The sequence below is a fragment of the Mytilus californianus genome, unplaced genomic scaffold, assembly GCF_021869535.1.
Source record: "Mytilus californianus isolate M0D057914Y unplaced genomic scaffold, xbMytCali1.0.p SCAF_7, whole genome shotgun sequence".
NCBI lineage: Eukaryota > Metazoa > Mollusca > Bivalvia > Mytilida > Mytilidae > Mytilus > Mytilus californianus.
Genome location: NW_026262723.1, coordinates 47,585,064 through 47,729,242, shown reverse-complemented (window position 1 = coordinate 47,729,242; position 144,179 = coordinate 47,585,064). Strand labels below are relative to the sequence as shown.

General features: G+C 32.0%; 1 protein-coding gene across 1 annotated transcript; it reads left to right on the top strand.

Moving 5' to 3' along the window:
- Window positions 1–48,928: 48,928 nt before the first annotated feature.
- Window positions 48,929–140,270, top strand: LOC127708155 (guanylate cyclase 32E-like). Its single transcript, XM_052212997.1, has 21 exons — window positions 48,929–49,442; window positions 66,749–66,931; window positions 70,123–70,243; window positions 94,426–94,572; window positions 96,068–96,249; window positions 98,819–98,954; window positions 100,216–100,364; window positions 110,920–111,025; window positions 113,951–114,029; window positions 114,583–114,703; window positions 115,534–115,707; window positions 116,293–116,397; window positions 117,469–117,540; window positions 118,949–119,111; window positions 126,281–126,430; window positions 127,828–128,008; window positions 129,819–129,959; window positions 130,429–130,552; window positions 134,091–134,433; window positions 138,447–138,538; window positions 138,998–140,270. Exons 1-21 carry the CDS (start codon window positions 49,077–49,079, stop codon window positions 139,439–139,441), a joined length of 3,579 nt encoding a protein of 1,192 aa, XP_052068957.1. The 5' UTR covers window positions 48,929–49,076; the 3' UTR covers window positions 139,442–140,270.
- The last annotated feature ends 3,909 nt before the right edge of the window (window positions 140,271–144,179 follow it).

The following is a 144,179-nucleotide window of genomic DNA, read 5'->3' as shown; positions in this document are numbered from 1 at the left end:
CTTTAAAACAACCTACTTTGAAAACCATGGGGTCACTAAGGCTTTGCAACGCCTGTAAACGAAGTTAATTCGAAATATGCTCTAGAACCATTCCCTGTTTTGTGATGCAATTAGTATCAGTTACAAGACAGCTATAATGGCGTAAATCACCAGTTTATTCATACAAGTTAGGTTTCCAATATTTTTTTTAGGCTTTCAGGTTATTTTAAAACCCGATAAAATCAACATTTAGGGCATCTACAAGGTATAGTCCTAACATTTGCTGATGATTATTCGTAAGCTTTCTTATATTTTCAGTGTAAATAATTCAACTTTACTTGTATTCTAAATACGTCAAGTCAGATTATTGATTTAAATATCTCGAAAAAAACATGTAAAGCCACATTTATTAAAAAATGCGTACTATTGACATGTTTATATTAGCCTTTGTTTTTCTATTATATACATTGTACAACGCATGTTTCTTTTGGCCAGTTAAGTTTGGTTCGATTGTAAAAATGTATGTGCATATAATTAATTTTACAGATACAAATGTATAGTATTGGAAGACATACACTGAAAAATAAGGTAAGTGCAAATTTACAATTACATGTGTAATGAGACAATTTGATATTCTGTGAAGGGAGATAGCATGGGAAAAAATCATTTTTAAAAATAAATTACCAGACAAAAATAGATTAAACTATCTTCCCACAATATTTTCAAGATTCAAGTTTAAGATTTATTGATTTTTGATTATTATTGATAAAAGCTTGTGCGGGAAAACCCTCATGTCCCCTCTTCACAGAACAGCAAACGGTTGTCCCTTTTTCTAAGAATACAGTTTTTAATGTAAATAGACCACCTGTACTAGTTGAGTGCATTTGTCTCCTTCTTTTATCGTGTCACTTTTGTTTGTTTTACTTTTTCATGCATTAAATGATAACATTTCAAACGTAATCTTTAATTCACTCAATGAGATATATGAAGTTTTCTTTTTTTTACGGGAGAAATAAAATTGATCAAAGTTGACTACTGACTTAAGAAAGACTCGTTGTTTGTATGTTGCGTTTGATATCAGACCTTATAAAATGTCCAATATCTCCTTTTTTATATCTTTAGCAATAAAATCTACTAATTAACCGTTTACATTAGAAAAATAGGTCCCATCTAGTGAATCACCGAGATGACATCCGGAGACTGCCTACCGATAATCGTATGACCCGATAAAAATATAAAAATAAATACAAGGTCTTTCCAACTCCCAGTTTGATAATTGAGGTTTTAAATTACATGATCTTTTATTCAGATATGTGAAAGAAAATTAATTACAAAAAGTAGTCTTCGTTTTAAAAAGAAATGCTGTGGGAAAATAACTTATCTTGCACAGATTCCAAAAAGTATATACTTTTTTGTTCTTTCTTTGCATTAAGCAAGATGATCTCTTCCTTCCGGTTCCAAAAGTCACTTTGAGTGTCAACTTATAGCCAACTTTTCTGTGATTTCAAAACTATTAGGTTTCTCTGTATTTCCCTTTGAAACAAGGTATATAGTTTGCGACTTCCGGTCTACCAAATGTCAGTTTTGGTGTCATATGATAGCTTGTTTGTATTTACTTTTGCTTGAAATAAGGGAGATCATTTGTTACTTCCTGTTTACAAAATGTCACTTCCGGTTTGTACGATAGCTCACTTTTCACTGATTCCAAAACAATATTGTTTCTATGTGTTTCCATTTGTAATAATGGAAAGAGTTACTTCCGGCCTTCAAAATTTTACTTTCGATGTAATATGATAGCTTACATAAGAGTGCGATCAACAGTTTTTTCTATGACGTCATATTTTGAGGGACCATGCACAAGTGACTCTTAGTGGTGGTATTAGAAATTGCTCTAGTTTATAATGAAATAATAGTTAAGTGTAATTTTAACATAATAAAAAAGGCACATTTCAGTTAATCAAAATTGTATGAACTTCATAAAACTATACCTGGTCTTTTAAAAAAAACCTTCCTTCACTATTAGTTTTAGTCGCCTTCTCCGGAAAGAACAACAATAGCCACAAATAAGTTGTCAATTTTCACTTCCAAAAACAGGAAATTTACAGTGCTGTCTCCCCTTAAAACAAGTATATCTGTTTATTTGAAAATTCATTTGGTCATTCAACCTGTTTTAATTGAAAGCTAACTAACTAATTTTTACTATCAAATACCAAAAAAAAACATGATACTTTTTTTTTCACCAATTATGTAAATAAAAAGGGGTTTCCCTTAGTAGCTTCTTTCAGTTTAGTATTTTATACGTAACAATATATAGCATCCTTACACAGATTCGAACAATTTATCGTTTATATATGCTGTTGCTTGAAATATTAAGGGACACCATTTTCTACTTCTTGTTTAAAAAAATACCACTTCCTGCTCATATGATAGAATACTTCACATTCGTTCTAAAAATATAAAGTTTCTAGGTACTTCAACATAAATTTAGATAAAAAGGCTTCTTCCTGTTTACACCATTTCACTTGCTGTTGACTATAAGGGCATATTCCATCCCATCTCATACAAAAGACCTTATGGGTTTATCGTGTACAAGTATGAAGTCATAGTAAAGGTCAAAATATAGAACGTTAAATTTACCTTTGACCTCAATTTTTACGTTCAAAGATCAATGATTTCAAATCAAAAGACTTCAAGTCTCTAATATGTATAATAAGAAGTTATCCTACCAAAGAACTTATTTTGAAAATTTGAGGGGAGAAAAAGAGGAGTTGCGATAACAATCAAAGGTAAAAAATTCCTACTTAAGGACCACATATCAAAAGACTTTAATATAAGAATAAGAAGATGTGGTATGAATGCCAATGAGACAACTCTCCACAACAGACCAAATGGCACAGAAATAAACAACTATAATAGGTCACCGTACGGCCTTCAACAATGAGTAAAACCCATACCGCATAGTCAGCTTTAAAAGGCCCCGAAATGACAAATGTAAAACGATTCATACGCAACAAACGACAACTACCGAATTACAGGCTCCTGACTTGGGACAGACACATACAGAATGTGGCGGGTTAAACTTGTTTGAAGGCGCGCCAACCCTCTCCCTAACCTGGGACCATGGTGTAACAGTACAACATAAGAACAAACTATAAAAATCAGTTGAAAAGGGCTTAACTCATTAGATCGATACAAAGTAGAAATACATCTAACAAAAACACAGAGTGGACGTGGCAGGGTACTTATACATTCCCACAACAAAAAGACCCTAGATATAAATAAGAAGATGTGGTATCAGTGCCAATGAGACAGCTCTCCATCCAAGTAACAATGTGTAAAAAGTAAACAATTATAGGTCAAAGTACGACTAAGATCTGAGAGTACTCGCAGTTACTGACAACTAGTTCAAAGCCAATAACTAATAGTCTATATGACTTATGATTTATGAGTTACTTCAGCATATCACTTATGTGAACACAAAAAGGGAAATACTTGTGATCGTACCAATTCGGTCCAAATTTATCAGATCATCCTATTGAAGTAAAGAACATTTTGGAGAAAAAAAAATTACGCATTCTGAGGAGAAGCGATAACAACAAAAAAACCCAGATTACCCAAATACGGAATAGAGTTTGATTTAAAAAGGATGAGTTTCAAAAGCGCAATTACTGTTCGATATCATATACCAAATATCTTATCGACATGTTGCAAAACAAGAGCGACATCCTAGAAGCAAAAGTAGTTGAAGAAAAAATATATAGTCAGAAAAAATCAAAAGGTATCCATGGAAAGGTGGAAAGATTAAATAGACAGAAAAACACGTTCTATAGTAAAATAACGAATTTCCTAAATCTGTTTGACTTCATGGTATAGATTTAAAAAAAACATATGTAAATCATCGACTTATTAGTATAAGAACGATTTTTAAGATCCTTAATCAGTCAACGGAACGAGTCCTGCTGGCTCCCTTGTTCACTTTTCAGTTTTCACATTCTTTTCTTATTTAACTCAAAATTCTGGGCATATGCGATACCCATTAGTAAGCAGTGTTGTTATTCAAAAATAAGATAAACGCTGAAAATTAGATTTAAAAAAAAAAGACAACATATATTGACCATTAACAAAAAACATCAACCAAAAGTCTCAATAAAGGATGAACAGGAAAATAACGTCGAAATAACGAAACAGCATAAATCAATTTAAAAAAGCCCATAAGACTATAAAAATGAATTGCATAGATCAAACAATCTATAAGATATCTAATACCTTAATGTCTATAATATTTCAATTTCTAATTTCAACTGAAGGTTTACATTGTACGGAATTATCAAACAAATACTGTCATCGTGTTTGTGAAAGTGCCCTGATTTTACATTGTGTATCTATTTCGTTTGAGTTTATTAATTATAATCCATGATAGTATTTTGTATTGTTCTTGTTCAACACGAAACTTCCATCAGTACAACTTCCTGAAAAAGTCTTCGTTAATCTGTTATACATTCATTCAATCAGACAATACATTGCTTCGTAAGAGCTTATTTAGTCCTACGTTTTCTGTCTTGTAGATTTCATAACAAAGCAGTCATTTAGTGCATCATTCTGCCTAATCACTACATGGTACATATATGATTATTGTAATTTATGGTTAAAACCTAATTAAAATACATGTTTCACATCAGAATTGGTTCATCAACATCGGTATCTAGGTTATTTTTTATCGTATACGTAAAATGTTTAACTCTGTCATAAATTTTGCATGTTCACTATTGCTAATAAAATTGAGAACGGAAATGGGGAATATGACAAAGAGACAACAACCCGACCAAAGAGCAGACAACAGCCGAAGGCCACCAATGGTTCTTCAACGCAGCGAGAAAAGCCCGCATCCGGAGGTGGTCCTTAGCTGGCCCCTAAATAAAATTGTGTACTAGTTCAGTGAAAATGGACGTCACACTAAACTCCAAAACATTTAAATAAACTAAAATTAAAAAACATATAAGACTAACAAATGCCAGGGGCTCCTGACTTGGGACAGGCGCAAAAATGCGGCGGGGTTAAACATGTTTTGTGAGATCTCAACCCTCCACCTATACCTCTAGACAATGTAGAATAAAGAAACACATAGCAATACGCACAGTTAAAATTCAGTTTAAAAGAAGTCCGAGTCCGATGCCACAATAGGTAACAAAAGAAACTAAGCAAAATGACAATGATACATAAATGAACAAAGGACTACTAGCAGTTACTGACATGCCAGCTCCAGACCTCAATTAAACTGATTGAAAGATTATGTCTTCATCATATGAAAATCAAGTACATCTCCTCCCGTTAGGGGTTTAGTATCATACCATCATAAAATATATGAGAAGAACATAACCCGTATCATGCCAACAACTGGTTATATAATAAATGTGTTTATTTCCGATGCAAAGACCCTATGAGTGAATCAATATTAATACCAAAATATGCAATCCTTAATGACTTGACAACAGTATCGTAACTATATCCTTTCCAAATAAGTCTGTTTAAAGGTTTAGTTAGCTTTTGAGGTGAATGCCGACATTTTTGTGTTTTGTAAAGAATATTACCATAAAATATTGGATGTGAAATACCTGAACGTATAAGATGTCTGCATGTTGATTTATATTTACGAATGATGTTCTTGTACCGATGATAAAATTTAGTAAATGTTTTGACTAGTTTGTGATATCGAAAACCCTGGTGTAATAATTTTTCCGTAATACAGAGATTTCTTTCGTTGAAATCAAATACGTTGTTACATACACGAGCGATGAACCATTACCGTTTTTTGGCATGTTACTGGCTTTTAATACGTTTGGTTCATATCATATCTTAATAGAACGATTTCCGCACCCTTTACACCATCATACCACATGATAAATTCAAACCCGTCTTAAAACAATAATCCACAATATTTTCCTCAATAAAAAATGGTACCATACGCTACAAATGTATTGTTTTGTGATATAATTCTACATATTTTATTAGGGTGTGTCCGAAAATAAAACATGCTACACCGAAGAACAAGTGATCAGTATGCTGGAGTTTATCATTGACAACATATTTGTTGAATTTGGAGGTAGTAATTTACAGAAGTTGTTGGCATTCCTATGGGAACCAACTGTGCACCTCTCCTGGCCGAGCTTTTCTTATTTCCATATGAGTCGGAGTTTCTTTAGACACTTGTAAAAAACAAAACAAAAAGTTCATCGAAAAGTACCAAGACCTTATAGATAAACATTCAGTGTCTACTTCACAAATAATACAACATGGTCTTGAGTGATAAATTCTAAGTGCTAAAGTTGTGTATCTTTCTATTTTACTTTAGTTTTTCCGTTATGTGTCTTCGTGCTATTCTTTTTCTCTTGGTCGTATGACTTTTGACGTGACTCAGTATTTATGCATCCTGTCATCGGATTTTTTACTTTGGGCGTTCCTGGTGCAGGTGGGACCTGAAGTACGATTCGGACACAAGTAGTTTTTTACAGTGTGTTTTCCTATTTTGTGTACCCTTGGATTTATATTTTATCTAATTTCTACTTTATCGAGAAAGTTTATACTATTATACGGTATGTACTATCAACGACAAAAACTTACGTTATTGGCGTCTTGTTCAATTTACTGTAAACGTGAAAAACATTTTTGTCGGCGTCTTTGTCAAGTTTATTATCTACTAAAACACCTTTTTTTGTTGTCTTCTTTGTTATTTGTATGTTTGTTTGAATTTTTTTATTCCGTTGTGTCGTATGTCTGTGGTGTATGTTTACACAGTCTAGGCTGCTGGATCCCAATTATAGTCACATTAATTTATTATGTCTGTTTGGGTTGCTCACCCAATTTTGTCAATATAACGGAACTATAGACAATTGTCATACAAGTGGAAGGTTTAGCTAGCTATTAAACCAGGTTTAACCCACCATTTTCTTCGGAAAATGCCTGTGCCAAGTCAGGAAGATGGCAGTTGTTTTGCACTTGTTCCATTGATTGATAGCGTTTGATTTTGTCAGTTTTCCCAGATTCCCCCTTTTTGAATTTGCCTTGTAGTTCAGTATTTTTGTTATTTATAATCATACACTGAGTTTTTACGTCCTTTACATCCCTACCCTTTTAATCATTTATCTCATTTAACTTATTAGCGATATGACAATTTTTCAGTTTTGGCATTTCTCCGTGTTGCTCAAACTATAGTTTTCTGTGTAGTGTTTTAGGACTTGTTCGTCTTTTTGTAGTTTTCGTTTTGCCCTTGATGTCTTCCATCTCCTTTGTTTTAAGAAGAAACAGTAATTTTTACTGTCAGGCGTCAAACGGTAATGTTCTGGTATTGTTAGCGTCAAATTTTAATCGTGATTCATCAAAATATCCTTATTGTAAATCATTAGAGGTCTCATACAAATTAGCGTTACCGTTATCTGAAAACAGTTACCCTGATTCGTCAAAATAAGTCGTTTTTATCGTCAATTCATGAAAATGAACCATGCTTCGTCCGGTCTGTGTTTATGTTTGATGTTTTTCTCTTTGTATCGATCTGATGAGTTAAGCCTTTTTTCATAGTTTGTTCTTATTTTGTGCTGTTACACCACTGTCCAAGGTAAGGGGGAGGGTTGAGCGCTCACAAACATGTTTAACCCAGCCATATTCTTTATGTGCCCGTCCCAAGTCAGGATCCTGTAGTTCAGTGGTTGTCGTTGGTTCATGTCTGTCATATTTTTTTCGTTAATTGTTTTGTTATAAATTAGGTCGTTAGTTTTCTCAATTGAATTGTTTCATATTTTTCATGTCGGGGCCTTTTTTTATAACCGACTATACGGTATGGGTTTTTCTCACTGTTGAAGGCCGTACGGTTGCCTTTAATTGCTTACATGTACATCTACTCTATTTGAACTTTGGTGGGAAGTTGTCTCATTGGCAATCATACCTCATCTCCTTATTTTTAAATGAATATTTTTTTATCTTCCGATATATATCAAAACCTACCGGATACCATCTAGGGGGTATTTTCTAAAAAATCTTACGAAAAAAATTGATCATAAGTTATACTGAAATGTTCATGACTTACGAGTTTTTTTTCTCTCGTAAGATTTTATGTGAAATGAGTCGCAGATCTTTGACACATTCCCCATTTCCATTCTCAATTGTTAGCACAGATCTTTGAAACTTCACTGAAATATTGCACTGTGACACGTATATTAATAACAGTATGCATCTACTATAACGAATGCTTTCAGGATTTTTCCTTATTTTTTCCAGATTTGGGAACTCATAAGTCATTTTGTTTTGGTAGAATTTCAACAGACTATGTCCCATTAAGATCCTTGAAATTCAAGCATCGACCAACCATCTGTGTTTTGGATGTGTGGTTGGAGGCATGTTTTTTTTTTACAAGTTGTTTTATTCTAAATTTCAGAAGGGAAGTGAAAAAATCAATAGTTTCGAATTAAATTTAAAAAAAATAAAATGACATTGAGTTTAAAAAAAAAATATTGTTCCTGTTTGTTATTGAAAAAAGTTTCTTTTTGAATAAAGACGAAAAAAATGTTTGTTCCGCGAAATAAAAACAGTGAACGAAAGTGAAAATAAGTTTTCGCGCGTGAACCAGTGGAAAAGATGAGCATGCATAGCAAACGATGAAATGAATACCGGTATGAAATCAAAATAAAATACTCCCCAACTTCCTACCGATTTTCATATGGTCGTCCCCTAAGTGATTAATTGTGCAATAGTTAGATAAATTAATCTTAGAAAGAGAGTATTTGGATTATAAACATATATATATAGTAGTAAATGTCAGAGTCAGTAGAACTCCTACGTAACTCTATCAATTAACATTACGGCCATCATTAATGGTTTCAAATGTGCTATCAAATCTATAAAACAGAAAATTTACTAAAGTTAATGGACCAAATAACTACTAACTACCGGTATGTCTTCATCCGTTGCTTGATGATAGCGTTCAAATGATTGATATGATTATAAATTGTTCTCATTTTCTCATACTTGACATATATAAAGACCCGTGGTTTAAATCAATTTTTCATTCAAATTTGTTTTCGTCTTATATTTAGATAAACTAAAAAACACAGTTTTTTGTCATTTCAGTATATAAAATTTCTATAATGATGCCACTATGACGCCATAAATGTGACAATTTGATCATTTTGTGTATGTTATTTGATCAAATTTAATACGCGGTAAAGTCTTAACGAAAAAGTAATTTGAATACACCAGAATCTCTTCAAACGACATGTGGAGGAAAAAAAATTGTTGGAAAGTTTCTTCTTTTCTATTATATCCTAGACAAAATTTTACAGCAAGAGCAAAACTGCACATGGAGAGAAAAAAGAAGGATACTTCAGATTCGCAAACAACATATGCAAAATATTGTTTATTATAAGTGGTATATTCAAGAAAGAAAGGGCGCTTTAAAAAGACAGCACATTTATCTAGGAAACAGTAAAATCAAAGGAAGCTTTTACTATTTGAGTGTTGGTATTTTTTCTATGGGTATGACTGAAAAGTATAAAGATACCAAAGGGTTAATCTAATACCATAATTTATAGAATGGCAGTCAGTACCATTGCAAGAACGTGAAACACAAAACCGACTAAAAATCGGGGATAAAATTAGAAAGAGTATCCGCTTTTTGTGCTACCAGTGGCTACCACGATGTGTCGAAAACCGAATAAGTAATTATACCTTAATCAATAATGTGCTAATCTTTTTTATATATTAAAATTAGTAACCAATTAAATGTGTAGCACAGCAATGTCGTTAGAAGTATTGAAAATACTATTAAGATAGTAATTTTTGAATCAGAACATATATGTCAATATCAGAGCTGATTAAGCTAGTATTTTGTTCTATCAAATATAATACTAGTAATAGGTTTAAATTTGCTATGAAATCTATAGAAACAGGAAGAAATTTGGAGTTGATCGACTAAATGACTACAGTAACTAACTATCCCTTGTTCTTCATCAGTTGGTTATTGCTGCCATTTAAGTGATGATATGTATTAAACGCCATCTTAATAAAAAAAAGATGTCGGTCGTTGTTCATTAGTTAGAATGTTATGCATGATAAAACAGAAAAAACAAAATCTTCATATGAATGAAAGAAGGGCATGATTAATTAGACAATGGCAAAACGACACGGAAAACAACATGTTCATTTCTAGAGGAGGTCCAATAAGACTTAAAGCTATGTCACAGACTTTGATAGCATTCTGCTTACAACTTTGGCTCATTGAACTATAACTAAATACCGAAAAAATGATGCATGTATCTCTTTTATTTTCGGAAATATTACTAATGAGTTCTCTCAAAAGGAGTATCACCACCATTGATTTTCAACTATTAGTCTTTGTTAAATTGGCACTTTTCAAATAATTGTGCAAAATTTATCTTTGCTTCAAATAAAGAAATACTTGGCATGAGTAAAGTATTATCCTGTCCAATATTACAGTGAAAATTTCACATAACATTTCATTGCATATAAGATAATAGCCATCACCGGAAGTAAACCAATCAAATTTTTACCCCTTTTTTCCCTGTTAACAAGCTTTAGTAACCATGTCACCTGAAATTTCCAAAATATTTTACAGAAACAGCAAATGAAAAAGAATGGTGCTTTTAAACACCCAAGATATATATATTTATGACTCAGAATTTTTTTCTGCAATGAAATGCAGGGTTAATTTCCTACAACTGTCAAAATCAAGAGAATATTTTGTTCGACCCTTTTTCGTATGAAACCGGATGTGACGTACTATGATTTGGTGGTACTACACCTAAAAGGTAAAAAGCATCACACCTCCAATTTCAAATCTTTAGATTTTTCTTAAAAGTTGAAATGTTGTTGATACATAAATTCCGTTTTATTGATATACACGAACTTTGATGTATTTATCAATCTGTTACCTAGTTTGTTGTGAAAAATGTCAAAAATCGATGTTTTACGGCTTATACAACACAACATTTGACGTTACGCTTATTCGACGTTTTGTAGTACTTTTCACCTAGAACACCATTTTGAATGATATCTACCGTAAAAATGAAGATGGTAACCCTATTATCATTTAACATCATTCAAACGAAATTAAATACCAACAACATATCAATTTTCAAGAAAAATCTATATATTTGAAATTTCAGATTTGATGGTTTTAAAACAAATTTAAGATCGATTTCCTCCAATTTTATGTGCTTTCTAAACAAGTTTTACACTTCTTCTGTTTTCATAAGTGTCCAACTTAAATTTATTGAAATCCTTTGGAATTTCGGTACACTTGTCTTATAATGAAAATGGCCACACTTCAAAAATAATATGGAAATTAATAAAAGGTTATGTTTTTTTTTTTTAAACTGATTTTTTTTCCGTACAACGCAAACAGTAAATTAAATGGCAAAAAAATCTCAATCTTATTTTTTGCACTTCTTCTTATCATTTCTTCAAGGTTGGGAATCATACTATTTATTTAGGAAAAAAAATAACCGCATTCAGACTTATATGGTCGTTCCTTTTGTAATACGACCATTTCTCGGACTAAAACAAATTTCGAGTACTCGAGAGGCGTTTTGTGTTTGAACCGGCCGATAAAGCAGGCAATAGTGTATTAGTGGTATGACGTATATAATTCAAGGAAGTTCTTAAGAATGACATCATAAATTCCTGACAGTAATGACACTTTGACAATGTTGACTGCTGTACCCTAATTTTTGACATTTTTACCTATTATGTCTGTTTGTTTTGCTCACACATTGTTGTCAAAATGATGGAATTCTATGTAACTGTCATACAAATGAGAGGTTTAGCTAGCTATAAAAGCATGTTTAATCCACCATTTTCTACATAAGGAAATGTTTGTACCAAGTCAGGAATATGACAGTTGTTTTCTATTAGTTTGATGTGTTTGAGCATTTGTTTTTGCCATTCGATAAGGGTCTTTCCGTTTTGAGTTTTCCTTTGAGTTCGGTATTTTTGTTATTTTACTTTTGACTCTCTTCTCTATACTTCCACACAATCTTATCAAAGAGATTTCTACTACAACTCATACATTTATAAAACCTTCCTCTGTAACGAAAAAAATTAATATGCTAGATATACTTGCTAGAACTTTGCTGAGATGATTAAAACTACAAACTTTCTCCTTGACATCTAAGAACGTTTCTGTAATAAAGTTTATCGATTTTGCATATAGATTTAGATACGATCCATACAAATTCATAATAAACTTATTCTTAAAGGTCATCAATATAACACCGTACTCACTGGTAGTAAGATCTTTGAATATTTTGTTTTATCAGTACTCACATTGACTTTGTTTCTGATAAATTTAAGCATATAATCAAATATATGTATTGCTATACAGATATAAAACATAAGGTCAATATCCTTTCGATACTATGTACTTATATTTTGGCATTGCAAAAGGTTATGCTTTTCTCGGACTGTTTTTGATCTATTTACACTAAATCCGTTGGATGGGTAATGATCCATACTTTGGTCTGGGAAAACATGACTTATCTATTGATTTTAATTGGCGTAGAGCTAGTTTAAAGTAAATGCGAGTAATCTTACATCGGTAGTTTTGTCTTTATGTTAGATATATTTTTTTGTGCTTCTTGCCAATCTGATTCTGATACGTCAAGCCATTCCCCACTGATTTTTACAGTTTGTTCTAATGATGTTACACCATTGTAGAAAGTTAAAAGGAAGGATGTTTGGTGCTTTCAAAGGACCCACCGTATTCCAAATGTGTCCGACCCAAGCTAGGAGCCAGTGATTTAGTAATGATAGTTTGTTGATGTGGGTCATATTTGATTTTCGTTCATTGTGTTGTCATGAAACAGGCCGTTGATTTTCCGTTTGATTTTTTTTCACATTTTGTCATGTTCGGAACCTTTTACTGCTAACTAAAGGATTTTTTACAGTGTTAAAGGCCTTTACTTGCTTACATCAATGTCATTTGCCTCTGGTGGATAGTTTATATCACTCTTATTGGTGCTGATCTTCTTGCGTATTAAATGATTTTAAATAATCTTTAGATGTTGGTTAATGGTTTTGATTTTTGTTATGAAGGTTCTATATGTTGTACGGGACGACATAATGTATTTCATTATGACATGAATTTTCTAAACTACTATACATTGTATATATCTATGAGGGTCTTAATTATTTTTTTTTTTACTAAAGGTGTCGTATCAGATCAAACGTAAAAACGTGCAAAGACACTTTTATAGCTTTGAAATCTACGTTGAAAAACATTTGTAGATCAAAAAGGTTTATTTGGAAAAATTGTAAAACTCACACCAATAATGGAAAAGGTAAAATGCTATATAAAGATGTTAGGAAGGCTAATTGCAATACAAACATTTCGTATTCCGACTACAACGAACACTTTTTCAATATCCGAAAGAAATAACATGGACATGTGTAAGGTGCAAATGGGAATTCATCAATCAAACAAGCCCGACAATTTGTTGCCATTAAGCTATATTAGTTATTTATGTTAATCTCTAAAACTTTTTGATTAATGTGCTGATTTTGTTTCAGAATGAACTTGAAATGAACCTTCATTTATGATGCGCAAAATGAGAACTTAATATCATTCTATCAGAAGAAGTAATTATTATATGCGTTAACATAAAATATATAATATACTGCCTTCAACAAAAGCAATGAATGACTTGAGAAAACTAATTCTGATCTGGAAATATTGTATTAGTATTGTGATCGTGGCACATTATTTCCGGACAAATCCCAAATGCATTTCTAGTTTTCGTATTGCAATAAACACGCTATACACTACTAGCATCGAATTTGTATCAATTACTTAGAATATTTCAGGAAATATTTGTTTGTTTTGATACAAGAACTTCAACAACAACATTACGCATGCACACTATAAATCGTAACTGACAATGTCCTGTATCAGTAATTACGTGATAATTGTATTTACTATCTCCAGAGACATATAGGAAGGACAGTGTCGTAAAGATGATGAGAATGCATATTGTATTGGTAATGTTGTTTATTTGTGTGTACGGTTCAAATTTGATACTGTACTATGTACAAAGTGTATTCTAAAATCTTTTTTTTCTGTCCTGTCGGGTGTGCTTATGCACAATTCGTATGTTATCTACGAATATAGCGTTAAAGCGCCAAATTGGAATTCGAAAAAAATCCAAAAAAAAAATCAAAGTGATTTGGTGGAAAGATTGGAAAAGATGTGCGCATAATTTCAAACCCTCTTTTAATCTTCCAATAAAATATGGTGTTTGAAAAAATAAAATATTTTAAACATCACTTCTGTATTATTGCATTTTTATTTTATAAAGATATGCATTTGTCATTACATAAAATTTACCTCATATATGTCAACGTCAGAAGGTGGAAAATCATCTTTTGAATTGCAATTTGGTTTTTTAACAAATCATGTTCACAGTTTCAATTTTGATGTTTAATTTTGTTTGATACAAAAGAAGTAACTATATAAAGATAATGTTAAACAATTTTATCCTTGTTGTTCCTTTTATAAAGTCCCGGGACCTATATATAAAGATACATGACAAAGTGTTATTTTCGTTTTGAAAGTTAGATATTTGTCTCCCAAAAACGGTTGTTCTTTTGGGTATTTCTTATAGGATGGTCAAACATAAGTAAACTATTTTTTTTAATTCCCTTTATGATTGCTTATTGATTGGGATGAAAATTATGTGACGCTGAAGATGAATGGTCGAAGGTTGGAGTAGGGAACTTTTCATTTCCATAATCGAATATAAAGTGTTTATTAAACCGAACAAAGAAGATTTTTTTTTTTTTACTTTTGAAGCAAAATCTTTTAATAACTAAATTTTAGGAGATGCACTGATTTATCCGGCATCTTTTTTCTCAACATATGTTAGTAATTATTTTGATATGGACAAAAAGAGGAACTTTCAGATAATGGTGTAGTGTACCATTTTCTTCAGATTCAATTCTGATTTCATATTTTCCAGAAAAAGGCTTTGAAAATGCACCTTTTCAACAACGAAAAATTAGGTAACTAATTGTTATTAAAATGGCGGTTCACTTTCAATTGCAAATTGTTTTGCTGTATTTATATATTGAAAATACTTTTCACTGTAAAAAGCAATACAACGGACAATAAAAAATATTCCATTTATTGCAGTTTGCTCAGGTTACAGTAATACAATTTTGTTTATTGATAAAAGTGAACCCTTGATATTTCCCCCACTTTTTTCTATCAATTAAGGATGATTATAGTACTAATATTGCAAGTAAGGTAGACTCCACTTGTATATTTGTAGTTTCCTTTTTTTGTGTTTTCAAACATCATATCAATCCGTGAATAATTATCTTTGAGACATAATTAACAGTAAATAAAATTGCTAGTAGTCAGCACTTCTGTGTTGACATGAATTATCAACGATATGGTCATAATTATAAATCAAGTGTTTATAAAACTTAGATTTTTTCGATTTCTTAGGATTTTCTACCCAATGGAATAGATAACCGTAGCTGTATTTCACAAAACCTTTCGGAATTTACTTCAACTTCGTACTATATTTGACCTTTTTAGCTTTATTGATTCGAGCGTCGCTGATGAGTCTTTTGCAGACGAAACGCGCGTCTGGCGTACAAAATTTTAATCTTGGTATCTATGATGAGTTTATTTACACAATTTACATTTCGTGTAGATCAAGAATAATAGGTAAATCATTAATTATATCATTTCTATCTATTGAACATCTAATGTTCTATTGACTTCAAAGGTTATGTATTGGAAATGAAAATAACGCTTTGAACTTTGAGCGCTTTATTGAGTTGTTTAAATTATGTAAGTCAAAAGTAAGATTCAGTATGGTGGTCAAATCTGTTTTGCCACCGATATGATTCTCCAGTTTTTGTTTTTATCTTCAAGTTGATATGTATCTTCTTATTAGATTTATTAAATTGTAACATTGGTAAAAAAGTAAAATAAAAAGAATACCGAACTTCAAGGAAAATTAAAAACGAAAAGTTTCTTATCAAATGGCAAAATCAAAAGCTCAAACACATTAAACGAAATGAAAACAACTCTTATTCCTTACTTGGTACAGGCATTTCCTTATGTAGAAATTGGTGAATTAAACCTGATTTTTTACCTAGCCAAACCTCTCACTTGTATGACAGACGCATATAATTCTATTATATGAAGTACTGTAGTCTCAAATCAAAAAAGCTAAAAATTTACATTTTATGACAATGCTGTTACTGCTAAGAAAATTGTAAACTATTAAATCCTTGTTTTACTGATCGTAGGTCCTGGTTTTTTGTATTTCATGATGTAAGGATGTAAATATACTGCTTAACAATACAGCGTATAATGTTACGCGGAGGTTAACTTATTTGTATAAAACACGAGGTATAACGAATATACCATTCTCGACATGGAATATACTTTTGATCACCAGAAAGATAGATTATTTGGGGCAGGCAAACTCTTTCCGGAATGCTGTTTTTATGCAGTCAACGGCTAATAACTGATGTCAATAGGTAGGTTTTGCAATCAACAAAGATACCATTATTATAATATGGTTCACCAGACGACCTTTTCGTCTACATGGCACTAAAATTAGATAAGTTGGATTGCCTAATCACATACGTAGAACATTGAAAACCAAAACATCGGAAAAATTCATACCGCAATTGGCTAAGGGGATCGAAGATCCTTTAGAATTAAGAATAATTCAACATTTTTTTAACAGACGGTTTAGAGAAATTGACAATTTGAACGATTTTTCATGTCAAATCAATAATACTGGCTAATAATACTGGCTAATGGTCTGGTTATACTCTCGGGTACGAAACGTCCACCAGTAGTGCCATCGAGCCAGTGCTAATAAAGGCTAATCAAAGATGGCTTATAATTAGGTTTGCCAGAAGCGCGTTTTGTCTACACGAGACTCATTTTTGGCGCTAGAATAAAAAAAAATGGAAGACCAAATCAAAAACGAAGTTGAAGAGCATTGAAAATCAGATATTCCTTCAGGTTATGCAAAATCTTGCAAATGCCAACTGTAAACCGGGAAATCAGAGGAAAATTTAGATAGACCTACAAATGCTAAAACGCAATCACGGAGAATACAAGAAAAATATGTTAACCCCTAAATATAACATAAACTTAATGTCTGAAAGATACGTATTTGTAGCCAAATGTTTATGCTTATCTCACATTAAGATAACGTTTATGTAGATAACAGGATTAAAATATTGCAATCAACATGATTGTGCTGAATTTAGAAAATACGTCGTACACGTCAAATCTTTATAAACGCAAAAACATTGTCATTACATTTCAATTAGAATAATTGATCATTTGGAAGACTGCAGGATGTAATTTTCGATTTTAAATGAACTTCAAATTTATCCATAAATGAAGCAACTACATAACAAGCCATTTAGGTTAATCATGAAAAAGTTCTACACGCTGTAATAGAAATTGGTAATTTGAAAACGCGGTCTATCTAATGAATTTCAGTCAATATTTTATAAGTAAGCAATTATTTGATTAAATTTTACAGACATTCTTTAATTGATTTGTTGACAGGATGAAATATCTGACAGAAGTCCTATAAACATCCTGAGTAAATTGTACCTACTTTCCCAAAATCCGTTTGGGCGTATGACTCTAGACGTGACCTGGTATTTATGCATGAAGCTATCGGGATTTTGGCTTAAGGTGTCCTAATGCAGGTGGATCCAGAGGTGCGATTCGGAAGTTTTATAGTAAAGTTGAGAATGAAAACGGGAAATGTGTCAAAGAGACAACAGCCCGACCAATCAGCAGAAAACAGCCGAAAGACACCAAAGGGTCTTCAACACAGCGAGAAAATCCCACACCCCGGGGGCGGGCTTCAGCTGGCTCCTAAACAAAATGTATATTAGTTCAGCGAAAATTGACATCACACTAAACTCCGAACGAAGATCAAAAACACATACAAGACTTACAAAGGCCAGAGTGTGTTGTTATCATTTTAAATACCCCTGTATTGATATTGTACTTGATCGAGAAAGTGTTTACTCTATACGGTACGTACTATAAACTACAGAAACCGTTTTGTTGGCATCATGTTAAATGAACCATCAACTGCAAACACTTTTTGTTGGCGTCTTTGTTATGTTTATTTATATTTTGGTATGATACATGTTTTAGTCAGTTGTGTTGTGTGTCAGTGATGTATGTTTACACAGTTTAGGCTGCTGTATCCCATTTTTTGTCACATTAACATTTTATGTATGTTTGGGGTCCTCACCCAATTTCAATTTAACGGCACTTTTAACAACTGTCATCCAAATGGGAGGTTTATCTAGCTATAAAACTAGGCTTAACCCACAATTTTCATCGGACAATGCCTTTACCAAGTCAGGAATATGATAGTTGTTTTCCATTCGTTTCGTTGGTTGGTTCCGCTTGATTTTGATAGTTGTTATGGATTAACCATGGAGTTCCTTTTATCCTTTTTTTCACCGCATATTTTTCTAGAAAACGCATACAAAGATAAGAAAAGTGTTATTTGTTTAAAAGTTATCTAATGGTAAAGTGGCATTAGCTGCCAAATTCATATGCATCGAAATGACTCAAACTCTCAATTTTGTTAAAACATACTGATACTCATATAATAATTACAAAAAAAGCCGTATGAAACAGTAAACCAATGCATGAATTGTTATACGCTTTGAACATTTTTGTGCGTATTTGAGACTAAATGCCATATCATTAACCATCGATATGACAACAAAAGATTGCTGATGGCATGTGACCCATATTTGAATATTATTATTCAAAATAGCACGTGCAATACCGGTAGTATAATGTAAACTTTCCAAGTTCTGCTTGATTTCATATCATAGATAAAACATAATGTGAATCATCGTTTACCTGTGCAAGAATGATTTTTGTGGCAGCCATACCCGACATCCTGTTAAAATTGATTCGTTTAGCTGATGTTCTTTTCAATAACTGAACATACTGAGCATATGCGCCATCAATATTCAACTGGAATTTGATTAGTGACTTTCAAGACAATAAAAGAGGGACGAAAGATACCAGAGGGGCAGTCAAACTCATAGATCGAAAACAAACTGACAACGCCATGGCCAAAAATAAAAAGACAAACAGACAAATAATAGTACAGATGACACAACATAGAAAACCAAAGACTAAGCAACACGAACCCCACCAAAAACTGGGGGTGATCTCAGGTGCTCCGAAAGGGTAAGCAGATCCTGCTCCACATGTAGCACCCGTCATGTTGCTTATGTTATTACAAATCCGGTAAATAGTCTAATTCGATAAATCACATTCGTGAAAAGGGAGGGTATTGTAGTACGACATAAGGAACATATCCGATATCATCTGTGAAACGGTTATTCCATAACGGTCAACCAACTCGTGATGGCGTCCGTAAAATTTACGAAGGGATGACTTCAACTTCACCATTTGGAACTCTTGGTTTAATGTATCACTGCTGATTTGAGCTTATTTTGACAAAATTGAACCAAAACATATAGCGAACAGTGAAGGGTCCCTGTTTATTAATACCAGATGCCCTGTGTTGTCGTCTTTGATGTATCTGTTTAGCTCACCTGACCTGAAGTGCCAGTGTGAGCTTTTGCCATCACTTTGCGTCCATTGTATGCGTCGTCGTCGTCAGTTGTCCGTCGTCGTCCGTTTTCCGTTAACTTTTATATAGCTTATCAGCTCTGAAACTACTAGGCCAAATTTAAACAAACTTAGCCACCATCACAAATAGGGTATCTTGTTTAAAATATATGTCAGATGACACCGCCTGCCAACAAACATGGCCGACATGGCTAAGAATGCATTTTTTGTCTTTTAACTTGAAATCGCTATAGATAGAGAAAATGTGACTAGGCAGAAATGGACAAAATGGACTAAATAACCTAATGAATAATGACATCAAATCTGACAGACGAGTTCGTATAGGAGCAATCGCCCTTACACGACGAATTTTACCATTTTTTAAAATTTTGCTTATTATCTCGAAAGTTATAAAAGATAAACAGAATATTTACATAGCAAAATATGATCAGCAAGAAAAGATCTACAAATAAGCTAACATGATGGTATCGTCAGTTGACACTTTATTGAAATTATTGCCACTTAATGACGATTTTGCCATTTTTTTGCATTTTGGCCTTTTCTATTGAAAACTGTTATAGATAGATAGAAACTTTAAATAACAAAAATGACCAGCAAGACAAGATCTACAAATAAGTCAAACATGACCGAAATCGTTATTCCACTCTTCATATAAATTATTGCCCTTTAATGACGATTTTTCCAAATTTTTGCAATATTGCCTTTCATCTTGAAACTATAACTAAAACTGTCGTAAATTCATGGGAAGTGTCCGTTGTTATTCTTTTTTTTACATGTTGTAATGAACTATTATATTATTTATTTATGTATTTCTCTGTCCTGAGTGTTCTTGCGTTTATTTGTACTGTATTCCTGTCACGTAATGTTGTCATTTTAGCGGTATTTTTAACGTTGCCTTATAAGCGGGAGGTTTGGCTAGCCATAAAACCAGGTTCAACCCACCATTTTTCCTTAAAATTTCCTGTACCAAGTTAGGAATATGGCAGTTGGTATCAAATAGTCCGTTTCTTTGTATATTGGCGTTTTTGTTACAGTTCAGTGTTTCTGTTGTTCCGTTATTTTCCCCTTTTAGTTGATGTGTTTCCCTTGGTTTTAGTTTGTAACCCGGATTTGTTTTCGCTTCATCGATTTTTTACTATTGAACAGCGTTATACTACTGTTACCTTTACAGATAGAAACCTAAGATAGCAAAAATTATCAGCAGGATAAGATCTACAAAAACGTCAACATGACTGAAATTGTCAGTTAACTGTTAATAGAGTTATACCCCTTTAATGATGATTTTTGCTAAAACGTGGCCATTGTTGAAGATGCAGGTGATCGACACAGACTCTTAAGGGCCTCTAGTTGTTATACATGTATTTTAGTTATAATCAAAGTTCAACCATGTTAGGGGCCTCGGTGGACAAGTATCATAAGAAGTTCATCTACAGGTATCACTAACCTGTCAACACCGGTTATGAATACGAACCACGTTCTTGGCAGGTGCGTTCGACTACTATCTTAATCTTACCGCTACAATATAGCTAATAGTGCTGCAATTGGCATTTAACACTAAAAATCAATCAATAAATCAACCATATTTTGTATCTTCTATGAAATTATTATATATGTGTATAAAGAAGACTTATTTATTTACTAATTCAATATTTCATCCAGCATTATATATGTGTTTAAAGAAGACTCATTTATTCACTAATTCTATATTTCATCCAGCATTATATTTTTGTTTAAAGAAGACTCATTTACTCACTAATTCTAGATTTCATCCAGCATGTATTTTTAATATTATTAAGAGAGGCCTCGGTGGGCGAGTGGTCTAAATATTTAAACTACTGTATCACTAGCCTGTCAAAACTGCGGTTATGTTAGAACCCCGCATGTGGAAGTGCGCTCGAATCCAATGTTAATTTACAAGGATTATCAGTTAACCTGCCACAGATCGCTGGTTCTCTCCGGGCCCTCCGGCTTCCTTCAACAATAACAACGGATCGTCTCAGAACAGCCAATAGTGCTGAAAGTGACGGTTTACGCCAATCAAATAATATTATGTTGATGATATCTGGAGTAAAGTAAAAGAAGCTGCATGAAACATCGAATATTAAAGATCATATTCACACTGAAAAAATCAGTAAAGGGATACAAAAAAAAATGATGAACATTTAAACATAAATATTTGATTACAGGTATAGAGTTGTGTATATACAAAGCAAAGTACATTTCTGAACTAAATATAATCGTTATACGTATACTTAGTTTTTAAAAAAGATCTCATCCTAAAAATAAATGTTCGACCTCAAACTTTTGGTGAATCATAGTCATAATTATAGTAATTTTCGATTCGCGATTAACACTGTTTTTACCTAAATATAACATTTACAATGTGTAAGGAGATGTACGGAAATGGGCTCACATCACTTATCTAATAGCATATGAAAACATGTTATTCATTTTTGGATGTAACTCATGCATTTACAAAACATGTTTAACCCCGCCGCATTTTTGCGCCTGTCCAAAGTCAGGAGCCACTGGCCTTTGTTTGTCTTGTATGTTTTTTAATTTTAGTTCATTTAAAAGGTTTGGAGTTTAGTGTGACGTCCATTTTTACTGAACTAGTACACATTTTTATTTAGGAGCCAGCTGTAGGCCACCTCCGAGTGCAGGATTTTCTCGATGTGTTGAAGACCCATTGGTGGCCTTCGGCTGTTTTCTGCTCTTTGGTCGGGTTGTTGTCTCTTTGACACATTCCCAATTTCCATTCTCAATTTTATTGTATATATTTCCTACTAAAGGTTAAATATTGTTATAATATATATAATATCGATTTTTTTTAAAAAAAAGTTAAGGGGAGGGAGCTAGAGTGTCTAGTATCCATAGGACACATGTGCAAAAAGCACCTTTCGTTTTAAAATTAAAATTGACAAGTAGTCAGCTTTAAGCTCGCAACAATGAAATTCACAGTTAAAGAAAGATTTTTACCTTTTCTGACATTCGTTTACTTGTGTCCTTTTCTTTAAACCAGTATTTTACTTAATTTCGACCAAATACAATGTATCCACGAAATATAGTTATCTGTGGCTGATAGTTTAGAAAACAGCAATCAAGCGATATATCAGCTAATTTTCAATTGAAATGTCTTCACGTTAGATATAAGCCATAGTTCGATTTTGATTCCTTCACAAACATTAAAGACAACTGTCACCATTATTTGCCGCTGTAATCAAGAATCATGCAAATAAACTGTAATATTGGAAATATTACTTACATAATTACTTTATGCTTTTAAGCAAACCTTATAATATTTTATTTAAAGAGAAATGTTTCTACTTATAATACTTTTTGATTGCATTGCGTAACTATCTTCAAAAGATTCGTTTACATAGCAATTGGCCGCATGTCGACAAATTACTGTCATAACAATAATAGTTTCTACATATTGCCACAAGAAACAAAAATAGAATTCAAGCAGCATTTCAGAAGTCTAAAATTTATTTTTCTAATTCAAAGTGTTTAGAAAAAACTGTCATAATCTTATGAATGTACAACAATACTTAATTTTCAACCTACAGAAGAAAAGATAGCGGAAATTATTCTCATAATAAAAGAAGAATGTTTCTGAGGACACGAATGCCCCCGCTCAAGTTTAGTAATTTTACAAGTTGAAAAGGGGCATAACTCTACAGTAAATGACTCACTACCCAAATTCCATCTCTGTTTGGGTGTTGTCGTTCTTAGCATTGTGTATGAGTTTCATAAAATTTGCATGAGGCAAACTTAAGATGGAATGTGGAAGCAAAAAATTTGCAATTTTCTAATTCATAAAGAGGCATGAGTGTAGAAAGGTAAGGTACTCACTGCCTAAATTCAAACTCCGTCTAGCAGTTTGTATTCTTAGTATTGTGTATGAGTTTCATAAAATTTGCATGAGGCAAACGTAAGTTAGAGTGCGGAGACGAAAAAAATTGTAATTTTCCAAGTTAAAAATTGGCATAACTTTAGAACGGTCAGCGACTCACTGCCCAAATTCGAACTCTGTATGTGTGTTATTGTTCATAGCATTATGTATGAGTTTCATAAAATATGCATGAGGCAAAATTTAGTTAGAATGCAGAAACGAAAATGGGACCAACGAAAGGACGGCAAGACGAAAGGACGGACGGTGAAGGGTAACACTTTATGCCCCCGTCAACTACGGTTGGGGCTTTAAAATGTTGACAACCTTTTGAAGATTCTTTCGAAAAGTACCAGCTTACATTCTTTGAAAGTAAGGGGTCTTCCCAAGACTGATGTTTTCCTATAAAACACATGTCATAGAATATGAAACGTTTGTTTAATCGTAAGGATTTAAATGTGCAAAAATCTTCTATATAAAAATAAAGAGATTGGTGTGAAATATAATGAGACAACTCTCCACCAGAGACAAATTAACGTAATGTCAGTCCACAATTAGTTACACAATGCATAATAAGCATCTGAGATGAGATAAACATAAAATGTCACTATTAGGTTTTGTAATAAACTTTTGTTTTGAATAATCCATGTGCTTTAAAAGAAATTAGTTGTCATATTTATCTTCACCGTTTTTACTCAAGTTCTTATATTTGACTTATAACACACTAACACTTATATCGTAATTACAAAAAGTCCAAAATAAACAATCTAGCAATGCATGAACTCGTTATAATGTATCAACATTTTGTGTGTATTTTTGACTATGCGCCATCTAAATGACCATCGAGATGACTTTTGAATGCCGATGGTATATGTCCCGATTTATCGATATAAACATAAATTTAAATGTAAATACACAGACAAGCACGTGCAATCACATAATGACGAATTTATTCTAGATCTGTTTGATTTCCTCTCATAGAAAAAAAAAGAAATGTAAATCATAGCTTTTACCTGTATAAGAATGATATTTTGTGGGTCGAATCAATGGTTCTTCCTGTTGTCTCCCTTGTTTCACTTTGCAATGTTGACAGTCTTTTCTTTTTAATAACTGAACATGCTTAGCTCATGCTTTACCATTATCTAGCTAAGGGTCGCATAAACACGGATTCAAATGAAGTTGAATTATTGACTGGCAGCCAATTATACATCAGCGATGCAAGTTTTATATAATTTTGAGAAAATTGAACCAAACTGATTGCGAAATATTATTTCTTAGTACCTTTTGTTTTATAAATATTTGAAAAAAAACCCAACTATATTTTGATGAGTTGTCTAAATCATATCTAATGCCACCTTTAATAGATGACCTGTGTCTGTTTGTTTTAAAATTTAGCTCGTTTATTCTGGATTAAATTGCATACTTAAACCAAATTGAACAAAGACTAATGCTACAAGGATGGATTTTCATCTGTTAGATAATGTTTTTACAATTCGTTGACTTTTTTTGTATTTCAAGTTAATCATTTTTTTTTTCAAACACACCTCGTGAATGTTACTTGATACAGCAATCCAAGGAAATGGTAGTAGGAGAGGGTAAAACGTATAAAACGTATAAACACTTTGTAACGTCTAGAAAAATAGATTATCAGATTTTTAGTGATAGGTTATGCGATGATAAGACAGCGAATGATAGTGAAAATTTGAAAATCAGATTCTTTTCTGAAGTTTTAAACTTATACACATAAGACGTTTAATGCAATAGCATAAGAATGAGCGAGGGTAGAGTAATGAGATTAGTTTTGGGAGAAAGGAGACAGAAAAAAAAGGACAAGAAAAGTAGGAGATTAAAAAATGAACCAGTAGGATGAATCTGACAAATCAAAACAATAAACAAAAAAGTGAGAAGCGGAGAAATTGTAGATAGAGATAGAAAAAGGAAGAAAGGATATTTTGTTTTAAATGACATCAGTTAATAGTACTTATCAACGTATTCCATAGGAGTTACATGACAGGTGTCACTAGTGAAGCAGGATCTGTTACCCTTCCGAAAGACCTGAGATCATCCCACGTTTTTGTTTGGTTCCTGTAGCTCAGTCTCTAGTTTTTTTTTTAGTTGTCCTTTCGTCATCTTTTATTTTTCGCTATGGTATTGTCAGTTTCTCTCGACTTACTGTGGATTCATTTTTTTCGTGGGTATCAATTTTCGTGGATTGAGGAAATCTTGCATTTTCGTGGATATTTAATTTCGTGGTTTTGTTTAAGTCTGCATACAAACCAATGGAAAGTTTGTAAATAGTTGAACATTTGAATTCGTTGTTTACCAGTACCAAGCGAAATCCACGAAAATTGGTATTCCACGAATAATAATGAATCCACAGTATGAGTTTTGAATGTCCCCTTGGTATTTTTCTTTCCTTTTTTGATACCGATACTCGCTTGAAAGAAAACCCGCTTAATTTGCAAAGTTTAAATGAATGCTTTTACTTAGCTGTAGGCATCCTTATCTATGTCAAGCTTCTCTTTTAAATAATGAACAGGATATCTTCGGAAAGGCATTATTGTATTTTGATTGACATTTGTACAACAATTCATCGATGATGAAGGTAAAACTAGAGACAACTGTTCGATGGTTGAAGAACGCGACTTGTTTATGGGTATTTTTGTGTAATTATATTATTAACTAGCTATTTTCATTTGAATTTCATGAATCACCCAAACCTATGACGCATTTCCAAATGGTAAGAGAATAGTTGAAATCGTAACAGTCTGTCTTTTTTATATGTTGTTTTTCCTCAAAATTGTAGAATTTTAGGGAACCAGACTTGCTTACAGTTATGCCATGGACTAGTGGATTGTTGTCTCATTGTCAAGTATATCACATCTCCGTATTTTTATATAGTTAATAATAGTAAGTTAACCGGCTACGATTGACGATAGTTCTATTGTTATAACAGTATCGAAAATGACATCTATGACTTCCCTGTGGTCAGTTTATTCCCAGGGTAGGATCGGTTTACAAGTTCAATAGACACTTTAAACTAATCTATTATAATAAATGGGAAAACGCCGATAATAATGGTATACATGGAGACGTCATTAGGATATGATATATATTTATTTATTTTGAAGCAAATTTTTCATGACATTAATTGCAACGTTTAAACAAGTGTATAGATATCGAGTATGTTTCATCAAATTGGATTCAAAATATTTCAGTAACACAGCTAGCTAGTTGAATGCAAACTAATTTGATACAGTAAATGCTTTATAAAAATGTGGTGAACAGTGGCTATCTTGTCTTCTCTGTGACAGTGTTAAGCCATGGAATCATGGATTTTGGTTAAATTACTTTTAGAAGGTAATGTAACATTATTTTATTTATTGCATTTTATTATTCAACATTCGAGGATCTAACGAATTAGTTTATATTTGATCATATGAATACAATTATCCTATGTCGTTCTTAAGTTCACGAAGTACCTGAAAATTAGATAAATGACTTCGTGTAATACAGGAAGATATAAACCACAAATTTACCATGTATGTAGCAAGAAATTCAACAGAAACGGTTTCAGATGGAAATGTCTGATGTATATCATTCTAGCGCAGCTTGGTATTGTTTTTGTTATTATTTAAAGAAGCCAACTATCACGTTTACGTCACGATATATTCGAATAATTTTAATAATTGTTTTTGTCTAATATGTTAATTGTATAAAATGGTTGGTTTCATGTCAGGCTACTTTTGTTGCCAAAATTAGGGACTTTTTTTCATTTCAAACCGATCTGTTCCTGTCATGTATTTTCAAAAATTATCCTACTGATGTAACCTTCATTGCGTTTAAAGGTCATTTATGTGAAGTATTGTTTCTTCTCCCATCTGATTCTGCTTGGTTTTTATATAATTATTTATCTTCTACCTTGTGATTCGTGTTTTGAAATTTCATAGTTCTACCGGAAGATCTACTGGGCTTGTACTTTTCTAGATTCCATGGCCACAAAAAGAGCAGACTTGTGCATCATGACGAATCGTTTAACTTAGGAAACAGTACTGTTTTAAAGAATAGGTATACAGCATTTAAGAAAAAGATAGCCCTAAGTCTCATAAAAACCACTATATGGCTACTTTATTACTGTTAATGTAGGTGGTTATAACAAAAGGTTATGGTTAGACACATAGGGTTATTGTTATATATACATTTTGTTCAGTTGAGTTTTTAAACTTTCGAATTTCTTTTTGAAATATTGAGGCATATATTTTCTGAAGATGTCAACCCATCTTTACTTGCTTCTTCCTTTTTGTATATGGTTTTTTCAATTTCCAATCACACTTTTAAATGGCACAATCGAATAAAGAGGCATTAACTACGATTTTTTGACAAAATAAAAATACGATTTTCTCTGATTCAAACATTTATGATAGCGGAATTTTAAAATGATGTTACTCTATAAGCAGTCATTTTGATTCAATTTCGTCAAAATAAGCTTAAAACATCGGTAATGTATTATTGGCTTGCAAGTCAATAATTCAACTTATTTCAATACGTATTCATCCGACCTTCGATTTAACCCTGAACTAGGAATGGGTTACGCAGGAGTAAAGCATGTTCATTTATTAAAAAGAACAAAAGTCAAATTGGAAGTGAAACTAGGAAGCAACGGGGAGGATCCATTTCGTTCACTGATGACTGATTGTGCACACAAAAAAACAATTTTAATATTTAAATATTTTTTTATTCACTGCCATGAAATCAAACAGATCTAGAAAAATTGCCTTTATACAATTGCACAATGTTGTAAGTGTATTTATATTTATGTTTATGTTAACATCGTGGCGTATGACAATCGGCATTCTTCGGAGGTCATCTCGATGGTTAGTAAGATGACGTCTGTGCAAAAACACACATCACATGCTGATCCATCATAACGAGTCCATGCATTGTTTATTGTTTCTTTATGAGTTTTTATAATTTTGATAAACTGTTAGTATGCTATGAAACAAATATGAGATTTTGAGTCACATCGGCGAACACTAATTTGACAGCGAAACCCCCTGTAATATTTAATATTTGTCAAATTATTTGACTAATAACGAATATGCGAATTGAAATAATCATTTCAATTGATCATTTTTAGTGTGTCTTTGTATGTTGTAATGTTACACTACTGTCTCAGGTTAGGGTGAAGGTTGGCGGCTGGTAAAACGTTTTAACCCGCTGCATTTTTATGCACCTGTCCAAAGTCCTGTTGTTCAGTGGTTGTCGTTTGTTGGTGTGGTTCATAAATGTTTCTCGTTTCTCGTTTTTTTATATAGATTAGACCGTTGGTTTTCCTGTTTGATTTTTTTTACATTAGTAATTTTGTGGTTCTTTATAGCTTGCTGTTCGGTGTGAGCCAAGGCTCCGTGTTGAAGGCCGTACTTCGACCTATAATTGTTTACTTTTTATACATTGTGACTTTGATGTAGAGTTGTCTCATTGGCCCTCATACCACATCTTCTTATTTATATCACTGTGTCGTACCACTGATTGTTAGAAACTGTATAACCTATATATCTAAACTGTATTGCTTTTGTTTAAAACATAAACTATTAAATAGTTACTACTATTCATAAAACCGAATCATTGAATATAATCAATAATGTAAAATTTAATAGAGCTTATAATGTTGTATAGAGCATTTTCTTTGGTCCTCAAATTCAAGATTATACATTAGTTCGATCATAGAAATTGAAAATTAAAGCAACGAATTGCTGTCAAAAGACATTGACTATAAATGTACTTGGAGGTTCTAAATTGCATTGTATTGTTACATTATTATGAACGTTTATGATGCTAAGTGATTTGAAAACAAGACATATCTGTAGTTAAGTCTCAAACTATTCTTTTTCGTTCTTAAGGGTCATTGAGCCACAGTAAAAATAGCAAGAATAACTAATTATGTAATGTTTAAGACGACACCGTGTCTAACAAAGGGATTTGAACAAACTGTTATGAGATAATACTACATTCATTGAATTTCTAACGAAAGATATATAACAAAACAATGCATAACTCACTTTTAAAATATGAGTTCTAAAATCTATTAAATTGTATTTGAACGTTTTATTTTCCTGCCTGTTTAGTGAATAATACATTCAAATTGTGTCTGGGGTAATGCACTTGTCTGACTTTCGTTTTTACAGTTTTACTTTGGTATTTGTTTACATAAAAGAATGAAGTTGATATTAAAAATCTATATAGAGTAGATGTTATTAAAAAAAACAGGATACTTATGACACTTTCTTAGAGTACCAATCTAAGTGTTAATGGTCAAAAGTGCCCAAGAGTAAAGTTAAAAGTCTGACAAAGTATTTACTTGAACAAGAAACATGAACGTTGTTGTTGCTACAAAAGTATGTTTTGTATCCTCTCAGTAGCCAGTTGTCGGTACTAACATGATTAAGATCACCCATTTTATGGTAAATTTCCAGTTTATAAGTATATTATTGAACTTGGAATAAGTTTTCAGCTCACTCAGGAAGAGTTGATTTCAAGCGGCATTTAAAACTGCCAAATTCACAACATCAAATTGACTCAAACTCTTAATTCGATTGATACCGTAGAAGTGGGTATTTTGAGACTGGATCGATGTTCCTTATAAACTATTACCATAATCTCCGAAGATTACCAGTGGTTATTTGACCCCGATATCAATATAAACATAAATATTAGAATAAATATAAATAGACAGACATTGACTGCAAGTGCTCTAATATGATAACGGTTTTATTCCGTTTGATCTAAAATCAAAGGTTAAAAAAATCTAGAAAAACTAAAATCGTTTACAAGTATAAGAATATTTTTTTGTGACCGAATCAGTCAACAAAACCAGTCTTCCTGCTTTCTAACATAGTTTCACTTTTCTCATCTGATATTCTTTTTTCAATTACTGAGCACATTGGCAATCGATATCCAAACTGAGGTACCATCATAGGTTGCATGAATACTGGACCAAATGAGGTCGAAGTAATGCCTTGCATGACAATAATATTTCAGCGTAGTTTAAGCATATTGAACAAAATTGAACCTAACTGTTGACTAAGACCGTTTTGTTATGCAATAATCTTTTCTGGTTAATATATTAAAGAAATTAAACAGGCTTAATTTCTTTTCAACTTAAATGTCAAAATCGAAGCTGATGCAGCTTTAAGATGTATTTTAGAAATATGTTAAAGGGTTTTGTTTTCATGCAATCAAAAGTGTTCATTTTCGGCTTTCTTAACATTTTCAAGTTTAACAAAAATTATGCTTTCAAATCACATAGAAATAATTTTCGTATGTCTACTTTTCTGGAAAAGGCAGTAAAAAGGATGAAAAGGCAGTGCATTTTTTTTTAATTGATTTCAGCTTTATATTTCAATGAATGAAAAAAGACTTTTACGAACTGTACCATTCAATATGATTAATAATAAAGAAAATATTATATATTACGTAAAAGGTCAAGTTTATTTAGGTTAAAACATCAACAATATACATAGGTAGTTAAAAATAAACTACTCAATTAAAAGTAAAACAAAAGCACGTCATTATAGCTACAATACCGTAAGACAATGCTAATATTTTTATATTATGAAAGCCATACAATTTGGTTCCAATGAGGTCCTTTATAAGTATCGGCTTAATGTGGTTAATCAAATATAAGGGGAACATGATGGTACGCATCAATCATTAAAACAATATTTTTATCTATAGGCGACGTTTCTTTTGCGTTCTTCACTTTCACATTCCAAGAGACATTTGATAAAGTTTTATGTTTGTAGCTGGGAGATAGATTTAATCGAATCAGGAAATATATTCTAATCCTGGATTGCATAATGATAATATGTTGATTCGATACCTCTTATTTCACATGTAACATAGTTATGGACCTTTCCAGAATCATTATTTTACACTTAAATTGTAACTTGAAACAGGTTTTTTTTCTTGTCGGGCAGTAGTACTGCTTTGCAACAATGTTACTCAATGAAGAGTCAACAACTAGCGGATTTTTAATTCTTGTTGATTTTAAGATAATATTTGATTTATATAAATAAAACAAACTGTGTATTAGTATTTTGCCTTCCAACATACTTATAAAGCTGGAAATGTTTGTAAGTCAAAGTAACAATTTCATTTTGTTTACTTCTCACCTTTGCTCTGCACTGCTACGAATCAGTATCAAAACCAGTATACTTCCCAACAAGAAATATAATTTGTATTCAAATATAATTTATTAACTAGCTTCGGGCTTTCGGAAGTGAGTTTCGAGAAAGTTTTAAAACGACTAGTTCTTGTATTGTGAATTTGTGTTCGTTAATTTACAAATATGACAATATTAATGATAAATGATAAACAGAAGTGCTGAAAAATTACCTGGTGATACACTCCAGGTGGAAACTTCCACCAGCAGAGGCATCGACTCAGTGATTGTAAAAGAAACTCATCAAAGATACAAGTCTAGACGCGCGTTTCGTCTACAAGAGACTCATAAGTAACGCTCGAATCAAAAAAATTAAAAGGCCAATTAAAGTACGAAGTTAAAGAGCATTTAGGACCAAAAATTCCGAAAGGTTTTGTTAAATACAGCTAAGATAATCTATTCCTAAGGTAGAAAATCATGCGTTTTCCGTACAATTCAAATTTTGTGAACAGTTAATTTATAAATATGACAATACCAATGATAATTCATATCAAAACAAAAGTGCTGACTACTGGGCTGGTGATACCTTCGGAGAGGAAACCTCTACAAGCAGTGGCATCGACGCAGTGGTTGTAAAAAAAAACTCATCATTCCTATGGGAACGAAGTGTGCGCCTCTCCTTGCCGACCTATTCTTATTTTCATATGAGGACCTCTTCTTATTTTCATATGAGTCGGGGTTCCTTCAGATACTTGTCAAAAACAAGACGATAAAAAAAGCCAGATATACTGATGATGTTCTTTCCGTTAACAATCCAAATTTTTCTGAATGGGTTCCATTAATATATCCTCCAGAACTAGTAATTTAAGAAACAACATACACGGTTTCCTCTGCCTCAATTTTAAACTTAAACCTCGAATTTGAGCCCAGTAGTCAGCACTTCTGTGTTGACTTGAGTTATCATTGATATGTTCATAATATAAATTAACTGTTAAAAAAACTTTGAAATACTAAGGCTTTTCTACCTCAGGAATAAATTACCTTAGCTGTATTTGGCAAAACTTTTAGGAATTTTTGGTCCTCAATGCTCTTCAACTTCGTACTTTATTTGGCCTTTTTAATATTTTTTGATTCGAGCGTCACTGATGAGTTTTTTGTAGACGAAACGCGCGTCTGGCGTAAATATAAAATTTCAATCCTGGTATCTATGATGAGTTTATTGACATAAGCGGGAATCTCAGTACCAGAATCTACGACAAACGAGACGATTTTGATTTTGAAATTATAAATTTCCCCAACTAGCAGCAACATACCAACTTCACCTGCATATGGGCTATACATTCCCCAATTTATTCGGTATTCAAGAGCTTGCAGCTGCTATTCAGACCTTATAAAACGTCACCAGTGTCAGAGCAGAAAGTTGTAAGCCAAGGTTATGTCAAAGAACGTGTCGTCCTTTTTTCTAAAAAAAAGTTCATTGGAAGATACCAAGACATTGTTGATAAATATTCCGTATCAACTTCACAAATAATACATGATGGTCTTGAAGTATAGATTCGAGATACAGACGTTGTTTATCATTTTAATTACGTGTTATAGTGTTTCTTTTATTTGTCCTTGTACAATTTTAACCTTTACTGTTTAGTCCATTTTTGTAATATTCTTTTGGCGTGGCTCGGTAGTTATACATCCCGCCATTGTGTGATTGTGCTATGGTCAATTTTATATTCTTGTCTTTCATTTTTGCTTATGTACTTTGTCTATATGCCATTTTGTTTTTCTTTGTTGAAATAGTTATTTGTTTTATAGTGATTAAGATTATATTACAATGTTGACTGCTGAACCCCAATTTTTGACATTTTTACCTATTATGTCTGTTTGTTTTGCTCACACATTGTTGTCAATATAATAGAATTCTATGCGACTGTCATACAAGTGAGTATTTAGCTAACTTTAAAAACTAGGTTTGATCCACCATTTTCTACATAAGTAAATGCCTGTGCCAAGTCAGGAATATGACAGTTGTTTTCCATTTGTTTGATGTGTTTGAGCTTTTGATTTTACCATTTTATAAAGGACTTTCCGTTTTGAATTTTCCTTGGAGTTCGGTATTTTTGTTATTTTAAATTTCATCAAAGACACGAGGCTAATTGTGAAGCTAACGCTTGTACTTAATCAAGAAGAAAGGGATTGTCATCTTCTTACATATTTCAAATAGATATAGGTGTAATATATAGATTTGAAGTAAAATGTCGCTTATAAAAAAAACCTGAAGCATAAATAATAGCTATTAGCTTAATTGTCCTTACGTTGTTTGGTTTTTTTTACATATTTGGGTTACTGCCTTTGGTTAGTTATGAAATATAACTGAACCTCATATAAAATCAAGCACTGATTCTCTCGGAGGATTGAATTCATTCTTTTTTAAATAGTTTTAAATAGTTGCAATATTTACAATAGTTTTCCATGAAATACTTTAAAACAATGAATGTGGAAATTCAATGATCACCGTGGACATAAAACTATAACATTTTTAATATTCTTATGGTTATAAAACACACCAGAACTGAATATAAAACATCACATTTGCAACAAACATTCAAAGCAAGAAACCACTTTATAACTAAATTGCCAATAAAGTTACTCTAAGATTCATGTTATCATAATTCGTTTCATAACTTTGATCATTTATACAATTGAGTGATTTGGAGAAGATATCAAACATTCATTTAACGGTTAAAACCACAAACTGATTCTTTTCCATTTTACTTGGAATTAATGCATTGTAAAAACCGTTATTACCACTTCTACAAAGAAGGCTTTAAAGTTGGAAAATATTTTAAGTTGTTTTTCTAATACAAACAAATAATAACATAACAGTAAGTAAATTTTCAAATCTTTTATATATGTACGGTTACCTTTATGTACTTCTTTTTCGAAGTAGTACCCGGGCCTCGGTGGTAGTTACTATTGTAATTACTAGCCAGTCAACACTGAGGTTGTGGGTTCAAACCCAGCTCGTGCGGGTGCACTCGACTCCAATCTTAATTGACTAGGATTGTGAGTTTTCATATCGAAGGTCGGTGTTTTTCTCCGGGCACTCCGGCTTCATCCACCAATAAAACTGGCCGCCACGAAATAGCCCAAAAGCGGTGCTTAAAAGTTAAAACACCAAAATTCAATCAATCAATCAATCGAACTAGTACCTTTATTGTTGCTTTTATATTTTTCGTTATTATTTTTGTTTTATTATTCAACCAATATCACCGCAAAAAATGTTTTAGAAATACTTTTCTTTATCGTGATCTGGGGAAAAAGTTTTTCATACACAATTTATCTTCAGCACACATTTTATCTACAGGCAAAGTGGATCATAGATGAATTTTGCTTTTCGTCTTAAGTCCCTTGTGATTATAGTACTCGTCAATAGATATAAGAAGATGTGGTATGAGTGCCAATGAGACAACTCTCCGTCCAAGTCAAAATTTATAAAAGTAAACCATTATAGGTCAAAGTACGGTCTTCAACACGGAGCCAAGCTATAAAGGGCCCCAAAAATTACTAGTGTAAAACCATCCAAACGGGAAAACCAACGGTCTAATCTATATAAAAAACGAGAAACGAAAAACATTTATGAACAACATCAACAAACGACAACTACTGAACATCAGATTCCTGACTTAGGACAGGTGCAAACAATTGTAGCGGGTTTAAACGTTTTAATGGTACCAAACCTTCACCCTTTTTCTGAAACAATAGTGTAACATCACAACATAGAAAGTCACACTATAAAATTTCAATTGAAATGACTTAACTCAATCAAAGGACATATCAACACCAGTGAACATACACTGAACAAATAAATTTGACCTATGATACAATGTAAATACAAAATAAATAAACTAAGGGAAGAATAATAAAAGTAACATGTTAAACTGCTATGAAATGTTAAACAATTTAAGAAAAATAATATGCTCGAACAAAAATATCAGCCATTTGCAATTACTTTAAACACAGGTAAATGAAAATAATTTACTTATATATCCCTGACTTTCAAATTTTTAAATTGTTATTTTCAAGGTAAATAATTCATTGGGTGAATGTTCATATTGAAATATAATTTACACTTGTTTAGAGATTACATGATGTAGCTTTATTTTTGGTTATCACTCAGTTATCAGCATTTTGTCCTGTTTGTAATTGTCTGGTTTTAAAATTCTTTCGACGAAGCGTAGTCTTGTTTGAAAAACTAACATGGCATGTTATTTTGTGAGTTTGTGTTTATGTCTGTGACTGTGTATTTGTATGTGTATTTGGGGTTCAAACGTTATTCGGAACTTTTAGAAGGTTTATTAGAGGCTTTCTTTGTCCTAGCTAATGCTATATGGGTGCATACAAAAATCGTCCAATATCAGAAAAAATGATAGTCTATGGTATTCAAAGTATCAAAATATATGTTACAAGTATGTAATATATAATTGAGAATGGAAATGAGGTATGTGTCAAAGAGACAACAACCCGACCAAAGAGCAGAAAACATCCGAAGGCCACCAATGGGTTTTCAACACAGCGAGAAAATCCCGCACCCGAAGGCGGGCTTCTGCTGGCCCCTAAACAAAAATGCTGTCTATTAAATAAATAATACAGTTGTAGAAATAGTTGCTCTCGATTTTTAAAGAGGGGGGTTATTATTAGTGGTAAAATGAATAAATATTTCCTTAATTTTGTTAGTTATAAGGGTATTCTTGTCAATTGGAGGATGGAATAAAAATGAAAAGACAAAGACAAAGAAAGAAGGAAAAGAAAGGAAGCGAAAACGAAACATTTGACATTATTATTACTTGAATCATTTAAAAGAAAATCGAAAATATTTTTTTTAAAAAGCTCTTTTATACATGTAGCTCTAGATCTAAGTACTATTTGCTAAATTTTCGCAGTCTTAATTCTTTGGAAACCAGAATAATTGTCTAATCTGTATTCTTATCGGTTGTTTCCTAAGCCCGATTGTGACATTTTGACTAATTGTGGATTCGCATTGTAGGTGATGCAGGTGACGACTACACTGTCGACGCACCCAGTCTCGCTCCTTATTTTAGTTCGTCCGATTCCCTCAGATTATGTTTGTTCCATTGATATTTCTTCTTTGTCAATGTATAAGATTTGTACACCGATAAACTACTTTTACCTTAATTTTACTCCTCAATATTCAGCTTTAAAACTTTAAAACGCTACTTTTTTCCTTCTTTTTTTTTGTCCCTGTCATCACTGATGCAATTAAAAACAGACAATAACTGTCTGATGGCAAAACGAAAAAACGTCTTTAGAAAAAAAATAAATATTGAACAGATTTTGATATGAAACTGTCATTTTGATTGAATCGATTTCGATAGATGTACGATAGGATATAAAGCCATTCTCAGTCTTGTAATCAAACGTCAAACATTTCGAATGCAGTAAATTCCATAGTTTTCAAACCATGTGCTTCCTAACTGCTTAGTTCGTCATCACTGTGTTCAGTAATCGTTTTATTTAACCGAGTGTACAAAAGGTTTTGTATTGAATTGCCTGAACAGTCATTGTACAAATCTGCGTAAACACCAAGCGCATTATCGGAAAATTAATTTATTTTCTACAAGGAATAAATCCGGAAAAAACATTTGTAGCTAAAACATTGTAACAGAACATAATGTGTTTATCTAATCGGCCATTTAAGTTGGAGTTTTTAGTTCAAATTTGTTATTTAAACTAAAGTTCAATTGTTTGTGATTTCTACGTTTAAGAATCTAAATGTCACTGATGAGTCTTTTTTATTAAATTTCAATCCTTATATATATGTTGAGTTTAGAATTAATACTTGACAATTAATAATATGTTGAGAGCAGTAACCCGGTTATTATTTATTATTAATAACTTTAAATATTCTATATGATATCATTGACAGTCTTGTTATCAGCTAATTCCCAGGGTGTATCTACTTGGGAGTCGATCGTATGCGTTAAATCTAATCTATAATAACAATTATTGATAATACATATATTTGTATTCTTGGATACCTCATGATCATTAGGATATAGAATGTTAATATTTATTTATACTCCGAAGAAAATACATTGTGGCATTAAACGCCTGTAGATTTAAAAAAGCGAACTAACATTTCATATACATGTATATCACATGTATGAACTAATGAATATTTTACATTTTAGCGTCGAAAACAAGACCGTAATGGTGATACACATGTAACTTTAACGATCTTGCGTTCGATTGATTCTATTTAATGTTTTTAACTGTTATAGCTTTGAAAAGTCTTGTATGGTTTCAGTTTGAACATTTAAAAATTGATACCAAAAATAAAAGATTAGCAGAGAAGAACACGTAAAGATGTTTACCCGATTTGCTTTGTTTCTATTTTACCTTTTTTTTAAATTTGGCTTTGGTTCAAATTTAACAGGAATTCTATCGCGATAACAACAGGAGCAACTTTGTTCCTTGGATAATTTTGTCCTGAAAAAATGTACCAGTAGATAAAATTTTATAATGGAAAGCTTAAAACAATGAAAGAATAATTGTTTTACACAACACAATTGGATGAAACGATATTTTATATACATGATATTTTCCTATACTTAATTTTTTTAAGAATTTTTTTTTCCAAAGTCTATATCAAGCTATCAGAATCCGAAACCGACACCATTTTTTTGTAATTTCTCTAGTTTTAATCTTTGGGACTGGTCGTTTTCTTTCATTGAGGGAGGGGGGAATATCTAAATTTCTCTTAGTATCAGTAGTGGAAACAAAGCTTCAAGTGGGGAAGTTGTTTGTGATTTCAGGGAACTTTGTTTAGATATGTAAGGAAATGTAGTATGTATGATTGCCAATTAGAAACCTATCCACCAAATTTCAAATGAAGTGGATGTAAGCAATTATAATAGACAACAGTACGGCCTTCAACAACGAGAAAAACCAATACCATAAAGTTGGCTATAAAACAGCCTGATATAAAAAAAAAGATGTGAAATAATCAATTGAGAAAACTAACGGCCTATTTTATAATAAAAAAAAAATTAACGAAAAACTAATATGACAGACATGAACCATCGACAACCACTGAACTACAGGCTCTTAACTTGGGACAGGCACATAAAGAATGTGGCGAGGCTAAACATGTTTGAAGCCGCCAACTCTCTCCTAAACTGGGACAATGGTGCAACAGCACAACACAAGAACAAACTATACAAGACAATAAACTTAATACAAATATGAGAAACAGCAATAAACAACAACCACTCAATAATAGGCTCCTGACTTGGGACAGGCACATGTAGAAATTTTATTTAGATATGCCCGTTATGGTCTCACTGACATTTATCACACCTTCACTCAATTTCAGCACATTGTTCCTATTTTTTTTTTGTTAAGAAGTTAGAAAATTATTCTTTATACGGTCCTTGAATGTTGAACCTTGGGAATTTTATCTTAACAATGTCTTAATTTTCCTGTCAATTTTTTTTATTAATCCACTTCTCCATGTCATGACGAAAAATTATTCATATAAAGACATATTAAAAATTCCACACTTGGCTCCTAGATATCATCTTGAATCATTGAAATATATGCTCAATGATGAGTTTTACGATTAATCATGTAAGAAACCATTATTAATATTATTAGTGTTTTTATTATATGGAAAGGGATGAAATATTAAGAAACCCTTCTAGAAAACTTGCAAAAACATCAAATTTTTATTCCCTATTAGTGTCTTTCTTCATGTCCAACAAACAAACAGAAGATGGTGATGACTCACACGAATAAAACATTGAAATGAAGTTTGAAGCCAAAAATTAAGACACAATAAATATATATATGACATCTGAATCAAGTGTTAGACAAACTATCATGAATAAGCAGGTACTGATTTAGAGTATTCTTCAAATTAGCTATCGTTTTTGCATGTTTGAAATACATAGCTTCTCAAATATAGTAAAAACATTTTCGATGCCCCCCCATCTGAAGTATTGAAAATTTGAAATTTCCATTCCAAAAAATTGTCAAGGCCCCCCTTATTTTCCTCCAACCCCCCCACCCCTCCCCCCTTTTTCAGGTTACAAATGATCAGTCCCTAAATGTTTATTTGTAGATTTCTTTTTAAATAATTTTTTAAAATGCAAGGAAAATTTTTTTTTCTACTCATAATTTATTCTATCTAGATTGATGTGAATTGTCACATTTTAGTCATAATGATAAATCCTGGAACTCTTTTTTCAAGTTTAGGTCTTACGTATTTTCATTAAACGTAAAATGTAAATCGAGTGTGCAAAGGAATGCTCTTTTTTTTTTTTCTTTTGAAAAGTACTGTATCTTTATACACATGTGTACATCACTGTATGGTTGGTAAGTTAAACATAGCAATACAATGACATTAGGATTTATAACAATATTAAAACCTAGAATGACCTTTATTACGTCTGTCTGACTTTTCTATAGCAAGGTCACAAAAGAGTTCAATATTATAGAAGTAATTTGTCACATTCAACCGAATAATCGACAAACAGCTTGATTTTTTATACATTTCATTGACACTAATAATGTAATATTAATCAAAAAGTAGCATTTCTTTTTGTACTTTTGAAAACATGGAAGTGAATCGTTGAGTTGACAGTGAAAATAAGATGCTCTTATAAATCTGATCAGGTACCATTGTATTCGTGTGTGTGTGTGTGTGTGTGTGTGTGTGGAGTTTGTAGAATACATGCTTTTCCATAGCTTTTTTTTTGTAAAAAAAGTTATGTCATTTTGAAAATATTGGTTCACGACTTGATTCAATCGTTTATTTATTTATTTACTTAATTTGCTCATACAGATTGAAATGTTATTTGCATTAAATGATTTGTCTGATATTTAACATATTACTTTTAAATGACTGTCGTACAGGTTAAATACTAGGACCGCTGTAACAACTGGATCGACATCGAGCTTTTTTACAAAATGGTCGTATTTAAAAGACCAGCAGTGTAATAGTCAATAAACCATTGTTTCAAATAATAATTTTAAGAGATTTTTCCCGAAATTGTCAGTATATACATGATATATGTATATGAACATATGTGTTTCCGTATAGTACATTTGTTTCTGTCTATTCTATTTGTTACAAAAAACAGGTCTTCATTTTCAAGGTTTTCACTTCCAGTTTTAGAGTATATAGCGGTATCAACATCTATCACATTATATACAGTACATTATATGTGATTAAAAACATGTCGTACCACTGAATTTTTCAGGAAGAGGCAGCCTGTATTATAGACTGATCGAAATTTGACAAGTGAACGACGCAAGTTATATACGCTTCAGTCTATCGTTTCTGACATGAGGAAATTAACAATAATAATTTTAATATACTTTACACGAAGCAGAACAATAAAGCTGTCATTTATCATTTTAATACAGTTTCATCAGACTTTTATCCGACAATGTCATAAAACTAGAGGCCCTGAAGAATATTTGTCGCTCACCTAGGTCTATGTTAATCTTCAACAACGGATACTTTCGAACATTGTGGACACTCAATTGAAATGACACTTTGTACTCGGAGGACAGGTTGTACCAGCCCGCACTGTCTGGTAGTGACAGACTTTCCCACTCGGAGGACAAGCTGTACCAGCCCGCACTGTCTTGTAGTGACAGACCGTCCCATCTGGAGGACAGACTATAAGATTGTATAATACTTTTATATATTATTGTTCATTATTTACTTTATATCGACAAAGAGTATATCACAACCTTTTTTTTTGTTGTTGGTCTTGTAGTGCTGATAATTTTTTTCTATGTCCAATTTCTCTCTATCTTCTTTAGTCTTTGTCCAAAACATAAAAAAGGGTAAAAAATTATCATTTAAGGGCAATCACTTCTGTAAAAAGTGTAACTTGTAACCAGTAAGGCGTTAATGTCTTAAACGAACGTTCCAGTAAATTCTTGGATTCAAGCTGTCCACAAACAATACGGCAATACCAAAAATCTATAACTATCTATCTATGTTATGCACAATGAATGAACTAAAATATACACACGGACTCTTTGTTTATATAAAGTAACAATGAACAATAATATATAAAAGTATTATACAATCTTATAGTCTGTCCTCCGAGTGGGACAGTCTGCTCTGTAAATTCGATCAACTTTTACATTTACTTTGTACCCGGTACAAAGTGTCCTTTTAATATTATTACTCGTACGCAACTAATATATATACCACGTAACTCTGTTGGTTTACTGGTCTTCTTCTATATAGGAACATTGACCGAAATTTAACAGCTCTTTGGCAGCTCATCTGACAGCCTAGAGTTGGGTTTCTCATCCACTTGTATACCCGTGGTCGACTACATTAATTCCTTGATAGTTTTGTTCTCCAAATGTTCCCCTAAGGGAACATAGAGAATCCCACACGAGCATCCCTATAACCTTCGACCCGATCACTAACTTTCCCGCGAAACGTCTGAATCTATACAACGCTTCCTCCAGCGTAAAACATGTACTCCTACAATAAAATTCTTCTTATTTGTAACCATAGGGATCAATAAACATTACATTTAATTTAAAAGTAAATAAACAATTTCGGCAAACAGTGACTTATTTGAAGATCTTGTTTTGTTGATAATTTTTGCTATACAAAGTTTCTATCTATCTACTTTAGTATTATATTTTTCAAGATAATGGGCAAACATAAAAGAAAGAAAACGGTAAATATCGTCATTTAAGGGCAATAACTTCTAAATAGAAGTCTTCTGACAGTTTTTATGTGAATGCACAGTAGATAGATATCAAGATTCTTAACATTTCTGTTTCGGTCAGATTTTCTATATTTATAGCGTTTTTTATGATAAAGACAAAACTTGTATTTTACCCCTATGTTCTATTTTAGCCATGTCAGCAATGTTGATTAGCAAGCGGATTCATCGAAAACCTTTTTAAATGAGATACCCTAATGATGATTGTGGCCAAGTTTGGTTAAATTTGGCTCAGCAATTTCTGAGAAGAAGATTTTGGTTAACGGATAACGACGGCAACGGACGACGTCGGCCGCTAAGTGATGAGATAAGCTCACTTAGCTCTTTTGGCCATTGCAAGTGAGTAAAAAACGAAACCTCAGATCTAACCTGTCACTTAAACTTTCAAAAATAATTGAAGACATCTGTTCTTAAAGATGTTCATTTTCAAATATTCCTTAATTTTGGGGTGTTCCCTAGATAATTTATAAGAGTGTTTTGCCCATTGACCCCTATATTTCGCAGACGGCTTTAGAAACCAACATTCCTGATACACTTCTGACAAACTATTTCAAATTATAGTTACTTCTAAGACACCTCCTTACAGTTTAATGTCCATTTTCTCAACTGTGTTTCAAATAAGTATTTCAAAGACTTCCTTTTTACGCAGACAATTAACGCGGGTGTATTTTATGAAACAAGTAGACGGACTAAAATCTACCCTACTGTTATACATCATCTATCAAAAGATTTCCAATGTTATTCGTCAGTGGCAGGTAATATCACTGTTTATTGTCTTGGAATTCGTGTTGTGATGGCACTATTTAAGTTTACTTTTCGAATGTTTTGAATTGTACAGATGTGTTATTTAAGTTAATTAGTTAGGTTATCTGATGTCAAAGGCAGTGTATAGTTGACTGTAATAAAGGTTTGAAACGCCGTATTATTTTGGAGAACATATAGTAATGCTAGCTAGATGTATATCTTTAAAACGAGAGTGTGAACTAAATAGAACAGCCTACACAGGAAAGATCAACTTTGGCTTTATGGAGAATCAATCTCAGTCTTAGTGCTAAATACATAGTTTGAAAAATTAAGTGTATCTTTAAGTATAACTGCTCAAAATTGGATCAGTTAATATCAGCCTTGTCCGTCAATAGACTCTTAAAGAAATTCACCATAGATACAAGGATTAAACTTGTATACGCTAAACGCGCGTTTCGTCTACAAAAGACTCATTAAAGGGGCATTAACTGAGGCAATATACGTGATTTGCAATTGATAACTAAATCCCTTCTTTTTCTCTTGAAACGTCTGTTTATTGAAATATCACCATCAAGCTGTTTTAAATAGAAATGAAAGAATAAATGATAATAGTTTCTGTGTCCACTTAACTTAAAATATAGGGAGCCTCCACCAGGGAGGCTCAAAAATATTTAATAAGCTAAAATGTTTGTGTAAACAAAAAAAAACCTCTTAATATTAACTTAAGATATCAAAGTATAACCTAAATAACTTTTTTTTTAAAACTGTTTTATTAAGTATTGCAACACTAGCTTACAATTTGAAAAAGTAAACTATGATCAACTTTGTTTCTTTTATAATTTCATAGGGCGCATAGTTTTCGTTTTGAGCGCTTCATACAAAATATGCTTCAGTCAACACAAAAAAAAAACGGAGTGTATATCTCCAAGTTGATACGATATTCCAAGGCTTGTATTTCCTATCATGATTTCCTTGATAGAGTGTTGGTTGCTGCTCACAAGGAAGCTATTAAACCAAGAGTTCCAAGTGGTGAAGTTGAAATCGTTCCTCCGTAAATTGTACGGACGCCATCACGAGTTGGTTGACCGTTATGGAATATCCGTTTCACACATGACAACGGATGTGTTCCAGTTGTCGTAACAACAATCCCGTCCCCTTTCCCCGAATGTGACCTACCGAATTAGACTTATCAACGGATTTGTACTAAGATGAGCAACACGACGGGTGCCATATGTGGAGCAGGATCTGCTCACCCTTCCAGAGCACCTGAGTTCAACCCCAGTTTTTGGTGGGATTCGTGTTGCTCAGTCTTTAGTTTTGTATATTGTGTTTTGTGTACTATTGTTTGTCTGTTTGTCTTTTTTTCTTTTTTAGCCCTGGTGTTGTCAGTTTATTTTGGATTTATGAGTTTGAATGTCCCTTTGGTATCTTTCGACTCGCTTTTCAATCTTAGATTAACGAACTTCGTAAGAGACAAGCATTATAAAATCTGGTTCAAGAAAGTTCTGTAAGTTCTTTCATTAATAAAAATATATATGAAGATGGAATAGCGTGCTGAAATAATCTTTAGGAAATTCATTTCAGTGTGAATGTCCTACAAATTCCTTTTTGTTTTTTAAGAGCCTTAAATAAAGTTACTGTAATCTTTCCTCTAACGTCAAGCAATCAAGTTTTATGTAGATAAATCTAAACTACTCGATTTCTGGCACCATTATGCTTTCGCTACATTATTTCATCGCACGAACCAAAGCAGTTTTTTCTACCCTAATTTAGTATTTAGTGTCCCAGTCTCTTATAACTACTACTTAAGTTGTCATTTTAAACATCATGAATGAAACGTATATTGCCTATCAATTTCCTTCGATTGTGGGATATCATGTATTATATTAGCAGGACTTCATTGTTATCGAAGTAATATATCCGTTATGTTCGTATGAAGGTTGTCTTCGATGTTACAGTGGTTCACATATATATTTTAATTGTCTGTCATTTTGAGTTTTCCTTTATAGAAAACAAAAAACAAATGACTTGAAAAAAAGGAGATGTGGTATGGTTTCTAATGATTTTGATTTTGATTTTTGGTGTTTTAACGCCACTTTTAAGCACCGCTTTTGGGCTATTTCGTGGCGGCCAGTTTTTATTGGTGGAGGAAGCCGGAGTGCCCGGAGAAAACCACCGACCTTCGATAGGGAAACTGACAATCCTAGTCAATTAAGATTGGAGTCGAGTACACCCTCACGAGCTTGGTTCGAAATCACAATCTCAGTGTTGACTGGCTAGTGATTACAGTAGTAACTACTTAGACCACTCGGCCACCGAGGCCCCGTGGTTTCTAATGAAACAAATATATACCAGAAACTAGATGATGTGGATGTAACAATTATATAGGTCACCGTACGACCTTCAACAATAAACAAAACCTATACGTTATAATAAGCTTTATAGTGTTGTTTGTTTTTTTTTGTTTTGTAGTAGTGAAAATAGGTTTCTAGTTTTTGGCTATTTTTTCTGTATTTTTTTTTTTCGAAATAAAGATTTATGAACATTGAATGTAAAATTTTAAAATCATGTTCTCATTAAAAAAACAACATCGATTTAAAAACTAATTTAAAGAGTAGTGCTCCATGGTATCTTAACCATTATATAAATAACACATAGCTGAGAGGGTGATAGAGCAGATTGTTACCCCGAGGAAACATTATCAGTTGAGGCGAAACCAAGGTTGACGATGTCTTTTCGAGGGGTAACAATCTGCTCTATCACCCTCTCAGATATGTGTTATTTTATTTATTATACTGAATGTTCTGTTATTACTGTCGATTAAATTTCAAATTCAAAGTAATAAACTATGACGTCTTGTACATAACAACCATCCGTATTTATTAAAGCGCACACTTGATCAAGCGTCTCCATGAAGGGTAATAGAGTAAATTAACACCCTTGTATTAGCCAATCAAAATATGGAATTTTAACCTGTTACACAAGATGCGAAAAAAAATACCAACAGGCAAATTAAAAATAACATGTTAAAGGAAAAAAAACCACCACGACCAAGTGATATAAGACGACAATACAAATAAAAAATAACTATCAATTAAACACTACATAGAAGTCTTATGATTGAGCAACACAAACTCCACACACCAAAAAAAAAAACAAAAACAGGAGATTAGCCGTAGTGCTTCCATAATGTTTCTCATTCAAGTTTCACCTCAAAACAAGCAACTTTCAGCAAACGAACAACAGGTTGTTTAAAGATATGAGCACTTGTAAAACGCAACTGCAAACTTCAATCATAATAATAAATTCCTCCAGACCTACAATGTACATATGCTATAAAGTTTACTTTTATTTCAAGCTAACATCAACAAATTGCATAACTTAAGCTTTATTCATACTATTACGTTATTCAAAGAAGAGTTAAACATGCTTACTAAAACCACAATATGATTTGCTTTCATTCTAAGTGATCATTAATCCATCAAAAACATTGTTACATTTACAACTTCAATTACAATTAGAATTGCACCATGTCTAACAGTTGCTAATAGTTTCACCGTTTTGTGTTAAGATTTGATATTTTATATAAAAAAACAAGAAGATGTGGTATGATTTCCATTTTAAAAGACAACTCTCCATCAGAGTCCAAATGACGTAGAAGTTAACAACTTTTGGTCACCATACGGCCTTCAACAAAACCCATACCGCATATTAAGCTACAAAAATGACAAATGTAAAACAATTCAAACGAGAAAACAAACGACCGGATTTATGTACAAAACAATAAACGAAAAAGAAAAAAAAACCAAATGTGATATATAGCAACAAACGACAAGCACTGACATACAGGCTCCTGACTTGGGACAGACACAAATATATACATTTACTCGTGCAGTTATAAGAGTAGTTTCTTTCTGTGGAATCTCTGGTACTAGTGCAAATACACAATTATTTGCGATAGAGAGGCATATGATACCAACCTCACAAGTCGAAAATAGACTGACAATGCCATGCTAAAAAAAACAAAAAAGACAAAAAGACAAAAAAAAACCCATATACAAAACAGAACAAGGAAAACTAAAGACTGACAAACCTTGTTTCATTCTGATTGTAAATTCCTGGTACACGAAATGCACTAGTATCGGCATTAAGGGCCAACCCGTGGTAAAATCAATATACAATCAAGTCCCAATGAATTATTTCTATTCTATTAGGACAAAGACGGCATTTCTTTTGGATCGAAGCAACTTTCAATAAGGGGGCGTCCATTTGATTATGAGGGAGGTGCTGGTGGTTTATAAGAGGGCGTCCATTTGATTATGAGGGAGGTGCTGGTAGATTATAAGGGGGCGTCCATTTGATTATGAGGGAGGTGCTGGTAGATTATAAGGGGGCGTCCATTTGATTATGAGGGAGGTGCTGGTAGATTTTGGAAATAAATGTTCTAGTCCCCATTTACTTAAATTAGATAATCTTGCCTTATAACGCATTAAAATAAATATTCTGGCCCCATAATATTCCTTATGTGCTTCGCTCGCCATTTTTACAAAGACAAACAATAGTTACGGATAATCCAATAAGCGCTATGGATGCATAAAATTTGTAAAGATTTATTGTCAGTGGTAGATTCATGGGGCTTACCCACCACCTGTTTTTGACCGGAAAAATATATCAATGTTTAATTTCATAAAATCGTCATAAATATTTGCCACGCCAGCTCGGAAGATGTTTTACTGCTAATTACTAATAAGGACTATAACGCCTTCCTTCCCTAGGAGCCTGGGTCTGTCCCTGGTTGTTGTGCTATAATCCAGCTTAAAATCCCCCTACCACATGCTCGTTGGTGAGCAAGGGACTTTTTACAGTAATGGAAAAGGTACTTGTAAAATAACCTGTGTTTACCTTAAAATGAATGCGCGCAAATGTATTCTAAAGCTGCAAACTTAAGGATTTTTTATGCGCAAATGAAATGGTCATGCGCGAAGATGTAATGCATCGCATTTTCATACCTCCATATAAAAACCGAATAATTGTCATGATATTCAAATTCAGTAACATGCTTAATATGATACAATCCGTCGGTGTTTGATTTACTTTCGATATAAAACATAGTTTAGCTCTATTTTCAACAAGAGAGGGATTTTAGAACTGTCAACTAATTACAAGCTATCAATGAATGATAGTTTTAAGTCTTACTAGGAAATAAAATTAACAGGAGGTAATTTTATGCTGCGAGTTTTTATCTTCAAAGTCTTGGAGAGCAACATCGAAAATGTAACTGCATACTGGGAGCTTAAATATATCTCAGTGATTTCTCAGTGATAAAGCCAGGAAAGTTCTCTGGAAAGTTAATTAAACTGTATCTACACTCCGTGTGTTAAGTGACTTATGAAAACAAATCTATTTAATTTTGTTTCTATTTTTGAACGTTTCAGATATAACAGTTTAACAGCTAATTAATTTCTATGAGAAAACAAAGTTATCAAACAACTAATACTTCGGATCATTTACTTTATCCTCTGTTGGAGAAAAAATAGTAATTTAATTTGCCATTTGTGAAAAATCAAAGTTCACGTTAACTCGATAGTCTATATAATCTCCTGCATCAGTGATGCTGACTTCGTTTGCTTTTCTCAGAGGACGTTAAAAGTAGTCATTATAGTTATATTCGCCACAGAAACAAATTATCGGGGCGGCAAATTTTTCTGCGTCTTTGATAATTACTCAATATGCATGCATGAATGTGGCGTGAATAAGTTTATATTTATTTTTCAGACGAAGCTACAGAAATATTGTTGTGATTGCATATATGGATAATGAAAGTTAACGAAAATGATAAATTTTATTTGTTTTGTGGTGATGTGTTATGGATTTGTGACATTTACTTCTGGAAGTAACGTTATCCGTTTAGGATATTTAACGGGATCGGAACAATTAGGTAAATACTACCAACGCCCTGGCCAATCTATATCAGGTGCTTTAACTTTTGCATTGGACGAAATTAATTCAGACTCGACCATATTACCAAATCATAAACTAGTTTTCATATCTGCAGAAACTTATGGAAGTGAAAAGGAAAGTATTCGGCAAACAGTGGAACTGTTGAAATATAATATTTCTGTTTATATTGGACCTCAGGAAACATGTATACACGAAGGGAGGATAGCTTCTTCATTCAATCTTCCTATGGTATCATATGTAAGTACTTTTTTTATAAATTTAATGATATGTTAATACTTGTATGCTCTACTTCAAATATGAGGAGAGGAAATCACGCACAAAATAAGCACAACTTGGTATGTGTGTAGGTTTGACTTGTGTTTTTCTTTTTGTCTTTTCTCCTTTTAACCATGATGTTGTCTGTCACTCTTCGATATATATGTTTTTTTTATCCCCTTTTTATCTTATCTCACATGTTATTAATATTTTCGTTTGCCAAAAGAGAAGAATATATTCTATACAAATTCCCATCTTTTACGTACCTTTTTAAGTGGAATGTCCGTGGACTAGAAATTATAGTTTGCAAAAGCATATACAATTAACAGACATGTATACATTTAGTATGGTCCGAATTTACTATAGTGATAGACAGGATTTTTAGATATACGATTGATTTCAGCGGTAATCGACACATTATAATTTAAAACAAGTGGCACTGCATGCAGTTATTAATGTAAAATTATAGAAGATATCAGCCGTATATATGTCAATGAGTCAGAAACCAAAAACACACGAAAAATTACATTACTCTGAGTATTTTTCTGCACAAATAAGGACTATTTATGAATTTGTTTTCCCTTCAGGCTGCTCCAACTTATTAGACAATGTTGTCAGTGATTATTAGACTTTTTGCTTGTTTACATGCATTCCCTTATGTTTTGGTGTTCATACATTTCTTATATCTATTTGGTTTGGTTTGGTTTGGTTTCGATCTGACCTGATAACGACAGAAACACGTAACATAAGGATATTGGTATCATTTTGTTTTCATTTGTTAACTTTGCGCGATGATTTTCCGTCATCTTACATAAGAATGTACTTAAGTTGCAGCAACAGGGCCTTTAATTGTTATTGTAAAGATACGTTTTATGACAAGGAAAATTTTCCGTTATAATGATTAAGATTAGTTCTGACAGTTTTTCTTGTGATCTATAAATATATGGTTTTGTCTTGTGTTCTATAATAATATGGTTTTGTCTGTGACGGGATATGTATCTCACACTTTACCGAATTAATGGCTGTTAGTCATTAAAACAGTGGAATTATAATTATATTATTGAAATTTTGCCTGGGATATTGGTTTGGTGTCTCCGCATTGCCGACTATCGTACATCTCATTTTTTTTGTACCATGAAAAAACAAAGATATACAACATGATAGAGCTTCATTAAACATTTAATCATAATAAAAATTCTACGTATCAAACAATTTTTTTAAATTTTACATTGACTTAAAACCCGTAAAATCTTCTAGGTAGCCTATGTTATCATGACTAATTTTGGAACATGTATTTTCATTATAAATCGTCTTATCACCACGTTTTATGTGTTATTATTCTACTCACATAAACGATTTAATTGTATTAGAAGTAGAACCAATTTCATACGTAATGATTCTGAATTGGACATAGATAATCCTTATAAATATGTAAATTGGATATTTTTTTTATTTCATTGATGTTTTACATCTGTAAGTTATGAAGTGTAACATAGATTAAATATGTCAAGCATATTTTTTTTCTTTTTCAGTATATATTGGCTAAAGTTTCTCGTTTCCCCTTTGGAATCGACGTTTATTTAATATCATCATCATTGTCATCTTTATGTCAATGTCTATAACGATGATTTTACTCTATCCTTCAAAGAGAGAGAGAGTGTGAGAGAGAGAGAGAGAGGAAATCCTATTATCTATGTATTTATTCATTTGTTTCATTGTATTCAAAAATCTTAATTACTAATATTGATACTATAATTAGTATTACTATAATGCCATTGTAATAATAGTTATTATTATTTTGTCTACAATATAATCAACTGTGTTCATATTTAGATAAGATCTATTAAGGTGAGACATTGTGTTGTTTGTAACTAGGAAAGTATTTATGGAAAAAGATAGATCATTTTATAAGAACTAAAATATCTATATATATTTATAGCATTTTAAAGAAAAAACAAAAATAGTCATTTTTTGCATAATTTCTTCTGTTCTTAAATTGCTTTTTGTTAATAACAAACCAAAGAACTATCAATCATGCAATTTAGTAAAATCATGAAGGGCACAGATTGACGTATTCTAGAGTTCATATCTAAATAAGTCTCTATAATTTACATCTACAATTTAAATACTTCAACAAACTGTTTGCTGTTTTACAAATAATTAGAAAACAGTAACTTCGAGCTAAACCTAGTGTTCGTTGACAATAAACTAGGATATATATACTTACAGGATGATATAGTCAGTTTTAAGTAAATATCCAGTAAAATTAAAAAGCAAATTGATATCTTAAAATTTGAGCGTTGAATTCTATGTACGGATATTGATATTAGGTATTTGTATTTATTAGAAAGTAATTTTCTTATGAATTCCTATTTCTATGACTGATCATGATACAAACTTTAGAATTGAATCTGAATTCTCTGAAATTGAAATTTCTAACGTATTATGTCAAATAAAGATGCGCTGATTGACATTATCTAAAATTACTGCATTTTCATGTCTTCCACTTCTATCAGACACAGTGGGTTTGTAAAAAGATGTAAAAAAAATTCAATAACTAGGTTGATTTTTCATCAAGTAAGTTTGCAAAGATAAAATAAGAACGATTCGGTTTTACAATTTTAAAATCGTGTTTATTTGATTTTGAGAGGTCATTAACATCTTTTTTAAAGAGATCATTACCAAAGTTTTTAGAAAGTAAACCATTTATAACTAGACGATTAGCTAAGCGAAAATAATGAGAATCAGAGATATTGATAATTTGAAGAACGTAATATATCTAAAATCTGGAATTTAAAAAAAAAAAATTACAAACAATAAACCTATGTAATAATAACCCCAAAGATAAGTTGTCCTTTAAACCTTTTACACAGTGAATTGATATAAAACAATTATCCAAAAAGGAAGAAGTCAAATCCAGTTCAGAAAAGATTGTTCGTTAATGATCTCTTATACTTTTGACTGTGTCCTACATTGTATGGTCTGTATAAACAAGACTATACTTTACTTAAACAGTCAAAATTCAAAAAGTAGGGAGACATCTGATAATGATTGACAATATTGTAAAGTATATTTTTGTATTTCATGTTCAGATTGAAGGATTACCGTACACACAATTTTGGTAATTAAAAAATCAAAATGATTATTGACTCACCAGCAGATCCGGAAACGTAATTTTTAAAGTCTAAAACAACGATAACAAATTTAAATCTTTGACTAAAAGAAAGTCTGCAGACTATTTTCAGCTTATTATTGTTCTTGTACAGAGATAAATCCGATCACAATCCTTGAAACCATACAAGAAACCTGTCTTTTTTTTAATGGATACTTGACTAAATTTAAAAGAAATCTTGAATGTAGATGTATTAAGTTCAATTTCTTTGATTGCTAGTAACCTGTTAACACTAAGGTTTTGAGTTCGTATCCGGCACGTTTAAGTGTGTTCGACTACGATCTTAATTGGGTAGGATTGTGAATTTTCCTACGGCAGGTCGGTGATTCTCTCCGGGCACTCCGGCTTCCTACACAAATAAAACTGACCGCCACAAAAAAGCACAATAGTGATGAAAGTTGCGTTAAACACTAACCATTCAATCAACGTTTTATCCCGTTCTCCTTTTCCTCGTGCATGACTATCTTCTAAACAAATTAATAATTATCTGATTTTTTGTCTCAAGAAACACGACGGACAAGGCCATGGCGTTGTCTATGTAAACTTTTTTTTTGCACCCATGAGTACCATTTTACTTGAAAGATAAATTGTGAAGGCAGCTTTAATCGATTTTGGTTTATAACCAAACTGATATTCAGATTTCAAAACTTTGCATTGTTAAGGACTGGCCATCCTTCATGGTTTACATTAAAATAAGAAATGACACAACAGAAATATACTAGGTACATGACGACATGGTATGATATTATTACGTTTTATAATATTTTTACAATTTAATTTTTCAGTAGAATTTCACATTTACAAAAGTGTTAGAAAAATGAATTAATGTAAATCTACGTCTCATTTGCAATCATAACACATCTTCTTATTTTTATATTTAGAATCGATTTTTACTGAATGAATATTTCTACTAAATGTAATAGATTTTACTTTGATAATATCCTCCCAACATGCCAACATGTACTGTGATATAAGAACATCTTTATATAACAAATCAAATAATTGCCATATAAATCATTTTAAAAAGATTTGTGACATTAACATACAAAGAGATAACATATAAACATTATATGAATTCAAACATACATAAAAAGACAAAAACAAACCCATAGGAAAACATATCCAATAAAACATCTATAAGTAAAAAAAGCAAAACAATCTATTTACATATCTATATAAATAAATCAAGAGTCCTCTGTCCACAGTTCTAATGCCTGTTTAAAAAAGGACCCTAAGCCTTCTACTTCTTTTGAGGTTGATGGGCAAAGAAGATATTTAATTTTCTCATTTTCTTGCCAGGGCATAAAATTTGGCATATGTTTAACTACATTTCCTTAAAAGTTATCTCTTAGTTTAGAATTTTTTTTTACAGTATAAAATAAAATGAGCTTCATCCTCCAATGTTTTACAGGATGGGCATAGTCTTTTTTCTTAATATATTTTTAAATGTCTTTCTTTTATTATGGTCGCTAATTCTCATTTTTGTTATGATACTTCTCTTTTCAAAAGACTTTCAGTTTAAGTAATTTTCCATTTCTAAATTTTGCTTCAAACTTTCATATAAATATAATTTACTTTTTTTGTTCAAATATATTATTGTAGAATTTCAAAATTGGTGTTTTAAGTTTTTTTTTAACAACTTTGAGTAATTTTTTCCTTTGTTTCCTCCAAGAATGGGTAATTCTATGTTTACCTCTTTCAAAATATTTTTAACACATATAAACCAGAAATAGCAACCTGATTCATCCAAACTTTTAGAAAGTAAAAAGGATTCATATAATAATGGATTTATTTCAGAATTAGTAATCTTGTTAGGTAAAGTATACTCGGAGTTTTTCTATGCATCTCTAGTGGGTATCTGCCTAGCTCTGTTCTCACGGCTATATTTGATGAAGATTTTCTTGTTCCGAGGATAAACTATATATGCATTGCAATCAGTGATTTTACAGGATTTGCTATTTTAGAATACAGGGACCATTATAAATATTTGGTTAGAAATAATAATTGGCTAAAAACCACTCGAGATTTTCCAGCTACAGTTTACTGTTTATAAAGCCTTTTCAAAATAGACTGATTAGTTACAGTGCAAATGTGAGTAACCGACTAATCTTGACGAAAATACTTGAATGAAGACATACAACTTTTTCTAAATTGATTTAAATGTTTTCTCCCTCGGAAAACGATTAATTAAATTTTTCTTGGTTTATGATATTAATTATCACAATGTATCGGTTTTTAATGATTAATTGGCTTTTTATGATCTTTGTCTGTTCTGAAGACTATATAAATAACACAAATGTCTGCACAATCAAGTATGATTGTAACAAACGTTTTGATAACTCAGATTACTTCAGCAAAGTAATTAACTTCCGGTTCCATATGATAGAATGCTTATGGTGTTCGGAAATAAAAATAAGTGACAAGGGTTCAGTATAGCTACGCGCCATTCCTGTTAAACAAATTTAGGCAGGCGATTAAATCGAGGAAATGATTTATGTTTCCATCAAGCAGTGGACTTTTATAGGGACTGCGACGGAAAGATAAAGATACTTGTCTGAATATTGTTAGGTCAGACATGACATTGAAGCTTAACATAAAGACATAGTTTAATAACACAGAACTAAAAACAAATTTCAAATCGAAATACGTGGCACTCACACAACCATTACAAAGCTGACTAAATTACATCTCCTGTGCACTAAAATAGACCCATGCAAGTTATGGAATACTAGTTAATTTACAGTTTAAGAATTCCAAACACGAAGGTTTGTCGTAGGCATATTGCTTACGTTGTTATTGAGACAATATAATCCGTCAGTATATATTGGTTTTGCTGTTAATATGAATAGAGGAAGATGTGGTGTGAACCTTCATGTATAATTTTTCAAGTTTATTTTTTATTTGAACGTGGTTGAAACGTTAATATTCGAATAATTTTGATAATGTTTTATACTAATTATTTTTCAATCTACACATTTATGTTTGTCACATGCATTCAGGTTATCCAGTGGTATTGACTAAAACTCAAACCGACTCTGGACAGTAGAATATCTGGTCGAGCATATAGAGAAGTAACTCTTCTAAAAATAAAGCATAAACAATTCAAAAATCAAAATGTCTTTTCTTTTCAGTAATAATTAATCATGTCATAAAAACAAAAATAAGTAGATGTGGTACGGTTGTCACTATCAAAGTTAAGTTGGTCAAAGTTTTCGTTTACCAGGTAAACTTGGTCCAAGTCATCTGTTGTCACTATCAAAGTTTTCATCAAAATCTAGGCCAATGAAAACTTTAACAAGGTAAACTTGGTCCAAGTCATAGGTTGTCACTATCAAATTTGTTCATCAAAAACTTGGTCAAAGAAAGGTGATTGGATAATTCCCGTCCAAGTCCATCCGAGTTTCTTGAAAATAGGATGAGATTCTTTTTCATCCAAGTCCTTCAAAGTTTTTGATCAAAGTTTTCTTTGACGATTGTCACTATAAAAAAATCCATCAAAAACTTTTACCAGGAACACTTTTACAAGAAAACTTGGATAATGACAACGTGCCTTAAAACAACTATCAACAAGAGACCAAATGACGTAGACGTAAGCAACTATAGGTCATCGTACGGCCTTCAACAATGAGAAAACTCCATACCGTATAGTAAGCTATAATAAACGACCACGACATAAACATTGAAAAGAGAGAACCACCGGCCAGACTTCTGTACAAAATAATAAATCAAAAATAAATATGAAAGACAGTTGCCAACTACAACCACTGGATTGCAGGCTTTTGACTTGGGACTTGCACATACAAATGTACTAAATATGTCGGGTTAAAACATGTTTGAGAGCGTTCGATCCTTCCATAACATAGGAGAGGTGTGTAACAGATCAACATGAGATCAAATTGCTAAAATCGGTTACTATTTAGAACCACAATTGTGTGATTTTTAAGTAATTTTTTATACTGTGTAGTCGAAATAAGCTCACGTAGTTAATATATCTCGGTCGCTATGTCATTTTCTGTGGTGACATAATATATCTCGGTCGCTATGCCATTGTCTGTGGTGACATAATATATTTCAATGATGTTATCTATATGTATCACTGGTAAATTAAAATTTTTCTTAAAACCTATAAATTATTTCATAGATATATGCAAAGATTTGGTTTGGAAGATTGGCTGAACATGTAGAAAACCCATTACAAACGGTAAATCCCATCCTCATTTTTACGGTGATGTTGCTTATAAGATTCAAATTAACCTATCGATCATTTGAATATACTCATTCTAAAAGGTTATCAATTTGACACCTTAAAAAGATCTTTGAGTATTTTTTTTCTTCGGTTTTAACATTGGTTTGGTTTTTAATAAATTAAAACATATTAAATATAGATTCCTATATACAGTTATATACACAAACGGTGCTTACATTATGTCGATACTTAAATTTTAGCATAATCCAAAGTCATGCTTTCTCAGATTTTTATGACGTTTTACACTATATCCATTGAATGTGTACTGACTGATATTTTAGTCTGGGAACATGATTTAGTTATAAGTTGTAATTGGCCTTGAACTAGCTTTCAATGTAAAAAAATGTCTTCCAAATCTAGATCTCCCTCTTCGAGCTTTGGTGACATTCTTCCACATCTTCATCATCCGCTAAGGTTACATTACATTAGAACTATTCTTTTTTCACTGCCTGTTTAATTTTCTAAAATGTGTGAAAGGTTATACACGTGACAAGGGATGCATAAATACATTTTCTCCAATGTACCGACTGGTCAGTATAATTTGTGATGTAGCTCTTTTCCGTCTTTATAAACCAGTTAGATCGGAACCTTTACTTGATGAAAAGAGGAAATTCCTTCCAGTTCATTTTTCCAATTAACGGAATTGATGCCATCAACATCAGCAACGTTTTTAATCACAAAGAGGTAATATCTAAAGTTCCACTTTATTTTCAAAATCAGCCTGTTCCTATTGTATCCTACAGTTACATCAAAACCATTGCACCTAAAGTATTCAACTATAAGCAAGCATTGCAGACAGGACCTTGATTGAGAGGAATACCTAAAAGAACCCTCTGACATGTGACTGTTCCACTCGCCTTATATTCATAGCCCTCTGGCCATCTTATTACTGGGGATCTAAACATAATTCAACATGAACCTCTCCGAAAGGTGATATCACATGGTCCTAATTTTAGAGAACCCAACACATCAATTGGAACCATAACTTCAAAATAATTATGGATTCCACTGAGGACTATGCCAGAGCATGGGATAAAGCTTTAAATAATATTGTCTTTGTATGTAAATCATACTACTACGAGTGTCTTGTTAAAGAATTAGGTACACATGAGCACTCAGGTAATGCCACATACAAAAACATATCATTTGACAAGGATGAGATTTTGGCGAATCATTAGTCCTTCATGGTTTCTATGAACATTACATTGAACAGCAAATATGAGGACTTACCTTGTTTGTATTGGATACCTAAGCTTAACAAAATCCGTACAAACAACGGTACATTGCCGGCTCATCTGCATGTTCTACAAAGAAATTGTCCATTTAGATTGACAAAAATTCTGTCCGCAGTGAAAGAGGGTCTTCAGAAATACTGTGAAACTGTTTACTCGCGTAGTGGTATTAACCATATGTGGATTCTAAAAAATTCTAAAGAACTTCTGGATAATTTTAAATCTCGAACTTTCTCTGAAATTAGTTATATCAAAACTTTTGATTTTTTAACCCTGTATACCACCATTCCCCATGTGAAATTGAAAAATCGTTTAGAAGAAATAAGCCACAATGCTTTTCAATATAAAAATGGTAGCAGTCGCTTTAAATTTATTGGTTTGGGTATTTTGTTAATAGTGAACAAAAGGTAAAACATGCTACACAGAGGAACAAGTGATCAGTTTCTTATTGACAAAATATTTGTAGAATTTGGAGGTATACTTTTCTACAAATTGTCGGCATTCCTATGGGAACGAACTGTGCGCCTATCCTTGCCGACCTCTTCTTATTTTCCTATTAGTCAGAGTTCCTTCAGACAATTGTCAAAAACAAGAAGATCAAAGAAACCAGATCATTTAATTTCACATTCAGAAATATTGATGATGTTCTTTCCATTAACAATCCAAACTTTTCTGATTGGGTTCCATTAATATATCCTCCAGAACTAGAAATTAAAGAAACTACAGACACGGCTTCCTCCCGCCTCATTTTTAGACTTATACCTCGAATTTGACAGAAACGGAAATCCTAGTACCAGAATCTATTACAAACGAGACGATTATAAGTTTGAAATTATAAATTTCCCCTACCTGAGCAGCAATATACCAACTTCACCTGCATATGTGATATACATTTCCCAACTCATTCGGTATTCAAGAGCTTGCAGCTGCTACTCAGATTTTATAAAACGTCATAAGTGTCTGAGCAGAAAGATGATGAACAATCTTGTGTCAAAGAGCGTCTCGTCCTTTTTCTAAAACAGTTCATCGGAAGATACTTAGGCCTTGTTGATAAATATTCCGTCTCAACTTCACAAATATTACATGATGGTCTTGACGTATAGATTCTAGGTACTAACGTTATTTGTTATCTTAATTGCGTATTATAGTGTTCTTTTTATTTGTCTTTTTTTTTTAAACATTTACTGTTTAATCCATTTTTGGTTATATACTTTTGGCTCGGCTCGGTATTTATGCATCCCGCCATTGTGTCATTGTGCTATGGACATTTTTGTATTCTTGTCTTCCATTTTTTCTTATGTACTTTGTCTATGATGATAGAGTGTCTATATGCCATTTTGTTTTTCTTTGTTGAAATAGTTATTTGTTTTTATAATGATTAAGATTATAACACAATGTTGACTGCTGTACCAGACAGGCACATAAATAATGTGGAGGGGTTAATCATGTTTGTGAGTGCTCGACACCCCTCCCCCTTTCCCCCTCCCCCAACATGTTTGTTCAGGTATTAAAAGGATAGAAAAGGGGGTTTTCAGTTAAAACTGTTTGACGCTTATTAGTTTTATGTCTTTCGCGTATTGTGCATGTTCGTAAGAATTCCTCCACCAATCAAAACTGTTCGCCACTAATAGAAAATAGTGGCGTTTAACAACAAATGATCAATCAATCAATCAATAGATTTATTCGCAATAAATGTATTTGTCCTTTAAATTTGTCTAATGATTTTAATTTCGAAAGTGTATATCTTTGCAGTTTAGCTTTCAATTCTGGTTTTGTACATTTTACTAGACTTCTATGGTCTACATTTGTAGCTATGTACATATACGGAGTATTTCCAAGTTTTTATGACATATACATACAAAAGGAAAATATATCGACGTTTGATTCAACAGCTTGTAATTGTTCTCTTATCATATCTCAAAAGAAAATAAAAATATAACGTTATATCAAAGCTTTGTTTCTATCTCTATTCATTTATTGTTACAAAACGTTTTTTAATTGTAAAATAATTATAAATTGTTTCACCGTGGAAAAAGTGCAGAGATAATTTTGAATGGAAGACATTTATATCATCATAACCCAACTTTGACATTCAGGTAACAAGTAAATTATAGACCCTGATTATATTTCTTTAAAAAGATTGCAATCTATTTTCATTTCATTTAATGTTCAAAGACAATTTTCATTTTACATTTAAATGAATTCTATAATTTGGATTGATCTTTTAAGACATTCCTTTTTACAAAGTGAATATAAAAAATTGAGATCACTTTCATGACACATGTGTCGAAATGCTTAAGCAACTAAAGTAATTGAAATTAATCGCGATCAGTTATAATGACAACAAAAACAATTATTGCATTCGGTTAACATCGATTCCTTATGACAATTGGTTCAAACGTACAGAAGATCTACAGAACTTCTTGGTGTCATTTTGTATTTTTTGCTTTGCGTAAGTAGTCAAAATCTTTTGGAGAGGTGATTATGGGTTTTAAATCTCAGAAATATAAATTGACCTTAAACTTTTATAAAATTATCAATTAGCGCATATAGTTTTTCATAGCTATAATTGTTTTATAATGTATGCATGATGCTGCAACAGACATGTACAAATCCATACTGAACTTATATTTCCGTTTTCCAACGGAAATGCTTAGATTTATAGAACTATTTTCAGCGGAAATGCTTAGATTTATAGAACTATTTCAGATGTCAATTACGATATTGCTTATCAATTCATAGCTTTATAGAAAAATGTATGTCTTTTTTTTTTTATCAAAATGTCATCTTTTTGTGTTAATAAATTTCATAAAAGGAATATATCACAGCAGTTTTATAAATTGCTCACACGAACTTCAATTTATAAGTTTCCAATAATGACTTACGCAATATATTATACAAGCGGATGAAAGTTGTAATTGAAATTTTCAAAAGGTGGCTTTTGGTAATTGGTAAAATTTTCACAGTACCTACTGGAAACTGAACGGAAATGAAAATATTTTTTCTCAATTAATCATGCATCTGATATTAAGATTACAGAAAAGCCAAAGTTCTATTATGATCTTTTCAAACTGAGAATCAGAGGAAACTCAAGCCCAGTTGAATTTTATGATATATCATTCGTTATCCCGACAGTAGAAGTGTTTAGTTTCGTGCTTTAAAACAGTCATTTGTTTAAATATGAGAAAAACAGGGAGGAAAGTTCGAAAAATAAACGTTCGAAGTGCAAAAACGTATTGCATCCAAACAAGCTTATTATTGTATATCGTATCTAAGCCAAGTTTCCATGACCCTCTTTACCTACCGGTATTGTACTCGTATCCTGCTAAAACCAAGTGATATATAGCAGATTAAATTTTGCTTGAATCTCTACGTAGAAAATGGATATTCAACGATCTAACGGCCGACAAACAATCGTACTTGCATTTAAAAAGATGTGGTAATCTTTATCGTGTTTTTTGGAAAGTTTGCTTTCCAATGTACTTTGTTCAAAAATGTACTCGTTAGCATTAGATTAGCAAATATGCTTTGAATGTAAATGGCTAATCCGTTGGTCTTTTTTTTAAAAGAAATATGATTTAATTTATATTGAATATTGAATCTTAATTGTAAAGTAGTCAAAGAATATATTCGTAAATTATTTTTTATTGCATGCAGTTATTTTTTAAAGAATTGAAAGCCTCTTTTTTCATATTGAGGTGTAAAAGCGTTCGTTGATGGAGCACATTTTGGCGGAAGCGCTTCATTCTAAAAATGTGCGCACGATCAACAATTTTACAACCCTATAAAATTATAAAATGAAGCATTCAAATCTTATAATTACATTTAAGCTACAACCATGAAATTAAGAGTTATATCAATTAAGCTTTTCGTTTGTTTTTCTTTGCATTATTTTAACATTTTCACGGATAGCAGTGCAGTCATAAATGTTGTATTTTAAACTGAAATAAAATTTGATATTGGAGTGCCTCACAGTTGTTGTCAGCCAATCAAAAGACAGGTCCAATGAAACATACATGTAATGTTATTATAATGAAGATAATATTGCAAATTGATTTCAAAGTAAGATATGCAACATAAAAAAAAACAGAAATTCTGCATCTATAATCTTAATCCAATTTTATAAATCCAATTCACTATATATAGATTTTAAAACGGAAAAGGCAAGCGATCTATCTAAATCAAATTAATGAAATGATTGCGACTTAATAAAACTTGTCGTTCTTTTGCAGTTTTATGCAGATTTGTGTAAATTGTCATTGTTATACTCGAGAAAAATTAGTTTTCCCACTTCAAACTATGTAAAAGCAACAATTTAGATGGAAGAATTTTTCAGCGCATTAAAATTAAAGTTTTCAAGGGGAAAGAAAATCTGTGCCAAATTAAATCTGCAACAATCAAATATTTCATATAATTTTATTTAAAATGATTTAATTGATCCTCTTTTGTAATTACATGTACTAGCTATAAAACAGATTAAATTTGCATAATGCAATCGGGTTTAAAGTAATTTTAATGACAATCCATCCGTTAAGCTGAGCGGGATGCATAAATACACAGCAACATTTGGTAGGATTGAAAACAAACTTCAAAAATCTTCAGTCTCAATTTTCTCAAAGGTTAGCACGGTGACCTATGTTTTATTTTGGGATTTTTTTTTAACAACTCGCCTAGGCCTACAACATATTTCAAAATTATAAAAATGACAATGCAATGTGAAACTGTATCGGTTGCCCTTAAGCAAAAAGAACCTTTGCGACAACTTTTTGAGATGGCCTATTGTAAGGCAAAGTTTCTGCCCTACCCAACATCTAATTTTCTAGTGGCCGTCCAATTTTTCCGGCCATTATTTTGTTCGATACACTTTGTTGAAACTACCTATTTTTTTTTTACATATTTTTAAGATAAATCTTATGTCTTGATTTTGTGACAAAATTTGTTCAGGCTTATAATTGTACATGCTATACTATTTATTTATCTGGATATGTTTAAATAAATTTGCTATTTTTCTTATGCATTGATAGTGGTAAAATATTTCATTTTGTATCAGTTAATAATGTTGATGTGATTTTTTTATTTAATGGGTACGTGAATAAAGGTTCTATTTGTGATATTTTAAAGACGTCATAACTGCATTTACCACCCACTTAGAAATACACAAACCTGAAATTATTGTATTGCTTCTAAAGATAGTTTATTATTCCAGTTGTTATATCAGTTAAAGAAAACCAACATAAAATACGTACGTTTCGATAATTAAAGAGATGTCTTAGTGTTGATGATGAAAGCCGTGTCAATTCCTTCAGATTGCTAAAAATACTAGTCTGTTTTGTCTGTTACAATCATTAATGTAGGTATCAAACGATATCATGCTAAAATAGAAGTCAATGCAACTTTATACCTTAAGTAGTTAGCTCTCAATGGGGTTCTCAACATTGTGATTTTCAAGTTTTAAGTCGTGGGAATTTCTCAACACATATAAACATATTGGATTTACTAATCGAACCATATGTAAAATAAAGACAAAAGTATGCCATAATATAATTTTATTATTGTATTTTGGTTGAGATGTGTAACTATTAGCTTTCTCACTTCCCTTGGTCTTCGATCAATAGTGTCTCATTTACAATTACTAATACCATAATATCATGCTACGGTTTTATCATATCCATGATATTGAGTGGAAAACACGAATTTGCCTATTTTACAGAAAAGTTATTCGACTATCTGAATATTTGTAACAAGATTTTGACACTTTTCTATCATTTGATTACCATACATTATTTTTTTTCTGATTATGTTATTTCTGCTCTATATTTTACAAGATAAAAAAGTACGTTATCCATTATTAAAGTTATGAAAGATACATGTAATTATTGATAGCTGCATTTAGTCTCGTCTGATTTGGTTTTCATGTTTGCTGTATTTTCCAGTATACTGTATAAAATGTGAAAACAACACGTAAGTGCAACCAACTCAAATTAAAATTCATTTTCAATTTCTTTATATTTTCAGTAACTTTTTTTCTTTAATTTAACTATTAAGGCTTAGCAAATTGAACCATTTGATAAATAAAAACAATGTCAGATTTTAGCAGAGATGTTAACAGTATTCGTTTTATCGTCCTCTTTGGTTTCCAAACGTTTGACCTGGAGCTTACTTAAGAAAAACGTACGCTTACATGTAGGAAGTATATGATAAATCAATGTGAAATTATGAAAATCATGTGATGTAAAAAGAAAATAAGAAATAAAAGTTTTCAGCAGAAGTTTTAAAAAGGCAGTAGGAAATCTCAAAAAGCAATATATACTGTTCATAATTGCTGTTATCCAATCGCAAACTTTATTTATTCAGTTTTATTTATTATTCTTCTTTTTTTTTTGGTTGTAAAAATCGAATTTGCATCATCTTGCCTTTTCCCTATTTAAAGGTATCATCTGTCTCCAATTGGTATCACAAAATATCAGTTTAAGACTAATTAGTATTTTTTGTGCATGCAATAGACATTGGTAGAATACTGTGACGAATACTTTTTTGTATGTGTATGTGTGTATAACACATTTGTTTTGATACTTCTAACAAATTATGTTCTGAATAATTTTGATCACATATTCCTTTTTGCTTATCCTGTTATTTCCATTAAAACAAAATTTTTCCAGATAACTACAGAAATGTTTTGTTTGTCTCTGACGTAATATTCTTACAGGTATGACCGTTCTTATCAAACCCATTTACTAAATAGTCAGAAGTTATATATAAATTTGAAAGTAGTGCCGTTCCCTAATATTTTTCAAAGTATAAGGGTAGATTTTTAGCGTTATCAAGATCTAGTGACTCTAAAATTCCACTTAAATCCGTGCTAGAGACCGCCGTCTTGGTCTCTTAGCGTAAGCTTTTTCTACGTTGGCGAGTTCGTGTTGCGACCCGTGTTGTCACGAATTACATTTGTAATACACAATACCCCGTCGTTTCCGTTTCAATATTTTGAAGCTTTTCTTTTTTTATGTATTTTTCAATCACTGTGGTGGTAGTAATTGTTCTGCCAATTTATTTTCAATGTGACGCTTGTGTCCTACCTTCCCTAAACAAACTATCGTTCATTTTCAGTTTGATGCACTTAATTATTTTTATATATTTGGCTTCGAATGATTTAGGTCTGAAGCGTTTCTGATCAGGACTATCCCAGAAAATACGATAAATCCTATATAAATTCGATGCGTTCGAAGCTCTTTAAAAGATTGACCTTTACCAGGAACGCTCAAAACTAAACACTTGAAAGCCAGGGATGCGAAAATACACTGCAACGTTAGAACCTTTATGACCAAAAAGGACCTAAACAGGATAGCCAAATTCATTTAAGTTAACTTTGCCTGATGAATTTTTTCTTCATTCTCAATTTATGAACAGGGAATTTTAAATTTTACTAAGTATATGTTATAGATCATGTCAGTACCGTTTTCGAAGCTCTGACTGCTCAGCTGATTATACCCTCGGGGACTAACAGCCCAACAGCAGCGGTATAAATTTTGTGTGTTCGAAGCGTGATATAAGTTATGAAGGTAAAACTCCTGTACATATCTTCTTAAGTTGTTAGGTTTGAGTGTTCTTGACGAAGGTAAATCCAGAAAAGCATCTTACCTGTTTATTATTTGTTGGTTTGTCTTCTTGTATATCATGTTGGTCTTAAATGGTTTCTATACTGAAGTAGCATTGTGATTTTCTTGTAACACTGTCCATTGTGAAGTCTTCTAGTTCTTATTTGACATAATAGATGTAATGGGTGTTTTTATTGTTATAGTTTCCATATGTCAATGACACAATGTTCCAAAGTAAATCGATAGGAAATCTATGACATGATAAACTACAATATAGATGAGGACGAACATCATACCATCATGTAGCAATAAAGAAAATGACATTATTGTGAAAACAATGAAGTATTTTTGAACACAGGCGATTGGGAAAGGACAAATATTTCCGTTTCAATATAAAAAGACTGTCAAAATTAGTTCTCTAGTTCCAGTTTGGGTCATGTAGACAATACTGGTATATGTCGATTTGTAATTATCGACATTCTTACCGCCCAGTGGCCTTTGCCTCGGTATTGGTATAAATCAAATAAAACATTGTATCTGTTAATTTCCATTTTATAAAACGATGTAATTGTGTTAAAGCTACCTGGGATAAAGTTAATCTTAGACAGGATTTGATGATTCTGTTTAATTTCTTTTAGTTTATGTGCTCTCCAACGATATTATTTTTTTACTGTCAAAACTTCTGGCCTCTATCGTAACTAATGAAGGATATCCTACAATGGTTTGTTGTGCGGACGAAAAGCATATCACAACTGTTATTTCTTTTAAAGGCACCTTTACATTTATGGTTTCTTTACACCAAAGGAAATTGTTCGGTTGTCTCTCTTGCCTTTCAGTTGTGTTAAGTTTTGTGTTAAATACAATCTAAACTTCCCTGAAAGAGGTAATCGTCGAACATACTTTCACAAAATCGACGAGAGAACTGTCGTTGTCGCTCTAACAGATCTGTTTGATTAACTCTTAAAATATTTTTCTTAGAACCAAAACCACTTCGTTTTCTGTGATTTTCCGATCCTTAAAAAATTATACTGTTTTTTTTTCAGTATTGTTCAGAGGCTGACGTGAGTAATAAGATACAGTATCCAACATTTGGGAGAACAAAGCCAACAGATTCTCAGATCTCACAAAGTGTTGTGTCGATTCTGAAAACATTCAACTGGAAAAAGATTACTTTCATACATTCCAATGATAAAGATTATAAACACACAGCAGAAACAATTTACCAGGTATACATTATTCATGCTATTATATCATTTTATCCTGCAATTAGGTGTCTTACTATACAGATACAGCCCTACAGATATCGCTATGCTGTATACTATACAGATATCGCTTTAAAGCTCCGCCCACTGCCGGACTGAGTGTTGTATGAACCTGCGTGACCTCAGAATGTGTATTGCAGTCGCATTCCAATGACGTATTGGTTTACCTTATGCGAACTAACGATTACTTTTATACGTTCTGTTTGTTTTCAAACTTTCTTAAGGGCAATAAGAATTAAACCAATGTTCTGATAACAGACAAACATGAACAGCAGTATTTTCTACGACGACAATCATTGATTTCAAAACTTGAATGTGTACATGTGTAAAAAAATTAACCATGTCAATTTCAGCATGCATGTTAAGTAAATGTCAAGTTATGTTCAAAATTCTGAAGCGTAGGACAACTCGAACACTTCTGTTTCAAATTGGACAATGTTTTGTTACTTGTTTTTACTGTTGAAATTAGTTGTTATGTTAAAATAGATAATTATTCACCTTGAGCGATGTATTATTGTTGACCATTCGAGATTCTTTTTTTGCGAACACGTCTTCCGCTGAATGTGTGATTTTAATATTACTACGCGGGCCTCAAGGGATTTTAAATCGAAAATAAATGTAAAAAATGTGAGTTTTTGTGTCTTTCAAAGCACAAACAATATACAGAATTAATTGCAGGATAAAGACAATAACTGTTTAGTGTCTTTAAATATCAGCTGTATTTGTACTCGGCTCGAAACAGGAGTAATAGCTCGCTAAAGCTCGCATTACACCTGTTTCTTAGCCTCGTACAAATACAGCTGATATTTAAAGACACTAAACAGTTATTGTCTATGTAAAGTCATAATACAAAGGAATTATTTGTCATACTGCTTTTCCAGTTCAATTTTGTGACGAGCGGGCCAACATTTTTTTTTATTTGTTTGTTGTTTTATCTGAGCTAACACATAATTGATCACCTGACCAAAACATGGAAAGGAGACGATATATTATATTTTTAGCTCTCCTTGCCCAGAGGCAAGAGTGATCTTCTGCTATCTTTTGGCGAACGCCGTCCATCATCTTTCGTCGACTGTTAACTTTTGCAAAATTTTTCTCATCTGAAACTATTACTAATAGGACCTATTGGCCCTAAATAAAGATTTTATCCATTTTTACGTTTTGAAAGAAAGAGAAAAATGTAAAAGGCAGAAAAATATCGGCAAGAAATTATCTAGATATAAGTCAAACGGTCGAAATTGTCGACTTGGACTTGGAATTGGAGTTATTGTCATTACTAATTATTTTTATTTCATTTTTTCATTTTTTTGGCGAAAAATGTAGCAGATAGAGAGAAACAAATCAGCATCACAAAATAAAAAAAAGATTTCAGGTCATGAACTTTATTACAGTCTTTACTGGTGGAGGGTGATCATTGTTGAAAATGCACAATGATTCAGGTGACGACACAGTCTCTATAGATCCTTTAGTTAAAATTCCTTTTCGGAGTTCTTTTCTTTTTTGATTTTAGAATTAGAGATCTGATAATCAAACATCAACTGGTTTAGATTGGCCTAAGTAGAATGACCTTCCTGAGTTATGGCGTCATGATTTGATAGAAATGCTCTCTGGCTTATCTTTTCATTTCCTGTCTAAATAAAGGTTTATACGCCTCCTTGTAAATACTGCATGCAATGAATACGTTTTCCTAGCATAGATGAATATTTAATATTGAGAGAGGCTAATACGAGGGTGTTAATTTACTCTATTACCCTTCATGGAGACGCTTGATCAAGTGTACGCTTTATTAAATACGACTCTATCCTATGGCAAATACTCTATTACCCTTTACGGAGACGCTTGATCAAGTGTGCGCTTTATTAAATACGACTCTATCCTATGGCAAATACTCTATTACCCTTCACGGAGACGCTTGATCAAGTGTGCGCTTTATTAAATACGGATGGTTGTTATGTACAAGACGTCATAGTTTATTACTTTGAATTTGAAATTTAATGACAGTAATAACAGAACATTCAGTATAATAAATTAAATAACACATATCTGAGAGGGTGATAGAGCAGATTGTTACCCCTCGACTTCGCCTCAGTTGACAATGTTTTCTCGGGGTAACAATCTGCTCTATCACCCTCTCAGCTATGTGTTATTTATATAATGTTGTACACGCTATCTTTTGTGGAAAGTTCCAGGTGAAATCCATCTCACGGATTGGAAATACAGTTTTCATCAATTGAGTATTGTATAATTCGAAATAACCTGATATTACTCATCAACGTAATCGGCTGGTATCACTTGTGAAGCGAGAATTTGATGATCCTTTCTGAAGCATCTGAGTTTACCCAAGGCTTTTTGTGGTGTTCGTGATGCTCAATTTTCTGTTAAGTGTTTTGTGGACTTTGGTTAGCCTTCCCATCTTTTTATCTTTTTTCCATGAGATAGTCTTTTTTTCTTTGACTTATTGTCCGTAATAGCTCTCATGGTATCTGCCCTCTTTTTTTCAAATTTCAAGAACAAATAGTTGGACGACCAGGGGCAAAGGGATACTGTATAACTGCAATTTGTTAAAAGCATCAAAACTGATTTTAACAAATGATCATATCACAGCCTGCATAGAAAGAACGTACCAAATGGATGTGTCCACATGCATGGTTGGCTGACATTTAACATTTTAATTGTCCATGAAAATTGCTATAATGGTTGTTTTTAACAGCATTGTGGAAGACTGGAGATTTGAATGAATGAGCTGAAATAGAGTTAAAAAGAAATCCTGATCGATTTTATTGTAATAGAATTACTTTTATCGTTTTGAAAACTGTATCCTTATCATGAATGAAGATAGATTCAACCCAATCGACTATTATCAATTTATATATTTTGTCAAGGTAGATGTTTGTTAGTTACTCTCAAAGCATCACTGCTTATCCTTGGCATGTTTGTACCCTCTTCCAATAAAACTGACCGTCATGAAATAATGCAAATGTGTAGTTATTGACGTTAAGTTCCATCAATACGATAACAATCCCTTTCATTTTTAATTTCATAATAACGTTGAATTCTATCAATACTATAAAAATCCCTTTCATTTTTAATTTTATAATAAATGTCTATTTCTACAAAATAGCAACATTTTTCACTTAGAATTGTTCATTTTGTAGCTGTTGTTGCAACACAATCTTACAGTAAATTTTCGAAAAGTTTATGCTGGACCTTATTTCCATGGACATACTGAAAATCCTTTCATTCGGATCGTTTCGGAAACTTATATTGACACAAGAAGTAAGTACTAGTTTATTTTTCACAAATGCATAATTTTAACGTATGCAATGTCTTAAGTACGTTGCAATTAAAGGCATTGTTCAAAGCTAAATAAATAACAATTCGATAAAGTACGACCAAGAATCAATATGGAGGAATGCGATTTGTCTTTTTGGATATTTCTGTGTGTTGTTTGACCGCTGTCTCATTGATGTTTATCCAAGATTCATTTTTATTCACACAATAATATCTTTCTATATTATCAAGTTTAACCATCTATTTTTTTAAATACCACCAGGAACTTGTTCGTTAAAAATAAGCATAACAGATGCCCTTATTTTGATTATACAGTGATTACTAAATAGAACGACCACTTCTATTTTCATTGAAAATATCATCGTACGATCGTATACTTTATATGTCTGTTTTCAATTCTCATTTGGTTTATTTAAAACAACTCTGCACCAAAATAGTATTAGACACTTATGTTGTCTGACATTTTCACATTTGTTAAATAAGTTTTCTTAACAGATGACATTTTGTCTCCATTTGGTTGACAATAGCACATTATTAGTCAATTCCAAATCAGTATTCTCTTTCTGAATTATAGAGACCATCAAATAGTTGTGCATCAGTTTGATATCAATCCATTAAGTTCTTAGTGCTAAAATGTTTCAACTTTGTCGTTATTTAAGGAAAAAAGACTTGTTAATAATTCGCATATTAATACAACAAAAAATAAATAAGAAATAAAATTGTCGTAAATACTAAATAAATTTAAAAAAGATTTGGACAATACGACCACAAAGACCGTTGTCGACGAAAATATTTGTGAAAGAGATTTAATAACGTTGCTCTAAAAAATGAAAATAACACGTTATAAATTTTATGCGTCCGAAGTACCTTCATCAGGAACGTCCAATGCCAAATATTTGAAAGCCAAGGATGTATAAGAACCGAAACAGTTGAAGGGCTATACAACCGAAAAGTACCGAAAAAAAATAGCCAAATCCATCTAAGGTCAACTTTGCCTGAGGGAGTTGAAACCTTAGTTTCTAAATAATTTATAAATTTATAAACGGACAATTTTAGAAAGGTTTGTTATAAATCATGTCAGTACCGAAGTACTGACTACTGAGCTGATGATACCCTCGGGGACTGATAATCCACCAGCAGAGGTATTGACCCAGTGTTGTAAAATATCTAAATAAACTCATCGTTAATACCGGAATTAAAATTTTGTACGCCAAAAGCGTGTTTCCTCTACATAAGACTTCTCATTGACGCTCGAAAAGTTGAAGCGCATTGAGGACCCAAAATTCCGAAAGGTTTTGCCAAATAATGCTAAGATAATCTATTCCTGGGGTAGAACACCCTTAGTGTTTCGAAAAAAAATCAAAGTTTTGTAAACAGGTTATTTATAATTATGATCATATCAATGATAATTCTTGTCAAAACTGAAGTACTGACATACTAGATTTGAGTTCAAGATTTACACGCATTTTTAAGAAATGTACGATTTGAAGAGCGCATCATCCCATTCATCATCACATTTATATATGATCCCTTTTTATCCGCCATACACGAGGATCAAACTTGAAACTGAAGAAAAATTATTTTGCAAAGAAGAGTTGTTCTTGAAATTTATCATTGAAATTCACAACTTAACTTAGTTCAAAAAATCTTGAGACAATATCAGCACATTTATTAACCAGGCTTTTCCGGGAACACCAGTAAAACCCTTTAAGACGCTTGAACGGTAATTTAGTTTTGTAAAGGAGAAAACCATTGAAAGATTTAACATTGCCTACGCCTTAAATTTATCTTGAGTTCTTTAAAAATATCAACGATTACCGTTTAACATTAAAAAAACTAAAAAGAAAAAGAAAAAGAAAACATATTCTTTCTCCGATGGTAAATGCAAGACACTCCATAAACAATTATGCAATTGTTGTTCTTGTAATAATCACAAGCATGTAACCGATGACAAAACCGTATGCGTTTTATTGCAATGATGTTGAAGTAAAGGCAAATTGCTTAATCACTAATACATCTTACGCGGGAATAAATGTCGTAACCGAGAAATGCTTTATAATACTGTTTGGAGACATGATTCATGCTTTTGGTTAATGTGCAAGTAATTAATTGTTTTTCTTGCTCTCAAAACAACATAACGGAATAGTGTTTTTATAGTCTAAAAGTATTTTAGGAAAACTATTCCCTTATACTTTCATGTGCTTGGGACAACAATGAATTTTATTATACTTCACGTTAAAATGCCAGATTTTGATTGGCTAATACGAGGTAAACAATTTACTCTATCCCATGGCTGAGCGGGAGACAATTTTTTTTTAATGTCACCCTCTCGTCCAAACCAATCAAAAATCGATAATTTAAAGGACAATGAATTGACTTTACATCAAGTTGTTAAAGACAATGCTTAAATTCTACGTTTTGGCTCAGATTTTATTATTTGACTCAAAATAAAAAAAAAAAACCATCTGGCTTCACTTCACTTTGATTTTTCTAGTACCTGTAACGTTGTTATGCACGTGACGTCATAGAATATACTTTTAAATTAAATTCATATGTAAAGACAATAATGATAGGACATTCAGTATAATGAATTAAATAACACATAGCTGAGAGGGTACCCCTCAAAAAAGCATTGTCAACATTGGCTTCGCCGCGGTTGACAATGTTTTCTCGGGATAACAATCTGCTCTATCACCCTCTCAGCTATGTGTTATTTATATATTAACGAAGGCATATGTATAACCTTAGGATTTTTATTAAATTTCAATTGTATAAAGTTGTTCGTATAATTCTGGCAATTAGATCCTTGTAGACTTTGCCTTCATACTAATGTTCCTTCTAAGTGTCACAAGGCATACAAGAAAGTTTGTGACAGTGTCACACACAGTGTATTTTTTTTATAGATGTTATAAAAGGTTTTTCCTTGTTTTTAAATGTCATTAGGTATAAAACTATAAGATAAGGACCATTTGCGCGATTTGATATGTAGCTTTGCTCTGGATATTTAGTGATCTGTTTTAAACAAAAGAAGAAACGATATGATTATTTTTCGGTTATCAATTTCAGAAATCTCTATCATCGTAAAAACATTTATAATGACTATTTGTATATATCTTTTTGTTTATTCTTAATTGATAAAAGGTTTTCACATATACAATAGTCGAACACTTTTACATCAACCTTTTTAAATCTCAAATTTATACTTAAAAAAGCATTAAATGTTGCAAAGCAATTTTGGAGACCTCCCAAGTTAAAACTGTAAAACAGTTGTCTGTAGGCATGAATATCGCCTGTGGTTATCCTTTCTTCTCATTCCAATTAAGCACAATGTGTAGTTATCAGGTATTTGATTGACTCTGTGCAATCTATTAACTGTTTGTCTAACTACCCGGGCCGATTTGTAAATAGTCCATCATGTGTCTATATCATGGTTAACTAAAATCTGTGCGTTGTTATGTCATTGATGTTTAGTCAACCCCTCCCCTAGGCCTACCACACAAATAATCTTTAATTCTTTATAATAATGAAGTCACTTAAAATGAACCTACACTGGAAACAGTTAAACGTCGACTACTGTCAGACGTAAAATATTTTGCTGATATGTAAAATTATTATCAACAATCAATAAACTATAACTACCAATTGTATCAGTGTACATATGTCCATTCAGTCAAGTAAATATTTCATTCCCTACTGGTCAGTTAAGGAAAGTACTAAAGTTGTCTAGAAATAGAGGTTCCTTCATAATATAAGTTCAAGTGGAAGAAATATTCTGTAATATTATTTCTCCTGGAATTAATATTACAGTATTTGTTCCTTACGGAATAAAGCGTATAGAATATTATGGCATTGTATATAAGAAAGTTTCCAGGGGAACTTCTGTTACGTGGAACAGTTTTACGTTGAGAACGTTTCGGCATCTTATGATTAAACAACCAAAGAATCTGATTACTAAATACAATTTGTCTTTACTAGGAAAGTGTGATGTATAAGACTACATGTATAACACTATATACGGGTTTGAGGAATAAGACGTACCTTTTGTTTTGCAAATGAAACTGGGGGAATTTAATCGGAGACGTGACGTCAATATATATATTTTTAGTATATATATATAGAAGTCTATAAAAAGGACCAACCAGCAAATTAACTATGTACCGGATCGTCTAGAATAGACGATACTGTGCAGATAAGGAAAAAATTATATAAGTCTGGAGATTTGCACAACGATACTAATATTAGATAGTATTATACGAAGATGTTGTTATTAAATCGTGTTGACAAATATTTCGGCTTAACAAATAGCCTTCCTCAGTGTCAATAATTTTAACAATACTGATTATATGTATACAAATAGCTCAGTAATACAGTGTATATTTACATCCCAAAATGAGTGAAAAATAAAACTTAGTATTTTTTATTGATGCCGTTTGGATGATGTACATTTATTTCCTTTATCCAAAAGCTTTCCCGAACCTGTCGCTGGGCATCACTCCAGTGAATGTTCTGTTCAATCACTAGGATCTTCATGCGGTTAAAGTCATCAAGTTTGTGACCAGACTGTCTGAAATGCTGAGAAACTGGAAGAAGTGGCTTCTTAGAGATATCACTTCTTTGGCCATTGAGGCGTTTGTGGAAAGGCTGCTTTGACTCACCAACATATTTTAGGCCACAAACCGAACATTCTAGAATGTAAATAACATTCATACTTTTGCAGTTAACATTGCAAAATATCCTATAGTTATTTTCGGTTTCCTTACTGTGAAAAGTTGATGAGTGATGCATCTGTAGGCAGCATTTGCAGCGTTTTTCATCACACGAACGACATTCTCCAGAAGTACTTCTATTTTCAGACACTTCAGCCCGCACCAGCCGGTTCCGCAGACTATTGGGTTGCCTAAAAGCTATCATGGGAGGCTCGTGAAAAATCTTGGATAGTTTGGAATTCTTTATAACTGTTTTCCAATGCTCACGATTGACACTGAAGCTGATTTTGAGAGATGGGTGGTAAGTAAGAACACATGGAGTCCTTTTATTTTTCTTTTTATATTTGTATTCTAACAGTTTACTCCTTGAAATAGTTCCCGCTTTCTGAAAACCTTTTTGGATAGTTCTGTGTTTGTAGCCCTTCTCTTCAAGCGGGTTTCGAGTTGACGTAGTTGTTTTTTAGTTGTTTCTGTGTTTGAACATATTCGCTTGACTCTGAGTGCCTGACTGTACGGGATGCTCTTAGTACAATGAGCAGGATGGCAACTTTCAGGGGACAGATATTGGTGAGTGTCAGTAGGCTTAGAAGCTATTAAACAAAAACAAATTAGAACTGAACACCACTTATCTAATTTAACCCATTATGTGTATAATGAAAGTATTCCTAACGGACTACAAATCAAGCTCATGCCACAAACACCTGGCTATTTATCCAACTCACTTCGCAAATGGGATTAAACCCTCTACCATTGTTCCAAGCGGTTAATGGTCCTCCTCAAACAACACTGCAAAGAACATCTGAAAATTCTTACTGGCGAATTTAACACCCTTTTTAAAAGCTGCAAAAAAGATCTCACATCTGACAATTGTGATGCTATCAATGCTCGCCTTAAAGACATAACAACCATACAATCTCAAAATTTGAGTGAGAGGCAGAAAAGAAAATTCCGTAGGGATGGCATCGAACATATCCATCCTTCTTTACCATCTGAAAAAAAGAGAAAACGAGTAAGACGCTTTAAACGTAGGTCACTAGAGACTGATTCGCCCTCCAACATTGTGGTCAATCTTTCCAAACACCAGTTAACGGAAGCTGAAACATCTCTTCTCTCGAGAGGCTTAAATTTCTGTCCTCTACCTGCCCCTGTCAATGAAACTAAATTGTCGGAAGACCTTGACAATTTTGCCAGAAGTCTACGCATTAAGGAATATTTCGCGTCGAAGGAGAATAACAACAGAAGCTCGGATAGCGACTCAGAAATTTCGGAAGACGAGAACAACTACAAATTTATAAAAAAGAGTACTTGGATCCCTAAACCGAGCAAAAATAATGCCACCTTGGAATCATTTATTGACAATTTTAAGTCGGACATTATTAGAAATACTAGAAATAACAATAAACCTTTTGACAATCTTACCAATGAAGAACGAACTACACTGAAAAACTTACGATCTAACAACAATATCGTCAATAAATCTGCAGACAAAGGCAGTGCAGTGGTTGTCCTGGATAAATCTGCCTATATTCAAGAGGCTGAACGACAACTTGGCGATGCAAGGTTCTACCAAAATCTATACTCCTACTACATCTTTTAGCAGAGAAATAACTGATAGTTTGGTAGAAATGCACAACGATGGTTTCATCGATGAAAAGACTCTTGAATATTTGAAACCAGAAAATCCAAAACCGGGAAGATTTTATCTTTTAACTAAAATTCATAAGGCCAATAACCCAGGAAGACCTATAGTTTCAGCGAACGGTCATCCGACGGAAAAATATCGGAATTCGTTGACTTCCATCTTCGTCAACATGTTGAAGACTTACCATCTCTCATCAAAGATACTACCAATTATCTTAGAAAATTGCAGGCCTTAAATCCACTCCCCTCCGACACGATACTTGTCTCTATGGACGTCACCTCCCTCTACACGAACATTCCACATGCAGATGGCATTTATGCATGTAAAGAAGTTTGGAATTCTCGACCAGTGAAATATCCACCTACTGAATGCCTGGTCAAAATGCTCACGCTGGTACTAAAAAACAACAACTTCACTTTTGATGGAGATCATTATCTGCAAGTTAATGGAACTGCTATGGGCACCAAAATGGCTCCATCATATGCCAACATATTTATGGGCAAATTAGAAAAACAACTCCTTGAATCTTCCATCGAAAAACCGCTTTCCTGGTTTAGATTTATAGATGATGTGGATATGAAATGGAATAGAAGTGACGAGGATTTAGATACATTCATCACTCATGCCAACAACATACATCCAAGTATCAAATTTACTCATGAGAAATCTAAATCCAAAATCACCTTCCTCGATACCTCCAGCTCGCTCACAGATGGCATCATATCCACTGATCTATATTCTAAGCCTACTGACACTCACCAATATCTGTCCCCTAAAAGTTGCCATCCTGCTCATTGTACTAAGAGCATCCCGTACAGTCAGGCACTCAGAGTCAAGCGAATATGTTCCAACACAGAAACAACTAAAAAACAACTACGTCAACTCGAAACCCGCTTGAAGAGAAGGGGCTACAAACACAGAACTATCCAAAAAGGTTTTCAGAAAGCGGAAACTATTCCAAGGAGTAAACTGTTAGAATACAAATATAAAAGGACTCCATGTGTTCTTACTTACCACCCATCTCTCAAAAACAGCTTCGGTGTCATTCGTGAGCATTGGAAAAGAGTTGAAAAGAATTCCAAACTATCCAAGATTTTTCCCGAGCCTCCCATGATAGCTTTTAGACAACCCAATAGTCTGCGGAACCTGCTGGTGCGGGCAGAAGTGTCTGATAATAGAAGTACTTCTGGAGAATGTCGTTCGTGTGATGAAAAACGCTGCAAATGCTGCCTACAGATGCATCACTCATCAACTTTTGACAGTAAGGCAACCGAAAATAACTATAGGATATTTTGCAATGTTAACTGCAAAAGTATGAATGTTATTTACAATCTAGAATGTTCGGTTTGTGGCCTAAAATATGTTGGTGAGTCAAAGCAGCCTTTCCACAAACGCCTCAATGGCCATAGGAGTGATATCTCTAAGAAGCCACTTCTTCCAGTTTCTCAGCATTTCAGACATTCTGGTCACAAACTTGATGACTTTAACCGCATGAAGATCCTAGTGATTGAACAGAACATTCACTGGAGTGATGCCCAGCGACAGGTTCGGGAAAGCTTTTGGATAAAGGAACTAAATGTACACCATCCAAACGGCATCAATAAGAAATACTAAGTTTTATTTTTCACTCATTTTGGGATGTAAATATACTCAGTCACGTATATTTGAGTATTGAGTTTTGTTTTATATTATGATGTTCATGATTTTGGATTAAATCAATAGACGAAAACTTACCTGTATTACTGAGCTATTTGTATACATATAATCAGTATTTTTAAAATTATTGACACTGAGGAAAGCTATTTGTTAAGCCGAAATATTTGTCAACACGATTTAATAACAACATCTTCGTATAATACTTATCTTATATTAGTATCGTTGTGCAAATCTCCAGACTTATATACATATATCACAACTTTACGACAGACAATCTCCATCGGATAACCCATTGTTACACAGGGTTTACAACATGTTTTATATATAATTCGTCTCAAATTTAACCCAATAATGTTAGATCTTTGTTCTTCCCTCGGCGGGATTCGAATCCCCTGCTTCTGTGGCATCATGGCAACACCGTCTGAACTGTTTTCAGCGCCACAGACCACTTAACCAACTAGGATATATAAAATATAGCTTTCGTTAGTCGAGTAATACCTATCCTCGTAGGCTTTGTATAGGGTTGTTACACAGTACATGATGTAAAGTGGATGTTGTATCGTTCAGATCAGCTATGTTTTGTCTGTCGTAAAGGATGATAATGTTACTGGCACCATTGATGTCAAGACGACTATCTAACTATTCAGGAATTGTTTCTGTTCTTATGTGTTACACATAAAAGCAAATAAAATGTTTTAATAAAATGAAAACAACTTTCATGTAATTACGTTACGCGTCATGATTAAAATAGATTAGAGCTTTTAATTTCAAATATTGACAGCCGAAGTCTTAAAATAAATCAATAAATTTTGTGCGAAAGATTAGAAATGACGTAAACCCACACAGACATTATAAACAAATCTTGATGAGCCAATTGCTGTTTGATTAAATTTGAGAATGGAAACGAAGATTGTGTCAAAGAGACAACAACCCAACCAAAGAGCAGAAAACAGCCCAGGGCCACCGGTCTTCAACATAGCGAGAAATTCCCGCATCCGGAGGCGGGCTTCAGCTAGCCCCTATACAATAATGTATACTAGTTCAGTGAAAATGGACGTCACACTAAAGTCCAAAACATATAAATTAGTGTTGTCAAATCGAGCAGTTTTGCCTAACCGGTTACTCGGATAATCTTTTGACCGGTTAACCGGTAGCTAAGTTGATATTTAAAGGCCTTATCTTCAGTACCCTACAAATGCAAGTTTTTATGATGCAATAAATTGAAGTTTATCCTTGTGCATTATAAGGCTTGGCTTAGAATAATCCACTTCTATCGTATCTACTATATGAAGTTTGTAATTACTTCAGATTTAGATGATGGAAATCTTCTTTGTCTCGTCGAACTGACTATGTCAGAAACCGTTGATTATTTTATTTTCTCTTGTGTCTCAGAAAATTTCAATTCAAGATGATTAATATAAAAAAGAAGATGTGGTATGATTGCCAATGAGACAACTCTCCACAAGAGCATACCACCAATTATACATATATAGCCGACCATACGGTATGGGTTTTTCTCATTGTTGAAGGCCGTACGGTTGCCTATAATTGCTTACATCCACTTCATTTGAACTTTGGTGGATAGCTGTCTCATTGGCAATCATACCACATCTTATTTTTATATTAATTTCATTCACATGATTTGCATTTCTCCATTTTTGAGTCGGCATTTCGTTTAAAGTATGACAAAACCTTGGACGATGGAGGTTGATTAAATCAAACATGAAATAATGAACTAAATCGTAGAATGTTATCAGCTCACAACTGTTCAATCAATTTATGTTAATTATGTTTACTTCAGATCTTTCCCCGGGCTGATCGACAAGTTGTCCTTGTCACGGCTAATTAATTTTGTAAAATTAGAATGTGTTCAAGGTTTGTAATAGCAATCAATATATTGAACAATTAATCTGTCAAATTAATCACCACGACGATCATTTTAAAATTCAACAAAATTTATCAAAGATTTCAATACACATTTATATCAGATCTATTCAAATTGAAAAAAGATCCGGTTAACCGGTTAGCGTTTTTGGTATTCGATATTTGGTTCGTCCTTCCGACGGTTAACTGGTTAACCGGTTAATCGTTGTCAACACTAATATAAATGAACCAAAATTTAAAAAAAAAACATACAGGACTAACAAAGGCCAGAGGTTCCTGACTTGGGGCAGGCGCAAAAATACGGCGGGGTTAAACATGTTTTGTGAGATCTCAACCCTCCCCCTATACCTCTAGCCAATGTGGAATAAACAAACACACAGCAAAACGCAAAATTAAACTCAGTTTAAAAGAAGTCCGAGTCTGATGTTAGAATAGGTAACAGAAGAAAGTTAGCAAAATGACGATTGACGACATTTTTGTGCTTTGTATAGAATATTTACATGAAAGATGGGATGTGAAATACCTGAACGTATAAGATGTCTGCACGTTGAATTAGATTTACGAATGATGTCCTTGTACCGATGATAAAATTTAGTAAATGTTTTGACAAGTTTTTGATATCGAAAACCCTGGTGTAATATTTTTTCAGTGTACAGAGATTTGAATAGGGCATGTCTTCATCTAAAAATGAATGATTAACAATAGGAAATGAAAAATCATCTCTTTTATCGTAAATTTTAGTATTAAGCTTCCCGTTAAAAATATAGATATCAAGATCCAAGAAAAGGCAATGTTCATTGTTAGTATTAGCATTATTAAAAGTCGGTTCAACAGGTTAAATCTTTTTAGTGTACATACTGAAGTCGTCATTATTGAGAGCCAATATATCATCCAAATATCTAAAATTGTTATTAAATTTTTGTATCAGATGTTGTTTCGATGGGTCTTTGCTGATTTTAGTTAGTCATAAATTGTAACTCGTAACAATACAGAAACAGGTCTGCAATAAGTGGTGCACAGTAAGTCCCCATTAGAATTCCGATAACTTGACGATAGACGGAATCTCCATAGCGAACAAAAATGTTATCTAGTTAAAATTCAAGTGTTATCTTTTTGTATCGTCATGCTTCTTTTCCAAGTTTGGAATATGACAGTTGTTTTCAATTCGTTTGATGTGTTTGTGCTTTTAATTTTGCCATTAGTTAAGGGACTTTCCGTTTTGAATTTTCCTTGGAGTTTGGTATTTTTGTTATTTTACTTTTGTCTTCTTTTCTATATTTTTTTGTTTTGTATTTTTTGTATCTTTTGTTTTTTGTTTTTTAGGAGGTGGGATGGGAAGAAAGAGTTGTCGGTTTTAGTATCATCGCATTTTTTTGAGAAAGATATTAACCTGTTTCGCAGTACAACATGTTGTAAAATAAGCTCGTTCATCGGCTTGATCCTGTCTCGTACGACCTTTTAAAATAAAGTTGATAGATATTTGAAAAAGGACATTTTCATGTCGGGCCTTTTATAGCCGACTATACGGTATGAGTTTTTCTCATTGTTGACTGCCGTACGGTTGCCTATAATTGATTACATCCCTTCATTTGAAATTTGGTGGATAGTATCATACCACATCTCCTTATTTTTATGTATATAATTTGATGTAACTACACAAATCTACTGTTTGTCTTCTCCCATTATTTCAAATTTCAAATCGGTATTATGAATGGAGATAGCTAAATCCATCTATAGCAAATCAAATACTTTGTAATCTATGCATGTTTTTAATGTTTAAGTATATATTAGTTTAATTTTAATGTATATCATTACTCACTATCTAAAAAAATAAAAAGTCGTAACAATACAATAATTACTTTTATTAAATTAGTTTATTTATATTTTGAATCCGGAAAAGGAGGACTACTCCCCATCAAACTGTTTACCGTTACTTCCATGTGTTCTTATCCATGCCTTATTATCCTTTTCGAGTTGAACAACCACTGGTTTCGATGCGGAAGCATAGTCACTTGAATGATCAGCTTGGGCCCATCCTCTTGCTTTAACCTTTCCATCAACTACAAACTCGCTAAAAAATCTGTGTTTTGGTTCGGTCAGAGTGTCCCACGAAAACGTATATAATCCACTTTCCGGACAGGTAAAAAAACCAGTAGTACTATCGTAGGCTTCTCCGACGTTGAGAATTACATTGTCATACTTCACAATCTCGCTATTGCCGAAACCTTTTTTATCTTTTGAGAATTCAGCATGAAAAGCGAACATCTTTCTCTCTACAAAGTATTTGTTAATTAAATATAGTATTCAATTTTATTTTTTATTTTGAAAAAAAAAAAATAATGCAATTTGCAATTTTATAATATGCACTTGAAATTGATTGTGCATTTGTTTCCAATTGCTCAAATTAATTCTGCTAACGGATTTTTTATTCGTCTTTTAATTTTTAATATTTGATAGACTAGTATTACACACCTCTATATATTATAAGATACATTTTTATATATACCCTTTTCGCAGTTTTTCCCTCTAATTCCAGCAGATGCCATTTGGCACTGGAAACTTTTTAAAAGTACTTCATGGACGTTGTCTTTTGTTCCCTGGACAGACCAAAACGTCATAAGAACAATAAATCCCAAGATGTTCATTTTATCTTTACCTGAAATTTTAAGATGTATCTTGATTTGAATTATATCTAGTGCATAGGAAAACGGAGGGCAGTATATGTGAGGCTTAAAAATAACAACATTCCGTCATTTGTTGAGCATTTTTCATGATTTTTCACTCAATACATAAAACTATGGTTATTTCATCTTTTAGTGATAATATATTGGTATAATGAAACCGTCTTTGTAGAAATGTATGTGATCAAAACTTACCGTCTATATTAAAACTCTAAGCTGCGTAATAAAATGGATATAATATTGAAAGGATTAGTGCAATATTTATTTATTCTGTTCTCATACAATATTATAATTATTGAAATATCATCCATCCATGCAATAATGATTGAAATACGATATATTTTTTCATATAACTTTATTCTATAAATAAGTATACATTTTACCATTCACATTTTGCAATATATACTGTTTAATTATACAGCTACTCTTTAAAAAGAAATTTCGGATGTATGTTCGTTGTATCCCTTTGTTCGTCTATACTTATACATGTATTTTTTCAAATATTTTGGTTATAAGTGATGCATATTGATTATATGATTACAATCACACCTAAGTAGATGGGCAATAGGGTTTCAATTTTTTTAAACTTAGTCCAGGTATTCCAAAATTCGTTTAATTAGTGAGTTTCGGAAACAGGTGTATAACAACAACTTTTTTCATGGTAAGTTTCATAGTTTTTTTAGTCATACATTATGAAAGAAAATATATAGATCTCTATATATTTTTTTCCTTTGCTTAGATAAATGATTTTTTATTTGTGAATTTGCGATAAATTTGCTATAAGGTTTAAGATTTATACCAATATAGAAGGGAGTTCCTGAATTAGAAACTTCTGCTCATTTTTAAATAAGGTTGTTCCAAAAAGGGTCAAACAGCATTCAGTGAAGTCAATTTATCTGTTGAAACATATTTTTAGTCGTTTTGTTTGGTAGATTCACTATGACTAGACTAGTAAGGCTTTGTAACTGTACAACGAACCCCAGTCATATCTTTATCATACGCCTACTCTTTCCAACAAATATTTTGTCACAATTTTACGATTTAAAACTTACTCAGAACTACTAAATATAATAACTGCATATTTTGTCAGCAGATTTACTGTAATCAGTTGTAATATTTATACAATCCGCCACCGGGTTTTTTACTTTTTAACTTTCGGCATTCCTGGTGCAGGTTGGTCCTGAGATGCGACTCGGACACAAAGGGTTTTTACAGTTTTTTTTTTATTTTGTTTACTCTTGTATTTATATTTACTTAACTTTTACTTTATCGAGAAAGTGTATATACTACATACGGTATGTGCTATCAACGACAAAAACTTTTGTTGTTGGCGTCATTGTGAAATTTTAAATTTACTATCTACAACGTACATTGTTTTGTACGTACACATTTGTTTTTGCGTCTTTGTTAGATTAATTTGTATGTTTGTTTGAACTTTTAAGACAGTTGTGTTGTATGTCTGTGATGTATTGTTTTTGGCTGCTGGATCCCAATTATTGTCACATTAACCTATTATGTCTGTTTGGGTTACTCAGCCAATTTGTCAATATAACGGAAACATAAACAACTGTCATACAAGTGGGAGGTTTAGCTAGCTGTAAAGCTAGGTTTAATACACAATTTTCATAACAAAATGCCTATACCAAATATTGCAATTGTTTTTCAATTGTTCCGTTGATTGATAGTGTTTGTTTTTTTTTCAGATTTTATGGATGTCCCCTTTATGAATTTGCCTTGAAGTTCGGTATTTTTGTTATACCTTTTTTATATACGACCGTCAAAGACGGAAGATGATATGGTATTTCATCCGTCCGTCACTCAATACTTCGATCGATAACTCAAATTTGCTTTAATCAATTCTTATCAGAATTTAAGATAACAGTAGAATTGATAAAAGAAAGCTTTTTCGCATTTTTAATTTTGTTGCAATGTTGTTCCAGAGTTACGATCGCTTTAGCCGTTAGATTTAAGGCAATTTCTCCCATATCGCGCTATAGCTCCGGTTTGATTTCCTAAAACTTTACATTATTGTTGGGATGGATAAATGGAGCTTCTTATTTATTTTCTGGGTTGTGGTTCAAGAGTTACTCGACTTAAATTGTCAGATATAAGGATTTTTTTACATAGTGTACCATAACGTGAGTTTGCTTGCGGTGATTTAATTAAAACGCTACTTAATTGTTTGAATTGGTAAACATAAAACTGTTAGTTTTGAAAAAAAGATACCGATATGTTATGAGAGTTATGGGACTTAAACAGTCAGATAAATAAAACGGTATTTTTTAAATAGCATGCACTAACAATAAAGCTTGATTCGAATAACTATTCACTTGAAACTGTTGCTAGGAATGGTGAATGTAGACCTGCTTTTGTTTTTGAATAAATTGTCTGGTTTCACATCCCAGAGTTATGGGACTTTTAATAATCACATTTTACGTAAAAATCTTCGTGCATGTTTTCTGCAGAGCTATTTTATTTGCCTTTGAAAAATGCTTTCTAAATAACCAATTTTATATTTGCAACAAAATCTGTACCATAACGTGAGTTTGCTTGCGGTGATTTAATTAAAACGCTATTTAATTGTTTGAATTGGTAAACATAACACTGTTAGTTTTGAAATAAAGATCCCGATATGTTCTGAGAGTTATGGGACTTAAACAAATACTTTGTAATTTTTTATAATTAAGTAGCGTTTTAATTAAATCACCGCAAATATTAATAATGACTTAATAATATAACAAGAATGTCGTTTCATGCGCTCTTGAAGAAGCTGCTTACTCAATATGTTGAAGAAAAACAAAATAATTTCGCCTAACTTTCCTCAGGAACTAATAATCAGAATGACTTAATAATATAACTAGTCAGCGGCTTGACAATGACCAGTTGTAACGTGTGAATGCTGTTCGGACAGACACATGTACTTCTTGTTTGCCGATACTTTGATTATTTCAGTATGAAAAATAGATATCGTAACACTCTAACAGTTTACTCAGGAACTACTGAACACAATGACTTCATATTTGACCGTGATGAGTTGACACTCTTTCCAGACATACATGTCCATCACGACCTGTTATCTGATTGTTTGAATTAAGAACCTGAATGCATTTCATCAGTAACCTTTTCTTAATGCCCGCATACTGTACTGATTCGAAACAGGACAAGAAATTTGACCGCTTATTCTGAAAAAAAGTTCTTAAATGATTTTTTTTTATTACGAGATTTAAATGCGAGAATATTCCGATTGTTATTATAATACATCTTTTTTTTCTAAATGTTGTATACCGTCAAGATAGTTTTATTAAACAAACTTACAATGATTGTAACATTCCAGACTTGGCAGAGATAGTGCAATCTCCATGGGAAAGTAAAAGATAATATAAAGTACGATACCAACTTAAGCACGCGTTACCCGCTTCAATAGGTGTCATTAGAAAGAATTGACAATATAGATGTTAGTGAGCATTGAGCTAAAAAGAGCCTAAGCAGAACCATCAAAAATAATAACTCGCTCAAAAGTCAACTAAAAAGTGGAAGAAATAGATATCCTGAATTATAGAATACGGTAGATAAGGGTGCATGAAAAAGGAAAGTAATTAAAGTGTACCATTAACTTTTGAGAAATGATAGTTTATTTTGTTTTTGCAATGGCTGAATATATATGTATTTGTGACGAAAAAAAACCTACATCATTCGGAATGTATTTATTATATTGAAGTAAAAACAAATATTTATTTATAAAGTTTCAGTCAACAAATCTTTTGTATTGATTTTAGTTGGAATTTGTGGAATTATTAAAAAGTATTATGAGTGCTATGTTTGTTACAGGAATCAGACAACCATATGAAAGAAACGTGTTCTTTTAATTGATAATTACTCTTTTGGTTATGAGGGGTTTGTATTATTATTTCTAAAACGTGACCAGTCATTAGTCATTGTTTAACAGTTACCAAAGGAAAAGGGTCTTTTCTTATAACTGTTCTTCATCTCGATAATTACTGGAAATTTTCAACGACAAATTATAGAACACACGGCATGAGCAAGACGATCACTGTCGGTGACCTAAATTGCACTTTTATACCCACCGATAATCTGCTACACTGCTACTTTTGCATAGGTACTACTTCTGTACTAAAAATTTGTAGTACTGGAAATTTACTTTTAATATTAAGTACTATTTCTTTACTTTAAAAATCTTGTGATATTAAGGTACCTGTATTTTACAGTACTTGATTTGTACTTGAAATTTTTGGTACAGAAGTAATACCAACAGGTAACAATATTCCATGTTTGAAAATCATAACTTTAAGAGATTGAAATAGACAAACTTTCAAAATGCTGAAAATGTAACGTTGTAACCAAAATTTTGTAGTACTTAAGTTTCAAGTACATATCAAGTACTGTAAAATACAGATACCTAAATATTACAATAATTTTAGAGTAACAAAATAATACTGAATATAAATAGTAGATTTCCAGTACTATAGATTTTTGGTACAGAAATAGTACCTATGCAAAAGTAGCTGTGTACGATTATTCTAAAGTCAACTTATATAGGTCTAAAGACCTTCTCATAAATTCTGTCGACGATTTCTTTTTTCAAATACTTCATTTTGATAGCTTATAGGGGCATAAACTACGATTTAGACAATCATTTAAAATACGAATCTGTTCGTTTCAAGGCGTGTTAAAAAGAAAAGAATGTCAACATAGAAAGTGAAACAAGGGTAAACCATTTCGTTGACTGATTCGATCCACAAAAAATCATTCTTATACAGGTAAAAACGATTATTAACCTATTTTTTAAACATTTAACATGAAATCAAAAAGACCTAAAAAATCCAAGTGCACGTGGTCGATATCTATTCATATTCGGGTTATATGACCGGAGGTCATCTCGAGGATTGATTAGATGGCATCTAGACTAAAATATATACGAAATGCTGATATATAAAATCGAGTCCATGCATTGTTAATTGTTTCATTTAGACTTATTGTTATTTGGATATACGTTTAAGTATGTTATAAATCAAATATGAGAATTTGAGTCAAATTCGTAAACATGAATATGATAGCTAATGCCCTTTAAATGACGGGTTTTATTCTTATTTTAAATTATTATACTCACCTGCCACCTGCTGTTTGTTTTTTGTATCTGGAAATAATTAAATTGGGTGTACTTTTACATGAATCTTGTTGTTGTAATGATTGAAATACTAAAACTTACTTTAATCATATGCACCTAGAGCCTTAAAGATGCATACAATGGTCTGCTTATCAAATCTTTATATGCCTCTGGACATTGTTAGACTTGTATGTTTTTTTTTTAATTTCGGTTCATTTATTTGTTTCGGAGTTTAGTGTGACGTCCATTTTCTATGAACTAGTACACGTTTTTGTTTAGGGGCCAGCTGAAGCCCGACTCCGTGTGCGGAATTTCCTCGCTGTGTTGAAGACCCATTGGTGGCCTTGGGCTGTTTTCTGCTCTTTGGTCTGGTTGTTGTCTCTTTGACACAATCTTCGTTTCCATTCTCAATTTTATAAAAGAAAATTCCGTCCGAATATAATGATTGACAGCTGTGATCAGGAAAATAATAATCAATTTCAACGTCTATTTTGAATGAACGTTTTAGTTCGTCATTCGATAAAACAAATCGATGCTAAACCATTAAGAACTAAGCTGAAAAAATAAATATTTCATTTTTTTTCAATTTTATTGTTCTGATATTTTATCCAGTGTTTTGATAGAATTTGATATTTGGAAGAATTTCCCGGGGGCAAAATATGTCGTATATTTCTTTAAAAATCTGAAAATAACTTTGTACATGGATGATTATAACAAGTATTGGTAATTTTAGATTGGCATACGTTTCCTATGTACTACCTGAACAATTGTGTATTGTAGACTTTATCTACCTGTCTGTAACTTGGCAGTCATACCTGTTGTTTTACCTTTCTCAGATACATGCATACACATGTAAATATACGTCTGCGTCTTTCTATATTTTAATGTAGATGTTATAATATGTATGGACTGTAACAATTTTTTTTTTAATTTTTGCATCGAAGAAAACTACTTTTAAAATAATCATGGACAAAACATGCCACCTTCAGAAATATGCCAAATAAATAATGAGAAAGGCAAATTTATCTGAAGTATGAACACGACAAATAACACAGCCGCCATTTTGAAAAATCCCGACATCGTCGAAAAATTATGGTTTTAAATCGATTAAGGACGTAATTTGCCAACGAATTAAACTGTTAAAAATTGGATGCAGAGCTAGACGTATGCTTCAGATGTTACAATATTTGGACAAAGTTATACATTTGTTTAAGAAATTTGTGGAATTGATGTATAAGAAGACGAAGGTTTGTTAGTTTTACGATACAGCCAACGGGCAGAGTAGGAGAAAAAGAGCAATATTTACAATTGATCAGGGACGTTATTTCATCTTTTAAACTGTCAACATTTTAAGAAAGATTTATGTTCGAAGACATAAGAAAGAGGTGCAAAAAATAGAAAATGGGTCGGATTAACGGTAAATTAAAGTTTATTGAAAGGCTTATGCAATTTCTATGAGACAAATTTACTAAAGATGGCGGATTGCTACGTCCTCGAAGTCACGTACTGTCTTACTTAGTTGGATATAGTATTAAAATGCATAATGGGAAATACTGTAATTTAAATATTAACATCTTGCAACATACTTTTATCTACTTGAAAGGCTAAGTTTTATTATAAAAGACTAGTATATATAATTTGTTTTGAAAGACAATCCTTTATTTATCAAAATCTTCAGGAATATACTGCTAATGAATTATTGTCTTCATATACTGTAACTCGCCGAGATCTTTTCCGTTTACAGTGACCAAAGCCATGACACATAGTTAGAAATTCGACAATTGCACAGCAGAAATGGGAAAAGGGAAAATCCGTGATGGAAGAAAAAATAAAAAAACGTGTAAACTTATTCTGAGAGAAAAACATTAATTCTCCAAATCAATAACACGATCGGCAATCTCCGGCCCATAACCAGAAAGTTAATTTAGCAGCCAATTTAAGTGTTCAACAAACAATCACCGAATGAAAACATATGTCAAGTATACAATATAGATTTGTTATAAACGCAAAGAAACGTGAACAGAGGGCTTAGTTTAGTATATATGCATGCATTGGTTCAATAATTTCTTTAAAAAAATGAAAACAGCACATTATAAATTTTCATGGGTCCGAAGCGCTTTTCTGGATTTACCTTCATTAGGAATGCTCAAAGCCAAATATTTGAAAGCCAAGGATGTATAACACCGAAACTAATACAGAAATATATGACCAAAAAATATCTAAAAATATAGCAAAATCAATCTTAAGTCAACTTTGCATGAGAGAGTTAGTTTCTTTGTAATTTCAAAATTCATAAACGGATTAACATGATAGTCAACAGAAAATCGTTTCATATGACTTAAATCACGGGTTACAACTTCATTAGGAACAAATTTAGAAATCCAGAAAGGTACACTAATGAGAAAGTTACGTTATTGTATGAAAAACATCTATATGTTTCAATAAATCCAATCAAAAATGAAATTCGCTGTACTGTACTCACAACCATGACAGCGTTTTATAGATATAAGAAGATGTGGTATGAGTGCCAATGAGACAACTCTCCATCCTTATCACAATTTGTAAAAGTAAACCATTATAGGTCAAAGTACGGCCTTCAACACGGAGCCTTGTCTCTCACCGAACAGCAAGCTATAAAGGGCCCCAAAAATGACTAGTGTAAAACCATTCAAACAGGAAAACCAACGTTCTAATCCATATAAAAACGAGAAACGAGAAACACTTATAAACCACATCAACAAACGACAACCACTGAACATCAGGTTCCTGACTTAGGACAGGTGCAAACAAATGCAGCTTTAAGTCTACAATATACTAGTGGTTGTAAAAATCCGGGTAAATATTATCTTGGTAATTCAAATATTCCTACTTACCAAAAGTTGCAAAATTAATAAAAGAAAAACAAAATACGCACAAGCCTTCTAGAAGAATAACATAAGCTTATATCAATGTGAATATTCTGCTTTCAATGATCCCGATGCCTCGCCATCAATCTCTGGGGGTCAATAACATGTAAAAGGTATAAGCTAAACTCATAAGATTTTGAAATTTAGGCATCGGATTTCACACCGACTTTACACAAACCCATACCACTGTGACATAAAAGCAAGGTAATTTTACCCTATATTTGAACCTTACTTTACGGTTTTGCTCATTGTTGAAGGCCGTACGGTGACCTATAGTTGTAATTTTTTATATCATTTGGTCTCTGGTAAAGAGTGGTCTCATGTCAATCATATCACATCTTCTTATTTTTATATATACTATCATATTTTGAAAAAAATCATATCTTGATAAACTTTAGTCTGACATTGTGGTATCATATATTCTTCATATCAAACTTGAAACTAAACAATTATCACTTCACTATCTTTTGGACGCCATTTTTAATAGGTGTATTCTTTGGCGAAGATTTCTCGAATGTTCGGTTACTGTCTTATTGGCGAATAGCCCACATCTTAATGTAACATTGTGATATTAAATCTTCCTCACACACAAAAAATTACCCAAACACTTATCTTGAAGTGAGAGAAATAAACATTGACAAGACTATCGTTGCCCTGCTGCATGGCATGGACATAATTATAATGCTGAACAAAAAAGAAACAAAAGCATTTCGGAATTATTCAATACGTGCTGTTTACCAGAAAATGATTCCATTTTACATACAACTGGTAAGAAGTATCGCACCACCCTTATTTTTCTCAACAAACCAAAATATGATAATAATTATATAATATTGTTTATGACTTACACAAGTATATAAATTGTGCATTTCTGTCATTAACAAGACCACAGGCATAAATAAGATATAAGGGTTGAAAAAAAAAGAATTTAATTTAGCACAAATTTTGTCAAAGAAAAGTTTATCTTGGGTACTCAAATTGACAATGTTAAGTATGGGTGCTTACAAGTAGCAAAACTCGGCAACACAATTTCCTTTTTTGGTAAACGAGAATATAATCCGCAGTAACAATAAATACAATATTGTTCAATGCAGAGTGAAGACATCGTTAATACGAAAACCCGATGCTAAACGTCTTCATATTCAATAGTTCACCGTTGAATTTGTTGTTGTGATATTTTTTGGCATTTCTGGTGCAAAGCTTGAGATAAATCATGGATGAGCATATCTGGGACGTTATTAGTACTTGAGAGAATATCACTAGTTCAGAATCTCGATGATTTATATCAAGTTTTGCAGCATGAAATACTTTCACTACCACCAAAACAAATTCAACATGTGATCTGTGTAATGAGAAGACGGTTTTCAGTAATTATTCATGTTAACGGTGGTTTCACTCTGTAATGAACATTGTTGTATTTATTATTACTACTGACACGTACTCGCATTTACCAAACAAAAGGAATTGTGTTATCGAATTTATTTTTTTGTTAGCATCCAAAGTTAAATATTGTCTATTTATAGTATCCAAGACATCCTCTTGTTTGTAAAAAAAATGTGCGTAATTGAAATCGTTGTTTTTCAAACTTTTCAATAAATTTTTATTCATCCGAATAACAATAACTGTCAATATAAAAAAAATGTCTAATTTGTATACTTTCGGGGCCATATATGATATTATATGTTATAATATTTTTGTTTGTGAGAAAAATCAAGGTCGCGCGATACTTATTTTCCATGTGTATAGATTAAGAAGGCCAACATATATCTTGTTTATTTCATTTCAAATATTAATGATTTCCTCTTTTTCCCTCAAATCTTCTAATACTTTACGCTTTATTTTAAAAAAAGCTTTACTATTGCAGTTCCTAGATAAAACGTTAAACAGATTCATTAATTTCGAATATATAAAATCATAGTGATCATCAACCAAAGAAGACAAAGACATATGACGGATTTTAGCCGTAATAGATTTCATGCTCTAATCAAATATGACATTCATTGACTGATTTTATTAGCCCGGGAATACTCTTTGTTCTCATAAACATTGTTACTATCATCTTATATAAATTCTCAAGAAGATGTCTGAATTGTATAAAAAATACTTCATTGATGTGACTGACATATCATTTCTTCATTGAAAGTGACGTTATATGTTGTTATTTTGTCGATAAATCAAGAAAATTGCTTTATAAATCTTCCTAGGGTTAGTTCTGTCCAATACAATTGTCAGTCTCCGATAGTCTCAAGCATCTTTGTCTTCATCTATCTATTGTGAAGCAAAACCTATCACAGATATAATTACATTGTCATCTTGAAAATGTTGGAATAAATGAGTTTACACTTCCGTTTGTATCATTGTCCTGAAGGTGTCTAATTCTAGTTTTATTTCGAATGCTTATCCCCGGTTGTATGTTTTCCAGTGTTTACAGTTGTTTGGCTGTCGATTCCAAATAGTAGATTTCTCATTGGGTTCACTGTTTTCTCCAATTTTCCATTACGCTATCAATAATTATAAATTAGTGTACAACAATAAATCTGATTAAAACCGAAAGTCTTTCATTGTTTCACGATTGATACCTTCGTCATTTCATTTTCAACTTTACAACTTAATAAATGACTCAGTATAGGTTTCAAGATTGATACCTTTGCCATTTCATTATCAGCTTTACAACTTAGTAAATGAAGGCATCAGTAGAGGATCATAACTTCATCATTCCGAACGTTATAGATATTTGTTTTGATGAACGAAATGTCCCCATAATAACGTTGCGTGTTTATATAGATTGATAATGTTTTAGTGATATTACGTAGCCAATGATAAATAGTCAAAGCAGACAACTCTTGACACGTTCCTTCAATCATTTGATGTTCTTTTTGTTTGAGCCCTGTTGATCTTCTTCAAAACTTGGATTGCTTTGGCAATTGATGTTAAAAATAGAAACATTGTAAATTGCTATTAAATAAATGTAAGTAAACAGATTAATACTCACATTTGTTATGGTATCCTTGATGATTTACAAGATGTGAAAATTGAAAGGCAAAAACAACAAATTGCGTGATATGATTTACGTAGGCAAGTTACGTGATTCTAAAATAACCGTTATCAGACACGTTCTAGACGTAAAATTTAAAAGGGCCAATTTTGTTACTCACTATTATTGTATTTAATGCATATAGATGTGTATAATTCTTTGTCACTTTTAAAAATTTGCGCGGGAAAAAAGTCATTTTTTTCACATTAATGGGTTTTCTTACCGCAATACTTATTACTTTTTGTATAGATGGCCGATTGCGGCCCTTTTAATATGTAGTTCTCAAGGATAGCATATAATTTGTTCTTGATTTACTATGTGGTTTTCGTCGAAGTAGAATTTGTTTCTTTGTGTGTGTGTGTGTTTTGTAAATGTTTTTAGTCTTCTTTATTTGTGCTTTTTGTCCTTCTTTTATTACCGCCTTGGTATCTACTTTTTCTACATGCTGTCTTTTAATTCTTCTACATATTTAATTATACGTAGCCTTATTTCCTATATAAAAGCAAAGGTGCGAATTCATTTATATCTTGCAGTTTATGTGATGCTGGGCCGTCGTTACGAGTTTATAGGACTGATGGACCATTTAGAAGACAAGGGATTACTGGACTCAGGAGAATATTTTGTTGTTGGTATAATTCTTAGACAGTATGATCCGCTGAAACCATTTGAATATCTAGAAGGTATATTTTATATATAATTCCTAAATACGTAAGCAATAAATGTCTTATAAACTCAGCACTGTGACAAAATGCACCAGAAATCGGATGAAAACACATACATTGTGATACGTGATAGAAAAAGCCATATACAAAATACATTAATGTTATGGTGAATAATTTGCTTAATAGTTTCAAATGTTAATCGGTATTTTGTCGATCGTTTCCTATTCACGATTGTGTCCTATTCGATTGTGATATATCGACTGAGTGTAGATTTGCATGGCGTATGATGCATCCATAGCAAAGGACGTGTATCGTGTCGTCGACCTCCGGCGTTCATTACGGAGTTTATACGATTCCCTCAATTTTTGTTTATTACCTGGATTTGTTTTCTTAATCATAAGATTTTAAACATCAGTGAACTAATGTTGTCTGAATTTAAAGGTGTTTTCTTCTAAGAATTTGTATTCAGCAAACCTTGTAAATATCAAAATATATTATTCTTATTTTTCAACATTTGAAAATAATATATTCTGTTTTTTTTTTATCAATGCATATGCTTAATTTTCTAATTCTTGGAATAAGGCAAAGCATACATATTGAATAGTATGTAAGAAACTTGTCAATGAAGTTACTAATGTTGTGCAAACATGATGATGAGTGTCATTACTCCCTTCTATCTTTGTTAAAACTTTGTGCCCATTGTCTCTTTTAGTTGTTTTTTGTTCTACTGATGACTCAATCCCTGTCCAATTTATTTTTACTATCTATTCTTAATATGTGCTGTTACACCACTGACAATTGTTAGGAAAGAGTTGAACGTTTAATTTTTTTCAAAACGCTTAGATTTTTCTACGCTCGGGTATATATTGCCTTAGTGTATTTGGCACACCTTTTTTGAATTTTCGGTATTTTAAGATCTACAACTTCGTATTTGATTTTGGCCTTCTTACTGTTTTTAATTCGAGAGCCACTGATAAGTCTCATGTAGACGAAACGCGCGTCTGGTGTACACAAAAATCTTCAAAAATACCAGACTAACAATTGTGTACACCAGACGTGCGTTTCGTCTACATGAGACTTATCAAGTATCCACCCAAAACCAAATGACGTGGAAGTAAGCAACCAAAGATCCCTGTACGGCCAACAACAATGAGCAAAACTCATATCGTATAGTAAGCTATAAAAGACACAGACAAGATGAAATGTAAAACAATTAAAATAGGAAACCAACGGCGTTAGTTATGCTAAAAACAATAAATGAAGAACAACTAAGACACACAACAACCACAAATTACAGGCTCTTGACCTTTTACAGGCAAATAAAGATTGTGGCAAGTTTTGGATGGATACTTGTCCCATTAGCAATTATACCAAATCTCCTTTTCTCAGAGCGAAACCTCTTTCGATATTCACCAAAAAGAACTTTTTTTTGTTTGTTAAAATGATGGGAAATAATGATTCCTTCTAATACAAACAAGTTCGTTTACTTAGAATGATTGTCTTATTGTTACAGGTATATTCGATAGAAATGTGTCGGATTCAAGTGTTAAAGCGTTTCAGCATTTTATCGGAGTGGTTCAGTCGCCTCCGATATATCCAGATTATGAGAATTTCTCTGAATATGTCAACCATTATCTTGAATTACCACCATTTAATTTTACAAACCCTTTAAAAAAATATGGTGCAAAAAAAATTGTAAGTATTCTTTCGTTCATTGAAATTGAAATGAAATATTGTTCACAAGTGTAAATGGATCTATACATTTTTGTGATAGAAGCGGTATATCGCATATATAATATGATTAACATCATTCGTTGTTGCTGTTTCACATGACAATTCATCTTAGCAATGATTAGACAAAAAAACATATTAAATTTTAATTAAGTAAATATGAGAGTAGCAAAGAGAGAGAAAAATAACTTTTTACAGGTTTTATTATCAAATGATGCATAGACCTGATTGGATGTTTTTGTTCAACATGCAAAAGTAGCATACAAATGCACCTATCCTACTATCACAATAGACATTATTCCAGTATTTCACCTGCTTTAGAATTTACTTTTCATACAAAAATACAATTTTTCAAATTTTAGTTAACTTTAAAAAAGATGGTGGATATATACATATATTACTGAATGGAAACTATAAACTTCTACGAAGGATTTCAAAAGAAATCATACCATTTAAAGGCATAAACAATAATATTAACTGTACTATTTTTACTGCTTTAGATTGGCATTTCGACAATTGATGTATATGTTCATTTCGTGCTTATGCTGATGCACTGAGATACTGGACTGTTGATACCCTCCCGCAATAGGGGATTAAAAGTCCACCAGCAGGGGTATCGATCAATTGTAATAACATTAACGGTATCAATTATACTGCACCAGATGTGATTTCGACAATTATTGTATCTTCAGACCCAAGTTGTATTGTAAAAACTATGAATATGAATTTGAATTTGCATTAGACATAGCGTTTCATTCCATTCGAATTAATCAAAAGACAAATTATTAGGTCTTTTCACTATTCTGTGGAAAGACCTATTGATTTTGTTCGGATTAACATTTTTTTTCTTCCGCTAAACCCTTTTCTTGCGGTTCAAAGTGGTTTCGCAAGATGTCGCTTAGATGTTTTGGATATTATACAAAACAGTTTTTGTGCTTTTGAAACTTAACCTGTTTAGATGAAGACTTTTAATTGTAAGAGTTATCTCCCCAAACACTGATTTCTTGTTAATGTATATACTCAGTAACCAAAAAATATAACGAAATATTTTTTTCTTAATTGTTCGTTACATCCTCAAAATGTTTTGACTGATTTAATCCAAAGCAATCCAGTGTCATAAACCGAACACCATATAGACCTAGGATCTTTTTATTTGAGGTCCTTTTAATAATTTCAACTATTTAGAAATTTAATGTGGAAGACCTTCAATTGTTCTCTAAACAATTGATTTTTAATTATTGTTGATTTTTTTCACATTTGCTTGCTAAACTGATAATTGTCAGGACATAATGTACTTGTGAAAGAAATACAAAAAGGAACTATGTTTTTTAAAAGACTTATACATAATCTGAGCAAATTAGCAAATGAAACAATTATGATAAACTTTGCAGTGCGTAGAATAAGTGCTATTCACTGCTGTACTTTTATCACCTTCGATGATATAAATATTGACATTATTTGATACCTTTTTTTATATATATATATATATATATATTATAGATAGTACGAATTTTGACTGTGACTGTAAAATAAAGATGTAGTATAGACATAATGCTAGGCAAAAAAATAAGTTAAACGATTTAAGCTTACATAATATATCTTATACCACGGTATCAAACAACTGGAACATCAGATGCCTTCGAATAGAAATAAGTTTAGCTGACGTGACTTGTTTTTAGTGATAATACGTAGTTTCAAAAGATAATACAATTCCTCGGAATCTACCAAATTTCAACAACAGTTTTCTATTCAAGTTAATAAAATAGAAAATGTTCCTATTGATTTGGGAAATTAGAAGAAAATATTGACATTATTTGATACCTCTCTTATTATTGTAAATCATGTTCATTAACATAACACTTCCTTGTGTGCTTATAAGCAAAAACATCCTTTAGGACAACGTGCCAAAACATTATTTTTTTTCCGTTGAATAAGTGTTTGATGTTTTCTTATAAACAAGACAAAACTTACACAAAATTATTCAACATTACTTTTTTGTTATCAGTACACTAAGTGATTTGTTCTATTAAGAGTACAAATATTTCAAGAAATATAAGAGGAAAAAAAGGCGAAAATACCAAAGACACATTAAAAACTCATCAATCGAAGAAAAAATTAAAAAGAAAAACAGAACAAAAACTATTATGCCTTGATATTTTCCTTTTCTGTTTAGTACTAACCAAATGCATAAACTTAATTAAGGATACACTTATTTTTGTTCGACTTTAAGTGTTTGTCGAGTAAGTCTATAATTTTGAGGTATGTAAGTCTTTGCATTTGTTTTCTTGACAAGTGTGTTGTTTCGAATTTCCAATCTGAAGTTTGCATGTCCTATTGGCCTAGTGGGAATTCTTATGCATAATGTTTAAATTCTGTAATAGAAAGAAAATGATTACCAGACGATAGTCTCATCATGTGTTAACAATACCATTAAATGTCAGACTGTCGCACTCGCTGAAATTGAAAGAAGCATTTATGTCAAATAGCACCATGGTGCATATTATACAGTGTTTATTTTCATATTTCATTACAGATAAAATCAGAGGCAGCATTTTTATATGATGCTGTTTGGTTGTATGCACGCGCGGCTGATCAGACCATTAAAGAAGGAAATGACCTATCAAATGGAACGTACATTTTCAGTAAGCTCATTGGACAGAGATATAAAAGTACGTATGAGCTCTGGCATTTTAAAGTACAAAATGTTAGTGAACATGTTTCTTATATCACATGGAAATACATAGCTTTATATATTACTATGATAAAATGTTAAATTGAATCAGGAAAAGATTAATTGGATTTTTTTTTCAGTACAGTAACTAACACATTTTCCAAATAATAATTATTCTCAATTAAAGCTCCTGTAATCGGAAATAATTGAAGTTTTAGAAACAATTTATGGAGGACAATTCGGGCAATATTCGAGCATTTGTACAGATAATTAAATTTCCGTTGCAGAAAAGTGTATTGACTTCAGGGTAACAATTCTGTTAAATTAAACAGAGTTACGAGATCATTTATTGCAATTATTATGTTGGTTTATTTTGAAATTGAATTAAGCAAACAAGAGGAGAAAATATCGAGAGGGCAACCAAAAACCACAAAGCAAGAAGTTGAATAATATATAATTATAGCGTTGTTTGATGAAACTTATTTTTTTTTTAATACCTACATAATTGTATTAGATTCTCTTGAGAACCTCATTAGCTGATACATATCACGAATATAATTCAGGTTCTGCACAAACTATCATTTATACAAATATCTGATAAATAATGAAAATAAGAATGTAAAGGTCCAATGTAAACGCAATGCATGTATATACGAGACACTTAATTCAACCATGAACAAAAGGAGATGGGGTGGTAAACGTCAAAGAGATGCTAGGCGAATTTCATTCTCGTAGGAGTTCGTTAATAGGTAATTGTACAGTTTTAAAGATATCCATGTTAGATAGATTTGGTGATTTCGTTTTGGATGCATACTCTGCCTACCGTGACCTCCAAAAAAGTTACTTTGCTATTTTTTATAATAACATCAATTAAGCAGTCAATCAAGGTATAAACTGTTCATCGACATCTGCCATTACATACATTAGAACACCAGCTATAGCACGTAGTATCATTTTAGTGTACTAGACTATTTTAGTTTACTTTAATTTGTCGATTGTGTTGGTTTGTGACTGAACGTTTAAATGCACTATTTGTTCGAGCTATTTTACCGTCTTTATTCGAAATAATGCATAACGCATATCACGTTTAAATTGATTGTGAAGCCATATTGTTTAAGACACTGACAACATTTAGAAATAATCTATATTTGATTTGAATTTTCAATTATAACGATATTTTCATCAAACCTGCAAATCCAAACCTGGAAGCTTTATTATGGCCTATAAACATAAATAACTTTTATCATTCCATCAAACAGGTGCCATGGGTTATATAAGCAGAATTAATTCGGTTGGTGATGCAGAAGGCAATTTTTCCATGATTTCTAGAAAGCTCGGTAATGATGGTAGATGGGGGTTGTATCCTGTGGGAGTATTTCAGCTGAACGAAAACACACAAACTCTTCCTGTAAGTTATTTCATGCAGATTATCATTTTTTGATGCGTGATAATTGTTTGACAGTCATAAAGAATTATGCAACCTGATAAACTCCTACTCATGGTACGAAAGAAATCTACGTTAAGCAAATCACGCGAGAATATGGCGCAATTACCGAGTAGATTATTTGTTAGCATTCTTAACATGACGTTTTGCCTAAAGAAATATAGGTTAGAGAAAATTATTTGGAATATTAAAAATGATAGCTTTTTAACAAAATCAAAAGAAAGAACATGCTGTGAATTTATCATCGATCCGATATTAATGTTTTATTTTGTGCAATTCTGAAACACATGATAGATGTTTTAATTCCATAATTTCATCCGTGTTTTCAAATCAAATGGCAGGTGCTATTGTAGCATCATTTTTTTTCAGCCTAAAAATGTTTTACGCAATGAGAACGTCGCTACTAAGTCCATTAGATACTTTAGGCATACTATTTTGATCTGAAACAATAGAATTTGAACTTTTTGTCAGTTGAACCATTGAAAATTGTTTTATAAAGTGGTAGAACGACGACATCAGTATTAACGACAGTAAATATTTTTTTTATAAAGATAAAACAAAACAAGCATCAAGTTAAGCATCGATGGGACAGGATAACTGGATCATTTTTAGATACTTGTTATAATATTAGTACTTTTCTATACATATGGCTTGTATTCCATTCTCTTGTCTTTAAATTTTTGAATCAAGTCTAGAAAAAGAATGGTATAGCAAGAAGTTTAAAAAAATACAAAAATTGTGAAACAATTCAAACGTGAAAACTAACGGCCTATTTATGATAATGCAATTTACGAAAAACGAATATGATAGACATGGGCCAACGACAACAACTGAAATAACAGGCTCCTGGCGTGGGACATAAAGAATGTCGCGGTTAAACTTGTTTTTGAGCGCTCAACCCTTTCCTAACCTGAGACAGTGGTGTAGCAGCACACATAATGACAGACTGTTAAAATCATATGCAAATGGCTTTACTATTTAGATCGGTGCGAAGTTCAAGTACATCATGTTGATAAGATCATGTGACTGTTAGAAAAAAATCCTCTGAACTGGTTTAGGAACAATGGTTGGATGGAAAACGAACAAACGAACGAACGGATAAACGAACGTATGGATATTCCATCACTATATACCGCATTCTTCAAAACATTTGTGAGTGTATATGTTTATTTTGGGGGGAGTAGGGTTATGAAAAGGTCTTCCCAAGTCGAAAGCAACTATTTTTGATCGAAGTAAGAATCGATTATTGATCGCAGTAAAAACTATTATTGGTCGAAGTAAGAATCGATTTTAGATCGAAGTAAGAATCGATTATTGATCAAAGTAAGAAACGATTATTTATTGAACTAAGACTCGATCATTGATCGAAGTAAGATCGATTATTGATCTTAGTAAGAATCGATTATTGATCGAAGTAAGACTCGATCATTGATTGAAGTAAGAATCAATTATCATGAATTAAAAAAAAATGAATAATGAACAATCTATCTCCCATATATTCGTATGTGAAAATAATAAGATAATATTCTTACGTAGTTGTGCTAAACCTAAGGTTGTAACTCTCTGGGATAAACTTTCGTTTAATATAGGTACCAACAGAATTAGAGAAAAATAGGTCATATCTTTAACATCGACTTTTTACCTAAATCCAAACAAGACTAGTAAAGATCATTCCTATAGGGTATACGTTTTGACTTGGTAATTTTGGGAATGTATTTCTTTAGGCGATATACTTTATCAATCATAGCGATGAAAAACTATAAGAAAGACAACAGTTTTATTAAATTCTGAATAGATATCTTGGCAGTCGCGGATACAAATTTGTACTTTAGTGTGCAAATAAGATGCAGTCCTTGTCATACAAAAAAAAGCCAGCAGAACCTTTGGATGAAGTTATTAAATAGGAGATGGAAAAGTACATTATATGAGTAAGATTCTGTGGAAGCGGTTCAGGAGTCGTTCTTCCCGTGTCGAAAGAAACAGAAAACTTATACCATATTTGATAATATCGATCGAAGGAAGAATCGATTACTACTACTAAGTATTGAAAAAAAAATAATGAACCGTTTATTCCCAACAATATTAACCTTATTTATATTTACATTGAACTTAATATTTGTGCATGCAAGTATCTCATATCACACAGAGAGAATTCCTCAATTTAAAAAATGTATACGACAGTACAAGAGACCACATAACAGCATCTAACATGATCATATAAAAATTTACTTAAAACGACAATGAAGAACATGTGGTCCAGATAGTCTGACTTGGTACAGGCACAAAAGTGTTTAACCTTCTGACGTGCTCACAAACATATTTATCCATTATTTTATTTAATCTTTATATGTCACTTTTCGTAACATATATTGTAATCTACAAATGATATCATTCAAAAGGCAAATATTCATTTAAAGAGGTGTCGGGTAATATGTCAGTTTGACAGCAACCTAACAACAATTATATTTTCTAATATTCGGTATATTCAACTTTAATGGTATGCTAAAAGATTATTGCACACCGAATAGTCATACTAAATCAATACAAAGTCTATGTCAGACAGACATACTCTAGACAAGAATGTTTTTTTTCTGGATTTCTCTGGAAAGACAATATATTTTGCAGTTTGATACAATGTTAACTAATTATATAAATGTTGATAGTATCAAGCTGCTATTACACAGGACTGACAAATAATGCAGACAAGTATAATACTTATTAAATCAATGGAGATTTAAGAACTTATATTCGTAGTTTAAGGACAATTTTATTGAAATAAAAGCATAATAATCACTAATTCGAGGCAATTTAATCAAGATAAAAGAACAAAACATTCCCTTGAGAAAGTAAAGAAATTATGATAGCCTACCAATACCGTCAGCATCTATGAATTTTTTAGTTATTGAAAGATTCGATTCTAATTCTCCTTATGGTTTACTCAGATAAAACTACGTCACATTTTCCTTGACATATTGCTACGCAACCTCAAAATCGACGGTCCTTCATATTCATGTTATTGAATTAGAACGTCTGTTTTTCATTTTCTTATCAGCAACTGATACATTTAGCGGTTTTCTTTAGGTATAATAGTTTGTGTAAATTTAAAGTAGTATGGAGGTCTTCCGAAATATTAGATAGTTAAGTAGCATAAGACGTTCGGTGTAGATTATAAATGAAATAAGCAAATTTTGAGACAGGAATGCAATTCATTTGAAAGCCTTTTTATTTGAATGGAAAATAAAATATTGGTATTTATCCAATTTTAGATCGGACACACATGTTAAAATTACGCACCTTCTATTATGAATTTTTTTTTGGGGTATTTTTTTTCCGAACTTGATAATTTTTAAGAAAAATTAACAAAATATGCTACAGTTTTGTGTTATCAACTCCTCTTTCAGTTTTTAACCAAAAACATTAAACCTTCACAGAAAGTTTGCACACATTGATAATTTGTCAGCAAAATTTACAAAAGATGGTACCAGTTTTGTGTAAGCAACTCCTGTAGTTTTCAACCTAGATCCTTGAAACTCCAGAATAGTTTCCAATATATTGCAGTTGTGCACCCGATGAGTTTTAATTTTTTTTTCAATTGTGAAAGTTTAAAATAAAACAAAACAGATCAAAACACTATTCAGGATTAATTATAGATGAGAACGTCACAGCCATTTAAAAATTCAAATAGCGCAGACAAAAACACATGTATAATACTAAAGCAGTCGCAAAATAAACCATTTAAAAAAACATGCAGTATCAACATAGCTGCTCTTGAAGTGTAATTAGACCCTGCTCCAATAGCGGCACCCGAATGGTTTATTTTATGTAAGACAGCAAAGGTCACAAATATGAAAATGAATAAGTCTATTTTTCAGTCCTTCTTTAGGTAATACAGCAATTTTGATTTTGAAAAATCAATCAAATAATGAGTAATTTTTTGAATCAATTAAAGAGAAAATCTGTGAAGTAAAATTTAAATGCATTTCTTAAGATAATGGAAGAAAACAGTCATCACTTCAAAGGAATAAGATTCATTACAGTTTTGTGACATGAACAACCTTGTTACAAATAAGATGGTCTAGGGTACTCTCAGTATACATTGTAATATCTTAATCAGACAGATATTCCCACGATGGGTTATTTTGGCATACTTAAAGTTCTATTTTCATTGAAATAGTCTCTTCATCACAAACGTACAGAGGCAATTGGAAGAATAAACTGTGTTGGGTCAGTGGACGAGTTTTCTTGTAAGTCACAGTTATTAGGTCGGTTTAAGAAAAACAATGACAATTGTATCAACATTCCAGATGTCTATTTTGTTTTGACATATGTTGTTTGGTTACTTTCTCGCTTGGATTTACTCGATTTCCTTTCGTAGTCATCTTTTGTTCTCTGTTATGTATCACACGTATGGTGATATAACTTATATTCTTCATCTTTATAACAGATTGGAGTATTAGCCTCTATTTTCATTTCGATTAAGCCTGTTTGTAGGTAAGATTTTTTTTCTTTTATCTTTAGTCCATAATCCTTTTTTTATTGCTTGTTATTTAGGTTTATCAAATTGATCAAATACTTCATTTTATACAAGGAAAACGAACGATTTCGGTATTTTCCTAATCCTATATCGCTGTAACCAATATTATTTTGATCAGATTCGAATTCTTTACCTTTACATATATATTCTTTATATCTATCCCTATTTCTTTTTTTTTTTATTTTGGAGATCATTCTCTATTCTATGAACACCATCCTAACCCTTGTGTCTACTAGTAATGTTGTTTGAAATTCGACGATGTACGCCCTTTTAACTGAACATGATATCGGTGCTTTGTGTTTCTTGTTTTTTGTGTTAGTCTTTTTTGTTTGTCATTCTAACCGATCTGTTGAGTTGAGCCATTTACAACTGATTTTACAATTTGGTCTTATGTTATGGTATTACATCACTGTCTCAGGTTAGAGGGATTGAGGGCTCACAAACATGTTTAACCCCGCAAAATTTTTGACGTTGCTGTCCCAATTCAAGAGCCTGTACTTCAGTGGTTGTCGTTGGTTCATATCTGTCATATTTATTTTTATAAATTGTATTGTCATAAATTAGAACGTTAGTTTTCTCGTTTGAAATGTTTTTATGGACTTCCCCCTTTTTGAATTTACCTTGGAGTATACGTCGGTATTTTTGTTCTACTTTTTTCCTCATATTTTTCATGTCGGTGCCTTTTATAGCTGACTACACGGTATGGGTTTTTTGAAGGCCGTATAGTGCCGTATAATTGCTTACATCCACGTGATTTGATCTCTGGTGGAAAGTTGAGGCATTGGCAATCATACCACATCTCCTTAATTTTATATAAAATCTTGTCATATATTGCAGATTTTTAAAAAGAACAAAGTTTCATAAGTCACATTTTACAAATATTTTGTCCTCGTGCATCACTGAAGCGACACTTCTTGTCGCAATGCACATCTGGTGCAATATGATTGGTACCGTTATTGTTATAACTACCACTGGGTCTATATATCTGCTAGAAGCTTTACGTCCATTAGTGTATCATCATCCAAAAACATCTCACAAGTTGACTGTAGATGAATTTGGCTATTTATATGTAGGTCTCTTTTGGTCAATTAGCTCTTCCACGTGTTCATGTGTTTTACATCCTTGACTTTAAAAGATGTTGGGTTTGAGCGTTCAAGTTGAATGTAAATCCCGAAGAATGCTTAGGTCGCACGAAATTGATAGTGTTATTTTCACTCATTCAGTAGCTCAGTACTTTTGTACTGGCAAGAAATACGGACTATGTTTAATTGAAATAAATAATTATAATTGATGTAAATCTTACAAAATCTGTTTAAATCAAGGCAAGTGTCTCCCTCATGCATATTATTTATTCCTTGTCCAGATGTTGCTACATGTTCACATTTTAGTCCTTTTGGGTATATCAGATCTTCAAAGTTTGTATTAGGTTTTATATTTTTCAAATATTTTGGCCACGAGCATCACTGAAAAGACCTTAATTGTCGCAAATCGAATTTTCTGCAGTTAATTTAGTACTGTTAATATTGTGTTACAAGTAAATTATATTGTTCAAATTTGATAAGACCATAAAAGTTGAAATAATTCAAATCATGGTTATCCATAAACATACAATAGTCTACTTTACAGGGGTGGACTTTAAGAAATTGAAACAAAATCATGGCTATAAGAAAGAAAAAACACACAGAAAACTAAAGATTAAGCAAAACGACTACCATCAAAAATCGGGTTTGAATTCTGTTAAGTGCTCCAGAAACGTAAACAGTTCCCTAATGATACTTCTAATTTTATGCAAGTTAAAGTCACGTGGTAATTGGCATTGAGAGATGTCACATGGGAAAATGGAGGGATTGTAAATAAAACTCTCATCAAAGATACCAGGCTTATAGATAGTTTAGTCTACAAATGACTCATCACTGGCGACCGAATCAAAATCGGTTGATGATATAAATCGTCGAACGGGACACGTGATATTTCATATTTATCATATATTTATCTGTATTTTATAATCTTTACGATTGTATCCAAATAAAGATAAAAACGCATGATTCCATGCTAGCCCGATTGTATTTTATCTATTATCAGGAACTAGCTTTAAATTTTAGGTCAATAAGAAATCGGTCTACACACCTCGATGTATAGAACCCAATGCTAAGTCTTATGTGCAGTGTTTTTATTTTTATTTCTCTTTGTAGTAAATCGATTCCTAATAATTCAAATTTATTTATTTGGAAAAAAAGTTTTAGATATACCTTTAAAGAGACACTGACCCAAAGACAAAAATAACCAAAGTATAGAGAACGATGTACAGTCTTCAAAAGTAAATAGGTGTCTATACAATATGTCAAGCTCTTAATTGTCCCGAGTCTATAAAAATTGTGAATAAATTAAACAGACTATATCATAGATCTGCCATTGACCCAAAATTCTCTTAATAATAGTGTTGTCAATGATTAACCGGTTAATACCAAAATCATTAACCGGTTAATCGGACCGTTTTTTAATTTTAAAAGTTTTGATATAAATGTATATCTAAATAAAAAAGAAACAGGTTGCTTTTTTTAAAAAAAAAAGACAATACGTGAACCTTAGAACTTTTTTATTCTAATTATTAATTCAACTGAATAAGAAATTATATATCAGTGTTTGCATGGTCATGTGTGTGGAAGATAATATTTTCTTTTTATTGTAAATCATTACAATTTTGGCATGTTGAGAGAAGTGTTAAATATAAAGCAATGAGGAAAAAAAAAAAAGATTCCCAGACGTATAATTTCTGAAAGAATAATAATGATTCAAAACATAGGGAACACATGTACCTTCTTCCAAAAATTCATAAATGTAATCTAGAAATAAGTAATGAGGCATTGCGAACTGGTCAGCTAGCAGGACACATTAATGTTCGTTACCGACCAATCATCAATAAATGCAACTCTCCCGCGAGAGATACTTACTTGATTTAATTATAAAACCATTATTGAAGAGGCATAACTTTAACATTCAAGATAAAAAGATTCCATTAATAAAATAGAGTCACACAAGGTCAAAAAAGAATGCATTCTTATTGCCTATGATGTACGTCAAGGTACACAAATATGATCATTGATAATTTAGAAGAAACTGTTATCAATGCATTAGAATTAATTGACACACAGAAGAATACTCTTTAAAGATTCTCAACAAAATAGATTTAACTGCATTTGTTAAATTAATTCTTAGAAACAATGAATTTGAGTTTAATGTACTGTTATACAAACACATTATAGGAGCGCCCATGGGTGGTATATTTTCACCAACATGCATGCACAGATCTGTATCTGTCTGTCCTATTCATTAAAATCTTAGATAAGTTCAAATAGAGAGAAAACATCAAATTACACTGTCAATAGGGATGACGGTTTTATGGTCTTCACAGGCAAATTAGAGCAAGTTGAAGATTTCTTTAACCTAGCAAACGAAATTGACCATCTACTTTAGTTCTAATATGAGGTGTCGACATCTAGTATGACCTATTTAGAGGGTGGTAAAGGGTTATTTTCGTGCAACGTTTTCGGCCTTTTTATTTCACGTGATTTCGTGTTTCGACGTTTTATTTCTCGTTTTCTCGTGTTTGGTTCGACGTGCGTGCTTCGTGTTTTCCCTTAATTATTTTCCGTGATTTGTGTCGGTACTCTTATTTTCACGTGCTTGTCCCGCATTAGATTAAAAAGTAAACCGGGACTAATTCAAAGTCACGTATATTAAAACACAGAAATGTATCAATATTTACCAATCACTATTGCACATCCAAAACACACATACATTTGAGAGTATTAATTTACAGTGTGTAAATAATATAAGAAATAATAGTGACATCAATGAATTAAATAAACATTTAATTAGCTTACAAGATAACTTAATTGATAGAGAATACTGTTAAAAGAAAACAGTAAAAGTTGTAAAAAATGTATATTAACGAATAGTCTTTTAATATTTTACTTGTTTTATTTTCATTTGAAACAATTTTTTTTTATCTGATTTGTCAAAATGACAAGTATGCATAATGATTTTATTGTTACAAATCAAATCCCAAAGCCCACTATAACTCATTATGTAGAAGCCACAGCACTATTTTAAAATATCCCTCTGTGAATATCTAGACACAGATGTTTGATACCATATGCATAGGTCGTTATAATAAAATCTTGACCATTTATCTTTCACTTGTTTATCAAAGGGTACAACTGTCAACCTTGCTCAAGTCAGTAAACCCTTGCAATGCATAAAATGTAGCTATACAATAAATATACATGTTGAAAAGGATCTATAGATTGTTTATTATCATATATTAGATAAGTGAATTAGCGATCTGTGAAAATTCTTTATTGTCATGTTTTAAATATCTTAGATACCCCGTATGGAGGTGCTCTTAATTGCAGGAAGCTTATACAGATAAGATGAATTGGTGTTCCGAATGAACAATAATTTACCTTCCGAATATTCCTCCATAGACTATATTTCTAACTAATTTATATGCGTGAACTCTCAGGGGTTCACGCAAAAAACACAAATACTAGTACTTATATTTGAACATGACCATCGTGGTACTTAATGAGATCAATAAACCAGTACATTATTGACTTAATTAACAATGAATACATTCCAATTTTACCTAATTACCACGAAGACACTTTGTCTTGTATCAGCTTTGGACAAAATCTTAAGTATACATAATTTGTAAAGGTGTGTTAAAACGTACATTGAACAGTTGTAAAAGAGAGGCGAAAGATACTAAAGGGATATTCAAACTCCTCCTAAGTCGGAAGCAAACTGACAATTCCTTTGTAAGAAACGAACAGCTGATCAAACTTTACGAGTTGTTCATTTCATGGTAACTTAATACTGCGTGAACGTAAACGTGCAAAAGCATATTTTAAACGAAATGCTGATTAAAAAGAAAGTAAAATGCAAAATTTGTTTGTTAGGTTGATTGATTAATTGTTGTAACGTCCAGTGGAATATATTTCATGCATGTTAAGGATGTGAACAGATTAACAATTAATTCAATGGGCAGGTCCTAGAGTATTGGTCTACCGGCATGGAGAACATTTAGAATGCTACTGGGAAATTGGGTTATTTCAATAAGGACAGAAATTAAGCCTTCAACAGGCCACCTACTTGGAGTTGCTTCAAGGTTTATCAACGCGCGATGAGCGCAACACTTTTTCTATAGTATACACGAGGAGTCGGATTTAATGTCCCCATTATGACCTGACTTGGCTGCGAAATCATACATCCACTCAGACAAAAGAACGCCTCATTTAGAAAGTGTTTTATTGCAGGTCAGAAGAAGAACAAAAGTAACCATATTTTTTTACGCCAGCCACCTAGGGTACATCTTCTTTGAACATTAGATTTCATACAGGTTAACCGGTTAAGCGATCGAAAGATTATCCGAGTAACAAGTTAATAACAATGTTCAATTTGACAACACTGCTAAATACCAATTAATCATGGTTACACTGCTGATGGCAAACTGTTCAGACTTTAATGCAGAAAAAGAGACAGATTAATTTTAGTATTGCTTCAAAAATAGATTAGTGAACTGAATAATATTCCGAAAAATTCCAGACGTTGTTTTGTAACAGCAAAGCATTACAAAAACCTTTATGAATGAGTCTATTGAAGCCATAGCGAAAGATTTCATAAACGTGTGAACTTTATTGATAATATTCCGTAAAATTCCTGTTATAGTCATTATATGGGCTATACTTTGGTTTTTCTTCGACCACCATATAGTAAATTAATTCACTATTCCACCTATGCATGCTATTGTAGCAGTTCATTCGATTCATTTCTAAGTCAGATTTACAAATGTATGTCTGTCTGCATATCAAATGCTTCATCTTCCTTGAGATGAAACAAATATTCAATTGTTTGATAATTGATTCAAATATTAATTCTTAAAGAAAACTTGAAAATTATTTATATTAATGTATTTTATTTTAGAAATTTACATTTTACAAAAACGAGGAAATATCATGGCCTGATGATAAGATACCTATAGACGAACCAGAATGCGGATATCGGGGTCAAAAATGTATACATCCTGTCAGTAAGTGGAATTTTAAGTATGAATGACTGCAAATATTTTCTAACAGCACTGTAGTTAACCTTTCATAATAGTACTTAGAACATTTTTTGTCATCCTAAAGTCCTCCAGATTCACTTCAGACTGCCATCTTGCTTTACTTCATGTAATTGGTTTTCCAGAAAAAGAATGTAATTGCAATGATATAGGAGTCACTTGATACCATAGTAATGGAACACATAAATAAAAATAAGATGGTCCATCAGTGGATTACGCATATGGCTTTATTGATTTTATCTGCCAAAAAAAAAAAAATCAGTAGTACAAAAAGGTTGTTTATACGAACGAATTGGTTATTGAAAATCTCCTGCTGAATGATAATCGGATTTATTGACCGTAGCAGTTTTATTGCATTTATGCTGAATTAATTGAATTTACCTGATATAAATGATTCCTTAAAGATAAGACCAGACAAATTGTCTAGATGACAGAAACCAGAAATTATAAGGGTATCAAGTATTCAGCATTTCAACGTTTACTTTGAAATCTACAGGTGTTCATGAAGACACTAATGCAAAGAAATGTAAAGATATGACAATTAGGACATGTGGTATGAATACCTGCATGTATGAGACAACTATCAATTGAAAACCATACAAAAAATGTATCAACAATTACTGTTCAATGTACGGTCGTCAACATTGTGCAAACCCTATCCCACAGAGTAAACTATAAAAGGCCCCCCAAAAAAAAATGAAACCATTTAAAAGAGAAAACCAACTGCCTGAATGATACTACAACAATTAACAAAAACAAATAGTTGTAAACAGTAACCTACAGCTACCACTGGATTACAGGCATACAAAGAATGCAGCGAATTTATTTTAGGTCATTTTTGATTATATAGCTCTTCAACTGTTAGGTTTTATACATCTTTGGCTTTCAAATATTCGGCTTTGAGCGTTCCTGATGAAGGTAAATCCAGAAAAGCGCTTCGGACACATTACATTTATAACGTGTTGTTTTCATTTTTTAAACATGTCCAAACCGGGGAGAGTGGTGTAACAAGCACAAAATAAAAATTACAAACTGTATATTCAGTCGAAAGGGGCTTGATTTATCAGATCCGTACTTAGCAGAACATCACTAGCAAAAAAAACAACAAAATACACAAAGTTTTGATCTAAGAGTACTCGTAGTTATTAAAATTTAGTAGAAAGCAAAATTTCAACTAATTAATAAACGAAACTAAATTATCAATCAGTACAACTCCAACAAATTTAGTGTAAAGTCATAAGCTGTGGAATGATATTGCTACACTTTCTATATATAAATCTTCAAATTGTAAACTTTTTTTTTGTGCTGTTTAAATATTATTTTGAAACGCCATGAACTCGATATTGGTTTCACCATTACTGGTTTTCCGATCAGTAATACAATTTTTAAATGATTAGTATTCGGTATATAATTCTGGTAACTTGGACACTCACAAAGCAAGATGACTTTCTGTTTTATCTTGGATCATGCTGAATTTGGTCATATTTCTACAGTAATAGTTCCTTCTTGGAGGCCTGAATATAGTTGAACCCTGTTTTACTTGTTTTAAATGTTAACAAATAAATTCATGGCTGCATGTTGGTATGTAATACATTCATTCAACTTGATGGTAATTTTTTCATGATATGTTTCTCAACTACCCACAATTCAGTGAGTGCTTGCATCTCATATTTCCCAGTGAATTCGAAATTATTTTATATTGAAATTAAGGATACTACCGCTGAATGTTGATATGTAATACTTTCATTCAACATGATGGTAACTTTTCATGATATGTCACTCAATTACCCACATTTCAGTGAGTGCTTGCATGAGTTAACTTGAAATTTTGTTATATTGAAATTAAAGACACTGTCGAAACTAGGAGGTCTGTTTCATATCTTGATATTTTCCTCGATATTGAGTACGACTTCAAACCAGAATCAATGACAAACGTGATAATTTCATCTTTTAAATTGTCAACTTTCCATTTCTCACAGCCCTCTGCTCAATCTGATGGATGGCGTTTACATTTCTCAACTCATAGTTACGATTGTGCATGTTCACACTATACATACTTAATTGGCAGGGGTATGATCCTTACACACAAACTGCTCAACAGAGTTATAATGATGAATGACTGAAATCGACACTACATAATTTTTACAGTTTCCATCACAAATTGGTTGACAGAAAAAAAATGTCTGTGTTTCAACTCACTATCGACATGTTCTCTCTCTCCGTTCAGAGTTCATGCCATTCCAACTGTTGGTTTTGTTTTGTTACTTTGATTTGTCTCCTAAATTAATTTATGAAATTTGATCATCGGTAAACTACTGTTGCTGATAATGTACCAAGTTGCGTCATGGACAATTTCCTGTTTATGAATATGCGATTGCTGCAGACGTCATTTACGAGAACGTAGATACTTAATTTATGAATTAATCAATTGTTCCATCGTTCAAAAGTACAGAGATTCTTATCATAAACTATTTCTGAGTACAGAAGTATGAAATTCGATCCTAGAAAGGGCGTCTTTGTCCCATCGTATGGCGTTTACATATCTTAGTTAATACGTTCCTCTGGTATAAGTTTACATCATACGGAATTCATTAACATGGGTGTGTTTCGGACAAAACAACTGATCCAACCGAAAAACGAGAAAAACAGACTGAAATTGACACTAAATAAGTTCTATGGTCACCACCAAGAGATGGTTGACCGATACGATGTGTGTGTGTGTGTGTGTCTTCAATCACTAGCGCCCTATTTCGAGTGGATATTCTAATGGCGAGAGATTCATGCATATCAGGACGCTTATCTTGTCGGTACATTCGGTCCAAAACAAACTTGGTATTTATCGGTATTTAACTCCCCCAGACAATACTCGAGTCATTTTATTCTTGTTTTCAGCTTACACGTCAGAGATATTGTTTGGTGTTGCAGGAGGGATTTGCCTTATTACAATTATCATAGCTGTATTAATCTATAGGTAAGATTAAATGAAGATTAGATAATTTTCTTAATTTTTTTAATTATTTATCATGGTTTGATGAATCGGGAAAATTGGTTACATTTTTTGTAACTCAAAATTCATAAGCCGACATGAGTTTTGAATTTAATTGATTGAGTGATCCTTGTTCGGTATTCCAGCTTTCGATGTCTGAATTGTTTTTGTTTTTTGTCTTTATTACCATTAAAAATGTATTACAGAAAAGTTGTCTCTATTGAATAAATTAATAAATTGTTCTAGAATATTTTTCTTGAGGTGAAACGTTGTACTTATTTTTAATTTTTTTGTTACTTGATTTAGTTAGAATTTTTTTTTAACTTATCCATCACACTAAAGGTTTTCTGTTGAAAAATTATCGTTGAAAGTACATTTGTTTATTTAATGTAAATTACATGAATATTGAATGATATTTCATAAATAATATTAGAACTTGACTTAGCACAACCATAATGTTTAAAGATATGTAGTTTAATCTTACTCTGTCATATTTATTGTGCAAAGATGACATTTCAATAAACGAATTTTATCGAAGGAACTGGAGATATGAACAGGAATTAGCTAGTTTATTATGGAAACTTGAATGCCGAGATATTGTACTGGAGAACCAATGTGGAGTTCCAAAGTCAGTCCTTGCTAATGGAAATATTGCTTGGGTAATGTTTTGTTTCTTGCTGTGGTAATGTAAATTTGCATTACTTGTTAAATAACTCATAAATATGTGAAAACTAATGTCCTCTAGACCAGCTTGATTAAATTTAGTAGAAAATTGTGAGTCTTTTGTAGACAAAACGCGCGACTGGCGTACAACATTTTAATCCCGGTATCTATGATGAGTTTATTTGTAAAGTAATGGCTTTAAACTAGATACCTCTAGATAGATTAATCATTGCAATTATGGGTCTTTTGTTTAGTTTAACAAAATGATAGCTGGCTTTCTGCCAATTGTATTAATACATTATGCAAATGGTAACGGTAGAATGTGGAATGTTATACAAATTCATCACGCGTATGGAACGGTTATTAAAGGATAAGATTATCTTTTGGTCAAATATTGCCTTGAATATCTTGTCAACACTGTGCTGAATGGTATCTAATGAAGAAAGCTTCTCAAAAAGATTTTTTTTAAAATGAAATCAATATATCAAAATCGGGAGACGATACCACTGAGGGAAGATTGAGTGTCAATCACAAACGTTAAATTGATAGAAGACAAGACAACTCCACTGACAAAATAAACTAGATGATCACCTATACAATAGTCCACAAAAACACTAAACAGAAAACTACAGACGGATAAACAAAAAAGGTGTTGGTTAAGTCAGGTACACCATTCAGTGCAATATTATTTTTGATTTGAAATCAATATAGAAATCACAACTAATAATGCTACTTACATATGGTCTTTATGGTTCCCATATATTTTTTAACATACACTTGGTATACAATCGTTATATATTTGTAAATTTTTTTAATTTATTTGTAGAGGAGCTCTTTGTTCAGAGCTACTAGCCAGCTCTCACTGGGGTCACAAGTCGAAACGGATTACAGACAATTTTTTACATGTGTTGGGACATTGAAAGGAACAATAGTTGCTGTAAAAATGGTTAATAAGAAAAGTGTGGAGATTACCAGAAACATTCAAAAAGAATTGAAAGTCGTAAGTAGCAAGACATAATGATGAAATAGTTATTATATGTATCACAAATTGCTTTAATCAGTTGTTTTATTTTACTTTTTTCCTTTAGTACTTTTAACAGTTAACATAATATAATGCAATTATTACAGTTATTGCTTTAATAAGTTGAAGTAAAGGCCTATTGTGGTTTCTGAGCTACGGTAATGAATTATTTACTATTTTAACTTATAAGTTACCTTCATTTTTAACTATTTCTATAACGTTGAAATTATTTAAAGGGTAACATCTGCTAAGGTTACTTATATTAACTTTAAATGGAATAAAATAACAAGCCAGTTTTTTTCTCATTAGCTTTTGAACATTGCAACAAAATAAACATGAGAATTAAATAATGCAAAATTCTAATTTGATAAACATTTTGGAAACTTAAATAATAAGCACTGAATCCATATCCATTATTGTTTACAAGATTCTGTGTGCTGTTGCTGTAGAGTTTGATTCACTGTTGTAAGGTAGAAAAAAAGTTTGTTTACTCTTCTTCAATACTTTGCTGAAGTTATTTGTTGTCGTTATGATTGGGAAATAAACTATAATCTTTTTTCATAGATGAGGGAACTTCGCCATGATAATTTGAATCCATTCCTGGGAGCTTGTATTGATAGTCCGGTGATCATGATTGTCACAGCTTACTGTTCAAAAGGAAGTCTACAGGTATAGATTTTGTCAATCAGAAATCTACTGAAGTACAAAAGAGAATTTTGGTTAAAATTGGTAACCATTGTCAGTACAAAAAGCTTTTAATTCACACAGACAAAGTGTTGCCGAGACTTTTCACCTAAAATATAGATTTCAAACATTACAGCATATGTCATTTTCAAGACGAAATGTAGTAATCGATCTAATCATACTCTATTATAACATTTTTTTAAATACAAAAGGTGCTTTCATATGACGAGAAATATATACAATTTGAAAAGTCATAATGCAGGAAAAAGTAATTCTGATAAAAACTTTACTTATTGAAACTGTAATGAAACTGTTTTACAAGTAACAAACTATATTTACTTAATTAGACATTTTAAATCGCCTAAACGAAGTTGAGAGTTCATTTTGCTCAGTCTTTAGTTTTCTATTTTGTCTTTTGTAGACTTGTTTGTCTTTTGGTCTCTTTATGGTTTTTTTTTTCATTGCATTGTCAGTTCGTTAACGACTTTTTAGTTGAATATTCCTTTGGTATGATTCTCTTCTCTTGGAGTTTCCATGTGCGCGTCCGCATTCAGTCTCTAGATACTTAAACACATTAAGTTACTTATACATGTCTGTTTTAAAGACCGACCATGTGGTTTATCATGAAGGTCTTCAGACCTTAATTTCACGATTCGGTGATTATTTTATGTTTTAACCTCATTATTAATAACTGTTACGACCGCGTTCAAATTTCAGAAACAATGATTTAACCTGAAGGTCACATGGTCACCAACATTTTCGTTTTAATGATTTATGTAGTTTTTTTGTCCGAGTTCAGTTTTCAAATAGAAAGACTCGGTCCATTCAGAATGGAATTAAGTTTCACTTTGACATCTGTTTAAATTGTTATATTTGGTGTATCAAGGCAGTTTTAAGAAGATACGAACTTTCTAATCTTGGACAAATAGTGTTTATTTATTCGTTGCATGCTAATGATATTAAAACAAAAGTGTCGTGTGGGATAGCTTTGATTAAAATTAACACAATTTGATATAATAAAGTAAGATATGTGTTTAGTCTTTCATTATTTTATAGGATGTTCTAGAAAATGATGACATTCAGCTAGATTCAATGTTCATTGCTTCCATTGTATTCGATATAATTCGAGTAAGTTTTTATCTATTTGTTTTTATATCTTTGTCAAATATAAGGTAAATGTTTTACCATGAATAATGGATGTCTTGTCTTTTGCTATATCCTATTGAAGGACAATCTTTTGAAACGGATATTGGTCCTGTAAAGTTATTACTGGATTACGGCTTGAAGATGCAAAATTTCCCAAAAACGAAAAAAACATTATCTGATTCTCTAAATTTTTTTTAATTTATAAATGCTAACATAAAGTCTACTCGGTGTATTGTCAAAAACATTATTTGTGATACCATTGTGACATTTTTTCGACTTGATTGTTATCTTGACATGTTCTCCTTTTTAGACAAAAATTGCTCAGGGCAAACACAAAAATGTATAATAAAATGTTGTTAAAATCAAAAGGTTTATCCGTCATATATCGTTGACATAACAATATCGCTATCAAAGATATTGTTTTCCGCTTACTTCCGCTTTACTTTATTTTAGATTAAGGATATTTTTTAAGCACCATTAAGGACACTTCCTTTCTGGAAATGCGCTACTGGATCTTTAATCTCGATACTGTTCGATAATGCTATTAAAACTTGATATACCTCTGCTAATGAGTGTGAGTTATAAATGGTAAAACTATTCCGGTAGCTCAGTATTTTGTGGATGGCATGATTGTTTTAAATAATTTTGTATTGGCAAAAATAAAGAAAAGAATTTGGAAACGTAGTATTATCTTCGTTTTGTATATCTTTTATATATAGCTTAATTTTGGATCTACACCTTTTTTTATGCTGAAAATTCAATAGTTATTACCTTTGATTATCTGAAAAATAACTTTTCTGTCAGTAGCTGGAAAATCTGATTCCAATTTTTTCCTCAACCCCAACTCAACCAATGACCATATTACAATGATACATTCAGAAAATTGTCCACATCTAATGACATAATACATCTTTATTTTTTCCCTCTGTTTGATTTCCTATAGTTTTATTTGACATAGCAAAACATGAATTTTGCCATACCTACAAAAGACATATACCACTCGTCTTTCATCCGTAATTCCAATCTTAATTAACACCAGGGTTTAAATCAATCTTTACAAAATACTATTTATAGTATGCAAATAATTAAATTTTGTTACTCAATTATTAGTATATGTGGTTTGAAGTTTTTTGTTTTTTTTGGGGGTTTTCAAAATAAAACATTGACTCTGTCATTTCAAAGGGGAGTGAGTGTATAATTGTGTGAGTCCATTTCAAAGTCTTTCAGCCTCTTTTTTCTAGGTATTAAATGCAAGTCTTGTGATGGTATATCAACACTAAGTAATCGTACATTGTTTCTAAGAATCCTGATTTATTTTCCTTGAAAAATTCCAGGCTTACGTTTGCTGGCTTGCACAATGTGTAAATCTATTCCTTTACTGTAATTGTAGGGTCTCATGTATCTGTACAGCACTGAAATAAAGTCCCATGGCAGATTGAAGTCCTCAAACTGTTTGGTAGATAGTCGATGGGTGGTGAAAATTTCAGATTTTGGAATGTGTGAATTTCTAAACGGAGCAATAGAAGACTTGGAAGAGTATGCTTATTGCAGAAGTAAGTTGTGATTCAAGTATCACGACAGAGATCGTAAAAAATCAGTCCTTGTGTACATACCCCGTTAATGTCAAACTTTATTTTATATTCAGTTTTACACCTTGTATGTTAAAAATAATATGTAGTTGAAATATTTCATAAGAATTTTTCAAATTAACGCGCCAGTATGAAAATTAGAAAAAAAACGCTTCATAAGAAATAACTTCGTTGTCTTTAGATGTAATCAGACGTGTACAGGATTTTACAGTCGTGTTTACCCTAATATAACTTATATTATTATGATGGGTTGCAATGACAATTCTAGGTTTTATCAGGAATCAAGTTTATTTGGAATTTGGGAGGGGAATTACGAGGTACACTTTAAACAGTAAAGTAGGATAATACGATTATAGGAATTATTGTTCATTTTTAATAGTCATTTGATTGCTAGTGGCATACTTAGTATTCTTAGACACTAAACATGTAACGACATAAAACCGACGCAAAATAAATTTCTATGCGTATGGGTTTTGCTTATTGTTGAAGGACGTACGGTGACTTATAGTTGCTAAGTTCTATGTCATTTGGTCTCTGGTAGAGAGTTAATGTTGTCTCATTGGCAATCATACCACATCTTCTTATTTTTATATTAATAAGCATCGGAGTTTATAAGCACAATTGGACTTGGGTTTAGTTTGTGTCAGTTCTTTTTTTGAAGACAAAACAAGAATAAAATTTCACGATTCAATGTTGTATTCAACCGAGATTCATTGATTGTATACAAATATATATTTACACAGACGAAGGAAATATTAGACAAACAAGTAATTTGCACTAAACGCGTCAATGCGTCACAGCAAATTTAATTTAGATATACTTCTTACTGCACTGATTACTTATTAGAACCTGCTTCGATTGAAATTAAATGTCATTTTATCGGCTTAATGAGTATTCATTTAATAATAACATGTAGTTCATTGGTATTTTACAAAATTGCCAGATGCAAATCACGGAACAAAAAAGCAATACAAACTGTTATATGGCATGTTTGCAGATCATTATGTGGATTTAATCTGCTGGTATGAAATACCGAATAAGAATTAAGCTATGATTCACACTTCAAAGTAATTAATTTAACCTATTAAGATTTAAATCAAAATGTATTTCCGGTCTCTAGTATAATAATAATCTATGTTAGGCAATAGTAACTGTGTCCAATACTTATGAGAGGGGTTTATATAAAAAAAAAATAGAACGCCATAGTTTTATTATTCAAAAGCATCTCATATTTTTGGCTTTCCAAATTTTTGATATCGAGATTACACGATGAAGATAAAATAAGAAGATGTGGTATGTATGATCCCAACTATCTACCAGCTACCATAGTACGAGGATGTCACATTTAGGTCACCGTATGGTTTTCAACAATGAGCAATTCAAAAATAAAGACAACAGCCTGAAATATGACTAAACAATAAACGAAAAACATATATATCAGTCATGCAGCAACCATCACCAACCACTAAATTACAGGCTTTTGAGTTGGAACATGAACATAAAGAATGTGGCGGAGTTTAGCATGTTTCTCCAGAATCAAGTGTTTTTCATTAAGGAAATATTAAACACTCAGTCTGATTAAAAAATCGAATTAACAAAAATCATTTACGCATAGGACACTCCATACATGCATGTGAACGATTTTTTTATATTTTATGCCACACAAGGTGAAATGTCACCAAAACGAATAAAGTCAATTTGGTTTAGTTTAAACAATATTTTATTCAATACATAGTATTCAATTCTGATACATGAAATAAATAGGAGTCAGAAACAAGCAAAATTGTTTTTATTAATCTGTCTCCTAAGATTTGGTTTAAACAGAATGAAACAAATTACTGAGGTATCGTATGAAATACACCATTTCATTATAAAACTGACTGTTTGATGTCAAAGGTTGACATCAGGGGGAAAAGACACAATTTTTCGTTGGTTGTATAAACATTTTTTTTTTGAAGTAATCTGAATTCTTTTGTATTTTGTAAAATTCTGAAAAAATAATCTTTGTATAATCTACTCACCGGTCCACATCTGAAATGAAATGGTATTTGAAATTTTTAAGCAGGTAGCAGAAGGGTTTCGAAAGTATGCCTTCAAAGTGTTTGTTTTGAAAAAAAGCTTAATTCTTTCATAAAATTTTGAAAATTCAACCATACAACGGATGCACACAAAAACATAGACTCACACACAGAATATACCTTATGTTTTTTATTTCTGTTCTTTTACATTATATTTCAAGAATTATGATATGATGTTTTCAAATAATTGACCAAAAAAAAAGGGTTAAGTGTTTTAGTGTTATGTTAATGAGTTTAATTTATCTATTTCACCATCACATGATAATGGCTTAGAAATTATTTGTTATTTGTATGGATTATTTTCCCGGTGATTTTCTTTTGCGCCAATTGACATTTCATTTGCGCAACAAAAAAAATTTCATTTGCGCCACAAACCATATTGCATTTGCGCCAATAATACAGTCAAATAGTATACATAATAGATTTATATTGAAATGATAGCTTTAATAATAATGTTACAACATAGATTTTATAGCATAATATGACATATTCATCATAAATAACATATAGTAATAAAGTAAAATTGAAAAAATTAAACATGGATTAATTTCTCTTTGAAAATTTTTATAATGGTTTTCCTGTTCATATATGTTGTGATTCTGGCTTTTCAGCTTTTTTTTTTGGCGTACATCAATACGATTTGTCTCCGTTTTTCAAAAACATAATGTTTCCTAAATGTGAGGTCTTAAAAATTACAGACGTATTTTCTCTTCTATTTATCTCTGAAAGAATTATTTATGCCTTTGAATGACACTCAGTTTTGTATGAGAAATGAGTATGAACTCACTTACTAATCTAATGAGAGGAGAGATACTTTAAAACATTTCTTATATGAGCATCGTATTCAGGATACAACTTATATATTAAAACGTTTCCGTTACATCTTATCTGTAAATTGGCGCAAAAGCAGTAATCATTTTTGACGCAAATGAAATACAACCCTGTTGCGCAATGGAAATACTGCATTTTAAAAAAAATTGGCGCAAATGCAATTCGTATATACTTGCATGCTTCAATGAATACATCTTTTCTCGAACAAAAAAATATTGTTTGTTGTCATTAAAACAGAGAAGAAAATGAATGGTAAGATACTGGAGCTAAGACTGATCTACCAAAACGTCTAACATAATTATATCCCTCTTTTTCATTATATCATTTCGCATATTGCTTTTGTATATCCCTTTAAAATAACATTCTTAAGAGGAGCACCGAATTCAGTACAAAACCACTTGCTTATTGAAGGTAATTCTCTGAAATATTTAATTTATATGAATCGCATAACTAATTTTTATGCTAAAATGCAAGATAATCAGGAGTTTATTAAAGAAAACAGCAAAAAGTGATTTTTATTATCAAATTTGATGTGCACAGTATTTGTATGTTCCACGCCAGTGATTTTGTACCTGTGAAATTGTGTGCTCTCCATAAACTATCGTCTCTATGTGGTGGACTTTGTTAAATGACATTAAAGTATTTCCATTATTTTACAAATGTGACTAATGCAATAAATATATACAAAAGGTTAACACCAGAGAAATGACTATAAAACTATTATCTTTCCTACTCAGTTGTTCCTACAGCTTCACATTTATCCAACCTAAATAATGTTCTAGATTTCTTATGTTCTCTACTGTTTATATTTTTAACCAGACTTTGCTGTCTCTATACAACAGTTACAATGCACAAACAAACGTGAATATATGTTGTTGACAGACAATACAATTGACAATAGAACTATTTTTTCTTAAAAAAAAATCCGGTTAAAAAGGGATAAGTGATAAATAACAACTTTAAAAAGATTGGAACAGATATGTCATATGAATAAAAAGAAAGGTGTGGTGAAAATGTTGATGAGACAGCAAATCTATAAATAGTTAATATTAAATTCAGACAGCAACTCTATATATAGCTGTTATATTCTAGCATGGGGCATATATATATAGGTCTGTATTCATTCAAGACATATTTCAAACTACACTTTCTTACAAGCTACATATCAAGATATTATATTACAACAGTAAATATTACTAATACAGATAACACGTGTAAAGCAGTTAAGAGTCTGTGTGTGGTCAGAGTACAGTGAGAACTGTTGGATTATATTGATCATGTTTATAGACATGATGATAGATATGACATCTACCTTCATTACTAAAATGAAATGAAATGGCATCATGTAAAACTTGCTTTCCTAAATAAATAAATTGTATTAATGAAATGTTGAAATGATGTGTATGTAATTAATGAAAATATTGTCTCTACAACTAAATTGTCCCAATCTAAATATTAACCTAACTCCTACAAATTAATTCATGTTTTCAATTAGTCTCTCTGGCTTTCTCCCCATTCTTCCACTACGCGTACGGTTATTATCTTTCACTTCGTTTTGTACAGTATTCGGTTGCGCTATTGGCCCAGTGTCTAAATCGTCATTTTCAATTACGACATTGTTTTTGTTTTCCATCAAATGTTTTCTATTTCTTCTGTATAGTTTTTCGTTTTCTGTTTTTACAATATACGAACGCGAATTGTCTGTTTTTTAACAAGGACTGCTGGTTCCCAACGCTTTTCTCTTTGAACATATACATTGTCATTAACGTTCAATTTTGTTAGTTCTTTTGTTTTCTTATCATAAAACAGTTTCTGTTTCTCTTGTTTTTTAACAACAGTGTTCTTCGCATTATCCGGAACTTCGGTTCTCAGTAACTTCTTCGTTATCGGTAGTTTTGTTTTACAACGGCTACCCATCAATAGTTGAGATGGCGATGGCATGTCACTGTCTAACGGAGTATTTAGGAAATTCAAGATACTCATATACGGATCTTTTCCTTCATATTCGGCTTTCTTTAATAGCTGCTTAACGGTTTGAACTGTCCTTTCCGCTAATTCATTGCTTTGTTGGTATCTCGGACTCGACGTAATATGTTTAAATTCCCAAGATTTTGCGAACTCTTGGAATTTTGAACTTGTATAATACCTTGCATTGTCATGTACAAGTACTTCCGGAATGCCATGTCGGGCAAATATGGACTTTATGTTCATTATGACTGTGTCACTAGTCAAATTGTTCAGCATACACACTTCAAAGAACTTTGGATAGTAATCCATAATTAACAAATACTGTCTGTTTTTAAAGTCAAACACGTCTGTGGCTACTTTCTCCCACGGTCGCAACGGTAATTCGGTTTTAACCATCGGCTCCATCGCATTTGAGTTTTGAAAACGCTTGCAAATGTCACACCTTTGAACCACGTCTTCTATCTGTTTTGACATAGCCGGCCAGAACAAAACATCCCTTGCTCTGTTTTTACACCTTTCTTTTCCTTGGTGTCCCTCGTGAATTCTCTGCAAGATTTCTTTTCTTAAAGCAAACGGAACTACGATTTTTTTCTCCTTTGAACACTAATCCTTGTGCTTCATGAATTTCTTCTCTGTAGTCCCAATATGGTTTGATTTTGTTGTTTATTTCGGACTTGCTCTCGGGCCACCCGTCCTTTACGGTTTTCTTTAGTTCAGTTAATGTATCGTCACAGTCTGTTTCTCACCTGTATCCCACATCTGACACCATGTTATATTCTAGCATGGGGCATATATATAGGTCTGTTTTCATTCAAGACATATTTCAAACTACACTTTATTACAAGCTTCACATCAAGATATTATATTACAACAATAAACATTACTAATACAGATAACACGTGTGAAGCAGTTAAGAGTCTGTGTGTGGTCAGAGTACCATGAGAACTGTTGGATTATATTGATCATGTTTATAGACATGATGATAGATATGACAATAGCTACATGTTAACATTAAATGAGACAGCAAATCTATCTAAAGCTACATGCTAAAATTAAATGAGAAAGCAAATCTATAGAAAGCTACATGTTAAAACATCTAATGAGAAAGCAAATCTATACATAGCTACATGTTAACATTGAATATTCTAAAGATAGCAACAGGTTAACATTAAATATTCTATACATAGCTACATGTAAACATTAAATATTCTATAGATAGCTACATGTTAACATTAAATATTCTATAGATAGCTACATGTTAATAGTAGTTATTCAAAAGAACAGCATACAAAACTGTACATATAAGAGCGTTGAATAAAAACAAAAACAGTTGAGAATTTCTTTGAAATCAGTTAAATAAAAAGCAAAAACAAAAACAAAGCTACAAGAAAAACAATAAATGATACCATATAAACAAAATACTCACATTTTTTGGAAGAAAGCTTGATGTACTTAACCTGCTCATATTGGAATAATGGTTTCTACACTATGATATCGGCGGCTATAATTTAGAGTAATTTTTTTACAGCTAAGGGATAAACAGTGTAAAAAACACGATCTTGTGCAATATCCTAAGAAATGATAATAAAAGAAACATTTTAGTATTATTTAAAACTATAGATATAGGAATTGATGCTAGTCCAGAAATTACTAGTTGCAATGACCTAACAACCACAGTTAAATCATAACCTTTATCAATAATTCCCAATGACCTACAACCACTGTTAAATCGTGACCTCTATCAATAAGTCGCAATGACATAACAACCACTGTTAAATCAAAAAGATTGAAGGTTAATTTTAAATGTAATTCCGTTATAAACAATATCAGTTCATTACATACATGTAGGTATCTAAATTTCTTATTTGTACTCCTCCACTCAAATTTCTTTTTTGTACTCCTCCACTCGACGACATGCAATCAATTTGAAACTAATTAAAACAAAGATTTAACACGAAGACGTTATAAAGATTAGCACTTTGTTTTCCACATGAAGCACCAAAAGAGCGACGCTAGTTATTACAGCATAGTACAAAAGTATTTTTTTCAACTTGACCACATATGGCCAAAAATAAAAATAATGGAAAGCATAGGAAATATGGAATGTATTGAGAGCTTGAAACGGATAACGGTTTTGATCTGAAAGACAGCATAATTATGGAACTTTAACTTGATTTGAAATGTACTTAATTTACAAATAACACATCGAACATTTCACTAGATTCTTTAACTATATAAATCTTAATTCATGTCTAGATCTTTTATGGTGTGCTCCTGAACTGCTTAGTATGGACAAGAGACCCCGATGTGGTACACCAGAAGGCGATATTTATTCCTTTGCCATCATACTTTATGAAACTCACGGTCGTAAGGGACCATATGGCGACATGGACATGTCTCCACAAGGTAGTATTTTTATTGCAATACATGCTTTACTGACAAAAAAACTGTAAAAAGTGCATTTTTTGTTGTGTACAAACTAATGTGTTTCTTTATGAACTAAACAACGGAGATTCTGATGATAGAGTGAGACGATTATCAAACACCTTTTCTAATTTTCAAATAAAACACATTAGAGAAAACTTATTCTTCCACTTTTGATAATATAAGCTGACCTAACAACCACTGTTAATGCTCAGCTTTTGCAAACATCTTATATTTCATAAGATGTTTGCAAAAGCTGTGCATTTTAAATAAATTTTGACAAGAAGTGTTCAAGTGACCTTAATTTGAACTCTGGTGGATACTTGTCTCAATGGCAATCATACCACATCTCCTTATTAGATCACCTGGCCGAAAGGCAAAGTGAGCTTTTCTCATCACTTGGCGTCCATCGACCGTCGTCGTCCGTAAACTTTTACAAAAATCTTCTTCTCTGAAACTACTGGGCCAAATTTGACAAAACTTGGCCACCATCATTATTGGGGTATGTAGTTTAAAAAAAGATTCCGATGACCCCGTCTGTCAACCAAGATTGCCGACATGGCTTAAAAAAAAGAACATAGGGGTAAAATGAATGTTTTGTCTGTTAAGTATCTTGAATACCGCTATGAAAAGAGAAAATCTGACAGGAGCAGATATGCTGAAAATGTTGAGATCTACCAGCTTTCTATTTACGTCAAAACTGTCAGACGACTTCTTATAGGAGTTATTGCTTTTAAAATCAAATTTAGTCATTTTGTCATGTTTATCTTTTCTTTTGAAAACTATAATAGATACAGAGAAATTTTCATTAGATAAATGATCAGCAAGACAAGATAAACGAATAAGTCAGCATGGCTGAAATTATCAGACGACTCTTTATTGGAGTTATTACTCTTTAATGACGATTTTTACCAATTTTATTCGTTTTTGCCTTATATCTTAAAAACAATAAAAGATAGAAAGAAACTTTAAACAGCCAAAATGGTCAATAGGTCAAGATCAAACATGACCGAAATCTTCAATTGACTCCTTATTGAAGTCATGGCCCTTTAATGACGATTTTTCCCAATTTTTCGCATTTTCCGGTTTACTGCCGGATCAGGGGAACTCTAGAAATGACCATATCTATACGCCCTATTCGACCCTTGGGGTCCCTAACTCCCCTGAAAACTGCCATCAAATCAATGGGACTCTAGAAGCGTACACATGTTCTGCCCTTCATGCGATGCTTGGCTCATAAAAATCAGTTTCATCGAAAAAAATTATATTTCAAAGCACATCAATAAAGAGTTCTTATTACTTCAGTTAGATATTATCAGACAATGTAATGTCATACTCTGTTGAAGTAATGAAGTATGATGTGCTTCTTTTGTTTTTAGATATTATAACTAAAGTGAGAGATAATGATGGTGACATTCCTTTCCGTCCACGTCTAGCTGAACTAGATACAGCCCCAAAGTTCGTTACGGAAGTCATTAAAGATTGCTGGGATGAGGTTCCGGAAAGACGTCCGGATTTGAAAACTATACGGACGAGATTGAAATCATTGCAGAAAGGAATGTGAGTAAGGAACAATAGGCATTTCACGACTTTGATCATGTCGTCTGGTTAAGGAAAAATAAATTGTTTATGATGTGACAGTGTTTTAACGGACATCATGAATTTAGAAATCAAAATAAGTTGGATAACACCTTATGAACACGTTAATGTTATATTTACTGAAACCTATTGTCGAGGTAAATATGAACATTCTTGTACTATTAAACAACAGATCCAAGTTTTTCAAAGGCATCGCTGTTTTTTTCAAATTGGTGTTTTGTTTATAGTAATGACTTAAGATGTATAAACCTTACCTGAAAGAGATTTAAATTCATATACATTCAAAACTGAATTCGAAGATAAAAAAATCATTTTGTTTTACCTTAAAGGAGTCAATGATTGAGTTCAAAATTTAACAATGTTATTTTTATTTTATAGGAGAAGACCATCAATTAGCAATGTATATACATGTATACAAATTATTTTACGGGATAAAAAAATTGATAGCTTAATCAAAATTCAACTGTTTGAAACTATCCCACGTGATAGTGAACAAAACATTAAATCCCCCTTTTCCTCTGAATTTCATATCTACCTCCCGCGACTTGACGAGCAGTTTATATAGCGTTCCAACGCCATTTACACAGCGAAATCATTGTCAATTATAGTATCATGTTCAATATAAAAATAAGGAGGTGTGGTATCATTGACAATGATACAACTGTCCACCAAAGTTCAAATGAAGTGGATGTAACTAGTCATACGCAACCGTACGGCCTTCAACAATGAGAAGAGCATATACCGTATAGTCGGTTTTAAAAGGCCCCGACATGAAAAATATGAAAACTAAAGGCCTAATTAACAACAGATCAATTAACGATTAAACAAATATGACAGACATGAACCAACAACAACCACTGAACTACAGGCTCCTGACTTGGGGCAGGCACATATAGAATGTGATGGTTTTAATTTGTTTATTGTCACAAACCCCCCTAACCAGGGACATGGGTGTAACAGTACAACATAAGAACAAACTATAAAAATCAGTTGAAACGGGCTTAACTCATCAGATCGATACAAAGCAGAAAACATCTTGTCAGTACTTATAGTGTATCATAGATACTTCGTCTTAAAATTGAGTTATTAAAACGGCGAAATGACAAACAAGTCCACAAAACACTACATACAAAAAATAAAGACTGAGCAACTCGAACCCCATCGAAAACTCGAGGTGGTATCAGGTTCTCCGGAAGTTGAATCAGATTTTGCTACACTGGTGGCATCCGTCAATATAGTAAACTCTGTTTTTAAAAGGGCAACTTCCCATAAATTTAAATTTATAATAAATTTTCGGTTATGGTTGCAAAGTTTGAGAAAAACATATTAACCGAGTTTTCAGGTCGTTGGTTTTTTTCTTTGGAAATGTTTCACATATTTTCATATCGGATCCTTTTAAAGCTTACTTTACAATTTGGATTTGCTCATTGTTGAAGGTCGTAAAGTCTTTTTTAACAAGATAATTTCAGCGATTTAACCAGGTGTAAGTTAAAAATATAAATGTAATCTTATTTTTTAATTGATGGCTGCTTAACTATTGTCTATAAATATTACGTGTATTCTCAGATATCCATAGCATATTTAATGCGAGTGAGTATACCCTGTGTTTTTGTTAAAATGAGGGGAAAAACGTACGATAGGTTTATTTGCTTTGCGCACAGGATGTGTTTCTGGAGCACGCTGAAGACCAATATTTTATTCCTAGAATTTTAGTCATTTGAAAACGGCAACATCATTTATTAATGAACGTCGTTTAAATTTTTCTTTCTAGGAAAGCTAATATCTTAGATAATATGATAGCAATAATGGAAAAATATGCCAGCAACTTAGAAGTGCTTGTTGATGAAAGAACAGATCAGCTGATTGAAGAAAAGAAGAAAACTGAGGAATTACTTCATCAGATGTTACCTAAGTAAGATAGTTTACGATGAATACAATTCTTATTCACCAGCATGTAACTTTACTAAATTACGTGAATTTTCCAAACTGCCTTTAATAAAAACTTATCAAAGAACCTTTGATATCTTAGATACCAGGCTTATAATTTCATACGCATGAAATTTCAGTGTAGTTCTGTTTAGGCCACGTTTAGTGTTAATACTCTCAGATGTTTATTTACATTGTACTCTGTAATTTTCTTATTAAGTCTATCGGTCCAGATTGTTAAACAAATACCGATATGATATATAAACAAGACTTCAGTCAGCAAAAACAAAACCAAATACATAACGATTACCTACTATACATGGTGGTATGGCCACCATCCTGATTAAATTAGGATTTCAAATCAAAAAGGAAACACAGTATCTTAAACATAGCCTGACATGATTATCATCTTGTAAATATAACAGACACTGACATACACATTGTTCGTCATTTAGGTTGGTAGCAGAGCAGTTAAAAAGAGGAAAGGAAGTAGAGGCAGAATCATTTGATTCTGTGACAATATACTTCAGTGATATATGTGGATTTACTGCTTTGTCATCTGAAAGTACACCATTTCAGGTAACGTATTTTCCTAGTTGATTAATTTTAATATTGATATTCTGAGGGTTTATCAATAATAATATGGTAGAAGAAGTACAAATGCATACGTTCATGATTTACATTTAGTCATCTTTACTGGACTAGTGTATCCATTCAATGAAAATTAAAACCTATAAGACATAGGCCGCGTTTACATTGAAACTTATTAAGTTGTTAACATCCTCGTGGATTGGCGACCAAATCGCATTTACTTTTTTTTATTTTCATCATAACTCTTCGGCAAACATAGTCGTGAATAAACAAAGACATTAACTCTGAGCATAGACAAACCTGTGCGATTTTAAAAGCTGTATGGAAATGTAATTGATTGGTATGGACAATAGAGGGATACATGTAATAGATTTCTGCACATTGAGGTGGTTTTTACAGTATTACTGAGTGAATAATTCCAAAAGAAGTTCAGGTGTTTGTTTATTTTACCATCTTGTTCAGGTATGAAATAATAGCACATCAAAATTGAGGACAGTTTTGACTTTCCTGAACACGAAATGTATTTATTTAACATATATTAAGACCCTACAATGTTAAAACTATTCCAGTTGCATATGTATGTTTATACTGAGAGTGAAATTTGTGGTTTAAACCAAATACACCTCAGGTAGTCTATTCCTGGGGTACAAAATCCTTAGTGTTTCGAAAATTTAAAAGTTTTGTAAACAGTTATTTCATAATAAAGACCATATCAATGATAATGCATGTAAACACAGACGTCCTGACTACTGAGCTAGTGATACCATCGAAAAGAAAACCTCAACAAGCATTGGCATCTACCCAGTGGTTGTATATAATACTCATCATAGATAACAGGCTTAAATTTTTGTACGCCAGACACGTGTTTCGTCCACAAAAGACTAATCAGTGGCGCTCGATTCAAAAGAGTTAAAAAGACCAAATAAAGTACGACGTTGAAGAGCATTGAGGACCCAATAGTTCAAATAGTATTGCCGAATGCAGCTTTAGTAGTCTATGTATTTGGTAGAAAATCCTTATTTTTTCGAAAAAATAAAAGGCTTAAAATTTTGTACGACAGACGCGTGTTTCGTCTACAAAAGACTAATCCGTGACGCTCTTTTCAAACGAGTTAGAATATGTCAAATAAATCACGACGTTGAAGAGCATTGAGGACCCAATAGTTCAAATGGTATTACCAAATGCCGCTACGGTAGTCTTTTCCTTGGGTAGAAGATCTTAAGTGTTTCGAAAAATTTAAAGTTTTGTTAACAGTTAATTTATAATTATGACCACATCAATTCATGTGAACACAGAATACCGTTTCGTCTACAGAAGACTCATAAGTGGCACTCGAACTAAAGCAGTAAGAAGGTCAAATCAATACGAAGTTGAAAAGCCAAATGGATACGAAGTTGAACGAAACCTCAGTCTAAGGACTCAAAACATAATGTACCATAGAGATTGTTTAATAAATATTACCGGCAGTAAATCTATAACAAGAGAAATAACTCAAACTTCTTAAATTAATTTACTTAGATAAATTTCAAGACCATATTGGTATTTGAACTTACCAAGTACAATCCTACTCTTTATACGGATGCTCATATAGCAGGGGCTTTAGTCGAACCAGACCAGATGGGTCTGCAGACTATACTAATATTTTACAAAATCAAATTTTGGTGGTATTATTTTAAGTTTTGCTAGAAACTTCATTGATAATAATAGGAAAGTTGCATGAATATCAAATATAACGAAAAGACCGAGATATTTGGAATTATACAAAATAATAATAATTCGCAATTATGCATATTTTATTGATTATACCTTCCATGTTGGGTTATTTGCTTGCATATGGGACTTTAGCTAGTTAACTGTCTTGATCTTTAAAATTGTCCGTTGATAAATTTAGAAATGATTACGAAACTAAGGTGTCAACTCCCTCAGGCACAGATGACCTTAGATGGATTTAACTATCATTTTTATGTCCTTTTTTGTCAAATAACTCTTTAACTGTTTCGGTTTTTATACATCCTTAGCTTTTAAATATTCGGCATTGAGCCTTCTTGATGAAGGTAAATAAAAAAAAGCGCTTCGGACACATGAAATTCATAATGCATTGTATTATAGTTTTGTGTTTTAAAGCACATCTTCACGAATAAATCTGCAGTTTTGTTTAGTTGTGTTTTATTCCAAAAATGAACTAAGAGATATCATTGTATGAAAACTCCCAGATGCATAAAATGAAATTAGACTGAAATTCGAAAATTTACCTTTCACAGACAGTGAAAAGTAAAATAACAAAAATACCGAACTCCAAGGAAAATTCAAAACGGAAAGTCCTTTATCAATGGCAAAATCAAAAGCTCAAACACATCGAACGACTGGAAAACAACTGTCATATTCCTGACTTGGTACAGGCATTTCCTTATGTAGAAATTTGTGGATTAAACCTAGTTTTATAGCTGGCTAAACCTCTCACTTTTATGACAGTCGCATATAATTCCATTATATTAACAACAATGTGTGATTTTCTGGGTAAAAGTTGTGGTATTCATTGAATATCGATGGTTTTTCAAACGAGAGGTTGTTGCTCAGCTGCAATCTAATCGAAGGACGACAGCTTAGAAAAGAGATGTGGCTGAGAAATATTCTTGAGTTTGAAAGACCATTGATAATCTGTTTATCGCTATTTTGTCTATGACGTCGTTGATGTTTACATTGACAACGGACGTGCGCCCTTAGTTTCTAGCAATAATTTTCTATCTAAAGTGAGTATCATGATATGAAAAATTATCACAAAAAAAAGAATAAAGCAAAGATACACAAAATCGCGGTAATAGTAATTCTTAACTACTAAAGTAATTATCTGCTTTCTTGGATATATATATAATCAATTACTTTTAAATCCTTATAAAGTGTCTGTCACTTTAAATGCACATTTTTTCTGAGTACTTTATTGGTTAAAAGTTTCAATTTCTAAAATAGATGGGAACAACAATATGTGTCGATTTGACACCATGCCCCGTTCGCAGTATCTAATGCCCATATGAAGTGAACCACGAACACCGGCTCAAAAGCGTAGTTTGTCATATAATTTTAAAAGATTAACTTCATAATGAACACGTGTACTAAGTTTAAAGTTGATGTACCAAAACTTTATTGTAAACTACCGTAACAAAATAAACTAACGGTCTAATGGACGGACGAACAGACCAATGCATGCACGAACTCATGCACGTACGTACACAAGACAAAAAACTTAATGCTACCCTATATCGTAACCAGGTCATAAAAACATAAAAAAGCGGTCAAACCATCAGACTATAGGACGATCGAAGAAGTACATAAGCATATGGTCCTATGTGTACGCACTAGATCCTTCTAGGATAGATATAACACTGCTTTCCACTCAAATGATTCTATAACTATAGCCAAAAGTTAAACATTGATAATCAACTATATGTTCAGAATATTTGCATAATGTTTAGTTTGCGTTGAGATGGCAAAAGGAGGTTTGCCTTAATCTTTATTTTATATCTTATAGGTTGTTAATTTACTGAATGACTTATACACATTATTTGACTCTATTATTGAAAGTTACGATGTTTATAAAGTGGAAACTATTGGTGATGCTTATATGGTGGTCTCAGGTCTCCCTAAAAGGAACGGAATAAATCACGCCGGTGAAATAGCTTCAATGTCATTACATTTGTTAAAAGCTATCAAACAGTCAAAGATAAGACACCGACCTAACGATGTGCTCAAACTTCGTATTGGTATACACTCTGGGTCTTGTGTCGCCGGAGTTGTAGGACACAAAATGCCCAGATATTGTTTATTTGGTGACACAGTCAATACAACTTCTAGAATGGAATCCACAGGCGAACGTAAGTAAAAAAAAACTGTAACCAACTCGTAGAACATATTTTTAGTTTTTTAAGGCAACGAGAGAATCGCAACCAAAAACCATTGTAAATAAGATATAAACACTGAAACAAACAAATGTCAGAGGTCTGCTGTAATTTAGGAATTGTATCTTTTGGTTGTCTCTTATCTATCAAATATTCAAATATGTTGGGTCATTTTGAATTTGTCCTCGGCTGGTATCGAGACTTTTGAGTATAAAAATAAAGAGATGTGGTATGATTTTCCATCAGACAGCTATTCACGAATCTGGCGGTCTTAAACATGTTTTTAGGCGTTCCACCCTCTCCTATCGTGGTACCTTGGTGTTACAGCACAGCATTAGAACATACTGTAAAACCAGTTTAAGAGGACTTTATTGTCTTGGTTGACTAAACGGTATAGTCCTTTGTCTTTCGTTCATTTCCGTATCTGCATCACTTTTTTCCTATATTTTCACTATTCTCCTCCGTAAAGACATTAACAACTAGAAAAGAATACTAGCACATTCTTGTTTATTTATTAGAGAAAGTAGAGAGCATAATATTTGAGGAAAATGCACACACAAAAAAGTCAGGAAACAACCCCGATTTCAGTAAAACGTACTTGGCGATAGATGTTGATAGAAAGTTTCAGTTTTTTATCGAATATGTAGTCGTTGAATCCGGTTAACAAATTTTGTTTTGTGTATTGATCCTTGTTGTCAACTGTTATGAAGAATATTGTTTCATGTGTTAATACAAAAAAAAAGGAAAACAAAATGTTTATAGCTTAGTCCTTTAATTTTAACTTCTGCTCTTTAGATGATGTACTTTCTTTGAATAATGATTAGACCGAAAACTAATGTACAGCTCATCCATCTTAGTTATGCATAAAGAAAACATTGCGGATACAACAGTGTATATTTCCTTTCTGGACTTACATCTTTCGATAGCTGAGTCTGGTTTTGGCAGCAAAATTCAACTACACTACTTGCTTATTGTCTATATATATATCACATAGATATAAGAAGATTTGGTATGATATAAAATATCAATTGAAATGGCTTAACTCAATCAAAAGAAATATTAACACAAGTGAACATAAACTGAACGAATAAATTTGATCTATGATACAATGTAAATACAAAATCAATAAAATAAGGGATGAATAATATTAAAGTAACAGTAATATACCGCTGTGAAATGTTAAACAATTTCAGAAAAACAACAGTAACCTTAAACAAAAATCCGCCATTTACAATAATATTATACACAGGTAAATGAAAATAATTTTGTTGTAAGGTATACAGTTTAAAAGGAGAAAGGAAATATTTTACAAAAAAAATAATTTTGATGTTCATAGTTTGGTGAAGTGAAAATGTATAGTTATACCAAACGCTTATCAAAGCTGGTATATTGACCAGATTTAACCCTGAATAAGTAAACATTAAATAACAAAAAAGCATTACAAATAGTATCAACAGGTCAAATTAACAAGAAAGTACGATTTGAGAGTACTCGCAGTTACTGACAGCGAGTTAAAAGCCAAAAACAATATTAATAAAAAATCATGCATCAGAGACTAAAATCAACTAAAATACATCCCAGGGATTTAGTATTTTAACGTCATGGACAGTCAAAAAAGACATGACTTGTGCAATGCCAAAAATAAATGTATCGACAGGCAGTATGATAGTTAGGAGTTGACCTCTTAATAGATAAAAATGAACGTGGGTGTGTCTTTATACATCCCGTTTGAAAAGAATACAAATATAGTTATGTTTTAATTTGCTGATGACAAGATCGATATTTGTGCCAATGTAAACTATATTCAAAGATCTAATTACAACATTGGTAAGATAACCTTTACTAATAAGTTTGTTTAAAGGTTCGATGAGTTTACACGGATCACATAGTGATTTCCGCGCTTTTAGTACAATATTACCGTAAAATTTAGAATGTGAAATACCGTTTTTAATAATTTTACAAATTTACTAATCAAATCGTTGTATCTATGAAAGAATTTAATAAAAATTTTAAGTAATTTATGGTAACGAAATCCCTGACTTAATAATTTACCAGTGATGCATTGATTACGTTCGTTAAAATCTATGACATCACTAAACACACCGGCATAATGAACGAGTTGGGATATATAAACACCTTATGATAGAGCCAAAGGAACATCGCCGTCTAAAAAAGGAAAATTAACAATAGGGAATGAAAAATCGTTTTTTGTCGTAAATTTTAGTATGAAGTTTCCCTTTAAAATTGAAATGCATGATTACTTTTCTGGATTTCTTTGGGAAGCATTATAACTATCACATGTATTGTTCGTCAAAATAAATCCACCCTTAACTGTTATAATCACTAAAAAGGGTTTTTCATTTGCAATCACGAGTGAATCAATCTTCTAGTTGACGTACTTACGTTAGTGCTTCGACCTTTTTTACGTGATCTGGCTCTTGTTTCGGTTGCTTAATGTGTTATGTCTTATCGTTTGTTGTCCAAATAATTATAAAATTGCCCTTCAATACCATTATTGTCATATTCCCGAATATGACTGTTATACCGATTGTAAATTTGCATTGCTATACGACGTGTTTCGGTATTTTGTACATCCAACATTCATGTATTTATTTTTTATGTTTCTGTTATGGTTTCGGTTGGATAATCTGTTATGTCTTATCGTTTGTAGTCCAAATAATTATAAAATTGCCTTTCCTTAACATCATTGTCATGAAAATTGTTTGGACCAGTATTGTGAAAATAATTGTATAAAGTTCGAGATGGAATGTTAGTTACGTAAAAGCGTCACTGTTTGTGATTTCCTGTGGTGTGTTTCGTTGATGGAATATGTTCGTAGTTGTTCTGCGGTTTGCATGTCGTGTCGACTATTATATTATGTGTTTGTGCTATATTTCTGTCACGTAGTGTTGTCATTTTAGCGATATTTTTTAACATTGTCATAAAGCGGGAGGTTCGGCTAGCCATTAAACCAGGTTCAACCCACCATTTTTTCTTAAAATGTCCTGTACCAAGTCAGAAATATGGCAGTTGTTATCAAATAGTTCGTTTCTATGTATGTTGGCGTTTGTTTTTGTTGCACTTCAGTATTCCTGTTGTTCCTTTGTTTTCCTCTTATAGTTAATGTGTTTCCCTCTGTTTTAGTTTGTTACCCGGATTTGTTTCCTCTCAATCGATTTATGACTTTTGAATACCGGTATACTATTGTTGCCTCTATTTATTTAGTTTTTCGATAAATTGCGACAAATTCTGGTTAAATCAGCAAGTAAGATACTCTGCTTGCGTTTAGTATAAATATTATGTTACATCAAAGTGTTCATTAGTGTTAATATGACTTCAAAATTTTGAAATAAATATTGAAGAGTCTGAAAAAAATTGAACGAACACATCTGACTGACTATAAGCAAAATATCTGAATTTTTATAAATCCGCAAATTGAGGAATATTAAAAAACCTATTTCAAACTTCATTTCATTTACTAGTATTTCAGAAGTTAATGGTTTTACTCTAGTCATTTTTGGGGCCCTTTATAGCTTGCTGTTCGGTGTGAGCCAAGGCTCCGTGTTGAAGGCCGTACTTTGACCTATAATGGTTTACTTTTACAAATTGTGACTTGCATGGAGATTTGTCTCATTGGCACTCATACCACATCTTCTTATATCTATTTATTGTGGGCTTTGATCGCAAGGCAATACGACAATACGACATGTCATTTGTTTTTTGTAGGTTCTGATTGCTTATAATTCTCCTTACTTACAGTAAAATAAGGAAACCCTAGCGGCTCACTTAGTAAATAAATAATCACGGTCATTTAGTCAACTAGACGGCAGCAATAAAAATTTATCATGAATCACCGTACCACAGAATTTCAATCAACAGTAGACAATTACCAAATTATTGAGAAAAAGGACAAGTTACATAATTATCTCATCGAAAGTCGTCTTGTAAACAACATAAAATGCAATAAATAATAGATTTGACTTTTTTAGCTCTAAAAATCCACTGTTCGTTTCAATGCAAAAAGTATCTGGATGAACTTGATGGATACACTGTAGAAGAGAGAGGACTTGTTTCAATGAAGGTATAGTAATGTGTGAATTAATTTGTATTTTAAATTAACACCACAATATCGTACCGCGCAATAATCGTTTATTTGTTTGAATTAAAACAGGAGTTATCTGAAATGTAATATGACGTATGTTTCGAACTTTGATTTCGGTTGATATATTGCGAACTAACTGCAACCCATATAAAGCATTTCACTTTTCGTTCATAAAATTACATGAGAGCTTGAAAAATAATTGGTTACACTCTTACTGAAAATAAACATGTACACAAAAGTGTGTCCAATTTAGAATTTGAAAAAGAGTATTAAGATAAAATAAAATACAGTGCTCACTAAACAAAAACATATATTAAAACAAAATGTGTGTTTTAATACATATATTAAAACAAAATGTGTGTTTTAATTCACATATCATTTGTTTTTAAAACTGTTAAGGTAATGAATATTGATATATTATTTTTGCTTTGCTTTCAGGGAAAAGGAGAAGTCCTTACATATTGGGTAACTGGAGAGGACAAAATGTGTCGTCTCAATAGGTTATCTCAGTCTGAACAAGGACAAAGTACGGAATCTTCTTGGCATTGTTTTAGCAATAATAATTATGACTGTATGGGCGATGATGATCCATCAGCCCCTCCAAACAGCTCAGTAACGATATCAAACGATTTACATAGACATAACGGAATTGTGCCTTCTAAATCTAGAGGAAGTAGCTTAAAACAAAAACATACATTAGATCACTCATCTCCTAGTTTTACGGCAAAGCGTGTTGATTTTCGTGATAAAGGCTTGGGCTCCGTCGACATGGCAATAGAGGTGGACAAATCATATGAGTTGTCTCCCTTGATATCTCCATCACAGAAACTTTCGCCACGATATGAGCATGCGCCATTGACGCTTAACATAGAAGATGAGTAGATATTCTTTAGTGTCGAATTTTTATCGTGTCATATTTATACTTTAATGGTCCGACAATCCGAATTATTGTAAAATTGTATTTAAGTGAATGGCTGAACTATTTGAATGATCGAAATGTGACTGTTATGACCAGGTATAAATTGTTGTTTCTCATTGATACAACATAGTCCATGTATTTTATATCAAACAACTGTCATTTGAATTTACTTGTTTCCATGTTTTGGCTTACCAAGCAAATTAAGGCATATTATCACAGAAAGAATTAAACAATTTATAAGATGTTTAAGTAATTTGTTGCATTGTATTATCATATTTAACAATTTAGTTTTCAATACTAAATGCTGGAAATCTGAAAGTATTAAAACATGAACATTTTGTTTTCGATTTTTACGATACAATTTCAGAAGAAGAAAAAATGATGGATGAATGAGAATCAAAAACATTATTTCTCTGGTTTTTTTTAGTCTAGTAGTTGACGCTTTTTTAGAAGCTGAATTAAAATAAATAAATATGTACATATTTATAGGTCTAACATTCCATCTCTGTATGTTTGTTCAACTATATTTATAAAGTTCTGACATTATTAAAAGTTACACAATGATTGAACGAATATAACGTAACATATTAGACAATATTTTTAACAGACTGCAACTGGTATTTAAAATGTTCTGTCTGTCGTTACAAATTCATTTTTATTTGTTAAGCTTGTACATATAGTTATATTGAGTTGCTTCTTCGGAGGTCTCTTAGTGAAAAAAAAATATCTTCAAATCTGGATTATCACTTGTTTACAGTTGTTAATGGTAATACAAATAAATTTTTTAATTTGGTTTTGTTTTTATATTTGTGTTTTGTTTTTTCGTTTTTTTCAATAAATCAAGTAATTAGTACATAAGTAGGCCAAATATTATTCCCCCAAAATACCAGTATAATCTTAAAAACTTAAAGCACTACAAATGCTGTAAAGGGGAGAGAACTATGGAAAGATGTGTGTTATGCAATTTATATCCTGTTTATTTTTGTACAAACTATATTCATTCTTTATATTTGATTGCGTTAAATGGCATTTAGTAGTGTAAACGCATTATTGACCACAGAAAAACACTGAATTGAAATGTCAAAGGATTAAAGTTTACATAATCTCGTATCTCTGGTTGAAAATTATTAATGGTCATAATGAAAATCAGTTTGTCGTTAATTTGTATCACTTAATCAAAGACTTTTTATTTAAGATTAATCGTTAAAAAAAAATTTAGTAGATGGTTTTGAAAGAAAGAAAATTCACAAACATACCCGATTGGCACAAGAATTTACCAATAACTGTTTTGAACTAACGTTATGTAACAAAAAAGTATGACAACACTCATTATTATGAACAATTTCCCACGAAATAAGTGTGAACTCTTCGTGCTGGATACCTTATCATTATTTACCGCCTTTGTGTCTCATGTTAGCGTGCTCGCCTCGATAACCACAGGTTGTGGATTCTATTTCTGGTTGGTCCAAACCAAACTTGAAAATTGGGTTTGGCTGCTTCTCAGCTAAGTCCGTTACATTAACGAGTAAACAGCCTGAATTCTGTGTCCGGGTATTATGAAATGTATTCCTGCGGACTATTACGTGGTAAACTAGTACGTAGATAGTCGGGATCAGCATGTAAATCTAGTACAAATCAAAGTTCATGTTTATGTTATTCTAACGTGTTCTCGTCCTGATATGCATGTGACATTTGCCACTGGAGTATACAATCCGTATATCTGTATATCTTTATGTGTAGAACCAAAGAAATAGTATACAGACTGATGAGTATACATTGTGATCATCTGTCTCGCTTTAAAATATCCGTTGCAAATGATTGATTTTTTTGTGTTTTAATGCCACTTCCAGAAATGTTGGGTATTTCGTGGGGGTCAGTTTTTATTGGTTGAGGAAGCCGAAGTGCCCGGAGAGAACCACCGATCTTCGGCGCTAAAGACTGACTGACTATCATAGTCAATTCAGATTGGATTCGAACGGACCTGCCACGACCAGATCACAAATTCAGTATTTACAGGGTAGTGACTACATAGACCACTCGACCACAGAGGCCTCCGTGGCAAATGAGGAAACTATTCTAAATTGTTCACTCTAATAAAATCAAAGTCTTGGAAATAAACTAATTCCACCAAAAAAATAAACACTGTTTGAAAAATAGAAATAAAATTTTATTTGTATAAATAAAGTAACAAAATGATTAAATATTACGGTGTCAAATCAATAAAGTATAATACTGACAAACTTATATCATTTCCCTTCATCAACATGCATTCATAACGTATCATTCGCCTATCTCAAACATACCAGTGAATAAACTAATAATGTTTATATATATAATTACAACTGGATCGATACTTTTGCTGGCAGACTATTATTCCGCAGACGTGCAGAGACTACGACCTGTAGTGTCATGATTCAAAAAGTAAAATCACAAAAATACCGAACTACGAGGAAAATTCAAAACGGAAAGTCCCTAATCAAATGGCAAAATCAAAAACTCAAACACATCAAACGAATGGATAACAAATATCATATCCCTGACTTGGTACAGACATTTTCTAATGTAGAAAGTGGTAGATTAAACATGGTTTTATAGCTAGCTAAATGATACCTTTCATTATATATTTTCAGGTGAAGGATTGTGTAACTGTTCTTTAACCTTTTTTCCTGAGCCAAAGTCCACCATAGATGATTTTTTTTTTTGTCTTTAAATGTTTCCAAAAGTCTCGTTTTTTTATACTTTTCCTTCACTTATGTTGTTATTTATACGCTTATCTTAAAATTATTATATTCACGGATTTCAGGGAAGTTATATTATAAAAGAAACAAAAGAATAGACAGATTTTACATAACTGATGCACCAATTTACTAGTTTTGAAGTATATTTTAACGTAAATAGCACCTAAAAAAACCTGACTGTTTTAAACGACACTGATGACACACATTAAACATACTTACTTTCTATTTATCATACAGCATAATACTTTTACAAACTAAAGCACTAAACAATACAAACCTTTCCATATTGAGAAACAGGCATCATTCTATAAAAACTGATACTTTTAGCTACAAACAAACTATCATTGTTATCAAGCCAAACACAAGTTAATAACTATATCTGATATCTCTATATTTGTATGGCAATATTGCACCTAATTTCAATTCTCCATCGGTCAAGTTATGTGTTATTTGTAAAACACTGAAATAAACATCATGATCAAGTTGTTTAACAAAACATGGAGTCTAAGTTTAACAACAGAAATGTAAGTGCGCGAGTTAAAACAGTGGACATCTGTTTTGTGGATTCATTGGACTACTAGCTGGACAATGGAATGCTGCTGCAAAATGTTTCATGTTTCACATCATTCCTTTAATTCTGAAATGTAAAATACCGTTTAATTTAGAATGATGCAACTTGTAAACATGGTAAATCCACTACTTTATATGCGATTTTAACATGTCAAGAAAAGTGGTATACACTAACTAAACTGGGGCTAAAATAATACCGGGTTTTCTCATTAAGTTAGAACTGAAGAATTCCGCTGTAACGACAGCATAGTACCTGTATTCCAATACAACACGTGCCGAATTACATATAAAAAGTAATATAACAGAAATACCGAACTCCAAAGAAAATTCAAAATGGAAAGTCCCTTATCAAATAGCAAAATCAAAAGCTCAAATACATCAAACGAATGGAAAACAACTGTCATATTCCTGACTTTGTACAAGCATTTCCTTATGTATATAATGCTGGATTAAACCTAGTTTTATAGGTAGCTAAACCTGTCAGTTGTATGACAGTCACATAGAATTCCTTTATATTGACAACAATGTGTGAGCAAAACAAACAGACATAATACGTAAAAATGTCAAAAATTGTGATGAACTACCACCACCAATAAATTGTAATGATTGGAAATTGATTGTTCATTATATTTCTATGTATTAACGTGCAAACCTTGATATATATATGTTATAACATGTATACTGACGTTAAATAAAGTTTTTAGTCAATTTTGTTTTCAGCTGGTTGATTGTCACATTATATTTGAGCTGCTGTACTTTGATAATTGATAATGCTGAGTAAAATTATATTTTATCAGTATGTATGGATTCCAAAATACAAGACTGCTGCATCACATTGTACTGATCTCTGTTTCTTAACTAACAACATACTGTCAAATGAAAACATCAATAAAAATGTTTATACGATGCAGTATTTAAAACAATAAGTGTTAAGATGCAGACAGGAACTTCGTCGATAGTTGTCGTAAATATGTTATGCCATTCTGGAAATTTAGGGTTGATGGCAGACCCTCGTTCACGACCTTTTCAGAAGCGTAACGATTTAAAGCTCCACATTATTTTAAAATATCTAAAATCTCCAACTTTTATGATAGCGAGTTTTATTTCAACAATGTATCTAGGAGCCAATGTCCCAAATTCATTGTCCGAACACTAATTAATAAAACTTCCCCGTTCATAATGTTTTGGTTGTCATTACCGATAATTTAATGCCCTCAATATGAATATAATGGACCTTACCTGTGCGTAAGATATGAAGAATGTTTGACTCTGTGTGTAGTTAACACCAGGTAAGTCTGGTACTTTAACTAATGGAAGACCTTTCTGAAATGTCTGAAATAGAAAAGGAAATACTTTATACCGACATATCAGGAAAGTAGTTATGATTGAAGGT

Excerpts from the sequence above, each read along its gene's own strand:
- LOC127708155 (XM_052212997.1), top strand. The coding sequence starts at position 49,077 with ATGATAAATTTTATTTGTTTTGTGGTGATGTGTTATGGATTTGTGACA. Across the intron at positions 114,030-114,582 it reads ATAGCTGTATTAATCTATAG|GAACTGGAGATATGAACAGG; the intron begins GTAAGATTAAAT and ends ATTTTATCGAAG. Across the intron at positions 126,431-127,827 it reads CATGGACATGTCTCCACAAG|ATATTATAACTAAAGTGAGA; the intron begins GTAGTATTTTTA and ends TTTTGTTTTTAG.